The sequence below is a fragment of the Aythya marila genome (assembly GCF_965140915.1).
Source record: "Aythya marila genome assembly, chromosome: 23".
In the NCBI taxonomy this organism is placed as follows: Eukaryota; Metazoa; Chordata; class Aves; order Anseriformes; family Anatidae; genus Aythya; species Aythya marila.
The window spans coordinates 2691621-2835799 of NC_139064.1; the positions used below are offsets into that span (position 1 = coordinate 2691621).

General features: G+C 44.3%; 1 long non-coding RNA gene across 1 annotated transcript; it reads left to right on the plus strand.

The window, feature by feature from the left end:
- Positions 1 to 76291: 76291 nt before the first annotated feature.
- On the plus strand, positions 76292 to 117320 carry LOC309886751. Its single transcript, XR_014318981.1, has 6 exons — positions 76292 to 76374; positions 78645 to 78848; positions 100465 to 100594; positions 102695 to 102772; positions 103470 to 103599; positions 116604 to 117320. It is a non-coding gene; the product is annotated as an uncharacterized lncRNA (long non-coding RNA).
- The last annotated feature ends 26859 nt before the right edge of the window (positions 117321 to 144179 follow it).

The window sequence follows — 144179 nt, forward strand, 5'->3', positions numbered from 1 at the left end:
GGAATTTTGAGTTTCTGGACTTTCCAGAGTGTCAGTGGAAACTGTTGATGTCTGAGTTGTTAGATCTACCTGGGAGTAAAACTAAGTTTATCCAGAGCAAAAGCAGCAACATTTGGCCCCATAAAAAAAAAAAAAAAAGTGATTCAGGAGAAGTGTCTGGAGAACTGGTAGAGCCTTGGGGTAAAGGCTGAGAGACCTGTTCTGGGTAGAGGCAGAAAAGCTTGGCTATGTACTTAACTTTTAAAACGTATTTTATCTCCTCATTTATCAAGGTGACTTGTGTTTGTACTGCTTTTAATATAAAAAAGGGTGTCTTTTTATTTTTGTCACAGGCCCATTCTATAATCTGAGGTTGAAATGTTCTGTGGGCAGAGCATCAGCTCAAGACCCAGGCACCCTTTAACTTTTCCATGGGGGACTTGAATTTGAGTGAAACACAATCCTTATTTTTTTCCTATAGGAGTGACTTGATGACTTCAGTGGGAATTCCTCATAAACAAGAAGGGGAAAAGGTCATCTGGATTCTTCTGAAGGCAGGAGCCAGGGCCAAAAGTCCCCTGAAAGACCTATGTGAGAAGAGAATCTCACCTGCTGCCTCGTCTCCAGAGACCCTGGCCTACATTGAGGTTCAGGTAAGGTTCAGGTTCACTACATTGAGGTTCAGGCTCTTCTCTTGGGGACCTTCACTTAGGGGGTCCTTAGACGTGCTTGTTCTTTTCACCCATATGCATTTTGTCAGTGAAATTTGGTAGTGAATCACAGGGCAGTTCTCGTACTCTGATGTGTTTGGTCACACCTGGCCACTGCCCTACGTGGCATTATGTGCTTGTAGGCATGGAGGTTTCTGTAGTCCAAAACGCAAGGAGAGCTGCCCTTGAGAAGTCACTTCAGGAATAGCTGAACCACTGGATTACTAACCTTGGGCTAATTCAAAATCCGTGTCCTGGTACCATCTAAGACTGACATAGGTAGAGCAATATCACTTCAGTTCACTGCTTGGACAACCCACTGCACCTGCCGGCCTTTTGGGTTGTACAAGTCATTGCCGTGAATTTTATGTTCCATTCTACCTTCAGTAGGAGCACAGTGGTTTCAGTTTAGTAGGTAGAAAAATAGGATGGTTACACCCTACTGAAGGGGGAAGCATCTAAAAAAGGACGTGGAAGAATACACTAACTTCCACTGGGAAAAGCCCGCTTGGAGGGACTCATTTAGCCATGGGAAGCTGGGAGAGAAGCGTGGAGTGAAAGCCTAGCCAGACAATTATCCTACTAATGGGTAAGATTATGTTGGTTTCGAGTAAATCAGTTCAAATCTGTGGTTAACTGTGTCTGTTGAAACAATTCTGAATACAGAGAGTGTAAGGGGACAGACCCTCATCAGGTGAAAACTGCCACGGTGCCCAACACCAGTGGGAGATGTGCTTCAGCTGCAGGTTGAAGTTCCTAAAACATTCAGGGCCTCTGTCCTGCTTCCTCTGGTCTTCCCTGGGGTTGAGAGCTTTGTACTGGCAGATTTCATTCTTTATTCAAAACATGTGATGTGCTTTAACAAAAACAGGGCTTTGAAAGCCGTTAGTCTGTTAGCACAAGAGAAAACTTTCATGTGACCATATTGGCAAGACAGGGAGAAGAGTTTTTTAATAATTGTTGCTTTCATTCTAACTCAGGGCAATTGCTATATCTCGATATTGTGTCAGAAGTGCCTCATATGTTCAAATATCCGTCTTAATTCAGATTTCCAGACATCATTTCAGCTTTGCAGGATATCATTTTGCCACAAGGTGATTTCAAAACGAAAATTATTTGTGGTATAGCTTCAATTTTATTTATATGCTTGAAATCTAGTCAACAGCTTACTCCCTCCATGGTGTGGAATTCCCACGTCTATTTATGTGAATAGATTTTTCTGAACTAAGGTAGTCATTGTGGAAATATTATGCCTGTGCTGAAAATCACAGACATTTATTTTGTTTCTTTACATTGACTTTGACAAGGTATCTTGCTGGAGGACTTTGTCTGGGTGTGAGTTTTAGGTTCAAAAAGGGCAATGCACTGTGTTTCTACCTGCCACTTGTTCCTTTGTTTTTTTTTTTTTTTTTTTTTTTTTTTCAACATTTTTTGCCTATGGTTTGAGAAGGGACTGAGAAGGGACTGAAGTCTAATGGAAGGTGCTTGTCACCTTGTAGGTCCTGGTCTATTTTTTCCGTTGCTACAGAATGTGCAGCCATCTCTGTAAGGTTCAGAGACTTGCTCAAGCTCTTACCAGAGCAAAAATAAAACTCTGTAGTTTTCCTGTCCTTCACAAGTTTTCATTGTCTTGTCCAGCTTTAACCAGCATTAGATGGCCAATGGATAAGGGAGTGAGATTTAGAGACTACATAACATGCTGTGTAGGGAGAAGATGTGATCAGCTGAGAGGATACTGGACACAAATGCAATCTGGCTCCAAGTATCTAAGAAATGGGCCAGTCTTAAGTTTAAATACTGAGAGTGCAATAAGTCAGTTGCAAGTCAGGTTGTTTCTACAGAGTTTACTTCAGGCTTTGTTTCTGCTTATATCTCCCTCCATTCTGCTGATGACACCTGCCTTGATATCCATCTCTGGTTCATAGTCCTGCCTATAGTGCATGGGAAATACTCCCAGTCTTTCCCAATCATCACCTTTTCAACATGAACTTCCCCCCTAAAACCTAATTTCTTCAGTACTGACTTCAAAAAAAGATTTTTTTCCTAGTATATCTGCGTGTTTTGCAAGGCTCTAGATAGATTAGCTGGAAGTGAGCATGTATCTCAACAGCCTGCAATGGTATTTTCACTGTAACAGTGGTTCTTCCTCCCTCATTCCCTCAACTTTCTTGTTTTGCTTGGTTTGTTGAGAAATAAGCCGATAAACCGCTTGAGTTAGAACATCGTGTCAAGCGATTTCATTTACCCTTGTTATACATTTTGAATTCTGTATAAATAATGGGTGAGTGGTAAAAGAAAAAAAAAAGTAAGTCAGGTACAAGCTGCAGCTCAGAAAAATGCCCAGCTGTCATTAAAATTCAGCAACACTCGGTGAGCAATGGAAATCAAACAGTGCTGATGATTACCAGAGGAGGATTCTGTCTCGCTGTAAACAAGAGGGTGCATGAGGAACTGCATAAAGTCCTGAGTAACTTGGCTCGATCTCAAAGCCGACCGTGTGCTGAGCAGGAGGTTGGACTGGAGACCTCCTGAGGTCCCATCTGACCTGAACTGTCCCAAGATTTGTTGGGTGCAGGCGGCCTGCTGCTGGGAAATGGTGAGCATCCACTTCGTTGGGCTCCGGGCTGGTGGTCGTGGTAGGTGGGAGGCCAGGCGGTGCGATCGTGAGCTCTGTTCTGGGAGGCTGGCTGGAGCAAGAGCTGTGGAGATGGGGCAAGGCCAAGCCAACAAGGTCAGGAGGCACAGGACCTTCGGTGGGGCACCATGCCTGCTGAATTTAATTTCTTTTCTCTTTGGACAAAATTCTCGTAACTAAAGGTTCTGAAATCTGCCTTGCGTGCAAATGTCACACTGCCCCTCTCTGCTTATTTGTTGAATATACATGTTTCTATTTGCACATTTTATGTTTTATTAGGATTCTTTTTAGTTCCTACACCTGTTCCCTGTTTGAACGATCAGGCAACATATTAACATCTGGTAAAACAAACAACGTACCAAACATTAAACATCTTAGGATCTATTACAAATCCTATAGGACAAGATTTAGGTTCATGGCTCCTCAAAAAAGATACTTCTGCCTTGCTCTTACATGATTTATTTTAGCCATACCTACAAAATTCCCAATAGCTGGAGCTGCAGAAGCTGCCTTCTGCCCGTACATCAATTGCTGGTGGTGCAGCTCCCTCCTTTCCATACAACATAGCGGCAGTCCCATGCTGGTAGTCTCCATCATTCTCCATGTGACAAACATCATGGGAAGGAGGAAGGGGGTCACAGGAAGACTGGAAGTGTCAGGTTGACTATTTTTTTTTTTTTTACTCTATTTTTGAGTTGTGATGGGCCCTATAACTCTCAAAGTATTTACATCTCACTTCACCCAGTTTAAGGTGGTTACAGAGCTTTGTATACTTTCCAGGATGGAGGTGACTATTGTAGGTAAAGTGGGTAAAATTTTATAAAAGGAGAATTTGAATGGGGAGAGAGAACTAAAGAAATGCCAGCATTGGTTCAAAGGCAGAAATCAATCCGGTATTTAGTTTAATTCACTAGTTCATCAAATCATGTTGTGAGTGTTCAGCAATTAAATATGCACATAAAGCTAACACATCACATAATGCATACCCTCTGCCCTGAGTGCTGATGAGGGAGTTTTAATGGTTGTGTTGGTTATGTATGGGTTATAAGGTTGTATATTGGCCTGATAGTTTCAGTCATTAAGGCAACATATCTGCTTTGAGGACACATCCTTGGCTTGGAAGCCTCCTTCCAGAAGGAGCTAGCAAAACCTAAACCTTGGTAAGTGAACTTTTGGGCCATCTGCTGCTTACTTGTTCAAAAAGCTGCATTCATGAGTGGATCAGACAGGGGACTCGGTGACAAACCTTCATTGTTCTGAGGTTTAAAATAAACTTGTTGTGGCTAAAGATGACAGTGTTAGTTTCCCAGAATGCGTGTTGGCATTTCAGTGCAGTATGCTTTATCAACCGAGCTGTGATTAATTGCAGCAGGGCTGCTTACAATTTGAAACAGACGTCAAATGCGAATCTTTCCCTTAATGTACAGATCATATGGGGGCAGGCTACGCGCACAACTAGTCTCTAATCCTACAGAAGATATTTCTGCACGCATGTGGCTGTGCTCGTGTGAATGGTCCAGCCTGAAGCTGCTGAAATTACACGTGTCGAGCTCTGTAAACATGTGTTTGTGTAACCCACTGGTATGTGTCTGATGTATGACCCGATTTACTGGCAACTTAATAAGTGCTGCTGACCTGTGTCTTGCCCTTTCACGCACTTAAGCAGGCACACAGAAATCCTAGTCTGGCTGGCCCTGTTGATCAGCCAGTCTCCCCCGGGACCAGATTTTCTGCCTCATGAACTGGATCTGGCCCCTGAACTCACCAGCTGGCTCTTCCACTCGGTGGGTATCTGTAGCGTACAGAGGACAAACTGCAGGCAGGTCAGTTCAGATACTTGAGGCAGGACCAGCCTGGCTGATGCAGAAGCCAATTATGCCAGGTTAACGTGGCTTTACATTTTTGGGGAGCTGTGCTGGTGTACAGGCATAATAGGTCTTCTGGAGTTAGCTCAGTTATGTGACACGGTGCTGCTAGTGGAGACTTGCCTGAATTCCCCCCTCTCTAAGTCATGCTATGATTACTTGTGTGTTCTGTCCAATGTTACAATCATCACAGTTAGTACAAGGTCAGCTGTGATGCCCCAAGCCAGTCCCCAGTGTTCAGAGAAGGGTACAGCGTGTTGGTCAGTGTGTATCATGCATTCCTCGAGTGCCCAAATCTCAAATGAACTGGGTCTGTCTTGGCTCTCAGTCTTTGACCCTCCAGACCAGGCTGTACAGAATTGGTGGTTTACCCTTGGAGGTCCTAAATGCAGTCCCAAGATAGCCGGACAAGGTAGATATGACAACTACCAAGCTAAAAAGTCCTGGGCTACACATATTTAGATAAAAAGCTTATGAACTATGAATATAATTTCCTTTCTGTGACATTACAGGCTGACAGTAAGAAGAAAAGAGGTGACTTCAGATATTTTCATGAACTAATCCACCATAAAGAAGGGCGTTGACTGATGCTACCTGATTTTACTACAAGAGAAATAGAAGTTGTAAACCTGGTTCTCATCTCTCACTACTTTGTTTCGCATTGTACGATCATTTCAACTCAGTGGCTTTCTCCATTACAGGTTATAAAACAAAGCTTAGACTGGTTGCAAAGGAATATATGATATTATGGAAAGTGGATCACAGGACCCCACTTCCCCGTCCAAATTCTGTGAATGTTGTAGGGAACTGGAACATAATGAGAATCAAAGAGAGTGAAGATAGTTGTACAAACTGATATTTGCCTAAGACAGTAAGTTTAAAATTTGTGCTATTTCAGCAAGCTGGAGTTTTATTATTGCATATTTCATCGTGCTGCTACCGAGTCCTTCAGCTAAAAGGCAGTTCAGATTTTGCTCTTCGGTTTACATGGCTATGCTTGCCACAAGAGCTGTTGAACAAAACAGAAGATGCTCAAGTTAGGAAATTGCCCTAAGTTGTGAGTGTGATCTTGGAGGCTGGGGGACGGGTTTCAGCACAGTCCAGAGCTGAGTGTGTTTCTTGGGAACTGATCTGGGCTTTAATAAAAGATCAGCTGACGCTGGCAAGAAGTGCAAACTAAATATAAGGAAAGGGAAAGTTACGTCAAGATCTCTGTAAGGTGCAATTTGCAAAGCCATGGTGTTTTGATAGGATTGCACAATTTGTGGTGAAAAAATCAGCCCCATTACACTGTAAGGGTGGTTGGGCTCGATCCGTACCCAGCATGGATGGTGAAGTCATGGCTGAACTCTGCTGGCAATGTGGTTTATGGGGTGACTGAGGGAGATGACTCTGCTTCTGTATGTGTCACTGCTGCTGGGCTGCTCTGGATAAAATAACAGCCGATGGGATTTGGAATCTTTTACACCAGTCAAACCTTGGTCAAATCTGGTGTGCCTAGTAACAGGCAATGCTCGCTTCAGGAAAAAATAATAAAAAATCCTTCTTGAAGAGTCTTTATTGAGGGGGTTTCCCTTCACAGAAGCTGATTCAACAGCCAGCAGGCTGCTAGGAGGCTTTCAGGGCCCTCTGATGGACTTTGGATCAAACTTTTCCTTATGCGTGGATTACTCCGTATTTACAGTGGGGTTTTCTCCCCTCTAAACAAGAAGCTGCTGACTGAAATCAGCCAGCAAATGGCACGGTAGGTGACAAAAGTGAGTTCACTGCGATAATCTCCTTATTTTAAAACCCACCGGACTCTTTGGACTAGTTCTCCGTGAACTGATGCTGCATTTTGCATCACTGTTAGTCAGGGAGCCTATTTCGGCTATGTCAGGGAAGTCATTGCCAGGTCAGCAGCATTCATTAGCTTCTGCGTTTTCCTAGAGAGCTGAGCCACGCTGCAGCTTAGTCCTCAACACTATTCACAGGAAGAGATACAGGAATTCCTCAGCTTGCTCCCTGGGCTGGTCTGGTCCAGACAGGAGGTGGCTAATGCTCTTAGCACTTAACCGAAATTGCGAGTGACTTTCTGATTTTGTTGTCAGAATAATCTCAGTGCAGATAAGCCCCCGAGCTCAGGGATGGCGCTGATTTGAGCAAAAGCCCGTGAGTACCACAAATATCCCTCCTTTCCCTATGCAGTGTCTTTTAGTGCTCTCCTGGTCCCCTTTGGCTTGGTAGCTTCCATGTTCTTCAGAATTAAGGACTAGACACAGTGCTTTATTTCCCTATTGCAGTAGCACTGGAGACTGATTAGAGCAGCCTCTTGAAAAGTCAGGGATGGAGAAGGAGCCCAAAAGCAGAATTTGCTCTTCATCAGCTTGCATCTCTTCTTTTTCTCTGATAAGCGGGACTTTAACTATAGCCATGGCAGGAGATATGAATGCAACATTTATAATATGATTTATATTCTCATTATATTCCATATTAAAAAATGGGATTTTGACAAAAGGCCTTAACTAATAGATAATTATGCTATTTTGCAATCATCTTATAGTTTTAAATAGGATGCAAATGTGCTCGTTATTCCTTTTCCATGATGTCAGTCTTGGTCCAGGACCTTTGCTCTCGTTCCCAGGGCTCTGGGAGTTGAGATCTGGGTGTGGTAGCACTGCAGTGGCTTTCCTCTGGGGCTGTAGGCGAATCCCTGGAAGCAGCATTTTGAAAAAGAGGTTTAGGAACCTCCTTTGTTCTTAAAAAATAACATATGCGTTAGCTCAGAAGCTGGTTTTAATTACTGGCAGTTAATTCCCATTACTTTCAAAGACTTTTATTCTTTGTTGGTACTGAGTTTAGTAAGTTAACACTTATCCTTGCTTGTTACCTTCTACATGTGTCCTAACACACATCTTATGGGCACCAGCTCAGCAAACTCCTGCTGGATCCAGTGACCGCTGCAGAGCATCCCAGAGGGGTGCTTTGATTTTTTTTTTCCAACAATAAAAACATCAGTGGAGATTTTAAGGACAAAAAGTCAGAAAAATTCTCCTGCACAATGCCTGGGAGGAGGGAAGGACCCCGTGTACCACTGGCACTGCTCATTTTGCCTTGCTGGCCAGGTACCTGCAGGAGGTGGAAGGAGCTGGGTACAGTAGTCCTGGAATAATATTTCCTCTGCTCAAAGGGCAGACAGAGAGGGGGTGGATATTCAGTCTGATACATGTCCAGGTCGTGTCTATTTGCACATATTAACTGGCTGTATTTGCTATGGTTGTTATTTTAGGTTGGTGCTGTCTTTATATCTATAAAATGGTCATTTAGAGCTAAATGGGAGGCACAACAGTATCTGTGGGAATGAGCAGATCCTGGATCCTGCCGAGTGATAGCAGCCTAACCATTTGTAGCCCTGACTCCTGCCACATGAAGTGCTCTTACCAGCACTCCTGCGCGTCTCACCCTTATTATATAGTGTATTAGTGGTGGTGGAATTGGGCCCACAATATTATGTCACAAAATAGAAAACACCCGACCCTGCACCAGCTGTAATAGCATAATAGGATAAGTGCGAGGGAGAAACAGCAGGATATAATAGGTACTCAGCTGCTTCAGAGATGGGGCATGTATATTTACCTAGACAGAAGAAAGCTGGAAAACTAGGGCAGCATAAGAACGGAGTGACAGTGTAAGTGCTGCAGGGGGTGGTTGTGGGGGAATTGAAAATGCTGCAATATGGGATGTTATATAATAAATAATAACAATAATATCCCTGCTTCGTCCTGTTCATCCTGAAATGCTTCACCCAGCTGCTTTACAGGGCTCAGAGAAGCGCTGGGGCCTCTTTGGTATTAGCTTTCCTAATTCCTTCCCTGCTCCTGCTGTATAAAAGCCTCTAAGCAGTGTTTTGTGCTTTATGTCTGGAGTGCAGAGAGGCATTCATCCGCCTTCCTCTACCTGCAAGTCCCAAATTTCGGGATGGAGGAACACGTAGGAATGATCAAGGCCAGCGATGCTTTGTGATATTTGAGCGTGGATGGTGGGGAAAGGGGAAAGCAAAAGGGGAAATCTCAACTCTTCCTGCCTCTTCCTCTCGACAGCAGCACTCCATTGCCCGCCCGCTGCCTCCTGCAGGAGGCTGCTGGCTGCAGGTTGCAGCAATCTGCTCTGTCTCGGCTGGTAGCAGGCCTGTGCGTGGGGCTGGACGCTCCTTCAGGCCAAGGCACGACTTTCTGGCACACCGTCACATAGTTAGGAAGGATTTTCTGCGCCGTGCTTTGATGTGCACTCCTCTTTGCTCGCGGCTTTGCTGCTTATCTAAGTTAGCAATTTTAATTTTTGCTTCTTTGCTGACTCGGCCTGAGATGCTGCTATTGAAGTGATGAGTCATTTTGACTTGCATAAAAATTTGCATCCTGTTCCCAGTGGCACTAAGGGACAGGTTAAATGAACCATTTGGATGGTTGTGGGATGCCAGAGACAGCGATAACGTGTGCTGGGCTGCTCTTTTGTTACTCTTTGATTTGGATTATTTCTGTTCAGTTACTTTCTTAGATGTGGATTGCTGCCTTCTGCCCTGCCTCCCTTTCCTGTATTTCTGGGTTTGATTTGGTTAGGTTCATTGGTGTCTTTTGGATTGTGGTTTTCCCTACTGGGCTGTGCCATCTAACCTCCTACCCTCTCGCTGTGCTGGAGCCCAGAAAGTTTCTGGGAGCGATACTAGGCTCAAATAGTCTCACTTGCATTGTCTTAGTGGAATTTATAAAAGGAAATGAACAATAAAATTCACATCGTAGTTCCAGGAACAGTTGAACATGTCCAGAAAGATGCACATTGCAGGCTTTAATGAGAGAAAAAGAGCTGTTAAAAATAGAAACAAACTTTTAAATATGTTGTTCTTTGTCATTTTCTCATCTGTATCAAAAGTTTTTTGGGAGGATAATCTGGTTAAAAAAATCCCCAAATATGAAACTTACTAAATTTCAGAACTTTTAGGATGTTTCCAAGAGATATGTAATTGTTCCACAGCTTTGTGAGATTTAGTAAGGGAAGATCGATGTTAATTTTTATCAATATATAGAAGTGGAATCACTGTGCTGAATTATAGGTGGTTGGAGAAATTATTACTAAGTGAGCTTATGTCCCTGAGGGATACAATCTGAGCATGAGTCCAGAGGAAGGAAGGGAGATTTGTTCTTGGCCTTAGCTCTGAGGTATCCATTAGTTGGATACCTCCTGCCAATTCAGCATGTGAGGTTGGACCGAGCGAGCCACCGTGTGTAACGATGATGCAGCATCACCTGTGTGCCAAGCCTGCCATGGGAAAGGAGCTGCTGGAACCTTGGCTAGGATCTGGTTGCTGGAGCTGTAGTTAACTCTGAGTAAAGGGTTTGCGAAGAATTGGGTTCAAACATACAATAACTCCCACGGAAATGTAGGTCCTGCCTGGCCCATATTACCATGACACCAGGGTGTGCCCTAATTCTCTGAGCGTTATCCTCACGACGTCCTGTCCTGCAAGGGGGAAACTGAGGCACGGAGGGGCTGAGTGATGTGACCCAAAGCTAGGCAGAGTTTCAGGGACTTGAATGAGGACCCTTCAAGAGTTTATGCCCGGATCTTCCCCGTGGTATATCTGTCTCTGCTTTCAGCATCTGTATAGCCAGCTCCTTTGGTGTGTATGTCTGTGTGATGTGCACGTACCAAAGCAGAGACAGCATCTAGAAGCCAGAATGTACTTTGATGGTGAGGGGGTGGCTTGGAAGCGGGGTTTGTTATTAAACAGCCTCTTTGCGTGGGTAACACGTGTGTCTCTAAAAACACCCGGTGCCTCCCTGCTCTCCTCCTGTTTTAGGTCTCTAAAAAAAAAAAAAAGATGCATAACAAACATCCCTGAGCTCCAAGAGATATTTTACCATGGCGGTGGGAACCTCAAAACCCCGGTGCCGCCGTGTCACAAGGACTTCAATCGGATTTCAGCCTGCCGTGTGTGCAGCTCAGGGCCCGTTTTAACTGCATTTGCGCTGATTTGCTTCAAGTAGAAGACACCGGGTTATTTAGCATTATTGATTCCTCTTGACTTATTGGGCGCATTAGTTGCCGTTGACCCTGGCATCTTGCTGGAGCAGACTGGCGCGCCGTGTGACACCGCCTGGCTTTGTCCTTGCTCTGAGTCAATTCCTGGTTCACTCAGCAGATGTCTTTTGTTCTTGACAAAGATTGCTCATCCGATTGTTCGGGGGTTAGCGGGGGTGCCCCCTCCAGTCCCCGCTCCCCCTGCCTGTGCTGGGAGCCAGCGGGAGCCCCCTCGCCTTGGCTCTCTCCCCCTACTCCCCAGGGCTCTGCCTGGATGATTTCTGAAACCAGCTTCTTGTGAAAGTGAAAATAGGTTTGGGTAGGGTAAATTTTGGGGGGAAGCACCTGGGCTTCACCTCGAATAAATCAGCATCCATCCCTCCTTGGTTCTCATTTGCATCAGCAGGGAATCTGGCCCACGCTGCCTAAAGAGCTGCGTTGCCCTGCTAGAAGGGATGGGGAAGGAGTTGAGGACTATGACAGGGATTTACAAGGCAGCCTACAGGATTTGGGGGCCTGATCCACTCCTTTCTTATGCCAGGGTCCCCTAGATGAGACATCTTCAAATTAAAAGGAGGCTCTTCAAATCAAAAAGGATGCATTGCTGTAAACCAATATGAAAACCCCTCTCTGTCAGCACGACTGCAATTCCTTGTGTACCTTTAGGACATGAGAGTACCCTGAAGCTCATGAAGCTGCAGCCTGGAGGAGGAAAAGCTGACAAATTCTTTGTTGCTGGTGGCTTCTCACCGAGTCCAGGGGTTTTCCTCGGGTACCAGCTTCTTGTGGGGTACGCGAGGTCTGGGCCAGCCCAGGGACAGGGCTCTGCCCCACTTTGGGGAGTACTGGTAACGTTTCTGCTCAGTGCCTTGCGTGTGCTGAATTGCTTTTCTGTCCAAAGGATGAAGAAAAATATCAATCTGTCTGATTTCTGCCTCAGCTTACTGTAGCCAGGCCCCGCTCCTCAGCATCAGGCTTCTTCCTTGCAACTTTGTGCACAGCACCTGAAGCAGGTCCATAAAAGCTGCTCAGAGGCCCGTTACTTTTCATTATTATTCCTTTTTCTTCCATTATTACTTTGTCTCAGGAACTAAACATTTCTAATTTTATTGAATATAGCAGGGTTTAATTTAACACCGTGCTATTTCAACTGACCCCACAATAAATTGCGATGTTATCACCTTACCCCACTGACTGCAGCTTTGTTCCCGTGGCACGGGGATTCCTGGAAAAGTGGTTTTTTTTTCTTTCTTTTTTTTTTTTTTTTTTCCTTTTTTTTTTTCTTTTCTTTTATTTTTTTTTCTTCTTCTTTTTTTCTTCTTCTTCTTACTGGTTCTGCCAGCGGGAGTTGGAAGGGGAAAGGGCAAGATTAAATCTATATATATAAAAAAAAAAAAAAGCTGTGCAAGGAAAACTGCTTGTGGTGGTAATCTCACCTCTTGGTCAGTCCTGTATGTGATCCCCCTCTTCTGGTAGCCTGCGGAATTGGCCGCGGAGGGAAGTGTTGCAGGCTAGCGCAGACAATGGGGCTTTGGCAAAGCTGCTGGCAGTGGTGCCCTTTTCATCATCCTGCTGAAAGACCCTTTTGGCATCATATGGCGAGCTGTAATTCTGCTGCGCATCAGATTGGCCCCGTGTAACCCGTTTGCTGGTGGAAATTTGCAGCTGTGTGAGGGAGCCCCTCTGGAGCAGCATGTGGCCGGGTGCAGCTCAGCTCTGCTCCATGGGGCTCTGTTTTTGGTGTGTCTTGCAGGGCTGGCAGTGGGGGAGACGGGTGCTCCCCTGTCTGGCACCTGGTGGTGGATGCGTTTGTGCCTACGAGAAGTTGAGGTGTGAAACGCTGCCATCCCGCTTCCGTGGTGCTTCGAGGTTTGTTTGCCTAGGTAAAAAGCAGAGCATCCTTTGGAGGGTCGTGCAAGGCACCACCAGGCAGCAGGCAAAAAAAATTGCAGATCAGGTGCCCAATCCATCTGGCATGGCCGGTGTCATTAGCTAACAGCAAATCCATCACGGTACGTGGGGAGGAGGAGAAATGGGAGCTGAGGATTGAAACTTCTGGGCTGGGAGAACTGCGGTGTTTTTCTGGGTGTAGGTACAGAGATTTTGTTTGGCTCAAAGCAGAGGTAGGGGCAAGCAGCCAACATTATATCCATATCTGAGCTTCATCTTCCAGAAACTGAATCTAATCATAAAGGTCATTGAGCTAAAGACATGTTCCTGACTAATTGTCTAATATCTGCCATCTTGCTCTGTCATATTCTTCTTTCTTTTGCAGCAGTAATCACATTGGAGTTCATAACCTCTACCCAGACGTTTTAAAGGAGGCAGGAAAATATTCTGGGGAAGGTATTGAATTACAAACTGGCTTTAAATTGAGAGAGAGCTGAAGGCGAAGAGAGAGCTCGTAATGCCCCCCAGCTTAAGGCAGCAGCATTCCCTTACTGCCATCCATCCTTGCTAGGGAGAGCGATGAGATGAACGGTGTTTTCTCCTTGTTCCTTCCTCCTGGGCTCTTTTCACTGCAATTTCTGGCTGCACGTGGCCAAAGGGCTGGAACATGGACGTGGGACCCGCTGTTGTACAAAAAATGAGCTGGAGAATCTTCCTGGAGGTCAGATTCTCCTGGAATAGGAAAATATCCTTATTTCCTCGTGTCTCTCCCATCCTGACCCTGAAACGGAGCCCTGCCATGGCAGAAGGTTTCTTCTGGCCCCTGCTGCACGTGGAAGTGTCAGGACTGTTTGTTTCATGGATCTGTCAGCTGGGGGAGATGTGCGTTGTCCTTACTGGAGTGGGAGCAAATTCCTGGGAGGGCATCAATGCCAAAGCATCCAGGCCATGGCAAGGTGACTTTGTTCTGTGTCCAAGCGTCCTCTTGGCCTTGGGTAGAGGGAGGTGAAAGGGGGTGATGAAGGGCTTTGTGTTAAGTGGTTTGGGCTCAGGGTCTTGCTTTTGTTGCTGGCGATGCTGTGGGTTTTAAGTCCCCTCACCTCCTTGTTTCTTCCTTTGCCTACCCTCTCGCTGTGCCTCGCAACCTAAATATCCAAGTCTGAGTGGTGTAACGGGGCCTCCGTGCCAAACAGCACCCCTGGGAAATGCCACAGTGCCGGTAACACTGGGGTGAACCTTCAGATCGAACCCGCTGGGCTTAAATCAGGTGCCCTCTTCCCTCCTGGGGGAGCACCGCAGAAAGGGCCGAGGGCTACAAACTGCAGGGGGACTGCAGGGGTTGTGTGACTGAAACCCTGGGCTTTGCCGTAATGGATCCATCTCCCTTCCTGCTAGAAAGTTTCCGAAGAGTAATAAATTCACTCTGGGTCTGCGCTGAATGCAAAATTGATCAGACTGCAGGAGCCACGGGGAATCAATTTGGGGTGTGTGTGTGTGCCGGCGCGTGCGCTGTCGGCAGCGCAGCCTGTGTGTGCGCTGCATGCACATTCGCTCCCTTTCTCTGCCTCCTCCTGCACCGGCCTGCGGATGCCACAGAAAATTGATTTTTTTTTTTTTTTTTTCCTTATGAAATAAAAAAGGTGAACCATGGCATTAGGCAATTGTGAGCCATCTGTCTTGTCAGGACGCTTGTCGGAGGGAAAGCGCACAGGGTGGTTACACAGAATTATTCATTAAGAAAGAGCCGTGTAGGTTTCAGCCAGAAACACATCCTTCTGTGAGGGGGAAATATTCTTTTGTTTTTTATTTTTTTTTCCATAAAAGCCCTCGGTAAGCACAGGTTCTCTCCCCTTTGCAGAAAAGCCGGCACAGGCAGCAGCTCCAGCTGCATGGGGGTTTTCTTGCCCTGCTGCCCAGAAGCCAGATCCTGCCAAGGTGCTGAATCAGTCCTGAAAAAAAACAAGTACCTGCAGCATCTCCTACACACGGGAAGGATTGCAGCTTCCTAGGAACACTGAGATGAACTGAGATGTATCTTTTAAAAGGAACCAATCCAATAATGTACTGAACAAAGGCAGGGATGCTGAGCCATGACTGGGCACTTTCAGGGGGCTCCAAGGAGGCTGGCAGCCGGGTGGGTTCTTACCTCGGGAAGGGTTTGGGGACACGAGGGCATCCAAAAAAGTGGAGGCAGAGCTAAGGTGGGTCTGGTAACCTCAGCAGTGTGTTTGTGTGCTCTTCAGCACTCTGCTATTTCTCTTCCTTTTTGATTTTAACCTGACTCTGTTGTTGGTTTTTGGTTTTCTTTTCATACGTTTTGCTGCAATCTACAGCCAGGTTCTCAGCTGTTGCCACGGCAAAGGGCATTTCAGGATCGCTCCCTGTACACCAACTGCTGTAAAGCAAAAAGAAAGAGATTGCATTATGCTCCTCCTTCATTTCATGAATATTCACTATTCTCAGAAGAAATCACAAAGTTTATGGGAGAGATTCGACTCCCAGCCTGCAAACTGTGCTCTCTGGCTATCCGGGAGGCAGGCTGCATCTTCCTTTTATTATTTCAATATTGTATCATGCTGAAGAGCCTCTGTTTTCAGATCATGTCAGAGATTACAAAGCCCCGCAACCCTCTTCTGTCCCCGAAGAATCAATCAACCTAAACTAATACTTTAATGACTCCTTTTCCTACCAAGGAAACAAATTCAGGCACACACACACACACACACACGAACAAAAAAAAAATTAAAGAAGCGAGGGGCTGAGGAGGACCTCGTCTGGTCAATGAAAGAAAGAGACGGATGTCTGGTGCCATGGCAATGGAACAGGGATTACTTTGCACTGGAAAATAGGTTCCTTTTTTTTTTTTTCTTTTTTCTTTTTTTTTTTTTTTTTTCTATTCCAGTGTTTTTTCTCAGGCAGCTAAGAGTTGTCACTGAGTCTGAGAGGCCCATTTAGAGGAAAACGAGCCTCCGAGCAGAATTGAATGCTTGCTTTCACCGGCTGCTGCTTGAACAGTCTGCTTTGCTTTTTGGGCAAGTCGGGATGCAAACACCCATATTTGTTTAGAGCACTTTCACAATCGTGGTGTGTGCGTCTGTGGCTATACGTACCTATATAAAGTACGGGTAGCTGGATGCAGACCTGGGCTATTTCAGACAGGCATTTGGTAGAAAACTGCAAAAACATCATAAAAAAAATACCCAGCGTGTCCAGGTATATTGTGTATGATTCTGTGCAAATTTAGCATTTCACTGCCAGCATTATTCTGTCTGTTTTGGGGAGTATTTAGCATTTTGTTACCATTAAATCTCGAGTGGGATTAAATTCAGTTTAACACTGGTCAAGGTATTTTCTGACAAAAGGTATTTTTGGTGGAAAATGCTGGTTTATGGGGAGTTTTCGGACAAAGCGGTTTGGTTTTGTGCTGCTCCCCCTCTGCTCCCAATTCTGCATGTTTTTTTGGAAGCGAGTTACAAAGTTCCAAGCTGCAGAAAATATTTTGGTCAAGACAATGTTGTTTTGAAAATTCGTCTTATTACTGTAAACATTTTACAAAGAAATTGGCCAATGGAAACATACCAAAGTGACACCATTTTCAGGAGATTTTTTTTTTTTTTTTCTTAATTGCATTTTGAATTTTGGAACTTTTCAGAGGTTTTGGCTGTTCTGTCACTTTTTGGGGTGAAGGAAAGGCTGTTTTGCAAACATGTTTACCTGCCTAGAGGTGAAGGAGCTCTCTGGCCTGACCTGTTTCTTACTGAGCCCAGCCTCCAGACATGGGGGAACTAAGTTGAGCATTCACGGCAGGTAAATGAAGTCCAAGAGCTCTGAGGGACTTTTCTGAGCTGGCCAAAGGATCCTCAGGGATCCCAGCTCAGAGCTCTGCAGCACCAGAGGTCCCTGCAGCAGCTCTCCCCTCCACCAAACTTCCCTGTTTTGCCATCCCAGAGGACAAGAGAGCATTTGTCCCTACCCTACATGGCAGATATGACCCAGAAGTTAATTCCCTGTAATGCATGGCCCCGATTCTTCACTTCTTTGGTCCTTCCTGGCCATGGCTTTGCAAGGAGCTGGGCTGGTTTCAGGACAAGGCAGCTTTGGGTCATTCGGGCACGCGCGACAGCACAGGTCGCAATATATTTGCTTCCTGCTGATGCTCTGAGATGTTGTTGCTTTTTCGCCGAAATAAAATTGCCTTCCCCTACGAGCCAAAATACGGTTTTAAAGTATGTTAATCGTATTCCGTACATGCCCTGCATTTAGCATAGCAGGGCCAGATTAAAGCCTTTGTGGTGCTGCTGGCACATTTTCTGTTCTCTGTCCTTTCTGGGCTGAGTCGCTGCTACAAGCTGTGTTGTGGTGAACGGTGTGTGTACGTAGCCTCTCCTGTCGGGAATGAGAAACAGCTCCTCTCTTTGATCTTCCCTCATTTGCTAAAAAGTAACCCCAAATAATCCCTTTTATTATATTGGGGGTAGGTGGTGAAGGGCATCAGGATTCGAGAAATGTGCCCCTCCTTTCCGGCGATTGCTAACTGTGAAACAGAAAATCTCTGGCCAGGTAAAAAATTTGAGTTGTCATAGCAACAGCAGGATGGCTATTTATTTTTGGATTTCCATTTTCACTGATTTATTTAACACATTGACAATCCATTTATAATGAAGAGGAATTCAAGAGGGTTTTTGTTTCTGGCTAGGTTTATACTAATCCAAGGTTGGGTTACTTTTTCGCAGAAAATAAGCAAAGATGAAAGAGGTAAATAAAAAAGAAACCTTGTGGCTTTCAGGGGCTGCTCTTGTAGACACATATGGGTGCTGAGCGGAGCACAGGAGAGTGAAAACATGACTTCTTTGTGTATTTGATGTCTTCTAGATGAACCTTAGTGTTGTAAAATGGAGCAGAGACTGAAGTCCTATGCAGGTGTGGGGCAGAAGAGCAATAGATGCTCCCCACACCTGCCCTAGGTTGTGTGCACATGCCTGATGCTAAGTAGAGCACATCAGAGGCGTTGCAAGAGATTGCTATGGCTCCATCTCCTTGCAGAGTCCAGGAGAGTCTGAAATGCTTTGTGCAGTGACTTCAGCCATTGCTGGACACAGCTTTGAGTTGAAACAAAGAGATAACCACAAGGTTTGTGGTACCTGGGAATTTTCCGAGCCATACACCAAGTTAGTCAAAGCATTTTGACAGCAGTGAAATGCAACAACAACAAAAAAACCAACAGCCCAACCCCAAACCCAAGAAATGCCTATCAGGTATACCTTCTCCCCTTGAAATTTCATCTCAAAGTACGCCTCTGAATGACAGCAAATTTTAACAGCTGCACAAATAAAGCTTGAAAGTTTGGTGACTTTTGAAAACATCGGGAAATTGGGAAGTTTGAGGCAGGTTGTGCAAAAGTGAGCAGTGAAATCAGAGTGGAATAGCAGAGCAAAAGCAAGCCCAGCAGATTTCTGTCTGTGGAAAATGTCTGCGAGCACACAGCTGAAGCAAATTTCTGCATGGTTTTCCCGCAGCCCGTCTTTCTGCAATTGCTCTGCAGATTGGTTCCTCTCCGGGGTTTGTTTTCTCTGATGGATTTGGGTGACTAAGATTGATGGCTATAGAAGAACTAGTACTGATGACACATTTGTAAGGCTCAATAAAAATTGTGAGCCTGGCAGGTACCGGGGAAGTCTTCAATCATTTTCTTTTATTATTGCTATTTGTGGCCTGGCTCTGGACTATTTTCAAGACAAGTGCGACAGGCAGCCAGCAGTTGACCAAAGTAAGTGTTGCACTTTTGGTCAGAGCTGTTAATTTGCAGAGAATGGGCTTGTTTTTGGGCCAGTCACTTCAGGGGAAGGTGAGCTCTGGCCTGTCTGTTAAATAAAATCAAGAATCATTTCTGGATCCGATCTTGAGCTTGCAGAGAGCAGAGTAGTGTCCATCGCAGTCACTGGAGATTTCCCCATTTATCCCAGTGAAGGGTTCAGCTTGCAAATTGTCTTCGGGGCTGAGAGTTGGGGGAAGGGTGGGAAAACCCAAGAAATCAACTTCCAGACATAAATACAATATGGACAAGTCATAAACATTATTAAAGCAAGTCTATCCCTGCAGGGCAGGTTTTTCTTCATAATGCTTTCCTGATTACGCTTCCGCAAAGCTGGGGAAGTGAATAGTGGGCTGATTATCCATGGACCATGATCTACATCAGTGTAGAACTGTTTCCATTGTATGTGAGAAGAGAACTTTGCATATTTACTGGAAGGGAATAGCCATCCTGCTTCTTATTCCATCCTCAGCTTCACAGTGGGCCTGATCCAAAACACAGCGATGTCAATGACATTCTTTGTTTGGGCTCTTCTTATGTTCCGCATTACCATTGCAAAACCTGCCCTGTTTATCATCTTAAATATACATGCCATAAATAGACCTAGTACTGACGCAGTGTGTGATCAACCCCCAAATGATTTATCAAACGCTTTGGAATCAGGTAGATGAATGGGTGGGCAACTGGGAACTATTTCTGTGCAAAGGTCCAATGCAATGGCGAAAAAAAAAACACAACCCAAACCAAAACTGACTGACTGACATATTAACATAATTCTCTGTTAAAAGAAAAAAGACAAAAGCACTCTTGAGGGAAATCCTAGTCATTTTACATGTTTTCCTGTATCTAGACTCCAGTTGTCTTGCTCATCTTAGTACCACTGACGTGGTTAGGATTCCATATAGAGCGTGGCACTGCTTGATGTGTGGATCTGAAGCTGATCCTTGGTCAATAGACAGAAAGAATCAGACTTTGTGTAAAGATTTGTGTTGGCAAGTGCATCACATAAAAGGCCTCTTATGCTTGATATGGTCAGAGTAGAAGAGAATTTTTAAGCAAGTGCACAAGGTGCATTAGTTTCCTTTCTCAATGATGAGCTGACAGAGTTTTTCCCAACATCTTAATTAGCATTCATTTACAAAGTATTAAACCATTTTTTCTTTTAAACATAAAGATCAGTGCTAGGAGCTATACATTCTGAAAGATAATTGCAGTGTGTAACTCTGGTGCCGCAACAATTTATACTGAAATATTGATGGATATGATCCAACCTTCTTTTTTCCCCCTACAACAATATTTCATAATCTTTTAAATATCTCTTTCCCATAAACTGCAGTACGATGTGCAAGTCCTCTTATGCAACATAAGTTTAATGCATCTGGGTACTGCTTACCAAACGAAGGATTTCAGACAGATTTCTGTTTTCAGGTATTTTGTTTTCAGAAATAAAGCAGTGTAAATATGAATTTTATGAGGGATGTGAATAGTGTAAGATTCTCAGAAAGTTAAGGGCTCTGCTTTAATATTAGAAATCCAAAGTATCTTTTCTGATTCACATTCCCATAACTAAGAATGAAAAACTTTCATTTTCAAACAGAGATGTAATGCTAAGTGACACTGCATAATCTCCTTAGGAGTCACTCTGCAGTCTTGCTGTGTGCTGCAGTTCTAGTGTTGGCCAAAGACTTGTGTAACGAGATCGAAATTCAAAGTGGTTATACCCAACACAAAGGGAATATCGGAGGGAAGGACGCCCAGCTCCTAAACAGGGGTTGGAACAACAGCCAGTTTGAGTGGTTTGCATGTTTGTCCTGAAAATAAAACTTTGATAAAGCAAGTAACAGTCATCAATGGTCAAGATTTGGTCAATTTATAGAAATGGTGCAGAAAGCTGTTGGGTGTGCTGGAGGAGGAACTGTTGGAAGACTCCAACTGTTGGGTTAATTGGCACCGAAAGGTTTTGGGGTTACCTTTAACACTGCCATTGCTTCCTGCTCTATGAATGGAACAGAAACTATAGAGAAGGACCTGTGAAATTCAGTAAACATTCCTTGAATTTGCTCTAGCATCGGTGAGTTCTGTACTTACAGTGGGATTTGTGGTGATCTGAGTGCACCATCCATTTAGTGTGCCATTCTCCGGTGCTTTTCTGCTTACCTGCACAATTGCCTTTCCTACTTTTGTCTGACAGCATTCGCTCTCTTGGTACCTCATTGTTGCTTTACATATGCTGTTTTTACATCCCGTCCTGTGTGCTAAAGAATTAAGCAGAACTTGTACAGGCAGCAGTTCTGAACCCTGCTGGTTCACCCCGGCTGTCCTGGAAAGTCCCCTGCGCTGACAATGAGACATAGATCAGCCTTTCTTCCCGTTCAGCCCTTGGCTTCTTTGGGAAGGCCACTAAGATGGATGCTCGCTGTGATAATGGTGCTGACATTTGCCCACCAGGAATTGGAGTGAGCCCATCATTTCATGTCCTATAGGTCTCCAGTAACAATCAGACGCTAATGAGTGCCAGGCCATTAGAGGCCTGGCGTGCTCTCTAGCGAGTGTCCCCAGCTCGGTGTCCTCAGCCCATTCTCCATTGTATCTGCTAGGTATTGCCACAGTTTGCCCCGTCAGCAGAGATGTTGCACAACCAGCCAGTGACCACCCAGGGCTATTCTGTTTAGGCTGGGTGCCATCAGTTCTGGGCAAGTGTACAGATCATGTCTCGGGCTGTGCCAGACGCACTGTGGTTCCTATTCTGCCTGTGAGCCTGGCTGAACAAAAAAGGCTACATATATATGTGTATGTACCAGTTCTGTTCGTGTTACATACAATCTGACGCCCCATAGATGGTCTTTGGGGATTAATGATGCATCCAGTGCTGTACAGCATGGTTTGGCAACTGGGAGGGCTGGTGAATCCCCTGCCTGTCTTTCTTCTGCAAGTCTTTGAGTTTCTTTTCTGGCGCATACATGCAATGAAGTACGAGATGCAAATACTGCCAAAGCTTCTCGTAGAATAGATGACATTTATATTGTTATGCAGTTTGCTGATCTAAACATACCATTGGCTTGCCTTGATAGCCCAGGGCAAGTGCTAATCAGCTTCTTTCGTGGGCACCATGCCATCGGAAAGGGTGAACACAAATAGAGACAGTATGTGCATCATCTAGGAGCCTTGCAAGAACACGATTCCCAGCTGAGAGTATCCAAACGTGTCTGTCTCCTGAGCTTGCATGTTGGCATGTAAAAGCTAAGTGACAGCGTTAAATATAATGTATTTGGAATAAATCAGGGTTATATTCCTCCGTTGCTTCAAGCTAGATTTCCTTATGTAGGTCACATCGTCAATTGATGGAAAGCGGCACAGCCATGCTGAAGGCTCATGGATTTTGGAGCTGTTGGATTTTGATGTGCTGAGCATCTGGCCCTGTATGACTGCACTCTTGCCCCACATGGTGCTCTGCATAGAGGTAGAAAGGAGCCTAAGCAGAGCTGTCCTTCTTATTTTCCCTTCTGGGGCATCACCAAAGGCTGCTTGGTCTAAAGGGTAGCACACAGGATAAGTTTGGGCTCCTGTAGTGTATTTGTGGCTCTGTTGCAAATACTGAAGAAACAAGAAAATAGGGAGTGGTGTGGCCCTGCAGCAGGTGCCCAGTGGGGCTGAGGGATCTCCATCCCCAGGGATGTTCAGGGCATAACAAACAATGCCAGATTCAGCTTTGAGGTTAGCCCCGTGATGAGTGAAAGGGTGGCTTAGATGACTTTCAGCAGTCTTTTACAACCTCTATGCAAAATACTTTCTTTCTGCAGGTCTCTGTTGCTCATGAGTTTGTTGTGGATTAGCTGGCAGATAGGTCCAGCTTCTCCATCCTTGTCCTCGCTTTCAGCAGATTCTGAAGTACCCCCCATGCCATGTCCTGCCTTCACCTGACTGTTTCTGTACTGCCCTCTCTTTCTTTTCTGTGCCATCCTTTGCACCCATGTCCTATTTGCTTTCATATTTATAGTCAGATTGGATTTTTCTGGCTGTGTTTTCAGGAAAATGCAGTCTGTGCGTATCTTATCTAAACAATTGCATTTAAAAAATCCTTAAGACGTACTGAAAGTGGATACTTACGTGAAACAAGAGGGGGCTTTGGATGTACAAGTAGACCTCTAATAGCTGGCTTGAATTTGTTTTGGTAGTCTGGCCCTTATCCCAGCCTTTTTGAAAGATAATCATTGTTCAAAGATTTTCATACACCACAGTGTGCACTTTATACTTCGCTATGTAATGTAACCTTCCATGCATTCAAGGAAAACAGTTTACAGAGCTAATTGCCAAACTCTGCAGATATGATACTTTAAATGGGTTATGTTAGATAAGAGTTTATGCTAAAGAAGAGAAAAGGTTCTGGAGGCAAAACATTGTTTAGGGAATATTGATTTGCATGAATTAATGTTTTCACTTCAGTTGATGGTTAAAAATGGATACTTGAGCTAAGCCACATTTTTAGTGTAACATAAACGCATCCTTAGCTATAAGCCTGGGGTGCAAACTGAAGTCTATTGATTATTTTGTTTTCAAATCTGCAAACTTCAGCTGGCATCGGGTCAAACTATGCCTAAGATTATTTTTTTTTTTAATTGAAAACAAACCCTGCGTGGACTCAGAGCTGGGAGGAGCCTTTGCAGTTCTCATTGTTACTTATTCACTGTAGACAATCCTCTCCACCCTTCTGTCTCAGCCTACTTATCTGTAAAATTAGGGGTAGTGTTAATGATCCACCTACCTGACACAGTTATTGTGGAAATCAAGTGATGAATATTTGTATGGTTTCATGCAATATTTGTACAAAGGTGCTGTAAGACCGCGGTGTATTACTTGTCCTGCAGGAGCTACCATCTGCCACACACATAGCTCACAAAGATTTAGACTGAAAGGGACACTTTGGCCTTAGGGAGTTAAGCAACTTTTGCAGAATGCAGACTTTTTTTTTGCTGCAGCTTTTATTACTTATTTCCTATATTTTAATTCAGAGTATAGCCCAGCTGTTAGTTGGAGCTCTGTTGGCCCTATAGTTTGGGGTTATAGCACAAACAAGCTAAGAGGTTTAGCACTGTTTAGAAAGTGTTAGTAACCAACTAGATATAAAATTTGAGTTTAATTTACATTCATTTTCTCCCATGTAGCTAAAGGTTGGTGACTGAGAGAGAAGGAACAAACCTGAGTGTTTTACAGCAGCCCAGCTGAACAAATGGTACGTGTATTTGTTTTCTGTAATTCTGTTTATCTATCTTGTAATTTCTGTCATAATTACCATGATCATTTCTAAAGGATGGTTGTAGATTCATAGCTCTAAAATGTGAGAAACGGAGAGTTATATTCACATGAGTCTGGTCTGAGACAGTGAAAGTAGAAGTGTAAACGTGGAGCTGTGCTCGGTCAGCAGAGCATTGAGGGAGTGAATCCGGGGCTCCGAAGGTAGGAGTCCGGCTCTCCTGGCAGTCAGCAGAACCTTGAGGTGATGGCTCACAGCTTCTGTGTAGGAAGCTCTGCTTCCCTACAGGTGAGGTAAATGCCTGAAGTTGGACAAGTACCTGGAGCTATGCACCTTCTGCCAAGGTACCGCTGCTGATTTCAGTACACAAACCATGGAGAAGGCAGCACAGCCTGTACTGACTTCAGGTGTTGTTTCAGCGAGAGGCTGTGGCTCTTAATTAACTTTATACTGACAGGCATGTCCTCTGTGCTCAGCTGGACTTGCATATGTTTACCAGTGTACTGAAATACCTGCATTCTCCAGGCCTGGATGCACTACTCTTTTTAGGCATATATCAAACTTTCAGGTTGTGAACAGAGCTGGGATCTCCAGCAGTCAATGGCTCAGAAAATTGTAGAGATTGCATCTAATTCCACTACTGAGTGTGAATTTCCTTCTCTTTTAGGATCTACCAATACTGGTGAGGTTCCTTCTGTGAACTGGACAATGGAAGTTGCTGACCCCAATTCACGGTCACTCTTCCTACTGGCAAACATCCTAAGGAGGAGCTGTTTTTAGGTGAGACGTTAAGCATTCACTCAATGGAAGTGATCGGGTTTTTATTTCTGTTCGAAGACCCTTAGTAATTGTGAACTGGGCTGATAATTAAGAACTAGGAAACTTTATACCCTGTTGCTAGGCTCATGGGTCCATTGCTTCTGGATAGATATCTCTTTTCTCTTTCTTCCTGTTTCTATTCTTTGAGTTTTTATTTTTTTTTCGATTAGCTCCTGCTACATCTTGTGATTTGTTGCGGCTAAAATCAATTTCACCTGTGAATTTCACACTGTACCTGAAGGCACCACTATGTCTCTAAGTGTACGTGGGGTGCTGGCACTTGTGCAGGTTATGAAAATAGAATGAAGAATGGCAGGGTGGACTCAGCGCTGAATAATCATGTAACGGGGAGGTAACTCAAAGAACTAATCAGAGACAGAAACATAAAAAGAAGTTATCTTCTGGAATGCAGAAAGTCAGGTAGAATGAAAGGCAAACCTGAAAACAGGGAATCTGTTTTACATCAGTGGAGGCAGAGGAGTGCCACCTGGGATTAGCTTGGCCATCGCCAGCGCTTGGTGCTGCAGATAACGCGAGTTCCATAGCAACGAATTTCTAACTTGAAATTCCTGGCTGCAAGGGTGCGTGTTAACTAGAAAATGGACTTGTGTTTCTCTGAAATCATTAAAAAAAAAAACTAGCTTTATTTTATTTTCCACCCACCATCCTGCTCAGAAAATGGACTTATTTTTGAAGTCCCTAATTAAGCATGAAAATTTAGCGTTAGGCAGATGCTGTCATTTTCTTCCTACCCCTCCAGCAAAAACCCACATGTGATGTGTTGCACTGGGCTCTGGGGTTGTAGGATGGGTTGTGAGTGATGAGCATCTGCAAAACCTGCTGCACATGCCCAGGGACTTGCAGCCAGATGAGTCATATGTTGCACGGGCCAAGTTTAATCCCAGAGAGAATGTTACAACACAGGAAGAAACCCCTGAAAATAACAGGAATTGGTACAGTATTTGGGCCGTAAACACAGGTTAGAACAGTCTGGGTATTTGCTTTAATCCTCTCTGATTCTATTTTGAATTGTAATGTTCCTACTTGCTAAACCACTTTCCATTTTTGCACTGTTTTACCGTGACATAAGGAGGAGGGATATTTTGGAAACTGGAAAACTGCCACTTGCACCAGAATGGCATGCCACTAATTTTTGCAGTTTTTTTGAACTGCGCGTTGCCGCTCTGCGAGCTCTGTCAGCCTCTTCTTCTAGGATTCCCCGCCGAGATCCCCACCCTCCTACAAGATGGGACATGCCCCAGGGTAGAAGAGTTTTGTTCCCTTCTCCTCGGGCTGTTCTGTCTCACCTGCTTCAAAACCACGCACTTTGAAAGGATGCACCGAGTACTGGGAGGGCGAGGGAGTTGGGATTAATGGGCTCTTCCTCTCTGAGACCCAGCAATATGGACTCGGTGGGCCCAAACGCTGCCAGAAGATCACAAGTGCACCCTTAATGTAGATGGGACAAAAATTACCATGCAGCATGTATTGATGCAGTTTTGCACCATTTCAAGCAAAGGTTAAGTGAAAAAGTCCAATTTGCCTCCGTGTCTCCACGGAGGGTTGGCATTTGTGGCAACGAGGTGGCCAGGAACCATCCCTGGAGCTTGTGGGGTAGGTTGGAAGAGGGGGGGTTCTTGTGACAGTCCCAGCCAGGAAAATGTCTGATAATGGACATTTCAGTGGCTGACAAGCACAGTAGCTCATGACGAATCAATCTAAATGGTAGGTAAGAGCTGGAGATGAGGCTTGATTCCCCCACCAGCCCCCACTGTATTGAAATATTACAAGAATCTTGCTTTGCACCTTCACTTGCTTGAGCGCTGCCATATGTCTGGGGGTGTTGTACTGGGCAGGGAGGTAGCCAGGTTGAGGGAGAATCACGAAGTGTGTGTGGTGACATAGTGAAGCCTGTTTTTTAGAGGGGTAAACAAATCTCACTTCTACTTTTGAAAAAAAATCTTTTTCCCTGAGCAGAAGTTGGGAAAGTCATTTAATGTCAGCTAGTGAGTTTTAATGGAGGCCTGGAAGAAGAAGAAAAAAACCCTCCTGTGTCTGCTTGTTTCTTAGGTACACCACATTACCCACAGCTAGTCTCACCACTCCCAAGAAAGTTTGTTTAAGTCCTAAAATAATTTCATTCCACTGGCCCACAAATATTCCCATTTGGTAAGCCTTATATAGAGTAATTACTGTTTAACATGGCAGTGCAGCTGGGTCAGGGCTTATTTTGGGTTAGGAGTTATAAAAAGCTGTTTGTAAAAAAAAAATAATTAAAAAAAATACTATGTTTGTCAATCTGTCATTCTAAACAAATGAGTCTAGAAAACTTGTTAGTTTGCTTATTCTTTTTTTTTGTCTTTTTTTTTTTTTTTTTTTCCTGCTTTAAGAGTCAGCATTCATGAGAGCAACTGGCATTGGTACCAAAGGCATCCAGTCATCGCATCCTGGCTTATTTGGATGTGTCTGCACTTCAATTATAAAAATGTAATTGTTAGGTAGCCAGGGGTTGTGGTGAGTGCTGTGGGGTGGCATGTGTGCAGGAAAAAGGGGAATGCTTTACCCAGCGGAGACTTGGGAAGCTCAGCTTTGGGGGCAGGTGCAAGGTGTGCATGGGGGAAAAAGCACCTTGAAGGAAGCGTCTTGGCTCTGTGCTCTCAGCCAAGCAGGTCTTTGCATTTTATGTGCCTGAAGCACTGTGCACGGGCAGTTTGTTCCCACCTCTGCCCTGTGGTGTAATTAGCTGCGTCTTGCAGACGGGGAGAGCGAGGCGGTGAGAAGTACTGAGCTGCTCCTGATGACCCGGTGAGTCACGTCTTGGGTTAGAACTCAGGATTTTCTGGCTCTTATGCTTATGTGCATTTTTTTAGACCGTGCTGAGTCAAACATCAAAGTTCCTTCTAATTTTAATGACTTTGATATATACGTATGTATATGTGCATATATTTTATGTTTGTGCATATTCGGTTATAGACGTATGCATACAGCTAGAAAAAAAAGAAAATGTAGCTATGTATATGCATGTGTCGCTTCTTATTTATTCCTAAAATACAGGTGTCTCTGTGGGAAACAAGTTGTTAAGCTGTTTATTGTACAATAGCTCAGGAAGTTGAGAGTATTGTATTCACTTACATGATTTCCCATGCTGGGTTGGTCATTTCACCTCAAAAATTAGCATCCTGCTCTGTTTCACAGAAGACCCCAATATTTTTAGTAATCATAGGAAAGAATGTTGTCCACTGGGACTGCGAAGGGAGGCTGTGGAGCAGGACTCAGGGTTTGGTTGTCCTTTTCTACTTGTTTTATGGCCTGGGACCATTCTTATCACTCTTCTGTGCCTCTGTTAAATAGCAAAATGGGACCAGTAACATCGAGTTACCTTGGGTGAAACTATTAAAAGATGAAATTGAAGTTTGGAGACCTTTTACTAGCCTTTGACATCAGAGAAATAAAGCAGTTAGGAGAAGTATTCCTGTGGTTTGGTTTTATTAATGATATGGACTCCTTGAGAGATTGTATTAACGAAATGAAGCTGGGAAACAAACCAGAAGCAGATACAGACAGAACTTAAAACCCTTCGTGGACAGTTACACAACGTGCTAAGAAAGGGTGGCTGTGTTCTTGGATTGTTTCTTGTAAAAAATTCTGAAATGCATTTGGAAAATAGTTTCTTCTCTACAACAAAAATTACAAGAATGCTGACATTCCGATACTTTTTAAGGGAAGACAAATCTGGGAAGAAATACTATAGGAATTATGAAAAGTTTTCAAACTCAAAATCTGAAAACGCAGTTGAGCAAAGCCTCTTGGTTCAGAAATGGCTCTCAGGTTTCTTGACTCTTTGTTCTCCATCAGCTATGCCAGTCTGGTGGTAAATGGCAGCCTGGAAGCCCTGAGATCCAACCCTTGAACCAGAAGCAGGTATATCATGATAAGCAGAATTGGGGTGTGCAAACAGAGCTGTGAACACAAGTTTTCCTCTGCTTGAGCTCCAGCTTTGTCTCTTCTGCCCATACCACTCTGTACAGTCCTTCAATCTGTCCAATGTCACAGCATTGCTGTGGGATTAACAGCTAGCACAGAATGGTCTGAGCACCCCGTTTCCCCTGGAGAGTCACAGAGGTTTTATTTCCTTCCCTTCCTTGTGTTTACTGTTTGATCATCCATAATTTTATTGCTCATATTCACATATTCCTTCCTCTTGTTCCCCCAGCTTGTGCCTGCTGAGAGTTGGAGGTGAAGAAGTGCACACCCACTCTTTGTGCCATTCTTGCTGAGGACTTGTACAACGTGGCCGTTCCGGGCTGAACGTATTTCCAGGTAAGGTAGCACCCCTTATGACTTAGGTGGGGAAATGAGCAATTAAAAGTCAACTGACCGCTGTAACAGTCAAAGCAGCACAGGTTATAACAGCTCTGCCTTTGTGTTGGGTATTTTCTACATGGCCATGGTAAGAATCTAATTATTTTTCCATCTACAGCAAATCTAATAGGTCCAGATAAATGTTGTTGTGGAGGCACTAACAGCGACTAGAAAAGAAGTTTGATCCTGGGCTGTCAGAGACAGAATCTTTTCCATTGTAGGTTGCTCCTTGAATTAGTCTGAAAGAGCTCTCATTTTATTTAAGAGGTTTTTATTGATCTACAGGGCTTCGTTCATATGCTCTCTCTTCTTGAGTGTCTGAAGCAGGTTTAACTTATGATAGGATGGATGTCTTATTTGAGCTCATTTTTATCAACTCAGTTGTTGCTAAATGTTTTTCTTTTCTGGAAGGGAAGGAGGCACATGGTTTAAGAAGAGATAAAAATAAAATAAAATAAAATGTAGGTTTCCTTCCAGTCCATTAATTTTCTTTCATGGAGCTCTGTAGCAGTTCGAGTGCACAATTGGGAGGAATCAAAACACAGACATCTAGACTATTACATAAGATCAAAAGGAGAACGGAATTGTTTTGAAGCTGAGTGTAATGTGTTTGTCCAAAGCCATGAACGTTTTTGAGAACTCAGAACATTCTTCCTGTTCTGCTTTAGGATGAAACTTAGAGCGTACAAACTGGAGAGAGATCCCAAAATACTTGAAGCCAATTAGGTAACTGTAGACTTTATTCAAAGTCCTTAATGAGTGAGGCCAAGCAGGGATTTGAACCTGATTTTTATGTGCGCTCTTTTCTCTTCCCTTCCTCTAACTTCAAGTTCTATCTTACATTGAAGAAACCATCCTTTTGGATGTCAAAAATATGAACGGATTCAGGTCAGACACTTAGGATTATTTTTTTTAACCATCCCAGTGTTTTGTGTCCAACAGCTCCCCCCAAAATAAACAGATAGGTTGGCTGTGGAAATTTCCATAGAAGATTTCCCTCTGTCTTGCCTCATAATTGTATTATTTTACAACAGTCTAAGTTACAACTCTTCCTAAATGGACCTGTGTATCGTGAAGGACAAAGAGCATGTGGACTGTCCATGCTAGGAAGATCTAGTATCACAGGACGATGTACATCGAATGTATGTATATCCTACCGCTGAGGACAGGCTTGCTGGATTCACTGACCTCTTTTAGTTTGCATGTGTGTCTATTAGGAACAGGCTAGAAATTGGCCTGAGCTCCTTCTGCTGCCAGTCACTTGCAGTCCTGAACAGAAAAGGAAATGCCAGTTTTTCTTCTCTAGGCCGGATGCTGAGTCACCTGTGTGGTGAAAGAAAATAGCCAAGGGCTTGCTATTTCACCAGCGTCCAGATGTGCCTGGGGATATTTCATCAGCTGCTTTGCTTGGGGAAATTAAAGCTTTAAGGCCTCAGGTCAATGCAGTAGTTAATTGCACTTAAGTTGGTAATGCGCTTATCCCCTGGTGTCTGAGGTACCCATCCCTGATAAATAAGTTTTATTTTGTAGTTGGTTTTAAAGCCATTGGCAATGTGTGTTTTGCACTGGTGCTTCAGAGCTGTTGTTTCAGGCCAATGTTACTTCTAGTTGGAAACCTGTTGCAACTCATCTGCCTCTTCTCTACGTCTCGTTCCAGGCCTTGACCTGGTCTGTGGTGGCAATGGGAAACTGTCCCACCGCTGCTGCGTTTTTCTGCCCAGTATTGGGTTTTTGGTGGGGTGGGAGGGCCAAGCTGCAGGGATGCTGCAAGGTGTAGGAACCACTCTTCCTGAGCCTCTGAAGGCTGGCAGTGACCAAGGAGCACTGTTGTTGTAGCTGTCCCATTTTCATCCAGGGAAGCTTTCTGAGGCCTTGCGGAGTGCTTCCATGCTCACTGCCCACCTCAGAAGGCTTCTGGAGGCCTTCAAACCAAGTAACACCCTACAGGCTTGCTGGACAGGGCATCACTTACGGCACAGCAGGAAAGATTTTCCCCCTGCTATGCACCATTTTGTTGTTTTCAGAGCTGGTTGCCCTAAGGAGTACCCAAGCTGGGGATGTTGGTTCAGGTGGGCTACCGAAAAGAAGCTGTCTGTGTGCAGCTAGCTCGGTGCTCAGGCACGATGTGAGAGCCTTGAACCCTTGAGCCTCACCCTTGAGCCGTGCTGGCTTACCTACGAGGCCAGAATCTGAGCATCTTTTTGTGAGAAGAGAAGACTGAGAGGGGATCTCATCAATGTTGACAAATATCTTAAGTGTGGGAGACAGAGGGATTTGGCCAACCTCTTTTCAGTGGTTTGTGGGCACAGGACAAGGGACAATGGCCACAAAATGGAGCCCAGGCAGTTCCGCACCAACATGCGAAAGAACTTCTTCACGATGAGGGTGATGGAGCACTGGGACAGGCTGCCCAGGGAGGTTGTGAAGTCTCCTTCTCTGGAGATATTCAAGGCCCATCTGGACGCCTACCTGGGCAACCTACTCTAGGGAACCTGCTTTGGCAGGGGGGTTGGACCCGATGATCTCTGGAGGTCCCTTCCAACCCCTACAATTCTGTGATTCTGTGATCTGGCCTGAAGCTCAGGAGCGGAGCGAGCAGCATCTGCATTTTGCTGACAGCTCACTGCAGCACAGCTTTGCTATCAGCCTGCCATCCGTGCTCACCTCTGCGAGCGCGGCCGATACGGTTAATCCGTGCTTATCTGCATGCAGAGCCATAGGCGGCGAGAGATTTCATGCAAAGTAGCATCGCGCAGCCCTGCTCCTTCTCGCAAACTATCGATTACGTGTCTGATTTGCTCTCCCCTGATAATAGGCCATAGGCAGAAGCCAATGGGGCGAGGAGGAGGAAAACCTGTCATGATCATTCGATGCAGCCGGCGAGCCAATGGGAGCAGTATGCCCGTGGATTGGGTTGGGAGAGAGCAAGGGTGGGGGAACTGTCTTAGCAACAGCAGAAAGACACTGTCCCCCCTCCCTCCATGCAACCATCGTGGAAAGTTCCTGATGATGCTCCTTAATGTATTTGTCTCGCTCACGCCAAGTTGGGACGTGATGTGTTTGACTTTGCCGTGTGTGCCAGCTTACCGCTCCTTTCCACGATCCGTTGGAAAGGGAAGGGTAGGAGGGCATCTTTTCTTTGCCTGTCCTATTAAAGTGATTGAGTGAGCTGAAGGCAAAGTGATCTGTTGCTGGATTCATTGCTTGTGCAAGCCCTGAGGAAGAAAGTGAGTTTTATATCATCTTTTTGTGGTTGGTATCTTCTTCCTGACATCTTTCCAAGACAGGTAAAGCAAGGCAAAGCCAAAACCTTTTGCGTAACCCAAGCTTTGTGGCTTTGTTGCACTGTAGGGCAGGCAGTCTGTTGTGGTAGTGGGAGCTGGACACCTTGACTCTATTCTCAGCTCTGTCCTTATATGAAGTTAGGTGAATTCCTAGCCTTCAAAATCCAGATTCCCCTCCCAGGTTGCCGGGCTCTCTGGTCTGGGAATTAGAAGAAAAGAATTCAGTGGAGCCCTCCCTGTGATCTGTGGGCTGAGAGAAGTCAGTCCACAGATTGCACTGCTTTGCCTCTTATCTTTTATCTGCCTTACCGCAGAAACTGTTCTCTCTGCCTCTCTCCTGGTCAATCTGTCATTGGTTTAACCAACCAAAAATGAAAATGGCAGTTAAATTTGTCGAAACCTTTTGAACGTTTATTGGAAGCCAAGCATCGGCACTTTCAGCACTCCCTCGAAAATGACCTTCGTTGTCCTCCCCTCACCTGCTGCCTCCTCTGGCTCATAAGCATTCACACGTTTATCTCACTATTTGCATGCTGATAATAGACATAGATTTTGTTAGTCCTGCATCTGTCGAGACGGCGGGAACAATAATAGAAGCACCGTCGGGACCAATATATATTGGTCTTAGGAGTGTGCCCAATAATGTCTGGGTCAGGGAGCCTTTAACTGCAGTGTCAGGGAATTTAGTCAGCTGTCATCGCTTCTTAATTAAAAATAGCTGAGACTCACTTACATTCCATTGCTGTGTGTTAGCTCATTTGTCATCTTGTCCTTTGCTCTTCAGCAACCCCCCTAAAGACCCTCAAAACCAGACAATGGATAAAAATGAAGCAGGTAGGAAGGCAGAGGGCGGATAACCTGTGCCATGGGCTGCTCTTTGGGTCAACCGTTTGCAGGAGTTGAGCAGGATTCAAAGGGGATTGGGACACAAAACAGCACAGTATGCAATGTACCCTGTGTGTATTTTATATCTATAAAATTAGCCCCTGTACATGCACGTGTCAGGGAATAAATCAAACGCTAACTGTCCTGGGGTTACTAAGAACTTTCCTTGTGGACAAACCAGCTCATATTTTCCCATCTTGAGTTTCCAGCACCTTCCTCTGGTCCAGTACTCCCAAGGACAAAATGTTTTTACAGTATGAGACTATCAGACCTTTCCTATGTACATAAGTGATTGGATTCCTTATTCCTCGCTAAATGGAATTTAGCAGTATCTGTGATTGCTATCACCTTCCAGTAGGTTTCACTAATTTATTGGTGATATTCCTAGGGGGACAGGGAGATGGGAGGTTACACCGAGGTTCAGGAGCTGCAGAGGGAGATAAATAGCATGCTGTAATATCATTACTGAACGAAAATATAACCCCCTCCCCCTGCCAAAAAAAGAGAATGTATTGTGATTTGAGTTAATGCGCGGAGCCAAGGGACAGTTTTGGCATCGGGAGAATTTTTCTGACTTCCTTTTTACAAGTAAATCAGAGGTGGAAGGGCATGAGACTGACTAACTTCCTGAACTGGAATTTGCATCCGGACTACCATATTTAATTGTCTATGATTGACCTATCCTCCATGAATTTTGCTAATCCATTTTTGAACCTGTTTATATATTTGGCCTCCACAGCATTGGGTGGTGATGAATCCCACCATTAAATCACATATTGTTTGAAAAAGTTCATCCAGGATGTCCTGTACAATGCTATCAATCTGTCTGGTGAGTAAATGGATGGCTGCTGCCAAGGCTTCAGATTCCCTTGGCCCAAATCAATGATAATTCCCCTCGAGACCTCATCCATTCCTTGTACGCAAGAAGGGAAGCAGCACCACCCCTCTTGGGCTTCACCACCCATCTGGAGCTGCAAGGGGGCTGTGTTAGCTGCCACGTAGGGCAGCTTCTGTGCTCCCATTGCTAAACAGTGAATTTTCTGGCCATACATAGTTACTACTCTCAGGATTGTGCTCCTGCTGACTTGACAGAAGGTCCAGTGATACTTGCTGATGTTCTTGCTAAGATAGGTGCACTTCCCACGGAGGGAAAATTCACATGCAGCTTGGGGAATGAACCCAGATTAGTTTAAGGTTCTCTTCAATCTGCTCAGATTTTTTAAGTCTACTTGAAGAAAGCTGTAGAACAATTTGTAGGAAAACAAAAACAGGAGAAGACCCCTGCATTGACTGTGTATTGTTTGAGGATTCTGACTTATTTTGAGGCGTACTGACCCAGGAAACCAGAATCAACAAGTTCTGTACATATGAACCCTAAATCATCAAGCTAAGGACAGACCTTCATGGTAGTAGAGACATTTTCAGACTGCAGGTTTTTTTTTTTTTTTTTAAACTAATTAAGCTCTGATGACTTCAGCTGTATTTTCAGCCTCTGATTAAGGCCATGATACTAATTAAACTCTTGAATTATTAAAAATGCAAATAGTCAGACCTGTGTGCAACAGCAGAATTGTGTTTCCATGCTCCAGGACAGCAGTGGGAATATTTGGCAGAATCCCATGTGGTGACAAATTTTTCTTCTCTTTTTTAAATGGCTGCACTCCACTTGATGCAGAACTGAAAACATCAGCTGCTGGGGTAAATGTCTCAACTGCCTTGCAGCTAGACAAGGAAGTTTGATTAAAACACAGCAAAGTTTTGGAAGGAACCCTGGGTCTCTTGACATCACGGCTGTGGCATTTTCACTGGATGGGCTGTTGGGATTGAAATACCATTTAGTCTGTAGAGAGTGAATCTGCTGTCAGTAGCAAAACTCTTGGAGCTGCATTTAGACTACTTTGTTGTCAAAGTTCAAGAGCATGATAAATTATTTAGACCTCTGGCTGTCCTACCAAACCCCATCTCTCTGGCATCCCCTGCGAGGATGCGTGCAGCTTTAGCTAGGTGTCTATACCAGGATGTCTGCTTGTGCCCTTTCCTGCAATCCAGGTATATTTATTTATTTATTTTTGGCACTGGTACCCAGCGGGGGATCTGAAGAATATCTTGATCTCTTTACTGTCGACATCTCATCAGGCACCAGGTACCTTTACAAAGTACCAGCCGTCCCCGTGTACCAACACATATTTTGAGGGAGGATTTTGTAATCTTATGTTGGGCTCATTTCTTCTGTGGATGGACAGTCCTGCAGTGGGTCTTTGGGGTCAGATGGAGTGCTGTGGACTGGGAGTGCTCCCCTGCCACGGGCAGGGATGCCACCCACTAGATCAGGTTGTCCAGGGCCTCATCGAACCTGGTCTTGGACACCTCGAGGGATGGGACATCCACAGCCTCTGAGCAACCTGTTCCTGTGCCTCACTGCCCTATGAGTGAAGAATTTCCTCTTAACATCTGATCGAAATCCTCCCCTCTCTTAGTTTAAAACCATCCCCATTGTCCTGTCATTATCTGCCTGAGCAAGAAGTTGCTCTCCATCCTTTTTATAAGCCCCCTTTAAGTACTGAAAAGCTGCGATGAGGTGTCTCCAGAGCCTTTTCTTCTTCTGATCAACTTCATGGCCCTCCTCCGGACCACTCCGACAGCCCCACATCCTTCTGGTGCTGGGGACCCCAGACCTGGATGCAGGACTCCAAGTGGGGTCTCAGGAGGGCAGAGTAGAGGGGAACAATCACCTCCCTCCCCTGCTGGCCTCTCATCTGCTGCTGGGACACGTCTGTCCCATCCTGCACCCCTTTTGCCCTGCCATTTAGGAGGCTCTGCTGCATCTGTAGGCGTTTGCAGCCAGCGCCAACGGGGGTGTGAGAGGGACATGGCAGTAGGCAGCCTAGTTATAACCTGCCTAGAGGGAATTTTCTTCCTAACGCCTATTTAGTTCATAATAAAGATATAAATTAAAAAAGGTGCACGAGGCACTATTCAAATGCAGCAAGCACTTGTCATATTGAATAAACTGGAGCCCTCACTGGTATGGAGGTGTAACTATTTATTGGAGGCACTCATCAGATAAAAATACGACCCGGTGTCTCCAGTTGAGGCCAGTCAATGGCAGGTGTGATGGTAAAGCTATGTCAATTTTTCCTTCCCCTCTCGACTGTCCTTTTAGCGTGTTAAAACAAAGAAATAAGTGGTCATTACTTTACCTATGACAGTTGACTTTTTTTTTTTGTTGTTTTTCATCCCCCTGCTCTAATGGGCTGCAGGTGTTTCACAGCCAGCACAAGCTAACAAGGACAGACGTTCTGGCGGCATGCCAAAATTATAAAACTGTCCAGGGAAAGAAGAAAAGAAAAGACAAAGCGTGTGGGGGGAGCAGGGGTGGGAAGGAAGGAAAAAGAAAGCACGGGAGTCGCTCCATGCTGAGATTTTGTACTTTTGTGTCTCCTGAAGTGAATACATCAGTGAGGAATCAAAGGTTTTGAAAAGTCATTCAGCCCCTCCAAATTAGAAGGCGAGCCATCTGCACGACAGGACGGAGCTCTCCTCAAAGGCTGCAGGCCAGGGCTGGTCTCAGTGACCCCAGGGTAAGCCTGGAGTACCTCCACCAGGGTTCCAACCAGCTTGCCCAGGAGCTCGGATTCTGGCTTGGTACACGTGTCCTCCTGCCAGAATCACATTTTGGACCCAGGCTTTTAATGTTGTATCACCATAGTGATGGGCTCTTCTGTTTCAGACCAGATGAGGAATTGCCGTGGGGTTGTCCAATGTTAATTAATTCCTTTTAGGCAAAATTTGAACTCGGTGAAAACTACAAAGCCAAGGCAGCCCCTTTGGATCTCCGCAGCCTCTCACCCTCTTTGATTTTAGTGGTGTCTTGCCCTCGAGTCCCACATGCCGCAGCAAATCCCTTGTGTTTTCTGGAAGTTAGATGGAAAATCAATGGGAAGGAAAGATGCTCTGCATGAGAACTGAAAACATGCACGTGTCCTTACGGCTTAGCAGATAATGCTGCTTGGAAAGCCTGGGTTGTGATGCAGGATCCCCAAGGTGCTCCGTATTTGGGTAGGAGCCAAACAGCTGCCAGGATAAGGCAGCACAAAGGAAAGCTGGACCTGAGGCACCGGCTGGCTCAGACCGTTGGCTTGGATTGCCACAAGGCATTGTGCCCAGTGGTGAGAGGTTTGCATCTCCAAACCTGCATTGCTGATGACTGTGTGAGTGCCTCGGGGCTGTCTCTCACCTCAGGTACCTCAGGCAGGATGCTAAAGGTAAGTGAGATGTGTCCAGGCCTAAGGGCACATCCATGAGGAGAAATAGATCCCTAAGCTAGTCCTGATTTCAGTTAGTCGTGGTGTGAGGTCACACAGATGCTCTGAACCCAGAAACTGGATTACTCATGTAAAACCAACATGAATGTGTCTTCCTCTACACTGCTCAGTGTTTCTGGGACGAGAATACCATCCTCAGACACAACTGGGGCATCCCTGACCCCACAGCACAGACCTACCCTTGGGCCACATCCAGAAGGATGCCAAAAGATGTTAACCAACCCACTAAATGGTCCAGGGTCCAGATATCATAGCAAGGGACACATCTGAAGTAGATTTACTTTGCTGGGTTTAATATGACAGATCTCAACCACAAATTTCTTATCCAGATTTGTTTGGAGCCAGGATTTGGTTCAGGCCAAGTGTTTTGCTTTGTTTGTTTATCTCGGATATGTTTTTGGATGCTTAGCAGGAAAAAAAAAAAAAAAAAGCCATAGCTGATGAATGTTTATTATGTTCATTTCAGATCTCCTTTTGGCAGCTGGATAAGAAGGGAATGCCACCGCAAAGGAGGGATCATTGAGGCAAGGTTGAAGTCATGCTCAATGGCAGCAGCAGTGCTGTGCATCGCACATGTCACTGCCGTGATCGGTGTACTTCTCCCCCAGAGGGACTCTCAGACCTCTGTGAGTAGCATCCATGATAACTACATCTGGGCATGCGTATGGTTTTAAAGGTGATAAAAATCCCACAATTGAAAATCACTTGTTTCAGAAAGGATTTACACTGTTGTAAGACTTAAAAAGTTTTAAAATTGTTTTAGGTCAAACAGTTTCTAGTAAGGAAACGGTTGATGAAAAGATGCTTCAGAAAGTGCTTTGTAATGAGGCAAACTGAGACGTCTTAGGATTTTCTGCTTTTTTTTTTTTTTTTTTTTAATGGCCTTTAGGTATTTGCATTAACCCTAATGGGTGCTTTGCTTGGAAAAGGATGTGAGCTCTGACTTCTGATTGACCAAGCACTGAGAGTGCTATGAGATATCTGAAAAATATAAATAATTATAATAGTGGTAATGAACTGAAGCCTATCAAAACCTTTCACGGTGGCTTAGAAATCCAGGAATTCTTTTGCTCTCTGATTCACTCCATGAAGTATGCTGTCATTTGATTTCTGTCTGTTGATGCCAGTGATGTGCTGAGATCTCGGGCAGTTCCTAAGAAATCAAATGCAATTTGCTTTCTTTGAAATAGTTTCAGATAGGGCCAGATATTCAATTGGTGCCAACCTGTGCCTTGAGTGGCTTCAGGAGAAGTTATGCCCTAATCTGGCAGTCTAAATTTGACTCACTCATGCTCAAAAGTTTAAGTTCCTTGCTGTTTCTATAACCAGGACTTAGTTTTATGACAGCTTCCTTCAGTTAACTTCAGCATGGTTTATGCATCTTCAGCTGCTGAGAAGACCAGGTGCCAGTATAAACCACTTCATGTTAGTGGCTTACTTGGAGTCCAAAAACCTTTCAGGTGCATAGCATTTTGTAGTGTGGATGCTCCAGAGCAGTTCTTATTCTCTCATACTCTATGTGCAAACCGTTAGTTGTAAATTTCTCTTAACACTAAGCGTGTGTCTGGGTGGCCTGGATCACAGCCCTGTTCTTCCCAGCAAACCTTTGGGTCAGGGGAGAGAAATAAGGTGGCGCAGAAGGCAAGTCAGACTTCGGGCAGATTGAATGTTGCTCTGATAGTGCCTGTTTCTCCTGAAATCACAGGCCAGGGCACAGCAGGAAGGGGACAGATTCGGGGCATCCCTTCAGACTTTTGAACACGCTGCAAAGAAAGCTGCCAGATCTCTGCATGGGGTGTCCTGGTGCGAGAGCTTTTTTGGAGCTGGTATGCAAGCCACATGTAGTTGGGGTGGTGAGGGCATTACTTCATTTTCTCTTCTTCTGAAGCTTATCTGAAGGGGAGGGAACTGTAGAGGTTATCTTCTGAGTGGAAAAACTGATCTCAAGTGCGTGTGTTTAAAGCTAGCAACAGCATGAGCCATGTAAACTTGCCTGAATAGGTGTGTGAGGCCACACCGTCTGACTGGGCCTCACTGGAAAGCAGGGTGCCTGCCAGCACCTGAGGGTTTCTGTAAGGGTATGATGAGCTGACAAAACACTACAGAGAGGTGGAATTGGTATGAGCCATGTTTGGCATTTTACTACGTAGTGGCAGCAACAAAAGGCTCTATATAGGGGTGGGTGAAATCAGCTTTGGAGACACTGCTGATCTTCTGCAGAGCCCAAGGTGATCAGACCCTTAACAAGGGGCCTCAGCTAATTGCCTGCATCTTGTTGGGATGGACGTGAGCTGAGCTGTGGTGTCCCTGTGTGACATGTGTCACACCTCGCAGCGAGACAAGGCATGGCCCAGGTAAATCAGCAGGGAGAATCCTCACTTCTCCTGATGGGTTGTGAAGAAGAGGCTTTGCAGTCTGCCAGCCGTCAAACACTGCCAGGTAGTTTACAAGCAGGGGAGAGGATCTACAGAGTTGAAGGAGGGCAAGCTGATAGTTTTACACATTTATTTCCAGGGGTTTGCTTTGCTTTGAGGCAGTACCCCTGGTCTGGGTTCCCCAGCTACCCATCCAGCACATCACAGACATGCAGGCAGCACACTGGGGATCAAACCATGAGTGCTGAAGCATGGCCTTGAAGCTGTTGTGCCTGGGCACAGGCTGCCAGCGAGAAATGGAGCTGCTTTATGCTGCCTGATGGCGAGCCCTACAACCCACTACCTGTGGCCCTCTGCCCGGTACCAGCAGGTGCCACACTTCCTCCTGCTGTTCTCCTGACTTCCAGCATTTCATCTTTGCTCGCACCGTCGTTTCTCATCCTTCTGTCTCTCTCCCAGGCCTCGGTGTCTGTCTGTTTGGAGTCTCGGCCTTGTTTGCTGCTGTCCTGGTGCCAGAAATGTACGTCCAAGGCGATGGAGCTGCCTGTGCGCGGCAGGACTCGTGCTCGCTGGCTCCACCGTCTGGACCTGGCCCCGAGCACAGAGCTCAGCAGCCCCTAACAGGTCCCCTTGCTTTCTCTCCAAGAACATGATTAGAGGTTTGAAACTGAGCAGACAGCTGGTATACTCTCCCAGGGCAGCCTCTGTGTCTGGGCCTCCATTGTTTTTGTCCAAATCGTATCTGATTGCTTTCCAAAAGCGTTCCAGTCCGTAAAACCAGACCAGGTGCCTTTGGTTGTATTCATTCCTGAAATACCAGCTACGAACAGAAGCATTTTGGATTGGTCTTAGAATGGGTATAAAATTAATTTCAATCTGGAATGCTTCACCCCCCCAACCCCCCTCTTATTTAGAGCACTTGAATCTTCCCTTGCTCTTTCCAGACAGAAAAATGACATTTTTCAACTCAATCCTTGATCTTGTACCTGCTTTACTGAGTTCTCTTTTACTAGATCATCAAAACAGCTTCATGCCATGCTGGTCTCTGAAATCTGACCTCTAAATACATTCTTTGCACCTTGACCTTGTTTTCTTTTTACATAGACTAAAACAAGCAGCAAGACAGATGCCAGGTTTTACTGCAATGTGCTTTCCCATTCTGCTCGGTAATTTGCCAGAAATGAGGAAAAAGCAAAGGAAAACCTTACCTTGCCATCCAAAATAGGTGGAAGGGTTTAAACGCTCAGGTGGGCACTGAGTCTTGGTTTAGATCTCCATCCCTTTAACTGCCAGGCTAAGTGCTTTGTCCTCCAGCCTGCCCTTCATCTCAGCAGCATGAGCAGTAGCCCTGGCACCGGGGCTGCGGAAGGGCTCCCGATGCTGCCAAGGAGATGGGCCCTAGTTACGGAGCGGAGCTCTGCCAACCTTCTGTGCTGGGGAGTTTGCAAACTTCCACAGCGCATCTGTTTTATTTCAGAGCATGGATTGCACTGAATAGTCCTTTTGTGTGCTCTGTCTCCAACTACCAACACTGGCTCTGAAGAAGCCAGTGATAAATATGACAGCTCCTGTTAGTGACTATCCCCTGGATGCTACGGCCTGACCTGAGCCCACCCTCTATTACCTGCAATTAATAATGTTTGTATTGCTGCTTTAGCTTCACTTATTACCAGAGATGGGCCAAATGGGCATGGAAAGCTTTTCTGTGCCTCTGCATTCAGGGTCATTTGGAGGCCCACAGATGGGACAGGCCCTTTGCCACCAAAGCGTTTACCCTGCTGAATGCCACAATGTTCTGCGTATCACTCAAGGGGAAAATAATGATGCTTAAAATGGCAGGAGAGCGTTACAAGGTAGGCTGAGTGGCACAACTGCAGATGGGCAAGCTGCATACCTGCTGAAGGAGGTTCTGCAGAGGTAGGCTCTGTCCCTGTTTCCCGTGGGACATTGCCTTCCAAACACGGATTTTCCTTGTGGGTTCAGAGAACTACAACATTAACCCTGAGCAGTCCTGTGTGGTGTTAAATGGCCGTCATTTTGTGTTGTAAAAGTACTTCCTAGTGGCATGAGAAATGGCTTTGTGTAGCTACCACTGGCTGACGGTGTGTGCACATCAGTATATCCACAGTGAGGGAACATAAGTGTTCCTGCTGCTGTTGTACCTGGTGTTTGTCATCGCCCGACTGGGAGCATCAGGACCCAGTAAACAATGTTAGGAGGAGAGCTGTCTCCTTGCACCTCTGAGCAGTCTTTGAAGTGTGAATCAGGGTTTCCATCAGTTGAACTTATCTCCAAAAAGTGATCATTTGGAAAATGTGCCCCATTTTGTTTGTATTTGAACACAGGCAGCAGAACGAAGTGTGTGCGCCTCTAGCACTTGCAGTTCAGTTGCTGGACTGTCACCAGTTCAAGCCATCACCCAGCGAGAGTCCCTGGAAGCCCAGCTCTCCCCGTGCTGTCTCTGGACAGTGTTTGACTAGACTGCTTTTATCTCTCCAGCCTGTCTGTGGGAGTTGAATCTTTGTACAGAGACTGCATTGCTTGGCATCTAATCTGCACTAGTTGACTCAGTCAGCCTCCGAAGGCAAGGGGGGAGGGAGATAAGTAGGAGGAAAAAAGGTGGGAGTGGAAAATAACATATTTGAGGGGACAGCAGGAAGTCTAGGCTCATTCGCATCTTGGGAATTGCTCAGGACATAACCAAGTGAGTGTTTCCTGATCCCCTCTCTTTTTATTTTTTTTTTTCTTTCTGTTCCCCCTGTGGGCCAGGAGGAAAGGATGCCTGGTAGGGCACGGCTGGGAGAATCCCAACAAGGGTGATGCCCTTAGCGAATGTCACTAGAAAGCCAAGTGTCCCAGGTGGGTGGCAGTCCTGACCCACCAAAACAGCTTGGCCACGGTGATTTTCTTTACAGTGCTCTCTGTGGTACCTGGATTTCCCTCAAAAATCACCCATCCAACCCAGCCTGTGTTTATGCAGAACTCGGGCAGAGTTCTCTGTGTGAAGGATATTAGAATATATTTGCTTGTTATTGTTTTATTTATTTATTTTTTCTGGATTAAGATGGAGACTAAATGAGGTTGACTGGTGAGGGAAAGAAACCAGGAAGGATTTCTGAAAGATAAAAAGTGTTGCTGGCTTTGGATAAGAGGGATGGGGATTGTTTGGGGCCTGTAGGATGTCTGAGAAGAGGTGCCCTTGTACAGGTGGAGCTGTAAAGTACTTTGGGACACCTCAGCATAAAAGTTGCCACATGAATGTCAGACGCTGTTATCTGTTGTTATTAAAGCTGGGGACCTGCTTGCACTTTTAAAGATCGATAATCCCACATTCTCTAAACGGGCCGAGCTGGGATCACAGGGCGCTCGTTGTATGATCCGTGTGTTCAAGGACTGATTAGGCCTTTCCTTTGTCTGCCCTAATTAAATCAATAAATGGCCTCTGTAGTCACCTGTGTAGCAGGTGACAAGTTTTGCTGCTGGAGGTCACTGAAGAGGGCATCCTGGCAGCCTTTGAAAAAGGAAAGGATTTTGATCCAGAATAGTCACAGTGTCCTAGTTTCCCAGTCCCTTGGGCCAGCTCGTTCCTAGAGCAGGGCTCGGAAAGCAAATAGAGAGGAACTGAAGAGAATTGTCTCTCTCAGGGATGATCGAAGAAATTCGCCATTTCTGTTGCCTCAGATCTTTCACTGTTTACTCCAGCTGTCACCTGCTTTGTCTCTCTTATCCTCTCTTATTAACATGTTAGTAATGCTGTGATGATGAGGTGAGCAGATTATGTGTCAGCGTTGCATTATGATTTGGATTCCAGCTATACTGTAGCAGCTCCTGGGTGCACTGGCTTTGGTGTGAACAGTATCATGTAGGTTGCTGCATAAACCCGGTGCTTATTTATCAAGGTGAGATCATTTTAAGTGAAACCGAGCAGAAAGAAATATTTATTTGGATTCCTACGGATCCCGTGGTTGTTTGAAACCCAGATCAGCTCTGAGCTTTACTTACATGTTCCAAATAAATTCAGCCAGAGTCTGCGACTGGCACGGCCTCATTCTGGGAGATGAAAACAAATGCAAAGCCATGTGCTGGGGTTTGCTCTGCTGGATTCGCCCACTTTTTCCCAGATGGATACAAAGGCATCTGCAGGTGTTTTCTCCAGGACAGTCAGCCTTGACACCGGGTCCTGGCATGCAAGGGTGTGGAAGAGTGGCCACCGTGACTAGCACAGCTGCCTACGGTAAGGCTATTGCCCTCGGCAGTTTTTTTGCCAGGCTCCTGGGCTGAGGGTGTGTGTGCAGCAACCTGGCTCTCCAGAGCACGTCCTTCCTTCCCTGGGACTCCTGGAGGCAGCTCATTGCTCCTAAAACCTGGTGCCTTCCAGCACTTGAGGATTATCCATTTAAAATAAAGCAGCACTAATAGGATGGGATATTTTTTTTTTTTTTTCCTCAGGGGAGTAAAAACGGTGTCTTTTAACCTGTCAGGGTGCATTTACAGTGCAGCTGAGGTTTGAAAGAGGCTGTCCAAAAAGAAACCTAGGGTAATAGGAGTGTGTTAGTAGAGCTAGTAAGCACTGAATAGTCTCTGTGGTGGCAGAAAAGCCTTAGGCTTCAACTGATTGCTAATTATGTGGCTCTTTTCCTTTTTAAGAAAATGCCAGGCAAGGTTTGTGAGGGAGGTAAAGTGTGTTAATGTGTGGAGAGTTACCAGTTTTGTTGATGGTGTATTTTTTTTTTTTTTTCCCATGCTTTAGTTTGGTATTAGAGACCGGGCTCCGGTTTTAAAATGATGTCACGTTGCCAAGTTCTGCCACCCATCTCTTAGAGCCTCTCTGTAAAGGGCACAAGTTATTCCACCTTAAAAAGAAAAGGGGAAAAAAAAAAAAGAAAAGGAAAAGAAAAAAAAAAAAAAAAAGCAAAACCCACACTGTGCAGAGAGGGAGAGAGTTACAGAAAGTGGGCCCCCTGCTTTTTTCAGAGGGGGAATGTAAGCAGATCCTCGCTGAAACTGCTTCACTCAGCAGTTTTCAGCTTGTTTTAATTGGCCTGGCCTGAAAGAATTCTGAATGCTGTACCTGTGCCAATGAAAATGCAAATGTTTCCCCGAGACGAGGCACTTGGAGTGCCTGTGCCCCAGCTCTGATAGCAGCAGCGGGGGCATGGAGACATGGATGGGACGGGAAACGGGGAGGCCTTGATCTGCCTCGGCTTAGAAAACAAAGGGCTTTGGAAAATGAAGCACGAATAAGGTAGAGCAAAACGTAGGGTGCTACTGGAGCTCCTGCGAAACCAGGGGCTTGCCTGCAGGGAGGCCCAGCACCCTCTCACCTTGTGCTGGGCTGCTGGATCCTCTGCTGGCTTCCCAGGCAGCCTGACGGCTCTTTCCTTCCGTAGTTTTTTAACTGCTGTTTACTGGAGGTTTCCCGTCAGCAAGAAGGCTGTTCCTGCGGTGCCGAGATGCTGTGGCCAAGTGTGTCCATCCAGCCAGTGCCTCTGGGGGTGGTGGGTGCCACCGCGTGTCCCTAGGGGCTGTCTTTTGGGCTGTTGCTGGATCAGTTAGTGATGGACCTTCAGGTCTGGTGCTCTTCCTCTGTGCTGCCATAGCCTGAGCAATCTGTGATCTCCAGGGCTGTTCCACCTCATGGAGCCAGACTTTCTGGGTGGCTCAAAGGGACGGCATCGGGGCCAGTGGATCAGACACCGCTGGTGTCTGCTGAGGTGCTGGAGTTTGTTTGAACTGAGAGTTTTGATGAGGGTATGGTGTTGCTTCAACCAAAAGATCTTCTCCCTGTCTGGCTGGCATAGCCTTACTGCTCCGTAGCACTGAAACTTCAGGATCATCCCCACTTAATGATGGCTGTTCTTCTCTAACTCCACACAAACTGTTATTTGTTTCTGTCTCAGCTGCTCAGAGCATGTCTGAATTAGTTCAGTTTCACGGTCCCGTGTCCTGATGCAGAGTAAACTCTGTTCTCTCCCAAAGCATCAGCTCAGCGTTGGAGTCAGAATTACTGGCATGACTGTCTTCATGCTCTAAGCTTGCTATTATCTGAAAACATGAAAAGATGATTGCTTAATTCTTTGTGTTTATTTTCTTAGAGGCCTTTTTTTTTTTTTTTTTCTTTTTTTTTTTTATTAATGACTGTGTCTTTCCCATGTGGAAATAAAAATGGGTTCCATTTTGCTTGAATTTGATAGTAAATCACACTGGGTGCATCATCGCTAAATTGTGGTGTGTGCATACAAGCACGGGTGTGGGACCTCCCCGGGGAATCCCATCCTGCCTTTCCCATATCCCATTTTTATGCTTTTTATTCCTTTGAGATGCTGGCCCTACATCGATATGTCCTTCATCTCAAGAACCAGTTTGCATGCATGCACATCTCCCTCAGGTTCCAAACAAAAAATCCCTTTGGAAACAAAAAAATCCCTTATGGGCCTGTGTACCAATATTCCTCATCTGCTGAAATTCCCCATATGCTGGGCATCCCTCCTTGTGACCATTAACTACACTTCTCTGCAACACATATTTCACAAATTATGGTCACACAAAGTTATGTTCTTAAGTATCCATAAAACACACACTTTGCTAGAGGACATGTACTAAAGTCTTGGAATGAAGGAATAAGAAAAAATACCTGGCTCAGCTTGTTTTTCTGCCTCAAGTCAAATTACAGCCCAGTTGTGAATTGGGAAAATAATTCATTTTCAATACATGGTTGATCAATTTTTTCTGTCTTTGTAACTGCTTATACAGTAATGAATATATGTTCTTTGCATTTTTCAGATAAATATCCAGCGTCTTAGGGTATTTAAAATTAGATCTGTATACATTTGCAGAGCAATGATTATTCTAAATTTCATCCGAGGCAATTAAAAAGCATCATGATGACATTTAAGGTGATATTTTTCTCCCCTATGTTAAATAATTATAAATAATAATAATGATTAAACAAATTATTCTGTTCCTCCCAGTCTGGATCAACCTTTAGGTTAATAATCTAAATCATTAAAATTCATCTGTCTCTCAAAGGATTGAGCAGTTTAAAAAATTGGAGGAACCTTTCTGCATAAGGGTGATTGATAATTACCAAAGCAAAGATGTTTTGTGGGTAAAAAATGTGAAGGCTCAGCAGATTGATTGGGTTACACAGTGGTCAGGTTGAGGTGATATTTTCAACAATTAAACTCGGCACAGATTTATCAACTGACATCCACTGTGTGGGAGATGCAGAAGTCAGGTCCAGGCCTGCTTCTTTGTACACCAGCTCTGAGGAACCCGTGGTTCCCAGCTGCAAACTCACTGCATGACCTGAGCTTGCTGACAGCCACTTTTTGAAGTTGTTATTTAATTTCAGTGGGAGTTGGGCTCTTCTATTACGACGTTTTATTATTTTTTCCTTAAATTTGCCTGTATGAGTGAGATTTCTCTTGACTAAGTTCGTAGGCCAAGCCATCTGCTCTAAAATCTAAAATACAATAAATAAATAAAATCCAATAAATAAAAAGCAATAAATAAATAAATTAAATCCAAGCTGCTACCCAGGAGAGTTCCTGCTAGTGTCCCTCATTCCCTCCGCTCTAGGGTTGGTTGATTTACCTCTGCGGATACCTCTCTCTCTTCATTTGTGATGTAAAGCACCTAAACAGTTAGATGAGAATTGAAATCCAACTTTGAGATGGTTACAGCTGGAAAATGATTATGCCCAAGGTGGCTCTCTGTCTCTGCAGCCACAAGTGCTCTTCTCCCATAGGAACTGCAAAGGTAACGTGGTAAAAACACCAAAATACAGCTTAGCTTCTCCATTGATGAGCAATCCAATATGACTGCTTGAAAGGTGTATGAACTCTTCTGGACTTTGCACCTCTTTGGTTAATTAGAGAGATTTCTCTGGCCACAAAGAGCCATGGAAGAATGGATTTCCAGTGCGGGAAGGAATGATAAGGCTTTCCCAAGGGGCTTATTGGATTGCGAATCGCTCCACCTATTTGCAGAGTTTCTCAGAAGTAGTCTGTGTTCATCCATCTTTCCCCCCTCCCTCCGGACTATTAAATCTCTTCCCACTCTGCTAAAACCAAGCCTTCGCCTTGTCTTAATAAATTGCGTTTCTTGCTGAACGTGGCTGCTTTGCAGGAAAAGACACCGCTTGGAATAATCAGGACCAAACTGATAACCTGTATATGGAGTACAGGCTGAGGAGGCTCCCTTTAAAATTGTGGGGACTACAGGGTTGCCCCTAATTTCATTGCCTATTAAATATGGCTGTTGATAACACTTCCCTCCCCAAAACACATACTTCATTCCTGTCTCGTTTTGCTATTTACACCCCGTCCCGCTTTCCCTGTCGCCTTATCCTCCTGGGCATCCCTCGCTAACCATAAATGCCATAAAGCTGGAATTCCAGCTCAAACTTCAACCCAGCGAGAGGAGTTAGTCCAGCCCTGAGCTGCGGTGGCTGCTTGCTGCAGCCGGGCTGCAGCTCCCCGGGGAGCAGCTTGCTCAGGAAATGGAGCTATTTCCGGGCCCGGCTGCCGCCAGGAAATGAGGAGGCAGCAGAGATATTTTTTGAATTTGATGGGATTTTTTTTTTTTTTTTCGTACTTTGTAGCAGGGAATGCTCAGGCCGGCGCTGCAGCGAGCACTTTATGGAAACCTTTGGTTTGGGGAGACGAGGGCTGAGTTGGGTTGGGGTCTGACACAGGTCAGATGGAGAGCGGGGATCTGGGAGCAGCGAAACACAGGCGAGGAATCCACAGATTTGAAGGCAAAATAGTAAACGTGACCTTGTAAATCGTTACTGCTTTGTGTTGCCCGTATTCGCATTTTCCTGATGGATTTTATTTATTTATTTTGTATTTTTTGACACAAAGTTAAATCATTTAAAATCCCTTCTGAACCCAGAGCAGAGCCTTTCGGGTGCTGCACATGTAGAAATTCACATCTGCTCCCACCACAACAAAAAAGATTTCAGGTCCCCCACTCTAATAGCAGCCCTTCTACTTTAATATTAAATAGACTTCCTTAAAATTAATCTCATCATAATCTAAAGAAGTCAAGGATACTTTAATTTTTGTGGAAGATGTGTGGCTAGCCCCCTAGATTGTTTTAAAAATCTCAGTCTTATTCGTGTGAATATCTGGTAAATTCCTACTGCAAGTGGTGGTTGAAACATCAAAAGTAGGCATTTCCATTGAAAATGAAAAAAATAATGGCATTCTTCTAGTGAACTTGGGCGGCGTTTGAGAAGTATGTTGTTATGAGAGCTACATAGAAGATAGTCCTTGTAAAGGGTTTCAGATGTAGCTGTTTTCAGAAACAGATCGTGCTTTGAAATTTTCAGGAGGAAGATTTTTCTTTACCTGTCCCTCTCCTCCCTCAGGAAAAACAAAACAAAACAAAAACAATACACTTAAACGGAATTTACCATTTCATCATAATATTTTCTATTTTTATAATACAGTCTGTGCTCAGTATGGAAAGATTGAAAAAAACTCTGCATTGCTTTTGGATTTTTCTTGAAGATATGAGCATGTAGTACTAAAGCTAGGAAACATCAAAACGAGAAGCTTTTTTTCCTAATGAGAAATCGACATTTGTTCTGAAATTTTTGAGTGGGATAGGTTTATGGCATTGAGAGCTTTATTCCACGCGAAAAGGTGGTTGTGCCATTTGCCTGATTTTTCCCAGGCTGTTTTACCCGTGGTTCCCTCAAAGCCTCTGCGATTAGGGGACAAAAGCTAGCTGCATTTGCCAGCGCGTTGTTTTGTTGCTGCTTCGGATTCGGAGTCACAAACCGCCAGCCAAAATCCTGCCATCACCTTCCAAAGGCAAACAAGAGCTGGCCTCTGCCCTAAGCGTGCGTCCTACAAGAGTGTCCAGAGGAAGCGCATCCCAAGGGAGGACTGCGGGACAGGCACCCTACAGGCTCCCAAGAGGAGCTGAGCAGGTTATCTGGGCAGCCCTGGTGCCATAAAAACATATGTCTGAAACCCCAATACAGATCCATGCCAAATTGGTGCCTTTTTGTGCTGAGGATGGTACGGAGAGTCAGTGTTCTTCCTGCAGGCCAAGGATTTTGCTTTAAATCCAACTTGTGGTGTGCTTGCTGTGCTGGATTTTGCTTTCCACAGGTACGCACGTGCTTGGGGTGGTGAAGCGGGCTGGGCGTGCTCCTGGTGCAGCAAAGCCTGCAGACAGCAGGTCTGAACAGCCGGCAGGGAGGGAGAAAAGAGGGGGAGCGACTTGCTTGTAGCTGTCCAGAAGGAAAACATAAATCTTCTGAGCTGCAATGCAATGCAATGCTCGTTCCCTCAGCACCCACTGCCTCGCGAGCGATGTCCCAGATCTTTACGTATGTGATAGTCCCACTGAGTTCAATTGTGGCTAAGGAAACACAAATATTGTTACTCACATGTGGAGAGTTGCTCATGTACTAATCAGCTGAAGAGCAGAGATATCCATCTCAGTCTTATTAACTTCATCACACAATTTATCACTGAAGAGGGTTACTGAAGGCTCAATTAGGCACTTGTGATTTTGGCTAGTGCCTGCAGAATAGTGTCCCGTTGTATAATTTTGTTTGGTTTTGGTTTTATATAGTAAAGCACAAATAACATTTACTCATGAGACAGCCTAGGGACACACTGCCAGAAATAGAGGCTCCCGACAATTATACAGGATGTTGCTGTGGTGTTATCATATGATTCATCCACTATGAGTATGAACAATTGTTAACCTCAAGACACTCTCACTTTCACGCCCTCTGACACACATACCACTGAGGACAAATATCCTCAAGATGAGTAAAACATTAGGATTGGGATTTTGACTCATAAAGGTCAGTTCATTTCAGGTTCATGTGTTAAGCCTTAGCTTTGCTGTCCAACCCTTGAGCACGAGGATCGTCTATAAGCAGTGTGAAGTGCAGCTGAGGAAATCTTTCTGGATGCTGATTCACGGTAGTAATGGCTGTGGATAGAGACAAAGTGGTCCAAGGTGGACACCACTGAAATCACTTACAAAGAGAATAAATTTGGCCCAGATCTCCTGATACAACTGCATTAAATTCATGTGCCCAGTAAGGCTGGGAGAAAGATGGCCAAAGAGATTTAGGTGCTTGAAAGAGGGTTACTACTGTGAAAAGCTTCTGTGCAGGCTTTGCTTGACCATGAGCTTGGCAGAACATGAGCTTGGTAGAGCAAGGGCTGCTAGCATCAGCCGAGAAGCTGAACTTTGAGACCTGTAGTTGCAAAACTGTCTCTCCCGATGAGCCCTGCAATGGGTAACAGCTGGATAATGGATGAGCTTCTTTGCAACCCCGTCTTGCATGCACTTCGTTATCCTATTCTTCCCTGTACGTGTTTGAGGGACCACCACTGGCTGTGCCTTTTGCAATTCTTTTTTTGTCTCGTTTACTTTAACTTAATTCTGGCCCTTCCCTTCACAACTTGGGCTCTGGCACTTGCTGGTGGTCAGCCATCTTTTGCCAACTATTTTGCCTTGCAAAGTCGCATCACTAGATGGCAGTGTAATGGCACACACGTGCCCTGCCCGTACTGCCGGGGAGAAAAGTCAAATTTCACCTAAAAAAATGGACAAAATTTAAAATTTGAGTGCAAAGCGACTTCCAGACCTTAAAACTGGAAATACCTCTTCAGCCACCTTAAATTCTCTTAATGCTTTCTGCAAAGACCTAGGTCAAGGTCTTCACCTATGACCCAGTGACACAGGTGCTACACCACTTTACGCCACGCCCCTGATTTGGCCCACAAAGCTTACATGGATGTCACGACCATGCGTGCGATTTGCACGTATGTGATATGAGGTCAGGAAATTTGGATAAGATCTAAAATACAAAACCAGTAATGCAATCAAACCTGACATTTTTTCTTCAAAATTAAGCTTTCCCCACTCTTCAGCTTTTGCTCTTGCTTCCCCACCGGATAACGTTTGGAGCTGCTTTGCAGTGTTTGACCCCGTGGTACAGTAAGTGAAGTGACAGCACATCTCATTTCAGCTCTCCAACGGGGAAGTGCTCCAAAGGAGTAGCCCAAAGGGGAATTTGCGTGGTGCACAGGTTTTGGTTTGGTTTTCTGGAGGGCGAATTGCATCCTGTGGGCCCGTGGGTTTGCAGCGTATGGAGTACGTACGTTTGTGTATGTTTTCTTAGGAATGGGCTAGCACCCTCATTTATGACCAAGATTTTAACAAGAAGGAAAATGTCACAGTATAGAAAAATAAACAGGGTAAAAATAAGTGGCAGAAAGACGGTCTTTACCGCACTAAACATCGTCCTTTTTGGACGTCACGAAGACAGCTGTTGGCTGAGAGTGAGATCTGAAGGTCTTTGTTAGGAAACGTTATTGCTGAGATTTTCACTGTTTGGATTTCCTGTTTTCCTCACTTCTGAACCCTTTGGCTTTTGTAATCTCAGCAGGGTCAGGTCTGGTCATCCGTGGGGAAACAGACTGTGAACAACAAGGCTATGTGCTGCGGGAGCAGCGCCGGGGAGTCAGTAGGTGAGCGGCTGGGCAGGTTGTGGAGGAGCCAGGATCCTCGCCCGTCTGCTCTGACCTTCTGTGTAACGCTGGCCATAAGGCTGCCTTGTCTGAACCACATCTGTCTAGATAAAAAATATCTATCCTTGGTGTAAAAACACCGAGTGATGGAAAACCATCCGCTGTCCTTCAGAAGCGCTCCTAGGTTAATTGCCTTTGGCCGTTAAAAATGAGTGTCTTATTTTTGGTCAAAATCTACTTAGCTTCAATTTCCTTGTCATTGTATCTGGTTATACTTCTATCTGTAGGCAGAGGAGCTTTTGTGAATTTTTTTTTTTTTGATGTCTTTGATGCCCAGATATGATATGCTCCAAAAGATGCTTCAGGATCTGTCACCTCCTAGATAAGATGTGAAGGTCAGAAAGGAACCATTTGATCTCTCTCAAAACCCCTACTTTTGGAAGAAAGTGCCAAAATTCACTCAACTTTGGTCTGTTTGGTCAGTTACTTTCTGACTCTCCACAAACTCCACCTCCAGTATCAGAAACGTAAAATGCTTTTAACAGTCCTATTTTCAAGCGTTGATTTCCCTGCATGCATGTCTTTGTGTCTCCGTTGGCTGAACTGTAATATTTTTCCCTGCAATCGCTAAAGCAATGGTAGCCTTAGAAGGGATGAAATGAAACTGAAGCAAAGGTATGTGATTGGAAATATGGAGAGAGAGGCTGAAAAATCCCACTGTGTCCACACCTGGTGGCAAGTCACATAGCTATACCGGGATAGCTGAAAGGATATAATCCTGTTGTAGTAGGCATTATTAATGTTATTGTATAATATTATTTGTCCCTGTGTGGTACTGAGCAGTTACTCTACATAAAGTAATTAAGCACCGTACAACAGGTCTGTGTACCAGGTGAGCCTGTGGAGTAAATCAGTGCCGTCTGTCAGGCCAGTTGTGTGTGTGTAGAGGCTGAAGGAAGGACTCCCATGGTGTACTTAGCTTGTTTTTTCTTTTCATTTTTTTTTTTTTCCTCCTGCATGTGTATTTGATGCAAGCTAAAAGTGGTCCTGCGTCACCATCCCCGGAGTATGACCAGGAATTCTGCTCAGTATCTCTGTCAGCATCCCTCTTTTCCTTTCCATCGTTCAATTTCTTCCTCCAGAGAGTGATTTTAACCAGTGAATAGGTCAGATCTGTTCTGGAAGGGGGGCTTCACTTGGCTAATACATTTCCCTCCCTTCCTAATTACACACAGCCCATTTTCTCGGTTATGCATTGGCTTTTCTCAGCATTATTGTGGTACAAGTCATCTATGTTTTCGGGTTCTTTTGTGATAGTGAAACCCCTCTAGCCACAGTTGTCATTAAATTCAGCTTTTTTTGAAGGACAACTGGGAATATTTTCACAGGGTGGTGTTTAATTGTTGGATTTGTCCCAGAACTTCCCCCAAAAGTGTTTTTTCACATTCACAGGTGTAGGGGATAGATACTGCACAGACATTTCGGACTCGATTCTCTCCTCACTTACGGTGCTGCCTTGATGAAGGCAGAGAAACGAACTGGGTTATATCGGCGTAATTCATGTTTTTATAAGAGGACAATTGGGTCCTTGTGCTGCTGGCTGGACAGCATACGGCTTGTCACATTGTGAGGTGTCTGAAGGCGTCGGGGCTACTCTGCAAATTGAGCCACGGCTTGGAGCAACGGGACCCAAGGGACCTGCCACGATGTCTCCGGGCGTGTTTCAGGCCTGCATCCCCGAATGGGGTCGCGGGTCCCCTGCTTTCCCCTCCGGAGCAGGTGAGCTGGACAGCGGCCCCACTTCTCCCACTCGCTGGCCCTCCCCGCGGCGGCGTTGCTGCAACAGGACGTCGTGATTTACAAGGCCGGGGCCAGCAGGAAATTCCTACCTCCACCCCCCTGGAGCAGGGAGGAAGCAGGAGAAGCGCCGTGACTCAGAGTCACGCCTGAGTCACCCCGTGGTGAGCGGTTCCTGGGGTGGTGCTCGGCCCCTCCGGCCAGCCCCCTGCCCTTCGCCAGCCCCTAGGGCACAGCTGGAACCAACTTGAGCTCCTGCCCCGATGTTATTCGAGGGGGCAAATGGGCTGCTGCAGGTAGAACGGGGCCTGATTTGGTTAATGCTTTTCTTTAATAGATGAATAAATGACTTACGGCAGGTGCCTGGCGGCTTATGGTAATCAATGGGGTATTTATTTGGGATCAGAAAATACACTCCGTTACACAAGTCTCTCCTCTGGCTTTGGCTTACCACAGGCTCGCTGAAATTGGATGGGGTCATTTGCTGTCTAGTCACAGATAATAAATCAAAGGGCTGAAGAAACTGCAGGAGAAAGGGCACGAACTGACCAAACATTTGGCTGATTGTAGTAAGCGTCAGCCCGGCCAAAGCGAAACTTTCCCAGCAAATTTTCACTAATCTCGAATCCAGTTATTCCCTGTAGGCAGCTGAGCTAAGTAAATAGAGGTCGCTTTACCTTGACTAAACAATGACTTTGCTCTAGCTGCTGCCAGCTGTGTGGCAGTCACAAAATGTACTTTAAAGGCTGGTTGGTAACAGGCTGCTGGGGTGAGTGAACTACTCGGTCTGGTCGAGTTTGGGCAGGATTTAGGATGCTTAGTTAGATGGAGCTGCGGTCGGATCAGCCGATGCCGTTCTTGGAGTGGGGATAGAGCATGCAAACGATCGGCCGTGGGTAAGGAGGAAGCAGAGAGGAGCTGGGGGAGTGGAGAAAGGATGACTTTCCTCTGATGTCAAAAATCCCATCATTCAGTGCTCGCAGGGAAAAAGACGAGAGGAGAAGAATGTGGAGAGAAAGAGGGAGAAGAAATGAAGGGAAGGGGCACGCTCAGGTTTTTCCCTAATTCCACAGGCTAGCGTTTACCACCTTAATAGGATGGAGAAGGGACCCTGATCCCAAGAGCCAAGTTCTGAGCAGCCTTCCAAACCCCGGGGACTGTTCACATCCCCACCCCGCTCTGGACTTGGTTAGTACTGCCTTGATACGAATAATCAGGTAGATAAAAATTGTCAAGAAACTTACTGCACTTTCCTCAGGGCTCTCTTTGTGCTAGCTTTTATTCCTGGCAGTTTTAATTTCTCTGGTCACTGTCTGCGTTTGTCAGAGGTGTTAGATACGCAGCTCTCCTAGGATTTCTGCAGTGTTGTGAGGAATGACCAGGGCTGGCTGGAAGTGAATTAGGTCGGGCACCAGCCGCAGGAGAGCTGGAGTTGCCTGGAGCTCCGTCCAGGTTGCTAATTCTTCCTTCCGAGGGGCTCATTTCAAAAGGTGCCGGATTTGTCCTTCGTGCATTTTGCTGTGTGCCGTTGCCTGTAATTAATTTTTTTTTTTTTTCCCCCACTGAAAAAGCTTTCTCAACTGGAAAAAAAAAAAAAGAAGAAAAAAAAAAAAAGCCTAAAAACAACCCCCCACATTTTTGGCAATGGGTTGTTTTTCTAAGCAATTAATTAAGCGCTGATTTTAAAAGAATTTGCATCCTTCTTCCAGCCTGTGTCAAGCATGGATTTTGTTTTAATCACTTCACTACCCTCTGACTGAATAAGGACTGAAAAAGATGCAGAGAGTAAAAATTTCCTCAGGAAATGAATCAGACGAGGAACCTATGCCTCATCTTGCCTCCTACAACCGAAGAAAGAGAGGATTTTGTCAATGGTGGGTCAGTTTACAAACGTGTCCTTTGCAGCGTGAGTCATAAGCAGTGATACATTTCACAGCAATGCAACCACAGATGCAGTTTAAATCCAGGACCGAACGCCAGCTAAAGATAAATGGCAATGAATCCTCATGCCCATAATAGTAATGGGAACGAAAATGCAACCTGTCAGACTGGCGTGTACGCCAGCCAGCTCTTGCTACTGCTTAAAACCAGTGTCAAAATTCTCGCTTGCTTTAATGGGAGCAGAACAATCCCTCGGGACACGGCCTCGTGATTTCCATTTGCTGATAAGCAAGGAGGGGATTTGAAGTTTTGCAAGCCGGAGCTGGGAGAGCACCTGCCCTGCCACGAGGCTGCTGCACCGGGGGCTCGAGGAGCGGGGTCTGCCTTTCAGCAGAGCCCAGGCTTCGGGCAAACGTGCATGGTCCCAGGGGGATGTCACCTCTGCCAGGGCAGGGGACGAAGGTATTGGGAGCAGGTGGGAAGTGGTGCTGTCTCCGGAGCTGGTTGAAGCATGTTACCGGTTCTGAGATTTCCAAAATGCTGGCCATTTATTTATTTATTTCCCCCCCCCCCAAAGGCACCAGCCTTTGTTAGTGTTATAACTGTTAAGAGATGTGTAAAAACTGTTGTTGTGAGCCTACCATCAAGATTCGTTGTTGTTTTGGCTGTGGGTGAGATAACGAAATTTAGCAGGAAATCTGAGCTGAATTATAGAAGTTTGAAGTTTTCACTGGTGCCGCTTTCCCCAGCGTTTCCTGAGACTAACCCTTGCAAGTGTGTTAGTACTCATGGTTTTGGTTTTCTTTACTGAGTTTTCTGTGCTCATCTCTAGCTTGCCAGGCTTTAGAAGTGTTAGGCAAGAAATCGGACATGGATCAGCTATTTAATAAATCAGCCAAAGTCAGTGGTGCTATTGGTCTTTATTACTGGCCAAGAGATGTCTTTTGGTGGCCTAAAGCGTGATAAGATGAGCGGCTGAGATGCTGTAGGTCTTTTCATCAAGGGTAATGACCATCCTTAGAAAGATCTATATATTAAACAAGGTCATAGACACCGACTGCAATACATTTGCTTATTTGTGTGTGTGCAACCTTTTTGTCTCGAGGCTCACAGGGGCTGTTTGCAAATATCAGCATGTCCCTTTGTAAAAAGATAACGCTGGGCCTGCACCCAAAGGTTTGAAATGGAATGGAGAACGGCAGACCTCGAGTCAAATTCAGATTTTCTAAGTCACTGGCCAGCACGTTAACCATGAGATCAGTCCTCTTCTCTTTAGGGTTAAACGTTTCCTCTTACAAAAAGAGCCAGAGGCTCTTGATTATCCATGCAAAACAGGCCAGCGCTTTGATTTGTAAGGTTTTGTCTGACACACTTTTAAATGGATGAAGCTCAATTTAGATTCCAAAAGAAAATCTAAATTTGGTGGTTGAGACATATACCCACTTTTCTCTCTTATCCCGAGGCACCGTTCTCCACCCTTCCCCTTTCCTCTTCAAAAAGTGATACTGCCTGATGCTTTGAACCAAGAGAGCATATTTCAAGATCAGCGTGGAACAATTAAACCAATGATCTGTACGCTTCAAGGAGAAAACTGAGCTGCAGTAGCTCTGCTTTGACAGGTCTTTGGAGGATTTCAAGGAAGTTACACCCACTTCATTCATGATAATCGGCTGTTTAACGCAGAGCAGCTCAGTGTTATGAATGAAAGGGAGCATGTTTTGGCTTGCAGAACAACTCACAAATCTAATGCTTCACTCGTCAAATAACCAACCACATAAAAAAAAAAAAAAATCTGACTTCATTCTTGAAATGAAATTAATGAATGCAAGATTCAGTGGGAAAAAAAAAAAAAAAGAAAGAAAGAAAAAAACACCTAAAGCTGCATCCTCTCTTTCTTTGGAGTTTCAGAAACATTTCCCCTCTCCTTTCTATGGATTTGTGAGTGGACAAGATTTGTGGCTGGACAAGTCGGGGAAACACAACACAGCCTCTGAGCTGATTTTGCAGCTAAGACCAAGTCTTGGGGGGTTGTACACTAGATCAAAACAAGTTGAATTGCTGGATTTCAGATATCTTGGTAGCAAAAGGGAACCAGAAGGAAAGAGAACATTAAGAATAGCATATGGATCTACTGAAATAACAGATTTTAATTTGGGTGGGTTGTAAGGTTCTGTGAGAAGCGATGGGCTCTGTATTATATGCCTAAGTAGTCCTGCTGATTATAATTATTTATTCTAAGAATAATATGTTAATTTTTGCTTACTAAACCTGGTTTTGAAGCGTACCACTATGTCCTCAGGTACTGTGGGGCTGCTGGAGCTGCCCTGTCTCAGGTGCCTTGGTGCCTTCTGGCAGCACTGGATTTATAGCCTCTAGAGAGCCTTGAATGCTACAGGGCTCCTGGGGCATTCGTTGTAGGCAAGTATAGTTTAAGATATCTCAAATTAAAGGCAGGAGCAAGGATAGTTTAAATATTTCTTTCTCCCCGTGCCTAATTCGCAGTTCATTTGCTAATGAAATGGCTTTCAGGAGGAGCAAAGAGCACATCCATCCTTCTGGCTCCTTCACCGGGCGCTGATTTGCTTGTGCCGGGGCAGGAAGGAGAGCAGTTACTTTGATCAAATAAACACCGACAGGTGGTTCCGAAACGTTTGGCTTGAAACTGAACCGAGTGTTTATTATTTGTAGTTTTGAAAGAAACGAGTGTAATCATTTCCCTTGCTCGTTCTCATCTGGATTTGGGGTAAAACTGTCATGTGGAATATTTATCTTGTTATCAGTATTTTACAAAGTATTAATTGTTCTCACTGGTTTTCTTCTGAGGGGAATATATCATCAGGTTTATCTGAGAAACACATGGTGATATAGGTTGATTAAGTGATATTACCAAGAACGGGTCAATAGTGAAGACTAGGATTAACTTTATAATCCAAAAACCATTATAGCAGATCTGTCTTTTGATCCCAAGAGCACCTAAGTGTCTTTCTCCATCTTAGTGCCTAGATAGCTTCCAGGTCCGTTATATTGAACGCCTCAAATGAGAGCAGTGCCTCCTACCTGACCTTAACAGATGGGAAACTGCTGCACCAGAAGAGTATTTGGCTTGCCCAAGACCTTGACAGCAATAGGAAACAAAGTCCTGGAGCAGCTGAAAAACCAAGGCCCAGATTTCCCCCAGTTTAATGTTAATTAGGAGAATAAATAATTTCTCAGGAAGCTTAGGAAAGCGTCATGTCCCTTATGGTGTCTTCCGTGCAGTTGTTGCTGTATCATATGGACAAAGGTGTTGAGAGATGTATTTTGTTTCTGCAAAAATCCCAGAAAATCACAACAAATAAGAACCTCACTGACTTCTAATTCTGTTTATGGAGTGTGAGGCCCAGAAGGTGTAATTCAGCTCTATGGGGAGGAATCGTGGGGAACTCAGCATCCCTTAATATCCAAATTGATGCATACATTGAACATCATGCCTGTGTTTCTGGAACTGGCCTCTCTGAAAAAGTGAGTTTTACTGAAAAGGAAGCTAAACAAAATCAATTGGAGACAAGTCAATTCTACATGAAGTTCTTAAATCTTTGTTCAGTGGCTGAGAGCCTCTGATGGAAGGTGCAGGGAAAAAAAAATCTCAGCCTTTTTGCACCAAAATAATTCCCAGAACAATGCGCAGCTAACGCCGGGATCTTGCTGGAGCCCTTTCTACTTAGCAATGTATAAAAAGGGCAGGTTGGCCACAATCCCCTGTGCTGTGCCTTCCGGGGGGAAAAGGCTGAAGGCAGAGCAAGGCAAAAGTGGTTGCCTGAGAAGGGAAGGTGGGCGTGGGATCACTTCTTTGATTGCTGAATGCAATAAGCTAATGTCCTCCTTTCTTCTTCTACTCTACAGAACTGCATTTGGGGAAATCAAGACCTGAGCAGATCCTTTTTTTATTTCCACTCATTTTCAGGGTGAGTAAATTTTCTCGTCTTTACTACTGCTGTCATATCCTGTGGAGCTAAGAAGTGTGACTTAAGGTTCAGAGGAAAATCTCTCTTTTTTTAATCTTTGCACTGATAACACTGTGCTTAATTTAGCAGCAGTGAGGCAGAACATTTGGATTTTGTCATCCATTTCCAAAACTATTGTTGGCTTCTTATTTCTTTGTTCCCCCCTACTGCTCATTTTAGATTTACATTTTACTGTAGGTGCCAAAAGATAAGTTAATGCCAACTTGATGATTAATTGTCTAATACTTGCCTCTGCCCTAAGATGGAAAGCCTTTATCTAAGTAACCTATTAATAATTATTTTATTTATTACTGCATGGGTACATCTAAATGGATTTGGGTTCTGCCCTCCTGAGAAATTTGGGCAAGAATTTATTGTTACAGCATGAAAGAAAGCAAATGAAACCTTAAAGTTGGTATCAGAAATTATGTCTTAATGTTGGGGTGAGGGCATTTTTTTTTTATCTATATTTTGCAAGCCCCGAGCAATATCACAGTCTTCTTGTCAAAAGCGTCCAGTAATACGCAGTTCTGAGGCTTTCTGGTGCACTCAGGAATGTAAAAATCAATACAATAGCTTGATTTTCAAGAGGCTCTGAGAACTGCTCAGGCCTTCTTAAGGTATCTCAGCCTAGCTGCACAAGCTGAGAAGGAAAATGTGGGATAAGCACACCTGGGAGCCTGCCTGGCCTGTGCCATGAAGGAGGCTTGTGTAGCTTGGCAGAAGGTACCAGGATCATTTGTGCTGGTGGAAGGGCATGATGAAGGTTTGGTGAGCTGGGAACCAGCTGCAGCCATCTCATCTCAAAGTAGTGTCGTTCCAGTAGGAGCTTTGGAATTGAGGATGGAATTCAGAGCTGCCTCCTGCTGGGGGAATTGGTACTGAAGGTGCCGTACACACGTAGCATTAGTACAAGGCCCTGGGTGTGAATAGGTTTAATTGGATAAGTGAAGGGGAAAAAAGAAAATGGCATTGAACGATGATGATAAATGGTGGTGAGCCTGGTTGCCTCATTCTCTTGAAGTTATGATGAGACAGGAGGAATGAGGTAGCTGCATGCTTTATGGCACTTCTGAGACTCTTGCCTATTGGCAAAAATTAATGTTGTATAAGTAAGAGGTACTATAGATACTGGGTAATGTTCCCACCATGAATCGTGTAATAGCCAGTGCTTGAGACTCATGTGAGCGCTGTGCGTAAAGGTGAATCGACCCAGTCGGTCCTTTTGTAAAGGGCTTTGCCTGGGGAGATTTAAAGTTCCTCCCTTTGCATTGAGATTCACCTCTCCTTCTCTACTTAGGTATATTCTAAAAGATACAACTCATGTCTAGCTGATGTCCCCGGGTGCAATTGCAGCACAAATACTGAATGCACGTGTACTTACTCTGTAACACAGTGGATAATGCATACGGGTGTAGATAGCATGATAATATGGCTTGTGAACTGAGAAATAACGTGGGCACCTATATAATATCCATACCACCTTGTTCTGCTGCTGTTGAATTCTGGGTCCAAATGCCTTTTGCTTGTGCGTGAATATTTCAACACCTGTTAATCTGCTGAATTCATTGGCACCTAAATGAGAAGTCTACCAATTTTCCTGAAGTCTTAGAGCTACCCTTGGCTTCAGTGGGATTACTGTTTTCCTGGACAGGTCTGAGCTGGACGTGAATGAGAGAAAACTGGGTGAGACAGAAAACTGAGGCTTGAGACATCAATTTTGGGAATTACCTCAGATCCCCAGATTTCTGTGAAGGGAATCTGGGTCATTTTGTGGGGTGAGCCTGAGACCATCGGAGCAGATTTCTCACAGCGTGATTTTCATCTGGGAGCGTTGTAGCTCCTGTGAAGCTTTCATGAGCCTCTTTGCAAGCCATAGAAATGTGGAAGGAGTAAACTGGTAGCAGCTCTTCCTTCTGTTACAAACCCGAAGGGAATTCCCAGCAGATACAGCTCCAGGAGGGTGTTTTGAGCGCTTTCCTAATTTAGAGCAGTTGCTGAATGTTTAAAAGTTGTGCCAGTGGACCAAGGGCCAGCTCTAAATTTGGAGGGTATTATTCTGTGCCCCTGGGCTTTGTCCTGAGGGGTTCTTCCCCTGGGTTATTTAGCAGGTGGCAGAAGCACGGAGATCACCCGGCTTGCTGTGGGGCTGCTGAGGGTAACAAAAAGCAAATGTCAACTGAGGCTGAGGGGAAACCACACTGATGGTTGGATGAGCCCGTTCCTTGCACGATGTGCTCTGCGTCTGAATGTTGAGATAACTGCAGATAAAAGTAAAAGCAAAGTTAAGTCTCTGCTGTACATCAGAGAGAAAATAGGAACAAGGTGTCCAAAAATGTTAAAACCATCTTGTTTAGGAAGATGAACAAACCCTATCTTGCATTAATATAGCTGCTTCGTATTAAGTGCTTTCACCCATAAAATACTGGCTGTGCTTTCTCTGTAAACAAAGTTGAATGTCCTTAATGCTGTATATGAAAATGTTGTGGAGCTTGCTGAAACTTCTGGGCCCTTTCCTGCACCAGTAGATGGTGAGCGGGGCAGTGGTGCCTGCAGAGATTTTCCACCGAGATTGCCCAAGAAAGTTTCTGTGCTGCCTCGTTGGAAGAAACGTCTGTGTTAGCGTGCCTCAGTCCTGCTCCGTGAATACCACTGCCTCGGTGCTGATATTATTGGATGTGTTTCTCATTCACGGTGGTTTGAGGCACACTTTTGGGGGATGGAGAGGAGGTTAACCGAGGAAGGCAAGGCCTGGGGGAGAGCTGCTATGCAGTTTGCTTAGAGCATCGCTACCATCCCAGGAGCCTCACCAAAAGGGGATGCATTAGGGCAGCCCGTCCGTCCCTCTCCCAGTGAAACCCCCGGGGACATTGATGGGGCCGTCTCACTCTGTGCTTCCCCAGGGAGGCTTTTCTCTTTTGGAAGGGTCTTTAGCAGGAGGGAGGAGGTGGTGATGGTAGCTTTGGGGCCTGCCGAGGTCTGTCCTAGGTCTCTGCTTTCCTAGGCACTTAGTTCTTCTGTAGGTACCTAGCCTCTTTCTCTAGCTCTACGATTTTCCTAAAAATATCTGCCTTTACCCTAGGTCTAGACTCCATCCCAGGCACCTGTAGATTTTCCCCAGGTCTGAGCCCTTTCCTTGAGATCTGTGCTTTTTCTCTAGGCATTGTTCTGCTGGGCATCAGCTGAGCAGGCTACCGCGCTACCGAGGCTTAGTATGATTAACACAGCTACAACATCAGAGAGAGGAGAGCTCAGCGCTGTTGAGGCACACGATTATTAGCACATTTGCTGTGTTTGAGAGAAGGGGGCTGTGGCTGTGCTAGCTGGACAAGCCTCATGGTTATTACCATATTAATGGTATCAGGGAGGAGGGCTGCAGGCGGCAGTAGCCACGGAGGCTCACGATTACTTGCACATTTGCAATAGGAGCGAGGCAAGGCTCGTGATTATTATTATATTGCTCATCAGTCTGTGTCCTGATACTGCTCAGTCATGCATGCTAGGAACAGCTTATCCATAATGCTCGGAGAATGGTGTGCCACAATCCTCTTGTAGCCCATCAGCAGGGCTGTTGGAGGACCTCACAAGGCTGTAAAAGGAATGAAACTGTATCACTCTCCCTCCCTCCTTTTTCTTTCCAACAAGCAAGGATATTCGCTGTGATTAAATTGCTGGGGCTTTGTCAGAGGTTAAGAACTTAACAAAGGGACTTTGTCACACGAGATGAGCTGTGAGGGAGATCCCCTGGAGGAGCTCTTCCTCCCAGACGTTCACACACCTGTATCCTGGGTGTCACAAGCCAAACACAGCACAGTCCTATTCAACAGACCAAAAACCAGCGTTTAAATGTTTTCAGCAAGAATGTGTGGTCTGGGGATATCTCATTCCTTGCCTGTGCTTGTGGCAGAGGAAATGGGATGGGAGTGCCACACGCGCATTTCACGCTCCTTGGCCTCGCTCCAGGCCTCTCGTGAAATTGCCTCTCCTGGCTGTGGTGATGAGCTCCGTGCTTGCAATGGGTAACGCGTTAAACTTGGCGCCTTGCTTCTCCTGCTTGTCAGTGAGTTTTCCAGTACACTTAAAGCGAGATAGGTATTGAGAGGCTAAGAGGATTTAACACTGAGAGGGTCAGGTATGGGCGTGGGACAGCAGATGCCTTCACTGATGGAGATTCTCCTCTTCAGCTGTCTCCTAAATGAGACACAGATGTCCTGAGCCCCAGCCTGTGCCTGAACCACAAGACTAAAGGGAGGAGAGAGTATATGTTTATTTGAACCCCTTGTTATACTGCTGGCAATGTATTGCTAGTTTCCATTCCTATTTTTTTGTACTCTTAGCAATCCATTTGCTATTGCCCTTTTCTTCTGCACTCAGCCAGTAATCAACACACTCCAAAACACAATGGATTCCTTTTTGCGGTGAATCCCCTACTTGATGCAAACGTTTTCTGGCCTCATTTCTTTGGGATACGTTTCAATGGGAAGAAGAGGGGAAAGTATTCCTTGTTCCTCGTGAAAAATTGCACTGGCAGCCTGGGTTATTTTGTCGGACGTGTGGCTTTAAGTGACGCCTTTGCCATCTGTTCTGTCTGCTAATTATGAATGCAAAACAAACGTAGCCCACAATTGCTTCATTTAGAATAAGGGAGATGGCAGTGACCAAAATAGTTTTATTTTGGTGTCAGATGCTCTTTTTATTTCTCCTGTCTCTTCCTAATCTAAAGCAGGTCTGAAGCACTTCTGTCTCTTCCTCTTCCAATTTCCAGCAATAGACATTGCCATGACAAATGAGACTGTCCTTTACGTGTTCATCATTTGGGCTTTTTTAAGAGGCAACTCCACACAAGCAAGGAAAGGGAAAATATTACATGACTTGAACTGCGAGGGCTAGTTTTGGACTTCACTTTGTGACTCCGATTGCACTGGTCTTAGCTGTGTAAGTAACTTGGAGAGAGACATCGTGGTATCTCCAGAAAGTTTAACAGCAGCATGTGAACCAATTTCTCAGGCTGTTCCGTCCCTGTTTCCTCTTACCAAAGGCAAGTCCTGTAGTCATATTGGACTAGCATGGTATTAATGAACATTGCATTCTCCTCTTGCTTTGTCCAGCAGCTGAGGAGGTGAATTTTCTCGACTTTTGATCGTGGCCCCAGAGGATTTTCTCCTTAAGTGACCCATCACCGAAGATGGGTGATCCTTGTCCTTCAGTGACTCAGCAGGACCAGGGTATAAGAAGCACAGACAACTGTGCCCCCCTCCATTTCCTAATTAGACTTTCAGCGTTTCCTAAGTTGCTGCTGACTTCAAGCCAGGGCTGGGTGATGTGGCATGTCGTGGAGGTATTGCTAGCAGCACAGCCATCCATCGAGCTGACCTGGATTTAGAAAATGAATATGAGATAAAATGCTTGCTGCGCTCTGCTCTAAGGGGACATGCAGCCAAAAAGCCAAAGCTGTGGAACAATTTCTCTTTGAGTTGTTTGAAACTGAAAGAGGCAAAGTGTTTTTTTTTTTCTTAACTAAGTGACAAGATGATGTGTGCTAAGCTGTGACCTCATTTGTTTCACCAGTCCTTTCTCAGGCCAAGGAGGAGGTGGACAAGTGGCCGTGAGGGTTTTTCCCCCCCTCTGCTAAATAAGTCTGGCAGTTTGCAGATACACATCTGCTTCACTTCAACTCTCCTCGCTTTGGTATTGAGCATGTAGACACATGTTTTTTACCCCTCCTTCCTTCCCTCCCTAGCCATCACTCTTGCTATGATAATCAACAGGTTTCACGTCATTTTCTGGCTGCTTCCATGTTGGAGGGAAATAGGGCTGGAGCACTTCTCTACCTACTAAAAATCAATGTTATGGACAGCAGAAGTCCTCCTTTCTTCCTTCCCACAAACCTTCTCCAAGAAAACTTGTTGGTTTGTGGTTAAATACTCCTTTCCCAAATTATTTTGAAATTCCTCTCGCTACTTTACAGAGTTTTCCTGAAGAATAGAGGTAAAAGTTCTGACTGTTTCACTTTGGCCACTTTGAGGTGGTCCAGGGAAGGAGCAGCAGGGGGACACTACTCTCAGGAGGGCATTGTATCTGGAAAAATCTCTCTGGCTGCTTTCAGATCTTGGCCAACGGTCATAGCACAGCTGAGGCAAAAATATGCAGTGCTCCGTCACAGCCGGGGTGTGAAACACCCAAATCAGATCCTAAAAACTCACAGACTGGTCCCAAACTCCTGTCTCTTTGTCTTTGAACACTGTGCATTCAGACCCGGATCCTGTCCTAGGCCATACAGTTGGACGCCACTTCTACAAAACAATCATCAAAAACGCCTGAGGATCTTGCAGTATGAGAGTTAAAGATTCTGCTGGTGTCCCAGGCCTGAAGGATGATCTTGTGGTTTAAGCATTTGGACTGCAACCAAGAGATGTGAGATAAATTCCAGTGCACTTCCTCTGTGTCAGCTTTGGAAAATCATTCCTCCTCTCTATGCTTCCATTCTTCCCTTCTCTCCCTGTAAAACATCGTGCTCTGCTCTTGTGATTTTAATACTGCAATACTGAAATACTTGCAACTCTGAAAGCTCCTGATCCATGACTCAGCTTGTTTTCCGAAAATCTTCACTTTCAAGTTAAAATAGTGCTTCAGCCCATGGAGCTACAAGGGATGAAACAGATTTAAATTTGAAATAAAGGCACAAAAGCTAGACAAGTCTGAAGAGCACTGTAATTAATGCTATTTAGTCAGCCTGATGACAGCAAGAAGCAGCCTGGTTCAGGATGGTTGAGGTTAACAGTACTGGGAATGAAGGTAGGGTGCATTTTTCTCTGGGTTCAGTTGGATGCCCTGGGAATGAATGTCCATGAATAATGCTAAAAGTATGGCCAAGAAGAGACGATTTGTATGCCTACATGGCTGTATTTTAATTAGTTTTAATTGCAGTAGCTTTGATTATTGGGATCTGCTTCTTTGGAGAAAGAGTTAGCAAATAACAGTCACAATGTGATGGAGAAGGCTGAGGTTTTGATTCCCTTGTACCTGGCATGGACACTTGCCAGCTTTGTCAGGAGGGAAGGAAGGACAATTGCTGGAGACTTCTGTAGGTTTGTAGAGTAAAGTACAGGGTCGGTTGTCCTGTTTGGGGGCGTAGTGCTTCTTGTTTGAAACTTTGGAATCGCATAAACATGACGGCAGCGTTTAACAAATCATCTTTCTCGTGTGATTTATATCTGACTTCCAAATCCAGCGAGATGCCAGTCAAGCTCTTTGTCTTTGCTCTGGCTTTTGGATGGCTGCTTCGCTTGGAGCTCAGTGAATCGGTGGCCAAAGGAGTGAACCTCCCATGGCATAATGCAGAAGGAATGTGTAGGTGTGTGCAAACCTTCTCCCCGGGGGGCACGTGGCAGGCAGTGGCAGCTCCTGGTAGGGCTGGGTAGCCCGGGTGAGCTGCACGCGTGCCCGCTGTGGTCTCAGCACCCTGCGTGCCTCCAAGGTGTGCTGGGTCCTAGTGGAGATGGTTGTCCAAGGGGTTGTCTATAACTTGACATTCATCCACGCTCCCTTGGCGTGATGTGGCACCTGGATAATGAAAAGAAGACTGAAAATCCTTGGGGGCATCATGCAACCTAGGACGCTGGAGCTGGTTTTGCCTTCACAGCAACTGCTTTTTGAATAAGCAGCAATGAAGGGGGCTTGGGTAGTCAAAGCTGCATAAAGAAAAGGTCCTCTGCACCCCTCTGGTTTATTCCCCTACAGTGTAAGGTTATTCCCACTCTCAGTGAACCATGCCTATTCTGTCTCAAATTTGCTGTTCCATACCTTGGTCTTTCCATTACAGCTTTGAGTTCAGGGTGGAAAAAGATAGATTTTTTTCCCCTTCAGAATCTCCCAGGGCATATAAAGGACAGCTTTCTATTTATTTATTTATTTATAGCAGGCCTTAAGAGGTATGAAAAGTGTAACCCAAAGCAGATCTTATTTACTTGTCCGTCACCTGGGGACATTGGTGACGAGGCAATAAAAAGTGGTTCCAAACTCCCACCCTGTCACATTTGCCATACTTGTGGCTCCACATAACCCATAAGACATATTGTCTGCTCTCCTAGTGTCCGTCCCTGAAACAATTTGATCTATACCCATCTTTTGCTCTTTGGGAGGAACAGAACGTGCTGTGAATGCAGTGCTTTCAGTGACAGACGGTATTTGCACAGGTTTCTCTAGATGTCTGTGACTTGACTACGGGCTAGGAACAAGTCAGGTATTTTCCTTCTCTGCTTGGGATTTAGCCTGCTCTGTGGATGCTTCCAGACAGTTTCTATCTCTGGGTGACCTTAAAGACTGACCTGTAATGAGACTGCTTTTCTTTGCACTGGGGATGCTCTAGTCTGTACCACATAGTAGGTATTATCCCAAAATATTTGCTCAAGGGGAGGTAACGCTCAGACCCCCTGCAAGGGTTTTCTCCCCTCATCCTCAGATTACACAGTTCCAACAGACAGCTAATGACACACGTAATGATGATAAAAAGTAAGTGCGACTGCAAAGGGTAACATTTAAAAATAATGATATACCTCTAACTAGGTCTTATAAAAGGAAGTCTTAAATAGCGAGAGAGAAACAGATGCTTTGGGGGACTTGTGGATAAAAATAGCGGCTTTCAATTTGCAACCAAAACAAAAATATGGCCCCACTTAGTCAACCTCAACACTAGAAATTCCTGTGAAAACCATAGGACCCAGGGCTGGGAAGGCATGTTAACTACCTGGTACTGCGTCTGCGGTGGTTTTGGCACATTTTTCTGGCTCCTACCTTGCCTTAATTCTTGCTTTTCTACCCATACTGGTGCCTGGCGAATCCTGTCTTACTGGGCCTGATGGTTTATTTAACAGCTCTTTAGCAGGCTGAGACCTTCAGATTCTGGAAAAATGCTCAAGGTATGCCTGGGCTATGCACAAACCATCTTCTCCATGGGCAGTGTGGATTTTGACAGAGCTGGTGTAGGTGTAGGTGTAGCACACTCGGGATCTTTGCCCAGTGTCGAGCATTTTCCTCGAGGCAGGGCTCCGCGGGGCTCAGTTATCCACCTCCGTGATGAAAGACTGAATCAGCCTCGGCAGGGCTGGATATGTCTGCTTTGCGGGATGAGGTTTTCAAAGGCAAACTACAGACGGCTTGCTGGAGGCAAAGGCAAATATCCTTTTCCCAGCTCAGCTGGGCTGGTTGAAGGTCTGCATGTCTGCAGGCAGCTCTCCCCCCCGCAGCTCACCCAGGGGAAAGAAGTGTGCGAGCGGTCCCTAATCCTCTCCAGCACTCCTAGCTAGGTTCGTACCCTTTTCTTTGGCTGGTTTTAAGTTATAAGGACCGATTTTTGCATTGACACCTATGAGAAGTTGTGCCGTGCTCCCTTCTCCTGGCTCTGCTGTGGGAGTGATAAGCTCCTTGGCAAGCAGCTCGAGTGCTACAGCATCCTAAACCCCATCTCAGCCGTTTGTAAACCTGTGGATGTGAACGGTGAGGTCCTGCAGGCAGCTCTGACTCTGCAGTGCTGGGTTCGGAGCATCTATCTGTGCAAAAGGACTGAGCAAGCTGGGGAAAGGGATGTGTTTGTTTTGTGTGCTTTTGTTTAACTGGGAAAGACACTACAAGGTTGGAGATAGTGCCTTTATAATATTCCTACTTTTTTTCTTACCTGTTAAAGCAAAAAAAGCAAACCTTTCTTTTAAATGGGTAGTTTTAACTCATTCATTTGGTGTTTTTGTTACAGGTGGTTCTTCCCAAACAAAGCTAAGCAGTCAGGTGAGTCAAATATTTCACTTTCCTGCACATCTATGCATGAGGAATGAGAAATGATGAGTGGGACCAATGCTGGACACCTCTGAATTTCAGGGATTTAGGTTCACAGTGGCCCCATATCCTCCTAACCACTTACCCCCAGAGAGGCATTTTTAAAACAGGCATTTTGTTCTTTGTCTCTTATGCAGTGCTGCAGATTCACTGGCTTCAGAGCTTGCATTTAGTGATTAGAACTTTATAATTTTCTCCTTTACTGGTAATGCCCTCACACTGTCATTTGGAGCTGAAAGGAAAGCGCGCTGCCAGAGCTGGCCCCACTGGGTGCCGCGATAATACTCTTAGGAGCGAGACTGTCATTAGATTAAGTGGAAGATACTGGTAGAGTTGCTCTTGATGGCCAGCCTCTCTTTTCTCCACATGATGCTCGGAGTCCGACTCTACTTTTCCTTTCAGATTTCCATATTGTCCCTCCTTTGTGCCTTGTCAGGAGCATTAGTCACAGCTATCCATCTGCATCGTGCGTCGCAGCTGAGACAAAGCCCGTGGGACGTGTGGCTGCCCGGCACCCTCACCCTGCATAGCACGGGGCTTGGATCCCTCGTGTGAATAGCAAGCACTGGGGCAGGGAATCAGCATTTGGCCCTACATGCCCGCTGCATCACGATATTTATCCTGGGTGGGGTGGCACCTTGGTGGGATGTTGGCTGTGCTGGGACCACGCTCAGCTCTGGTGTGGAAACGCGCTGAGGCTGACCAAAGGACTCGTTTCTCCCATTTTTACTGGTAAAAAGTAAAGGTGATGCTCATTCGGGCAGTGTGGGCTCCGCTTCTGGAGTTTTACCTTTAGTAAAAGCCCTCAGCTGGACCTGAAAGCAGGGTGACACTCTGGGGCTAGCCCCAAGGCACAGCCCATGGCCTTGGCTTTTCCCAGATGTGATGCTGATGTATGAATTTGTAGATTACTGGGTTCCTCACGTGAGGCTTGAAATCCTCATCTCGTGATATGTGGCGCACACGAGAAGCAAAAGGCGGGTGCTGAACGATTGTCCCGAGCTGTGTGTCAGTGGGAGAGGATTTGAGACCGTCAGAGACAGAAGGAGGGCTTCTAGAAAGAGATTTCCCGCACCCAAATAACAAGGAACAGGGAAAAAAAGTAATTAATAATAATAAAATTAAAAAAAAGTTGAATTTTGTCCCAGCCAAGGAGTGAGGAATGGGTGGTGCTGTGCAGCGACCATCACCTTCCTTGAATGGGTCAGGCTTGATTTAATCCCCCCCCTTCCCTAAAAGCAGAAGGTGAACAAACCATCTCTAAACGTTCAGGAACACACACATCAGAGACTGGAGGGGGGATAAAAAAAAGAAAAAAAAAAAAAAAAAAAAAAAGGTTGTTTAATATGGATATCTGACCCCACTGTGCCGGGAGAATGAGGCAGTCTGCGGCCCCCAGCGTCTGGTGGCAGGGAGTGGGTCCCACATTGTTGGCTCTGGCAGGGTTTCAGACATCTGCCAGGGGACGGGGATTTTGTTGGGAGAGGTGGCAGAGCGAGGGGAGCGAGAGAGAGACGCGAGCAAGCGCGGGGAGGCTTGCAGCTTTCTATATATGCCCGGATAATGCTTCCTCTTTAAAATTCCCTTACTAAGCTCGGCTCCTATATTTTATATTCCCAACGAAGGTTCCCGCCCCCCCGGCCCTCCCCACCCACCGCCACCCTCTCTGCCTTTAACTTGGGGAGCTGGGAGCTGCTACATCCACCCCGTGTGCTTTGCCAGGCAGCCCGTTTAAGGCCAAGATTAATGCAGTGCATTGGTGCAATCGTGCCGCAGTGCTGCGTGATCGGAATACGAGATGGAATATAGGGGGAAAGGCCAGAAATGTGCCTGTGTGCTGAGTTTACACAAGTCTCCTTAGCAACTTGTCTGATTTTTATTTATTTATTTATTTATTTTTCTTTTTTTCTATGTGGGGTGTGTGTGTGCGTGTGTGTCTGCGTGTGAGCGCTGTCCCAAATCACCAGTGGATAAAACATTCCCCGAGTTTTTAAAATAGCTCCGCTTGTTGGGCTCGTTGTTGTTTTTCCTTCTCCCTTTCCTTTTGTTAAACTAGGGGCTTCGTTAATTAATTAATTAATTTATTAATTTATTTGTTTTCCTGGAGGGAGGAGGGCACTGGAGGGGGGGGGGGACACCGAGCAAGGGGTGGCAGTGGGGCTGGGGGTGGGGGCACCGCAGTACTTCTCATTGTGACTTCGAGAGAGTTGGTTCCCTTCCAGTTGTTCACATCTCAGCATGTGGAATTAGTGTGCTTTCTCCCGATTTGCCACAGAATTGGCAGTAGACTGACGCTGTTAGTCATTTGAATTGTGTTTGGAGCCGGGCTGATTTTTTTATTTTATTTTATTTTATTTTTTTCCGTATTTATTTATTTCAAAAACATATATATATATATATTTTATTTTGAAAATACGCACGATGTATTTTATAGGCTATAAAATGGAGGAAAGGGGAAAAAAAAAAAGAAAAAAAAAAAAAAGAAAAGGGCGAGAGGATTGTGGCACGACTGTCCCCCGAGCCATCCCTTTATTCCCCTCCCTGTCCAATTTTTTTTTAGTTGCCTCCTGAAGAACCCCCTCCCTCCCTCCCCATAGGAGGGAGTGGCCTTTTAGTGATCAAGGTACGTTGGATTTTTTTTTTTCCCCCAGTTTGTGCGATACTTTATTAATAGCGTGGGGCAAAGAGAAAGGCTGGAGGGTGGGGAGAGCAGGGGAGGAGGTGACGGCGGGTGGAGAGAGAGGAAAGAGTTATCCTCGAAGTACTGTACCTTGAAATAACTCGAGGGAAAATAGTTGCTGCCTCACTTGAGCTGCTTTCCAACCCTTTCTGTGCGCTTTTACTTTTTCTTTTCCTTCTATTTCTTTTTTTTTTTTTAAGCTTTCCGGGGGGAGGGGGAATGAGGGTGGGGGGGTGAGAGGAAAGAAAAAAAAAAAAAGAAACTGAGCCAAAAAAATTTTGAAGGCTTGATTTTGGCTTCTATACAAACAGATGTTGCCTGTCATTCCGCTGTTAAGCAGGCAGCAGATTGGAGCAAGCAGCAGCAGTTCAGGGGGAACTGCAGCAGAACTGGAGAGTGGGAGATCTGTAGATAGAGAAATACCTTTTTGTTGTCGTTCTGCACATAAATATTTTTTTTTCCCCTGGAATTATCTCTAATTGCGACATGTCTCTTTTCATTTTTATTTTTTTTTTAACTTTATTTATTTTTTTTTAAGTGGGCAAAACAAACTCAAAGCAAAATGGAAAAGCACTAGGAACTCTCACCTAAATTTTTACCAAAACAGCTATCTTTCGGGCTGGTTTGGAGAGCTTTTCGCTTTGCTGTCTTGTTCCTTTCCACATAGGCGAACACGTGTAGGAAAGGGGGTTCTATTGGAAATGCTTAAGGCATTCTCGGTAAGTGAATGTTTACAATGAATTAGGACAGGGATTCTCTTGTTTTTCTTGCTGCGAGCCCTGTTTCTGTTGGGTTTGCCCCGGAGTTGTTGCTGGATGTGGAATTGTGAGGGTTGAAGGCCTTTCTGTCTCCTTTCCAAGTTTTAGCAGCGCTGTAGGAACACGAATCGCGCTGTTTATACAGTCAGAAGTTCTAACGAAGCACCGATACGCTCCATATCGCGGCTCTTTTGTCTTCTGTATGCGCTCGTGGGTTTAACCCCCCCCCGTTTTTTTATGCTCTCGTTTTTTATTTCCCCCCCTTTTGTTTTTAATTTCTGCCTTCTGCTTTAATCGTAGTGCGCTTGGGAGGGGAGAGCAAACAGCAAAACACGGCGAGCTGTGAGCCGAAAGAGTTAAAAGTTTCTTGGCACAGGAGCAGCAGTTTAGCAACAGATCAATTCATTTAAATGAAAGAAATCACAGACCAAGCCATCTGATTTTGAAATTTCACATCTTATGCTTCCACTTTAGAACAAAGCTTCTGTTTTTCTTTCGCTCTTATTAATTCACGCTGCTTTTGTTGAAGGCTGTTGGTTTTCATAGGAACTTTAGGTTGTCTGTAGTCTGTCTCTTTCCCTCTTAAAATATGAAATCCGGGGGTGTAGCCATCCTCTGCTAGTTGCAGTTAGTTCTGCTGTAAAGCCAGCCATAAACCTCTGCACATATAACAGCTGGTGTCAGAGCTGTTTTCACCCTTGATTACTGTATGTTTGAAACAGCTTCCATTTTCTGCCTTGCAGGCTGTACAAACAGTCAGTCACCTCTGTGCTGTGAAAAATAGTCCTCTTCAGCCTCTCTGACTGTCCTGCAGGCTTTCTGAGCACACAGGGCTGGCTCTGTGGGTACCCACGGCACCGTGTTGGAAGGGGGGATTTTCTCGACCCAGATAAGAAGTATTTGCCCCCTCCAACATCTGTATCGAGCAGCAGTTGTTCAGACTGGCTGTGTGTGTGCCTGAGCGCAGTCCTGCAGATGGAAGAGTTGTATCCCTCTATGCCTTACCACGTACATCGCCCGTAAGCCACCGTAACACTTTTAATGGCCAGTTAAAGTCTGAGAAGGATCACAAGCAACTTTCTGTGGCTGTTTGTTCAGTTAAATGCATTCGAGCTTTGGTACCAGTCCCAGTAGTTTTGTTCCTATATCAAGTCAAATGAAAGAAATAAATTCATAGAGAGAGAGAGAAGTTAGGGATTTTTAAAATCTATCCCCATCTTCCTTTTACGTTACCTCCTCTAGAAAAAAAAATAAAAATAAAAAATAAAAAAAGGACTTGCTTACGAGAAATGAATGTGCTTGGTGCAAGGATTCGCAGCCCCGTACTGAATTTTGATGGAAGCTTTTGCGCCGTGATGCTGAGCCTCTTCACGGTGGCATTGCGTCAAAGGAGAGGCCGTGGCGTTGGGGCATGGGCGAGCTCCTATCAGAGGGAAGCAGCGAAAGGGTGGGGAAGGCGTCCGCGAGCGGGGGGAATCCTTTTGTTCGGCTGCTCCCCAACCTCAGCTTCCCTGCACCCCCTGGAAGAAATCCTCAGTGAGGAAGAATGGTCTTAAGCCGCAGAAAGTGGATTTAGAAAAAGTGGGTGGTGGTGGGGGGGAGAAGTATCAACCTCCACCTCTAGCGCGGCTATGGTTGGTCGTAGATCTGGACGCTTTTATTATTTCCTGCTCTTACACTAAGATCCCAACTGCGTGTAGGGAAACGGCAGGATTCGGAGCGTGAGTCCGTCCCCCCCCCCAATATTGGAAATATTTCTGTGGGTGTCGTTGTGGTTACATCACCGCGCGCTCCTTCCTCATCTCCATTCTTGTGCAAAATTCAAATAATTCCCCCCCCTCCCCGATAGCAGCTGTGCATGGTTTTTTAAGTCGGTCTTTAACGTTGCGAAAGGAACAATAAAATGAAAGGCAAAACCGGCATCTTAAAACTTGGCAAGTGAAAGCAGCTTGGACTGGCAGCCAAGAATCCTGCTGTGGTGCAAAAAGAATAGCATCCACGAAGCCACCACAATCCGGGGTTTCTCTTCTTTTAACAATCGCATCGGCAGAGAGAAATAATTATTCCTTGTATCAGTGTTAAAAGAGTCAAAAAGCTTAAAATGCTTGCTTGGTGAACCTTCTCAAAAGCAGGTAACGATCCTCCTATTTGATTCTGTTTTATCAGACTTTAATTGGATAAGGATCTATATACGATAACTAATCGGTTTAAGAAGTTGATGCGTGTTACTAACTAGCAGGGGATGCATTTGCTGCTGCAACTTCCACGTTGTTTTATTTTTCTTAATCGCGTTGGTGCAGATAGAATTGGCAAACTTCGTAAATGCTTGTGTTATAAGAAATGTTTTATTTCCAGGGATTTAACTCATTGTGTGTGGGGGGGGCAGGAGCGGAGCGATCCAAGGTGTAACAGGGAAAATAAGCTTAAAAAAAATAAGAATAATAATTAAAATTGGGAAGTCGGGGGGAAGGGGGGAGGAGTAAGTTCTCTTTTAGGACCTTGTCTGATCCTTTTGCTTCTAAAGCTGTAGCCTCTGGGTATATAAAGGTAGGACCCATTTCTTGAAAATTTGCCATGAAAATATCCATAAATGTTTTGTCTTCCAGAATACTTTCCTTGAAGAGTTGGGCCTAGCAATATGGCAGCGCCCGTTCGATAAGAAATCTTGTAAAGTGCTGCTACTGAGGTAATTTGGTTTCTCATAGATCCTCAAGTCAGTATATTTCTTTTTCTTATAATGTCTTCTTATTTTAAGTACAGAAATCTGTTGATTCAGGTCTTTATACCTATGATAGAGAGTGTGTGTGCATAAATATATATGAATATATATGAATATATATTTATAGGCCTGAATAGACTGGAGGGGAGGGAGGGTGGTAAGGGAGAAGAATGGGAATTATTTAGTGGTCGTGTTTCTTATTTGACTTATTTTCGTGGCAGAAGTATGAAATGGCTGCAAACAGCTTTTTACTCAGGCACACAATGCATTCCATAATGATCGATTTTCCTGGACAGGGCATTTATGCTTTGTGGTTTGCAAGGATACCACCCACAGACCAAAACCAATGTTATGTCTTTAGAGACTTTATTTCTACATGTTTCCTTCTATATTCCTCTGGCTATAAATCCAGAAAATGCCAGTCTTATACTGGTTTAATACTAAAGAAAGGTGTATTACTTTTTTTTTTTGGGGTGCCCCAGGTTCTAGAACCAAAGCCTTGTTGCTCCTGTGATTGTCGACGTGTTATAAAATTAATAGTAAAGCAGAATATCCTTGGCATAAAGATATCACAGTCCTTCATGTAAAGAATATGATCCTTAATGTACAGGTTGGGGCTTTTTGTTTGTAATCTTAGCATTCTAGTCAAATGCAGTGTGAAGACGATTGATTTGTTTGCCTATCATAGATTTTCTGCCACTGTGTGTATGTTCATCAGGTTTTCAAAAGGTACAATAACAGTATGGGGAATGTACAATAATCAATGTGGGGAATTGTTTCAAAACCCAGGTCTTGTATAATCTGTGGGTCTCCTTCAACCCCCCCGAATATATTGGATGTAAGTGAAATATTTTTTTTTTTTAAAAAAGCAGTACATATTGAAAAAATACTAATGATCTATATGTTTTAAAAACAAAACCAGCAACAACAAAAAAAGCAAAACACAAAACCCTGTTCATTTGCTGCTGCCTTTATCAGTTTCAGAAATTGTCCCGGAGTTTGTTTTGCAAAATGCATGAAAAGAAACAGGTTGGTTCCTGGACACTCGTCCTTTACAGCGTGTGGGTGCCACTGAATGAAATGTCTGTGCCACCCAGCTGCCTTTCCCCAGGGCTTGCAGGAGTGCAGAAGTGGTTGATCGGATTCCTAGTGGGGACCTGCCGGAGTGCTTTATTTGGCACACATAGGTGCTTTTCTAAAGATAGCTATTTCTGCTTTCTCTCTCTCTCTCTTTCCTTTTTTAACAGCTGAAGCTATGGTGATGGATCCTAACACTTGTTCTCTTTTGTTCTGTGAAAGCCCGTCAGGTAGCAAGGCAGTGGGAGCTGCTGGGCCAGAACTGCAGCAGAGATCAGCCCTCGTTCAGGAGCTAAATAAAGGGCGTATTTATATTTTTCTTTTTGGGTCAACACCTAACAACTGTCCTTACGAGCCTGCGGTGGGCTCTTAGAAGGTCTGGCTTAGTTCTGCCTCTGAGAAGAGCTGTGATAATTCCCTAATAAAGATCAGTTGCTGAAGTGTGTTGGGTGCCTGCAACCTCCATTCAGACCAGTAAGAATTGAGGCCACATGTCCTACCACAGGAGGTATGTACAGGCCACCCAAATGGTACATCTCGGTTTCCTTCAAGGACTTCAACTATACCCCAGTGGTTAGAAAATGAGATTGTGAGATATTAAGGGAAAAGAAAAATGCTTTAGAACTATGAAAACCTAGTAAAAATGTAACCTCTGCGTAGTACGTGTGCTTCAGTGAGCCCAGTACTTTCCTATCTCATACAAAAAAATAAGGAATTTCTCTGCCAGCAGGGAATACATGCAAATTCTCATACCCTCATATATACATTATATATATATATATATACATTAAGGTAAAGAAAATTAGGATCAAAATGAATATGCTCCTAAAGAAAATACTCTGTGTTATGCAGCATTGCATTATCACATGAGAGTGACGTGCAAAAGTCTGATGGAAAAAAGCCTTTCCCTTGTAAGAAATACTGATAGAGGCAGCAGCAGTGTTACTGATCCCGATACTGTGCCTATTAGGCCCTAATAGAAGGGTCAAGAGGCAATTTGAATTACAGTCTTAGGTTCCCTGAAATAAATGAGCTTCGTGGTTGGAGGATTTGGGTTATTTTTGGTAGGGGAACATTTGTTATATTCCGTTTGCAGTTCGGTTCCAAAGAAGTGCACAATACGTGTATTTGTGCGTGATGTGACTCTGTTCTGTCTGCAGGACCACGTGCTCCCCGACCCATTGCCTTGACTGCTGCACACATTGCAGGGCTAGACCTTTCCGAAAGCCGGGTGCTCCCAAATTGCATTTAGGGTCCTACGTAAAAGTTTTGCTGGTTTTACAAAGATGCTCCACGCCTGCAGCTTCTGCTCTTGGTAGGAATTTCGGGCACTGAAAACTTTGGAAAAGCTGGATACTTTAAAGGTAGGTATCACAGTAGAAAGTGTAGGAATCTAAATTTAGACAATCAATTTCGCAGATAACCTTTGGACAGATGGCGAAAGTTTAACATCTCTGGTGCTGGATGGAACAGGAGTTTCGTGTAACCCAGCTCAAGCAGCGTTCCAATAAAGGAAAATTGTATATTTTAATTGCATACTTACCAGGCTGGAAAGGTTGAAGTGTTTTATTTTAAGAACCTCCACAAGAAGTGGGAGAACTTTTTAAAAGCATCCAAATAACAAAATTATTTTCCAAGTGCTGACTGTTTCATTTTTATAGAGAATAATATTAGCTTGCATTGATTTCGTTTGTCTTCTGAAGAAAGAGAAGAGGTAGAAAGCGAACATTTTGTGACTCTTTAGGCACCAGTTATTCTGACTGATTTTGTTCAAAAAACCTCCCTTTGGAGCTTACAGCCAGCCTGCTATTCGGCCTCGTTCCCCACCAGTTGCCCACCCAATAAAATTTCATTAATGGGAAATGTTAGTTACGCGGGAGAGAAACTTGGAAACTTTGGGGGAAGGAGGGGGACGCTTCTTGCTCGCAGAGACAAAACTTTGCTCCGCGATTATTTTTCAAGACTTACTAGAAAAACTTTTAAAGCAGTTTTATGTTTGTCATTGTATGAAGAAATGCAGGCAGACAGCAGAGAGCTGGAGTTGGGGGAATTTTCTGGGTTGGTTAGTAAAGTGAAAGGACTTTTATTTTTTCTTCTTTAAAAACAGAATTAAAATAGCACCCCAGCTCAGTAATGACTTCTCTGAAAGTTAAAACAACTCTTACGCAGTTGTTTCTTCTGCCTGTTTTAACCAGGCTGCCAGAATGGAAACGGGACAAGTTTTTTTTTTTTTTTTTTTTTTTTTTTGCAGGGTGGGGGTTTGCATGTGTATAGCAGTGCTGTGTACGTCGAAACCTGCTCTTTCCGAATTTGCTACACCGTTAGCGATAGCCACCGGCGTTGGCCATTAATTCTGTGTAATCCTCAGTACTCCTGTCCAGCCAAGGAGCTGTAAGAGAGAAAGGCAGACCTCTTGCTTTATGTTGTTTATTTTCAGATCTGTTTTATTTTGCTGAGTTTTTAAGGGAAGCTGTAGCAGCAGAGCTGGTGTTATAGCAAAGGCAATAAGCAACTCTTCCCCCCCTCGGAGAAGGGGTGTTGGGGTGCGGAGGGGAGCGAAGGCTGCTGCTTACTAACAGCTCTGAAATTTCGTTTGCAGAAATGGTTTTCCTCTATTAAAAAAAAAAAAAAAAAAAAAAAAAGCAAAAATAAAAAAATAAAGGCCAAACCTAGCAAATTGCAGAAGAGCTCCATGCCTGTTGCCACAAACCCGTAGATCCGAACTTGTGGTCATATTCCACACAAGCTTGTATCTATAGGTATGTGTCTGTCTGGCAAGTGCACAAAGTGGTGTGTTTCTGCATTTCAGCTGGCAATGTTGAACTCTGCTGTTTGTGTCTTCCGTCTAACCCACTCTTCCCTCCTCCCGTTTTCCTTTTAAGAGATACAAAACGAGAGCTGCAAATCGTGTTCTGCAATTATCATATCAGTTTTCAGCGTTGGTTAGTGTTAAAATACACGCAGACAAGCCAGCAGCTCGTTTGTGCCTGAATAAAATGGGACGGGGGGGAAGGTATTTGCCATCAGCCCGAAGAAATGAAATCTCAGCTACGTTACCCGCAGGTCTGGCAGTGGGGCAGGGGCAGAGGTGGCTCTTAGGCTTTCGAATGCCGAGGTTGTGGGGACGCGGGGAGAATTGTTGCATTGATAAAGTAACGGGGATCCGTTCTTCGCTTCGTGACGGCGATTTGTTTGTGAGCAATAGGCGCCTCTGCTCGTCTTTATAGCCAGTAACTTCCAATCTCCGGACACGCTGCAGGCTTGCAGCTCTGTGGCAGAGCAGGGATCGCCCCTCCAACTCCTCGCTCCCGTTAAAATTAGTTTAGTGTAGAATCCCAATCCTCCTAATTTCACGGCACTTAATTCTTTTCAAATAGTTTTTAAGGGGGAAAAAAATCACGCTATAAACTCCAAAAGATTGGTAGAGCAGGGGGAAAAAAACCACGTAAGCAGGCAATATAAAACCTGCTGCGTAAAACTAACGTTTTTCAGTTGCGAAAGTGGAACAATTATTTTTGAAGAAGTTTTTTTAAAACCCCAACATACAGATTCTGTACAAAAATAATTAGAACGTGAACTCAAAATAAAGTCTGACTGTTTCTTTCCAGCAGCTTTCAGTGTTATTTCTACCCAAAGATTTGGTCTGTATTTCCACTTTTAAATTTCTCTGTGTTTGAACTTGGCTGGTTTGACACACGCTGCTGCAGTCCAAAAATGTTTTTTTTTTTTTTTTTTTTCCCTTGCTGAATTTCCAGGGTTTTCTATGTGTTTTCTATTTATTATAGAAACATAAAATGATGGCAAAGAAGGCATCTGCTAATAAAATTGCAGCCTAACTGCTTTTCTTTCTCCCTGTGAATTAAACTTGTTTTTTTTTTTTTTTTTCTGTTTCTTTCAAAAAATGCACAGTTGGCCATTTTATGTGACCGTGCATTTCAGCAGGCAATATTCCCCTCCTGCACGTGTCGGACACCAAGTTGGGAAGCTGTGGCTGCAGTAGGTGTGTGGTTTCCAGCAGATCTCCTGCTGCTGGCTGGGCCGTGCGGTGCTGTGCAGCCTTTTTTTGGCACCCGTAGCTCTGGTCTCGTGGGCTCCAGGTGGTTCTGTGCAGGGCCTGTGGCACGTGTCCACAAGCGGTGCTTTGGCTCTTCGTAAAATGGACAGTAAGAGGTGATTGAAGAGGGTGAAGGACACATCTCTTCCAGGCAAACGTGTCGCAAGGCCACATTGAAGCGGTGCTGCGACGTGCTGCCCAGAACATGGGCCCTGGGTCAAGATCTCCCCTGGGCACTGCTTGCTATCACCTGTGTAAGTGCTGGAGGCTCCCAGTGTCCCAAAACTTCCCCGGTGCTGGTTCCTGCCCCTGTTTTCCCCTTCGCTAGTGGATGTTGCTTCAGCCGCAGTGGAACGAGCATCATTCATCGTGAGCTAGGACAGAGGCAGGACGAGGTTGCATTTACTGGTGGCAGTGAGATCTGGTTTTGCTAGAGGCTTGCCATGGTTTTTGTTTGTCTGCTTTTATTATTGCTCTTATTATTACTACTACTATTTTATTTTAAAACACCCTAAATATTCAGTGCATTAGATTCCTACATTTATGGCTATAAAGGAAGTCTTGGTTCATTTAATCTAACCTCCAAAGAGAAATCTGGCCAAATGCAGTTCCCACTATAAGGCGTACGTCTGCATGGTGGCCTCTTCCCTGGAAAGCCATCCGGAGACATCAGGCACCTGGCAGAATATGCTGAGAAAAGCCCAGAAATTGTCACTGATGTTTTTGGAGGCTGGCGCTTCAGGTGACATTGCTCTGAGAGTGCCAAGAGCCTGTGGGAAAGGAATTGGGCAGATGTGCTGCAAAATGAGATGCTCCAGTTGGGGTTGTGGAGGATTTGAAAGCATATTTTTGGATTAGAAAACGAGTATTTGAATCTAGGGAGAGGAAAGAGGAAACAGGCTTTTCTTTTGTACCATATTTCGGTGCAGTCTCTCACCGACTATGTTGGGATCTGCTAATCAATATCCAGCTTTTTTCCTTTGGGTGAGAGACTTGATCTGCACGTGGCTGGATGCTTAGCAAGCAAACTGCAGAAATGTGCCTCTAGGCATGGGACTGAGGTGTCGGCCGTGCTGCTGGGAGGAGAGCTGCTGCATCCTGCTCTGAGGCTCAGCACGTGTGCTGGGGCTACTGGTTTTCTGCTGCTGACAAGGAAAAAGGGGCAAAATCTGCTTGGAGATACTGTGGGTCCTGCACAAAGAGGCCTCTTGGACACCGTTGTCTTCTACTGCTGCATGGCTACAGGGGAGATGCCGGCGTGGGCACTGGTAGGGTGAGCATTTGTGTCAGGAGCACCAGCATCGCTCTCTGAGCACGGCAGAGCCCTGGTTTCTGACGTGTAGCTCAGGTCTTTGTACAGGAGTGCTCTTTTGCTATACCTGTTCACTTGATGCTGCTAAAACTGCCTTCAAGGAACCAAACTTAGTTCTTAGCATGGCCTGGCTCCAGCTTCTGCCTCCCTGCCACTAGCTCATGTGCCCTTCCCCTCCCCTCTTCCTCTTCCTCTTACATTTTACTATTTTTTTTAATTTAATTTAGCTTTTTTTCTCATTAAGGTACCCCCACCTTTTTTAACCCTAGCCTCTGATGTTCTCCCTCTGCCCTTCGTTTTTCGGCTCATCTTTTCGGACAGCACCGTGTTGTGTTCTCAGCGTTCATTTGTGTTTCTTTTCTGCTGGTTGTGTTTCACTGCACTTCATTAAGTTTTAGAGCGAAACTCGAGTCTGACAAAATGATGTGAAGAACCTTGAAATGCATCTTCCCTTTAGGACGGAAAAAAAGCTGATTGGAGTCTGTGTAGCTTCTACCTGTATTTTCCTCAGGATTATTATTATTTTTTTCCTCACTTTGCTGATAAGGAGCTTGTGTTTATGCAGCAGCTTTGATCCAAGTGCCATGCAGGGTGCACGGAGATCTCTTCATCAGTCACTGAGTTGCAGCGGCCGCATCACCATGCACAGGCATGCTGCAAAATGGCTCAGGGCAGGAAGTACTGGAAGCTTCCCCCAGTTTGCTGTTGCAGAGGAACTTAAGGAAATAGAAGGCAGTCGCTGTAGCTGGCAACAACCCAGAGCATCTGCACATAGACTGTACCAGGAAGGCCTTGGGGACATGAAAAAATCACAATATCCTCTCAAAAAAAAAACGTGGTACCTTAATTAATGCAGTCCCATTCTCTATCAATATGCAGCCATTGCTTTAGTGCCTCCCAAGAGGGGAAAAAAATGCCTCCTGTAGAAATACGTGGCTGTGTCTGCATCTGCGGGAGCTTTACTACAAGCGTGTTTCATTTTGCCAGAGTTACAGTTTAATCCAGAAGCAGTAGTTCTTGTCTGAGGAAGAAAAACAAACCTCTTCCAAAGCAAACTCTTCTTTTTCTTCAGATTTGGTAAACCGTCTCCTTCTCCCTCAAAACAACAAGACTGTTTCTCGTTTCTGTTAATGACATCTTTCCCTGAAAGCTCTTGTAATGCTGCTCGCAGACGAGCGTGTTAGATGGCACCCACTGGGGTGCAAAAATTATTTCACTTGCCTGCTCCCCCTTTTCCCAGTCTCGTCTGGTGTGGAGCACAGTAAGCCCTTGTCAGCAGAGAGGAGCACACAATAGCATTCGGGTAATTAGTATAACCATATGCAGTGGCAAATGGGAATCATGATAAGCAGAATGTAATTGTGTACCCTGGAATTTGAACCTTATCCAAATACTCTTATTCAGATAATCAAATCTGGTTAAACTCTTAAAAGGCAGATAAATAACTACTTCAGTAATCTGATTTTTTTTTCCTTTGTTTATTTGCTTTTAATCAGCGAGGGAGAAAATAAGGAGAGGATGTTCTTAGATACGGATGTTTGAGAGGCAGACACCTTGAGCCAGGCAGTCTCCATAACGTAGGTGACCTGAAGGAGGAGAGGTGTCCTCGGTTGAAGATACTCGGTATCACTGTGAAAAGCAGCCTTGCCATGCCACCATGGAAGTGGCACCAGGCTTTTATATGGCTTTCTGGTAATCTCCTACGAGTTCTTTTACTTTCTGTGTGTGCAAAACCAACGTTGGCTCCAGGTCCTCGGCGTGCTGTGCAGGATCTCGAACAAGAGTGTTCAACCTGGGCTCGCCGAGCTTCACACCAAAACCAGAGGGCACTGCTCAAGCACAGGGCAGGCCTTGGGCAAAAAATACGAGGTTTTGGGGTCGTCTAGAGTTGCTGCTGCTGTGCTCCAGCTGCTGACAAAAAGCTATGTCTGGTTCAGGAGCGAGAGCGTGGCTACCCTTCCCCTAGAAACTACCAGATATTGAAATGTCATGTTGAGTAAATCTTCAGATTGCTGTAACTCTTGCTAAAAATTCAGGCGCAGACCATTTTTGTAATGCCTTGAAAAATTTTGGAGAGCTTTCAAAATATTATAGTTGCTCTGGTTTTCAGCTGAGCCCAGCTGAGGAGACTTCTTGCCTTAACTTGCAGGCTCTTGAAGTTCCCGACCTTCTTAGTCCACCTGCCAGGCTTCCAGGAGAGTTCTCTGAGCCTAGAGATAAACTTTGAACCTCTTGAGGTTCCTCATCACAACCAAGTCCCAACAGCAAAGTTGCATTGAATAAAATTGACGGGGAGAGCTGATCAGTAGGAATCGTGTCAGCATTTCCATTGTAAAATCACATCAGGCTGAGGTTTTTGAAAGTCCTCTCTTTAACGGATCACTCCAGGCTGAAATTTAGCAAACAAGATTTCAGACCTCAAACTGGAACAATATCATTTGTGGGTTTGGGTATTTATTTTTTTCTCAATGACTTCAGGAAGTATGTTTGCTTCATGAGGATTTTCTGCTTCCCACCCCCTCCTTGGCTAGCCCTGCAGCAGCCTGCCTGGGATCTGAAAGTGAAGGTGGGTTCTTCCTCTTTCAGTATCCTTCAGAGCCATAAAGATTCAGACCCACATGTCAGCTGATGATTTCACTGCTGGCGATAACAAAATAGAGTTCTGCTTTCTTGAACTCATTTGTACTGGGCTTCCATTGCTGGCATCGTTGTTATCTTGACCCTGTGAAGTCAATGAGTGGTCTGTAAACACACACAAGTGTGGTATAGCTGAAGGGGCTTAATACATGGGGCACTATTTTCTGTGTCATTATAATTTGGGGATGTTGTACCCTCTGAAGAGCAGCTTTTCTATAGAACATGACTAAATTGCTGCTTTGCATAGAAGAAAGTTTTAGGAAAATGGAGTATTCTAGCCATTAAATCCTTAAAATCAGTGCCGGATTTGAATTCTGCTAGTTGTCTTGGGAAATTAAATGTAAATCTTGGATTCATCTAGCACAGAATAAAGGAAGCAGGTTTCTGAGATCTGCTCTCACCTGAAGTCCATGAAGGGAACACGCAGTAAAACAAGCGACACTTCTGCACAACTCCTAGTCCAGACCAAGCCTGCACCTTGATCTCAGGTCTTCTGAGGTCAGTGGCATGGGCTGCCATTAATTTTGGTGACAAAAGCCCCAGATCTGGCTGGGAGGAACTGCTAGAATGAAGTGTCTTCCCCATTTGAAAATCACCGAGCACGAATGCTGTCTGTTCCTGCTGGAGGACAGGTTTTCCCCCGTGTTTGCTGCAGCTACGGCGTGTATTTAACGAGTCAGAGTTACACAGAGTAAAGGGCATCGTTTTTAGATTATACTGTCGCTTTAAAATAGAACTGGCTGGGCTGGGACGGAGATTTCCTTTTGTCCACAGACGTGTGAAATCATTTTTCAGATTCTGAAGCAGCGAGGGGCCTAAAAGGGTGCACGAACAATAGGCGCTGGGGCACATGAACTTATATAGGAACGCACGGCTCTGTGTGATGCCATTCTCCCTACCACTATATTTCATAGGAACTTTTATGACATCGATATGTATCATAATTGAACATTGTCATTAGATTACATATTTACCCTAATTACATAATTAGGTATGATTGTGCTAATTGGGTAAAGACATAATTGACTAAAATCACCAGAAAACAAACAGGGAGAGTCACACCACCAAAAGAAAGTGTCTTAATAGACATCGGTGCTGTGAGTCTCTCATGCTCTCACCCTAAAAGAGGAATCTTTATGGCTTGTAGGTAGTTCCCAACTAGCCAGGCACTGACAGATGTAGGGAAGGTGCTGAGGTGACGGTAATTAGGTGACTTCTGTTTTAATATTAGGTCTCAATTCCTCATGTCAGTAACAGCAGCAGATATTGTAACTGATGGCATGACTAGATGTGCAACACTTTTTTTTTTTTTTTTTCTGCTTGAAGTTACTGTTCCTCTGGGGTGCAAACACACTTTCATCTGTCCGAGCTTCATCTGAGTTCAAAGTGGTGATAGCAGAGTATCTAATTCTGAGTCCAGGCTCTCATAGATGGGGAAACTTGCCCGGAAAATTTCTGCAGCAAGTCGTGGAGGTGTCTGAAAATTGACTGGAGGGTGAGCATGGTATCAGACCCTGGGACAGAAGCTACTTGAGTGTTTATAAATGCTTTATCTTAGTCTCTTTGCGTTTTTTTCTTTGTTTTTGTTTTTGTTTTTGTTTTTGTTTTTGTTTTTGTTTTTGTTTTTTTCTCTGTAAAGTAGCTCTCAAGCAGGCATAGGTTGTATAAGGTCTACATAAAGGCTCACTTATTACCATTGTATTTGTGCAGACTGGCTTTGGCATAGGTGGGAACTTGGACAAGAGTATTTTATTGGTGAGGACCTCGTCCCAGGCACGGACACGACCACATCTCGGTGGTCTTGGTGCTTGCAGTGGAAGGATGCGTGCCAAGCGGGGCGCAGCTCCCCGGCTCGATATAGCGGCGAGGGAGGGAGCGAGAACGCTCCTTGACTAAGTGCCAGCACAGAGCTGACAGCTCAGGGATTTGTAAGTGTGGCGATGAAGAGGAAGTTGAGGTTGCAGTGGAAGGGAGGCAAGGAGAGGTGGCGAGTCAGGAACAAAACAGGGACGGTGGCATTTGCCAACCTGAGGAAAAATTAGGTTATTTAGGCTCAAGTTGAGTGTGTTGCTCGTAAAGAATTTTCTCCTACATCTATGAAAGGACCTTTAGTGAGCTGGGAATAAAATGAAACAAAGCAAATTTTCTTCCCTACTATTTTGGAGCAAATTCTTGAAGGATTCTTTGTTCAGCTCAGCTTTATAACTGCCTGGTCTGCAAAGCATGCCTTTGTCAGTCTCATCGCAACGGTGATGTTAACAGTGCTCTCCTTAATTATAATGATCAGATACGGGTAATCATTTTTAAAAATGTTTCAAATTGTGTAGTATCTAACATTTATGGCAAAATTGAGATGCAACAAAGATAAATTGTAGTAAAAATGAGGAGCTTATCCATGTGATACTGAAATGTTGTAGTTTATAAGTAAACTGCATTAGCTGCAGAATGGGATATAGGACATTTACAAGTCAGAAGGGGAGCTACACCTCCTTTGTCACATTGAAAATGAGTGGGATTTGAGATCTTCTGCCACCCTAAATGGGAACAGGTTCATTGGATTCCATAGAGCTCTACTGGTTACATCACTGGATTTCATGTCTGAGGGCAGATTTCAGTGCACAGAAAGGATGGTATTATGTCAAGGAATTGGGATGGTTCAGGATGCTTTCAGACAGCAATAAAGCTCCTGGTTGGAGAGCAGGACCAGAGAACCATGGTTTCGTGATCCAGTTTTGTGGTTGGATCATTGTGCTTAGAAATAAAACGGTTAACAGTGACTCTACTGTTATGGTACCACACTGTGCTGTTAACTAAAATAATGTGTTGGATTTCCAGAGCTGAGCAAACTTTCCTGAATGTGGAGTCATTAGAAAATTCACTAATACTATCAACAGCATGTACATTTAAACCTTGCAGAAATACTGTTTTGTTTTGTCTTTCCCCCAGATATTCTTCCACTGTTGCACGCTGAATTCCAGAGTTATTTTATTTCTCACCTTCCTCTTTTTTTTTTCCTTTCCTTCTTTTTTTTTTTTTTTTTTTTTTTTCTAGACAGGTTCTGAATACAATGGTAGGGCACTGGCTTTTTCATAATCAGCAATGCTACTTTATCCTAAGAAAATAGGAGCAACCAAGATGCTATCTGTTCAGCACAGCTCAGCGTTCGCTCATGAGGTTTGATTCCTATGTAATCCCCTTCCAGCACAGAGCTGCTGTGCCTGAGGATGCATTCACCTGAGAGGCAGGATCTCAGGACCGATTCAGTTCCACTGTTTGCACTAGCATATTTTAAGATGCTAATCCCTGTTTGTAAGCTCTAATAAATAGGCAGCATACTGCTTTAAGCAATAGCTTGGTGGGTAATGGGAATGAGTCACAAAGATAACATCCTGGTTGTTTGACTGTGAACTAATACAAGTAAAAAACGTAATGTGTTCCTTGTTAAGGGAGCACCGTCTTATTCTGGCTACTGAGACAGGCTCAGCATTGCATTTCTAAGATTATTAATCTTAACAAGGAGTTGATGCAAGGGTAAAGTTTACTTAAAATTTACTTGAAATGGTCTACCCCCTGTTGCAGTTCTCCTAATTCCACTTCTGCAATGATCCTTTAAACATTCAGCAGCCAAGATGCATGTTCCAGGGTCAATGCTATGTGTGTTCAAAAAGGAAAAGACATGTTAGGACAAATCTCATCCTAAACGTTTCTGAGTGCTTTAGAAAATGTATGCATATGTTCTGTGCTGTAGTCCAGATGCATCTGCTATGGAAGGGAAAAAGCTTTTTTTTTTTTTTTTGGCCAGGAACAAAATTCCTTCTTGTGTGAAAAGTGACCATGATCTTGTTTATACCTAGCAGTAATAACCATGGCTTATCGTGTCTTAAGTATTAACATATGTAGTGCAGAGAACTGCATTTGGTTTTGGTGTGGTTTCACCAGCAACACATCTATTACTTCTAAATTAGCGCACTGGGAATTTTGAGGACGCTTTTTTTTAACTAGAACCCCTGACATTATGTCGGCTGTGAAGTGGTGGGTAGCTTTCAGCATTTTTGACTGCATGCATCCAGGTTGAGGTAGTAGGTTGTATAGTTTAGAATTACACCAAGGGAGATAACTGTACAACCTCCTAGCTTTCCTTGGGTCTTGCACAAAGCGGCGTGATGAGCGACCATAATTCCTCAGCAATGTTTGCTCTGGACACGTGGAACAGGAAAGAGCAGCAGGTAAGATGAGCTGGAAAACCTTTTCTTTTCTTCTGCCTCTCCAGAACTTCCAAAATGTTCATTCTGTCAGCATTTTTTTTTTTTTTAACCTACTGGTACTATATTATTGAGCATTTAGCAAATTCAGTGGACGAGTAATGCTTGTCTTCCTTTATTAGCATTCAAGAAACGCAATGTGTAACATTCCTAAAAAGCACCATGGCAACACATCAGTGTTATTGCCTTCACGGTCAGCAATCAGAAGTCTCCAAAGGTAACACGAAAAAACATCCTGGATTGTATCAGTTACTGCGATTTGCAAGCAGGTTTCCCTCTTCGTTAGTCCTTGACTGGCTCAGTTACTTCTACAACAGCAGATAAATGAGGCTGTGCCCTGGAGCTCAATGAGTCCTGGCTCACACCTTGCCTCTCGGGAAGGTGGGAGGCTGGTGCTGATGCTTCCAGATAAAACTGGTAAGGGTTTTTGTGAAAGTACCTAAATCTACACAGTCCTCGGGAGAGCTGTTCTTAGGGAATATCCAGTAATGATTACAGTTAGCTAAAATGGTGATTCTTGAGGTTTCTTTCCTAGGTTTGCACAGTTAAATTAGATGTTTCAAAGGCTGATGCTTCTGAACATGTCCTGTAGAGATGGTTTGCTCCTCCCTAGCAGCAGTTTGGGGTAAGGAGCTGTGGAGCTGCCCCAGAATTGTTGTGGGGAGAAGGGACACAGGCTGAGCCTGCAGTTCTGGGCAAACAGGCAAGAGACCATGTTTCTAATGTATCTTAGATGCCTAAAATGCAGGAAGTGTACCTAAATTTGTATCTGCAAATGTAGTCTACTATTTTATTAGTCTAAGTATCTGAGGCCTGAAATCCTGTAATGCTCAGTGTTTGAGGACAAAGCCAAGATCTTCATGATGACAGTGTTCAGGGTTTGGGCTCTGTGGCAGCCTGGATGAGGCTGGTGGCCCTCATGCTTGGTCGGGGCCCAGAGCAGGTGGCTTTTGCCTATACAGCTGGGGGATTCTGGCCACAGTTGGAGTTCCCAGAGGTAACGAGAGACTGTATGATAGTGGATAAACTTCCTAAATTACTTAATAAAAACAAAGGTAAGGCACATGCTTCACTTCCTTATGCTAATCTGAAAAATGTAAAAATGATAGCAATATTTTGAGGTATTTTTTTAATTAAGTAAGCGTTTTTATTTATTTTTTTTTTCCTGGTAAAATGGCCCTTAAAATCTTAAATATCTGCATACCCTTGTTTACTGAATGCAAAGAGAAGATGTTGGTTTCCTGAGTGTTACTGAGAGTGGACTAGTGGGGTTTATTTCATCTTGTTTTCAAAGATGTTTTAGCTATCACTACTGCATTTTGTAACTCTGCAGTTCCTTAGGACAAGGCAAGCATCAGGGCTAACGCACGACTGCTCTTGTGTCTCATGTAGGCACATGCATTAAACATATGCATCTAGGTAAAAAAAAGAGCGATCTTTTTGGCATATTTTAGGAAGTACCTCATTTCTCTACCCCATAAATCTTTTCGTAGCTGGAAGTGCAGATTTTCAGCTGATGTGAATCCAACAAGCTGCATTGTCCCACATCCAGCGTAGAGTCAATGGACCCTGTTCCATAGTGGTCGACTCTTTACCTGTCTGATAGTTTTCTAGGAATAATAATATGAATGGATGGTAACGACTCCAAAATAACTGTTTCTTTTCCTTTTTGGTTGTTGAATTTTAGACCTCCTTTATATTGGAATAAGGGAACTTTGTAAGGTTCAAATGTATATACTGTCTGTGCTAACACACATATTTGTGGCTATCAAACTCAACTTTATGTGCCAGAAGGATATGTAAATCAAATAATCTCTCTGCTCCAAAGAACAAGGAATAATAATGAAAAATGAGAATGGTCAGTGGTACTCTGGAGTTAACAATAAGCATAATTCAATGTGCATATTTTTCTTCTGAACAAAATAGCATTCCAGCTCTCCCCCTGATGAGAGGAATGTATTGTCAATTAATTAGACTTCCATCATATGTCCTCGGATGCCCTTCTATCATATGCCTTCCATATGTCCTTATGTCATATGCCTTCCATATGCCCTCTATGTAATTAAGCTTCTATCATATGGCTTCTATCATATGCCATTTAAATAGATTTCCAGGAGAATATGGCAGTGTTACAATTATGGACCTTTTGCAGTGAGTAAAGGAACAACTCATGAGCTGTAGATTAAAAGAGGAGGAAGCAAAAGCAAGGTGTCTAGCCCTGAACAGTTCCTTTAATTGCCTGTCTTGTTTCTCTCAGCTTGCACAATGAACAGACAAAAGTGTTCTAGTTTCCTTCTCTTCCATTATTGTTCCACTCCCAGTTTTTATTCAGTTAAGTCTGTGAATAGTAGGAGAGATAGTAACTGTTTTTAAGAGGATATTTCCACTGGAATGTAGAGTGAAAAAGAAACAGTCCACCTCCCAGAGAATTGTTTGTCCTATGATAATGAAATCTAAACTTTCATCTGGTTTTTGTCCTTTTAAGTCTGTAATATAAAATGAAGTACCAGAAATATCATGGTGAGAAGACCAATGAAAACGAGACAGTACGCTTTATTTGAGCACACATCCTTGTTCTCCCTTATGGACAGTGGGTGCAAATAGTATTGTGCTTTTCTTGGCATGGTGATGGCTTGGGAGATAGTGCACTAATGTACAAGAATACGTAGTGAAATGGATTCCAAATTTATTGTGGCTTATTAAGGATAAAAACCAAAAATAGGCGCTGATGCCTATATACTTAGGGAAGAAAACTACAGGCATCCAAGGAATGATGAGGTCTTGGAATGGTTTCCAATGAAAAGACAGCCGGTGGGCTCCCTTGTTTTATGTACATTCGTGTATCTGTGCCCTCACCCTTCCCAACAACTTCGGAGACTGTTTTCTAACCCCAATCAAATGTGACAGAGGAGCGGTGACTTCCGAGACCATTCTGCTCCAGCAAGCTTTACCAAAATTACAGCCATATATCCCCTGCAGTCGGGAGGAGAGTTGAAAGGACAAAGAGAAGGTAAAATACAGTCAGACGTGCTGATGTGTCCAAACTATAAAATGGAGAGCGGTTTGTGGTCTATGCAGGTTTACCTGGACTGAATGGATTTAATGAAGTAACGAGAACAATTCAGACAGAATCCCACTGGCAAGCAACCAGCGTGTCCCTGAAGACCTTGTACTCTGGTTGCCAGAGCATGCTAAAACCCATACCATGATGACTTCACTGCAGTTTTCATGTGCTCTGCCCAGATCAAGATTACCAAAAAATAGTTCTATATTTTGCTGGATAGGCATGCTGCTAGTCACTATTTATAATCCAGATGTGTTCCTCAAAGATAGGTGACAGGCTTTATTTTGCTTTACTCTTTTTATTTTTAACTAACTTCTCCTTTAAAACACACACACAAAATATAACCAGTCCATATGAAAGCTCTAGGTCATCAGGGAAATTATTCTGAAAATTCGTGTTGTGGTCCTGCAGCATCATTATTAGAGTTTTCTGGTGCCACAGTCATGAACTGTGTTCTGAGGGAAGTCTTTAAGCCTCTTGTGGTTTAGCCATATCTCTTCCAACACCACTAACTTTTTTTAAAGAATAATTGCTGAAGCGTTGTCTTCAGTAGTAATTTTTCGGTTTGCTGGGCAGCAAGAAAATACTTGAAATAATACACTACTGCAAATTTTCTTTTGCTTCTGTGTTCTCGTATGGCTGTGATAGTTGTGAAAGGTGCCAGCCAAGAAGAAGGAGGGACTCTGGTTATCCACAGAAATTGGTACCTGATTACTTGCAACCCTTCAGGTGTCTTCTGAGCTGCCTCACAGCCGTCCTTGGAGAGGACCAACCTGTGACGGTGAGAAAGCTGAGGCAAGGGCTTTTTCCTGGGCCCTGAATGCTGATCTTCTGGAAAGGAAACTGAAATTCAAAAACTTTAACCGTTAGAGGGATTTTTTTTTTTCTCTTTCTTTTTTAACAATGCCTTTCATCTGTTTCCACACCCAGCTGAAACTATGCTGCAACACTTCTGCTGCTAAATCAGATGCATTAAGTACAGTCAAATTTGTACATAAAAGTTTTGCAAGAACAGGGATGAAATAGAATGGAATGCCAGAATGACTCATTGTTTAATGAATAAGGCCCTAAGTGTTCTATTGATGCCATTTATAAATCTGTATAAAATGTATAGAATTCATGTCATAACTGGAATTCCAAGCACAGCAACCTTGTGAGCTAAATTATGATGATGATAGGGTACTGCACAAATTAATATGAATTTTAACACGCTTCTGCTTGAAAGCTGCTCAGACAGTTAAAAATAAGACAATTTCATTACACAGATTCAAAGCCCAGACCTCAGAAATGCTGCTACTCTCTCCTTTTGAAATTGTAAATTACTGAAGGAGGAAGTTCTTTTTGCGTGTGTTAGAGTCAACAAGTATAACCTATAAGGGAAAATTATGTCCTTTCAATTAGATGTAGATATTGATTGCAATTCACAGTGCAACTGGAAAATGAAAGAATTAGCTGGCATAAACCAGCTCAATATTCAGATGCTCATCTCTCTGAAATGAACAGCCTTAGGCCACAGCAGAGGTCTGAACACACATCTGTTTTCAACCAACTTTTTTTTTCTCATTCTTGCTTTCACCTTTCCATAGATTGGTGGTTAGATATGAAACCAGATGAAGTTCAACATTTGCAGTGTGAGTTTTTGAGATAAGTTCTGTATCCATTCAGACTTCAGTCAGAGACAAACTTGTATGTGCATGGTGTTGGGTTACCAGGATTTAACTTTTTGATAAAAGCTTCCAGTCTAAATCGGAACAGAAAGGAAATCTGAGGTTTGGAAGTTTCCCATAACAGCAGAAGATCCAAAGTGGTTTATTTGGAGCCCCTCCCTCCTTTTTTTTTCTTTTTCTTTTTTAAACAAGACAAAACTTCTGGTTGCCCTGCCTCCACTCATCTGCAGGCAGCCCCAGGTGCATATATTTAGATTTATACATTCAAAATATAAAATGTGTTCTCCTTGAGCAAATCAGTTTTTACATGTAATGGAGTGAAATTAGCGTCTGTGCAATGTCATGGCCCTGTTTCTTGGTTAAATAAGTTCAAGAATCAGGTTTCTGGGGCGGATGAGGAAAGAGACTGAAATTCAGCATTGTGTGGTACATGCAGTGGCTCCTGCATAGCTCTGTCTCTCCCTGCTTCATTCTCACATCCATAGAAAACAATTTTCTCTCCAGTTAGGTGACCCAAGCTTGTCTGAGGAGTGCTGCCAATGAGATCCCACTAGCTAAAAATATTCCAAACAATTATTTTCTTAAAAGCAGGAGAGGAGCTGCTACTGCCACTGAGGATGTAGGCACTCACCATGGGGAGGAGCTGTCAGCCTCCAGGTGGGAGCCTTGCTGGGGGCTGCAGGATACGTCCTGGAGCCATGCACAGTCTCCTGCCAGCCACCTCTTAACATACCACCACTTTTTTTTAAGAAAAAAGCCCACCACACTCGTCATCACTTCTACAAATACCATTTATAGTAGCATAGCTGTGGCCATTACAGAGTCCTTAATTTCTGTTTTCCATCTATGTTTCTGTAGGTTCTTGTGTTCAGGTAACTGAGCTACTGCATCATGCCACAGAGGAGCAAATGTTGGGGTGGGGGGCTTCCCCTCGCCCCTTTCAGGCCACTGAGGATAAACCCACCTTGAGCATGAGTCATCCCGCTGCCATTTTTTTCTTCCACCCTTTGCCAAGGTCTGGTGACAAGACTGTGATTTCTCTAAAGCTTGTCTTTGTTACAGGTGTGACACACAGCTCATAGGGTTTCATTATGGCTTTCATAATGTATTAATGAAATGTCAAGATCAAGTCATTTATAATTAACAGTGACGTGTAAATGTCATGTCTAACAATTGTAGTACAAGAGTATTTTTTGTGAATGGGCCATTTTTTACATGTGCAACTGACAAAGTCCAAAAAAGCCTTAACCAGTCAGGCAAATGTTTGGTAAAGAAAGATTTTTTTTTTTTCTTTTTCCTCATTGAATCCCTGATAGGCAGTCAGACCTTGTTGTCTGGTGTTCCTAGATCCACAGATAAAGCTTGAGCCATCAATGGAAGCTTTTTTTGAACATTTTAGGGCTTGATCCTATAATAAATGTGGAGTGGATGCATCCTGCATGGTATTGACATGAATTTCATGTGAGTACCCTCTATGTTTTGGGAACCAAAGACAGTGAGGCATGCAGAGCAGGAGCTGTACTACCAAATCTGAGGATGAGTAGCTCAAAAAGGTGCCAGCAAAAATGGGCCCAAGCATGGAGGTATCTGAATCAATGTCCCAGAACCATTGCCCCTTAGAAAGGAAAACAAATTTACATCATAATGAAAAGAAAAGAAATAATGAGGAGGTAGAGCGAGAAATTCTGGTAGTCTTGCAAAGTGAGTACAAGGAGACGTGCAGTGAAATTAAATGGTGACAAATAGAAAATGTTTTAAAAAGCAATTCTTTTTCACCAGTATTTAATTAAAAATGAACCTAATTGCTTTTAGCAGTTAATGGGACCAAGAAGTTTGCAAGCCTAGAACAGATTAGATACTTAAGTTTTTAATAACCATACGTAGAACTTTGCTAATTCGTGCTGATAACTTTCGAGCTGAGTCTAGACTTCACGTGTCAAGGTTTAGGATGAAGTGCAGCAGTTCAGGACCAGGGAAGAACCAGTGGGAAGGACAGCCCTCGACTGTGCAAAGCCGCTGACACTTGTCACTCTTGGAGAAGGTATGCTAGAGAAGTCTGGGTTCTGCCCCAGTCTGCGTCTGTCCCTTGCAAAGGATTAAGCACATAGTTCACCACTGACAAATAAAATGAAGAGTTGATAGATGTTTGGCTTTCCCTTCGGCTCGCATACTGAATAACCATGGTACAGCAGCATTGAAAGTAGTTATCCAGCGGCGTGGTCCACCTGCAGCTCCTTGCAGTTGCTGTGTGTGATGGGGAAGGCTTGTGTGGGCTCTGTACAGAAATGAAAGCAGAGGGAGGTGAAGGATGTCTCCGGGGGCAAGCAGCATCACTGGAAGGGCTGGGTGGAAGAGCCAGGTTGGCTGGATTGCAAGTCTGCACCTAACCGTGTGTTGGGACACTTTCTTTCCTTATTAAATAATTTTCTTGGAACCCTGGTGTTACCAGAAGTAGTAAAAGTTTCAGCACGGACGCTTACGCTTGGTTCTGCTCTCACACCCACTTTGCAGCCTGAGGTTAGAGCTGGGCTTTGGCACACAGGAGCTGGTCACAGAGTGGCTGCTGCGGGGCAAGAGGGGCTTGGGCATGGTGCAGCACTCACCCAGCCCTGCTGCTGGGGGCCTTAGCTGGCTCTTCCCATGGTGCTGGCTGGAAACTGGGGCTGCTCGGGGACGTTCTAGCTTTGGGGTACCTATATCCAGTCCCCTGAATGCTGCAGGCAGCATTTGTATTCCTTGGTGTTAGTGAGTTCTAAGTAATTGTTGCAAGCAGAAGGTTAAACCCATTCCTGGATTAATGTCCCTGATGTGGGTGTATTTTAAAGGATTTTTTTTTTTTTCCCTTGTGTTTGAAGTGCCTTCTCATCTCTTCTGACAAGGAGTAGCAGTTGTGGCACCAGGGAGCGGTTTGCAATAGTGCTGTCTGCAGTCTGACAAATGCCGCAGCTTCCCCTTGGCTTTCTATTTCCTCCCCTAAGTGAGGTGGTTAGGTTTGGAGGACAGGATTTTACAAAAAAAAATAAGGAAGAGAGGAAGAACAGGAAGGAAACAGGAAGGGAAGAAGGCAAGGCACAATTGCTGTCTGCTACAGATCTTGTGGTTTGAGTTGATTTTGGAAATTGTCTTTCCAATAGCTTTTGAAATATGAAAGGAGAACTTATTTATGAAGGAGAACTTATTATTAAGAGAATGAAGATGTTTCAGTCACGTGCTTCCCTTCATTTGTATGTGAAAATGGGTACTGAGTGAGAAATTAAACAGTTTAATGGAAAAAATAAAATCAGTGTCTACTGCTTACTATGTTAGTAATGATGTAATTTGCCTACTGAATCATGTCTGTTTGTAGGGTTCAAGGATGTAAGTCACCGGTCAGCAAGCTGTAACCATAGTGCTGTAATAAATCCACAAGGGCCCTATGTTGGTGGCTGCATTGCCTAAAGGGATCGCTCAGGGCTGTACATCAGAATTAGGGACCTGCCTCGAAGTCTCCTCCATCTTCAGCTAAAGGGGCTGAAGAAATCCAAGATCAGCTGGTGCAATTTTTAGGGCAGTGTGTCCTATAATGCTCTGTTTGGTTTATTTTCCAATATTTTAATTTGGAAATTTTTAACTGCAAAATATGTATATTATCTTGGTGATGGCAAGTATTTTATTTGTGTTTTCTTGATATGTTTGTCACACGCCTTTGAAGTAGAGAATTGTAAGCCTATAGTGACTGCAGAGTTGAAGTGCTAGAAGAGGTTTTCAGGAGTAAAGAGACATGCGTGGCAAGTTTTGAGAATAACGGGATGCAAGGTGAAATCCTAACACTCGGTGTGCAGAGACCTGCACCAGAACTGAGTCCAGGGGTGCTGAAGGGCACCTAGGAAGGATGCAGTGGACCATGAGAGCAGGGATGTGGGGTGCTTGGTGTCACTGTGAACTTGCAATCCATATTGAAGTCAAGGGTTAAATGTCTAATGTATGAATTAGTGCTAGGAATTAAGGAAGACTACTTGTGTGAAATCACAGGCAGGCTTCTTCTGCGTAATAAGAAAGCCTCGTCAAATTATTTAAAGCATAATTCTCTTGAATTTTTAAAAAAGTGGGCCAGTTTTTGCTCTTAGTACGGACAGCAGGGTTTTTCTCTTTTTCCTGCCACAGCTTTAAAAGGAGATAGATCCTCTATAACACAGGCCCGAGACCCCAGTGGTAATTTGCCAGAGTAACAATGAGGGGAACATGAATCTCTCCTTTGACTGGGCATCCGAGGGAGGTTTAAAAACCCCAGACAAGACAGAAATTCACTTGTGGAGGTCGAAGTTTGTAAATCAGCCCCCTTCTTTGCTGCCAGGCCCTCAGCCTGCCTCATGCCACATCGCGTTACGGACGAACGTGGGCACTGCATTATATATTAGCGTGGAGTTGTCCTCAGATACCCTGCTGTGGAGAAAGGCCATTTTTAAATCTTTAATAGGGCATTAGAGCAATTTGCCTGTGATTTAGTTATAAGTGGGCAAGGAGAGTGGTGACAAACGGAGCTGGGAGGCCCTAAAATTCTTTGAATATTCCATGTTTTCCTGGAACTGTTGGGAAAAGGCTGCCAGAAAGGTCTTGGCAGGTTTTCTAGGTGGCTGGCCAAGTCTGAAGCAAATGTGGATAGTTAATAGGCTAATGCAGCTCTGGTTCCAAGTCCGTACGTATGTAACATACGTTTTTATTTAAGAAATCCCACCGCGTGGAGGAGCAAATGTAGTGCTAATATATCTTCCTGCAAGAAAATAGCAAGGGAAAAAACACTGTCATCTTGTAAAGATAAAATAAAGGACCTTTTGCCCTTGCTTTTGGGGGACTCATATTGTGATTTGAAGAAGAGGAGATGTAGGAAATGAAATCAGTAGACAGGCAGTGGCTTTCCCGTGAGGGCCCCATATTAATCGGGAATGGGTTGTGCAGCGGTAGTTTGAGCCTAAGAAAAAGGCAGAAGCCGTTCAAAGAATTGTTTTCCATTCCTAGACTGACTTTTTGTTGTTACCATGGAAGTAATTAAAAATGGCAATTAAGCAGAAAAGTGATCAAACGATGGCTTAGGACCTGGTACATGTGGACAGCCCCTTCTAGCACGAAGCATGAGGCCATCTGTGCAGGTCAGGCCATAAAAACTAGGTGTTGATAATGATCCATCCCAGGTACGGGATGGTTTGGGAAGGGTTTCTTTGTGCACCAGAATCAGAATCGTGGTTCTCTGCAGCCACGGGCACCCAGGAATAGGTGTTTGCTGTCAGGGCTGGTGTGTGCTGCTCCTGGGAAAGAGGAGATCTGATTTCTCCTAGATGCCAGGTGAATTAGCTTTGTAATTTTAAAATCCTCTGCAGTGTGAGGGATTCTTGTTTGTGCTCAGCTCGTGGGGCTTGTCTTGTTTTATTATTAATGGGGAGAAGACTGTGCACAGCCTCGACCATTATAGTGGAACGATTTATTTCTTTGATTAAGCCATTGGTGCAGACCCTGATGTTCTGCTACAGACTCCCTATGGGATCTTTGATGAGTCACTTATTTTTCTTTGTTTTTAGTCGCTGTCTATAAAATAGAGGTCCTTGTTCCGCAGAAGGAGTTTTGTGAAGACAGAGGTACTGATCATATCTGAATTGTTCAGCTTGCCGTGTTCTGTCTCATACTGGAGTTGTAAGTGAGCACACCGTATATCCATATTAAAACACGTTTCATGTGGGCTACCACCATGCTGACGGATACATTCATTAGCTGTAGAGCTAAGATTGACAATATTTATAATCTAATAGTACTCTTAGAAGAGCGCAATCAACTAGAAAAGGTTATCATTGCACTTTAAAAATCCTATTTAAAGAACGTCATTTATTACTGTAACTTAAATAACATCATATGCAGATTGTTCCATTTGTTTTCCTCGTTTTCTCTGTCGTAAAAACGTTGCACTGTCTCTTTGTGTTACAAAAACGACTAAATTTAAACTTCGGGTGTAATAGAGCCTGCGCTGCAATGTGAAGTGATGCAGAAGCACAGACTGGCACCAGGAGCGGGCAGACTGGCTGCTGCGCCTGCGTCCCGCGGCTATTTCTGGCGTGCAGAGGCTGAGCGGTGTCTGCCGGGCCAAACGTAAGTCCTCTGAGGTTGCCGTGTCTTCTCCACGCTCTGACATTCCTGCTCGCTGTCACGTGCCTCTTGATATACGGCTTTCTGATTTTTAATAATGCTCTCAACACTGGTGAAGCAACCAAAAAGGAGTTATTGTATATTAAGACCTCCGCCTCTGGTTTCACAAGAGGTAAGGGAGACTAGACTTGTGCTCAGCCTTCCCCTGCGTTAAAGTTCCCAAGCCTGTTATTTATTTGACAGCAATACCTAAATGCCTTGGCATCCTGTAAATACCCCGTGAGAGGAGACTCCTTGTCCCAGGAGCCTAAACAGATAAGGCAGGCAGAAGAGGGAGCACAAAGAGACGGAGAAACTTGCCCAAGCCACTTAGCACGTCGACTGGCAGGCCCAGGAATAGGAACAGGTCTTTTGGGTTCTTGCCACTGTCACCGCCGATTTGGGATCCATCCGGATGGTTCTGTGCCAGCCTCTGCCTGTCCCTGCACAGGGATCGGCGGTTTGTGCCCACCAACGAGCAACAGAAAATATTTTGGTGTTCTACCTTTTGGTTTGCTTCTTAAGCAATAGCTGAGACAAGTGTTCTTTTGTTGGGAGAAACATGCCCCCCCTTGTTTATTTATTTATTTATTTTTAAAAATTGTGGCAGCCGTAGGCTGTAGCCGGAGTACTAGAAAAGCTGAAAAACAATTTCTGTTTGTTTTATCTTTGAAATAATTCCGCCCTCTCTTTAAAAAGAAAGTGCGTACTGGTGAGGAAAGCTGAGTCTGACGGGTCTTGGGGGATATTTAAGGATGACCATGCATCGAGGTTTGTCAGCTCCTTGTAATGTGTCAGAGCTCTTCACAAACATTAAGGCTCAGAATCGCAGCTTCCTTCTCAAGTGAAATATTTATATAGGGGAAAATTGGACATAGACCGTAGGACAGAGGCTCCACAATGGAAAGGAGATGGAAATAGATCTGTGGGCTGCAAGAAGCAGGCTCTGCCCTCTGCCCTCTCTTTACAGTGTGACCCTCAAGTAAAGAAAAAAAAAAAGTCGATTGAGGGACACCACCTTTCTCATGTAATGGTTCCATGAAATTTCAAACAAATGTCAAGAAAGAAACAAAATGCTCATCAGAGAGGAAGTTTTTGTATGGGTTAACAGACTAATAAAGCTCCATCAATTAGTAACTGAAGTATTAAAAAACATGTCAGGCTTTCAGTATGAAACCTCAGATCTTAAGAATTATCACCACCAGCTCAAAATGGCCATATTTATATGAAATTTTAGTGAGGTTCTTGGAGCTTTGGTCATGTTTTGAATGAATCAAGCCTTATTCGAAACTTCTTGTGGACCTGAAACCATGTGAAATATGAGGGGTTTCAGGTGCTTTATGCAATATGGAAATGGCAAATCATGCAGGAGTAGATGGAGTACATTTTTGCGTGACTTCATCCAGAGAAGTTTGAGTTTCACCTTGAGTTTTGGGGTTTGGTTAAATCCGGTATGTATAGGAGAACTCACGGACAAGAGCAGCTTATGAACTCCCCGTGGGCAAAACACACATAACTCTAGGTACTGCATTCCTGCTTCTCATGCTCTTTCTTTGATAGTGGATGAATTCATCTCTGTAACCTTTCTTTTAAATCTCTGTCACATCCACTGACCTTTTGTTGAACTCCTCCCATTTTCCCAAAGTTGGTTTTAAACTGAGGGCACCGAGTGGTGCAGAGTTCCAGGACTGCAGCACCAGGAGGTGAAACTGCCTCGTTTGTCCTTTTCCTTCCTTTCCTCACCTTGGGATAGAATTGTTTTATGGCTTTGGCACCTTACTACTTTAATTGTCCTCCATTATCGAGGAATTGATAGAGTTGCAGCTCAAAGATCTTTGAGAAACCTCTTAGCAGAATTGGGTTGAGGCAGAAAAAATACAACGATCCCCTCTCCAAGCTGAGGCACTGTCGGGGCAGTGCCTGGGGGAGGTGATTTACTGTTATATGCCTTGTTGGGTTTGGAGATGAGAGCTGGTGGGTGAGTTAGATTAAAAGGAATTGTTGGTGATGAAAAGGAATCTCCATGGCCATCAACCACAATCCACCCTCTTTGTCGACTGACAGGGCAGCCGATGAGGATAACGAGAGTAATCTGGACATAGCAGCTGTCTTCTGAGGACCTCAAAACTCTCTGTGGACACGGTAAGCTTTGTTGTGATGGTTTTATATATGGTAGGAAGCAAGGCAGGAAGAGGTAAAACAATTTTATAACTGCCTTGATGTGGAATGGACAGTGGTATACAAGACAGTGACATTCAAATTAGAAGCCTTTGGTTGTCAAACTCCTTGCTTGGGAGTTGGAGCGCTCTTCTGGTCATGCCCAAACCATGGCACTTTGCCCAACTTTGCTTTCCTTGAATGTGCCCCACACTGAATTTGTTCCCTTCCTCAATCTGTGTTAGAACTCTTTATCTATATTAGTAAATGTTTTTTCCTCTGCTGAAGATATTGTATTAATTCTTAAGCTATTCTCATATATGCTGCCCATATAGCTGAGATAGAATTGCTATTTCCTAAATAACATTTGTATGGTAAAATCACCCATTTTATTTTTTCTGCTACAGGAGAATGAAGGGCTCAAGTTGGTCTGTAGTGAAGTTACTGAGTTGTCTCAAAAAGACCTTAAGGTTTTCTTATGAATGCTTAAGTCCCTAAAGCATCCCCTCTGGCTGAGCATCCCTTCTCCTATGTCTTCTTTGAACCACTAATTCCAATTCATTTCAGAAAAAAATAGTAATAGTTTGGTTTTACTCTGCTTTCTCCTATAACTGTGCAGCTACCGAGGTTTCCTTTGAACCTGTGTCCACGATTAAATTCATTCTTCCTTTCTCTTTTCCAGCTTCTCTCTGCAAAATTCCTCTCGCTCTATTTCTATGAGAACTATTCCTGCAAACTGGGTCCCTAAGAGGATTAGCAAAGGGGATACCAATTTATTTATACCCACCTCAGCATGGTAGCAGCCAAACACTGTAAGTTGCTGGGTTATTAAATGGCCTGTAGCACATGAAAGAAGCTTCAATCTTCTGGGGCAGTTCAGAGTGGACAGGTGTCCACCTCACAGCTGCTCCAAACTGATCCCCAGTTTTGGCAATATATATATTTTTTCTTTTTAACCTGTTCACATTGGTGATATGAACAGGAGTGCTCAGGACTAAATGGACCACAGGCATTTGGTCCCTTTTAAAATATAAGAACAATTTTCAGGCCTCTTTCCATTGAACTTTTTGAACTGATAAAAAATAAAAGAACAAAAGAGAGATACGGGGAGTTAGGGAAATCCCTCAGACTTTCTCTGTTTAAATTCCAAATTCCTGGCAGTCACAGTGTCAGGTGATGTTGCTGTTTGGGTTTGCTTCTATAGTGCCTGGCTTGCACAGTCCCAAGCTGAGTTAAATACGTGGCTATGATCAAAAGAGGATGACGCCTCCATTTCTTTGTGCCAGCCTGGAGGCCCTTAGGTGTTGGAGTCTAAGTCTTTGAAAAACAAGGTTGCTGGACTCCAGTAAATAAAGTGTCCAGATGCTAGTGATGATTCATAAAAGCAATTAAAAAAGGAAAGTGCTTCGCAGCTAAGCGTAATGTCTTGGTTTGAAGATGTCCTTAAGTGTGTGTAATGATGCAAATAGTGGTCAGTGGATAGTGACTGCTGTGTTTAAGATTACGAATCTGTTTCCAACATAACTCTTGTCTTCACGTGGTCCTAATGATCAAAGCCACTTTTTTTTTTTTTTTTTTGGTAGCCGAATCTTCTTTATTTAGTCTGTATTTCAAAATAGATAGCTCCCATTCCTTCTTAAATTTGTGAAATTAAAAAAAAAAAACACCTCCAATACTAATACTAATCCCAATACTAAATGAAGATTTAGTATTTTCCATGTGAGAAATGTGTTTTTTGAAATTTAGACACTAGAGATGGCAAATGTTTGAAATTTATCAAACGCGATTTGGTTGGGTTTTTTTGTATTGTTTTTATTTTCAATGCTACCTTCTTGCATTACGGCCTTGACCTTCCACATACACAAAGCACCTCACTTGTACAGCTTTCAAAGTGATTTGTAATTAGCAAGGCTGAACTCTGCTAAGACACGACTAGGGTTCTTGTTGCATACAGAGATCCCCCAGCATGGCCACATTGCCAAGCGAGACGTAGACCCCGAGGCATATTCTACAAGCTTCTCAAGTCAGCTCAACCAACTGTTAGCTCTTAGTCATGGCTCTTGGGCTGCTGTTCTAGAGCAGACGCTTCCAGTCGTGCCAACTTCTCCAAGTGGATGCCTCTGGCTTCTCTCGAGGTCTGTGTATAGTCCGAAGCTGGGGCTTGGCTTTGCTTTGCCCTCACATACTGCCCTTGATTAGACCAGCCATATATGCTAAGGGAAGCAAAATAGTTTACTGATTTATCATGGATCATTAGATGGAGTAACTCTTCTTAAAACATCACCAGTATGGATACAATAATTAGAGATGTGCTTTTGTTAACATTGCCAGCCTCTACCCTCTTGTACAGTACCCTTGGGTACTAAATAATTACCCACTTTGTGTGGTTATCTAGCTCACTAATTACCCACAAAAATTGGGGTCAGGTGTTAACTGCTTGAAATAAGTATCCTCCAAAGACTTGGTTAAATTGTGTAAAGAAATTATGTGTTTGCAGCAAAACTTTACAAAAAAAAAAATCAAACATTTTTTGTTATTGTTGTTGGAAGGAAGATAGGGGAACATGAAAAAGACAATGGGTGTAAATAATTCTCTGTGATGGCAAAATCTTACCTACTGCTGTGATGCTGAGGATGGTATCTGTACGGGTAGTGAAAGGATGGTGGCAGATACAGTCTCTCTAATCCAGTCTACTTTTCCCAAAGATTAGATCCTTCAGTACACAGGGTTTGATTCTTCCCCTATCTAGGCTGATGTCAATCAGGATTGTGTCGGTATAAATGAGAAAATTTGTATGCATGGATTCCTGGACTGCCTTTACTGCATAATTCCACCTCCTCTATCACCCAGGGACTTCTGCATTGCACCCAATAATTGAATTATGTATTGTATACGTATTTCCATATGTTTATTTTACTCGTTTCAAACTCTGTATGCATGCAGAATTTCATTCTAAGGCTGCTGCTCATAAAATGTAGCCTGCTTTGAGTAATAATTTAATTCCTGTGTTCAGGGAGTTACCCCAGTGAGTCAAAGATTTCTAGATAGCCCCACCCTCCCCAACTTCCCGAACACTTACACTGCAGTCACTTTCTCTTTGCCAGACCCACACAAGACGCTGAACTAGCCAAAATCCCAAGAGGCAGCTTCCCCTGCCTCCCCCATTCTAGCCCCAGAGAACTAGGAAGCAAAGCCACAAAAACCCCGAAACCAAAGCCCTTGAAAATACCTGGCAAGGCACAGAGGCACGTTTAACAGCCCGCCTCCCTAACCTGGTGCCTCGCATAGGTGCTGGCTGTCTGCAGTACAAAGGATTTCAGTGGGAACTAAGGGAGGTGCTTCGGAAAACCTTCCTGTGCACCCTCAGGAGCCGTGGATATCCAGCTGCATTCACCGCTGCAGTCCTAAAAGCACCTGTGCAGTGCCCGGCGTAACAAAGAGACCGCCCTATTTATTTAGTGCTAGGTGCTTTATGGCGAGTAGCACCTCCTGCTCCCACAAGCAGTCTGTACAGGGGCAGGTATAGGGCACTGGTGGCGTGTTTCCAAACCCCAGCCCCATAGATCTGGTGGATGTGGGGTGGCAGGTGAGGCCCCACATGGCAAGGTGGGTGTCTTGTGGGGCGTACCTGCATTGTGCAGCTCTGCAGGCACCAGCCTCTAAAAGCACAATGCAGATTTAGTCGTCAGCCTCTCTCCCCCCCCCCGCCCCCCCCAGCTCCCTGCTGATGTTAACTGTCTGTATTATTATTTATCGTTATCAAGGGATTTGGTTTGATCAATGAAGTGTATATGCGTCTGACGGACATTGGGAGAGGAAATGCTTGGAGAATGAGTAACATGTCTGCAGCGGAGGGTGTGTGTGTGTGAGGGAGAGAGAGGGAGAGCATCGGTCCTAGGAGCAGTGACTGATGAGTTCATTTCAAAATCCAAGGGCATATAGCTGGTAAATTAGCACATCTTGCAAATATAGTCTGGGCTGCGAGGCAGCAGCGGGGCTGCCATTGAGCGGAGGGCTGGGTTGTGGGGAGGGCTCGGGGGGTGGAGGGGGGGGTCGAGGAGAGGAGCTTGGCAGCTCGAAAGTCATCGCGGGCATGAGGCAGGCAGCCTGCTGCCTCCCTGCGATTTCCACGGGCGGCTGCGGGCTGCAGCGTGCCGGGGGGGGGGCGGCGGGGGGAAAGCCGACAGAGCAGCAGCAGCGGCGGATTTTATTGTTTTAAAATCCAGATCCAGCCAGAGGGATGCCAGGCGAAGGGCTGCGGTCCCCCTATTCCCCCCCTTATCCCTTCCATCCCTCCCCCCTTCTTTTTTTTTTTTTTTTTTTTTGCTCCCCCCCCCATCCTCCCCCCCTCAAGCACCCCCGTAGGATGGCGGCGTGGGGCAGCAGCCGGCTGCCGGAGGGGTCCCGGGGGCTGTGGGGTTTCTCCTTGGGGGCTTTGGGGTTTCTCCCGGGGGCTGTGGGGTTTCTCCCGGGAGCTTAAGGGATTATTGGGGAGGGGGGAGCCGGGCTGATGTGTGTGCGAGGCTGGCGGCGGCGGCGGGGGGAGCCGGGTCCTTATTCTGTTAAAGATTTAAGTAGGCATGCAAGGAATCTCTAGGATAGTTGGCAAAGGGCGAGGGTGGGGAGGGGGGGGGGGGAAGGATCCAAAAGAGTCTGTAACCAGACACTGAAGCTTTCCAGGAGTGAGAGTGTGTGAGAGAGACGGAGACAGAGCGAGAGGAAGAGAGGGGGCAGTGTGGTCTAGTACATTTTCATCTGGTCGTTGATTTGAGCCTGATGCTTGCTGTCCCTCAACAGCCTCCCTTGCCTGGATTTTTTCTTTCCCCCTCTCCTCTCCTTTCCCTTCTACTTCATCGAAGCCTAGGGGAGCCAGTAAAGATTAAATGTGCTTTCTAAAAGGCAGCCACTTCATGCAGCTATGTCTACTCCCCCCCTCCCCACCAGCCGTCCCCCCCCCCCCTTTACTCCCCCCTTTTTGAAATTAAAAAAAAAAAAAAAAAAAAAAAAAAAAGGAGCGAGGGGGAGACAGAGAGGGGGAGAAGGAAGGAGGAGGAAGAGGAGGACTGTAGTTTAATGATGTCGGGACTGGCTGATCCAGAAGGAGGAAAAAAAAAAAAAAAAAGGAGGAAAAAAAAAAAAAAAAAGGCAAAGATTTGAGATCCTGGACGAGGAAGGACTTTGGTGAATGGGCTCAGACTCCTGAGGTGAGAAAAGGACGGAGGGAGTGCCGCCGGGTCGGTGATGGGGCCCGTGACCGCTGTGCGGGGCCGTGCGGGGCCGGGCCGGGGGGGGCCGCTTTGGGCAGCGCTGGGCGCGGAGCGGCGGAAATTTGGGATTTTTCCCCCCCCCCCCTCCGGCACCTTCGGGCTTCCCCCCGGTTCTGCCGCTGGGCCCTGAAGCAGCTCCAGAGATGGGTGGAGGGTGCAGCTCCATATTATTTATTTGGGGGGGGGGGGAGGAAAGGGGGGGGGAAATAGAGGGAGGGGAGGGAGGGAGGGAAAGGGGGAGAAGAGCGGGGAAGGAGGTGGCGAGCTGGGGACGAAATCCTGCTCTCGGTTATGGCCGGCGTAAATTTCCATTGGCTGGGGTTGCACAAGGTGCTCGGAGAGGAGTCGGTGCAGGATGGAGACCCTTTTGTGTGTGTGTGCGGGGTGGGGGGGTGGGGGGGGTGCGGGTGTGCGCGGGGCTCGGGGACCCTCCTCTCCCCGGGAAAAAAAAAAAAAAAAAAAAAAAAAGGGGAAAAAAAAATGGGTTTTTCTCCAGGTTTGCCTTCGAAAAAAGCCCGGCCCGCGGCTGGCAAGGGGAGAGGGCGGCCGGGGCTGACAGCCTGGGGCTTGCTCTGGCTCCCGGCTGGCCCCAGCTGATGCAGGGGCTGGGAGCGGGCCGCAGCTCGCAGCCCCCCCAGCCCCCCCGCTTTAATAACGCCGCTGATAATTATAATTATAATAACAACGGCGGCGGCGGTGGGAGCGCGGAGGGAGGAGGGCGGCAGGCGAGGTGCTGCGGAGGAATTCGGTTCCTTTTCCTTTTTCCCCCCTTTTCTTTTCCTTGATATATTCCTTTTTTTTTTTTCCCCTTAAAAAAAAAAAAAAAAAAAAGATGTTTTAAAAATGCAAGCGGCTTGCCCAGCTGCACACACCCACCCCTCGCCTCCCTCCCCCGGCTTGCGCACACCGCACGCTCGCACTCGCTCGCTCGCCCGCGCTCGCTCGGGTGTCAAAACCCGGCGGGCACCCAGCCTGGTCCCGGCTCTGCCCTCCCTTACCCCTGCCCTTACCCCTGCCCCTTGCCCCTGCCCCTGCCCGCCCGGGGGCCCGCCCGCCCCCCGCCGCCGGGGCTTTTCCCCCCCAGCTCTCGGCGCTGAAGACTGGAGCCTCCCCCGCTTCCAAGTGGTGAGTTTCTACCTGATTTTCTTGCGACTCGGGTTTTTTTTTTTTTTTTTTTTTTTTTTTTTTCTTCCTCTTCTCCATCCCTGCCGGCCGCGGGGCTGGCGGAGGGGGCGGGGAGGCAGCGCCTTTATGCTGCTGCATGCTTTGTGCCAGGCGGCTGGAGGGAGAGCCTGCATATTCCTGCTCTTATTTCTGCATTCCTTTTCGTTGAAACAATGAAAATAATTCCGTCACTGCCCCGAACTTCCCTTCCTTTCTTCCTCTTCGTTATTTAAATGCGGAGACTTTTAATGTATTTGTCGCAAGCGACGTTGTTGGAAGCTGTAAGGAACCTGCCGCGCCTTGTCATTTTTGTATAAACGATTAAAAATGGAATGTATTCTCTCAACAGAGGGTCCTTAGAGAAGCTCTTTCCTTCCACCTGTGTGTCCTGTTTTGTAATCTTGAGCCATGAATTGAACTTGCCTGCTATTCTTTTCCTCTTTCTCCTTTTTATCTTTTATTTTTGATCCCTTTTTTTTGCAAGAAATAGTTTGTTGCGCCCCTCTCAATCCCTGAGACCCTAACTTGTGATGTTTAGCTTTTAAATCCACGGGTTAGGCTCTTGGGAGCTGTGAGTTGTGCTTTGACATCTTTATTTTATTTTATTAAAAAAATATCTTATATCTATGTATATGTGTGCGCGCGTGCGTATATATAGAGACGTATACACACACATACAATAGTGTTTGGTAGACCTTTTAAGGGAAAAAAAAATAAATAAGTGTATCTCTCCTCCTTAGGGCTGATCAGCTAATAGTAGGGCGGTGGTTGTGGCCATTTACCTTAAAAATCTCATCTCGAATTAAAACCAGCGTTTGGATGACAGAGATTTTTTTTTGTGTGTGTATATTCCGGAGATAATTTTACAGCTGATGCAGATATGGGGGTGTATGTGTGTACACATATAGCGATTATTATATCCGCGCGTGTAGATAAGATATACACGATATGGATGCATGTAAATACAGCTATTGAGGTGTGTGTATAGATACACATATGGACGATACGTGTGTATGAATATGTATGTAGGTAAATAAAACCCTAGATATGTATATATATTTACATATGTAGGTGTATTAATATCCATGCCTGTGTTTTCATATTGAGAGAGAGACTTGCCTTGCTGCAGGCCAGTGCATATAGCATCTCTCTCTCTCTCTCTTTTTTTTTTTTTCCTCCTTCTTGAGAGCAGCACAGAGTACCCTGAGAGCGTAACAGTAACAGCTCGGTACATTGGTGCTTGACCTCAGCTGAAATCCCAGCATGCCTCATGCTTCCAAGTTTAAAACTGAACGATTAATCTTAGAAATGTGCTCCGTGGGTTTTAAAAAAAAAAAAAAAAAAAAAAAAGGCCAAAAAAAAATTATATATATATATATATGAAAAAGCCAGGGGACGGGTCGGATCTTCCTGATTGTTAGATCGAAAATAAAGAATAAAATGGTTGCATGTACCGGTGGTTGGAAATTACTGAAAAGAAAATATTGAGCAAATGCTGAAGTTTTGTTGTAGTGCTTTTCTGGAACTGAAAACTTTCCTGGTTTTTCGGTCAAAACGATCTGTAAATGGCAAATGTTAAAAATGTTCCTGCTGCTGTTTTTTCTTATTAGATTTTTAAACCGCTGTAAAACTAATTATGGTTGGAACTGTATTGCTTATCTCTGTTGTGCGAGGCGATTTATAATGAAGTTACTGTACCTTGTTATGGCACCGAATTACTGTTTGATATCTGAATGCAAATGCTTGAACTTCAAACACAATGCACCAAAACTCGCTCGCCGCTGTGGCAGCTCGGCATGAACTAGCTTAGGCTATGGACGGTCCCGGGGGTGCGCAGCTACCGACCTGGAAAAGGTTTTCTGCCTGTCGCTTGATTTTTGTGATTTTTGTTCCTAACTTTTTTTTTTTTTCTTTCTTTCTTTCCTTTTTTTCCCCCGACGCCCTAATCCCCCCGCCTATTTTTTTATATTTATTTATTTATTTATTTTTTCGGGAGAACAATGCCCACAAAGCCTTTTTTTTTTTTTTTTTTTCCCTCCTCAATTTCGGGCGTTACATTCCCCCCCCCCCATCCTCCTTCCCCGAAGCCGGCTTTATTTTATTTCTCACCTGCCCCCCCCACCCCTCCCTCAACCATCCCACCTTTGTACCCCCCCTAAGGGCACCCTATCCCTTATGGGGAAGGTGGGGGGGGAACAACCTTACTGCTCCCCATCCTCCCCGGCCCGGCTTTTGTCCTCCGGCCTCCGCGGCCTCTCCCGCATCCTCCCGCACCCCGCGGAGCCTCCCCCCCCCCCCCCCCCGCCGGCCTCCGCGCTATTGTCTGCGCGGGGCGGAGCGGGACTTGCGCGGGGCTGCGGCAAAACAATGGCACGGGGAAAAGGGAGGGGGGGGGGACCACGACATCGAGGGGGGGGGCTCGCCCTGCTGCTGCTGCTGCTGCTGTTGCTGCTGCTGCAGGGGCAGGACCCGCTCCGGCGCAGTGAAGAACATAATTGGGAGCCGGTTCAATCGCTCCCCGTCTAGACTCGCCCAGACGCATCAATTAGAGGGGCTGGAGGTTTGAAAGGGCTGGCGCGGCTGGAGAGAGCAGGGGCCTGGGTGATGGGAGGCGAGGCGAGAGAGGAAAGCCAGGGGGAATTAAAAATAGCGATTAAAAAAAAATATATATATATATATATTAATAATCATCGGCAGGAATTGGAACTGGGAGGAAGAGCACGCTGCTCCCCCCCCTCCGCCACCCACCTTCCTTTTCCAGTGGAAAAGGCGAGGTTTTTTGCAAGAGAAAAATTCCCCCTCCCGAAATATATCGCATTTTCTGCCTCCTCCTCCTCCTCCTCCTCCCCCAGGCGAGCAGCTCGACCTCCGCGAGTCCGGGCACAGGGCACGCAGGTTCAGGGGGCTCCTGGCCAGGGCTGGGCGGGCGAGCTGGGGAAATGGCAGCGGTCCCGAGGCTGAATCGCGGTGCAAATACCCAGGTAGAAACCTTCCCCTGCAAACCCACGCAGCCAGAACTTCTCCTGCTGCATTTTAACCTCCTGCAGACAAAAGGAGGGATGCCGGGGTTTGGTTTTATTTTTTTTTTCCTTTATATATATATACGTGTATTTATTTTTTTTTTTTTACATAACTACAAGGCTTTCTTGTGTTAGTGTTATACCATTTATTTGATGATAATTTCATCGTTCTCCAGAGTTATGTTTTCACTGGAATAAAAGAAAGCTGTGGATAAAAAGCAATTTTAGACGTTAAGAGAGAAATGGCAGAGAAAAATAAATGTTGGGCTTTAACAAATAGCATAAGTAAATCAGGCTGAGTAAGGATTGGTAATCTTATTCAGCACTAAAAAAAATAGTAGTTTAAATTAAAAATATATAGTATTATATATCTTATTTATTATCATGAAATTTAGTTTAATGCTTTCCTAAGTATTCTGTGCAACATGTAATGCAAATAATTAAAAAAGGGGAAAGATAAACAAAGTAAAGGCATATATTTGGGGAAAAATGCATTTAAACCTACCCCCCTCCCCCAAATTTAGCAAAACTCTGGTGTCTGGGAGTTTTGTCTGAGCAGCAACTGTAACATTTAGCTCTGTGACTTTGACCTCGTTGCAGCTTAGTTGTGACTTGCTTTCCCAAGTTGAAAGGCATGGGGTTTGGTGGCAGTAAAGGAAGAAAAAAAAACCAACAAAAACCAAACTCCAAGGCATTCTGCAGTTTTCCATTGTTGCTCTTTTATTTCAAGGGTTAACGGTACATAAAGTTGCATAGGGCTGTAGCTCAGAAATGAAGAATACTTTTTCTGTCTTTTCTTTCTGAATCATTTCCAAAGTATATATGGATTTATGGATTTATTGGGCCAGATACCAAATTCTAGTTGAGATATTGCGATACTGTGCAGTGGCTAGTGCTGATTAAGTGATTGATTATTTTCTAATTGATATCTAATTCAAAACTTGATTCTCATTATAAATCTTTGACACCAAAAATGCAGCATAGGTTGAACTCTGATTGCAGCCTCTTCACAAAGTCCTATCAGCCCAGTCGGAGTGCTAGCTGAAAATGGCAGCATACATCTCTTTTTTTTGTTGATTTTATTAACTCTTTCATTTCTCTGCAATGAAGTCCTTGGCCATACTTCAGTACTTTAACGTGATGAAATGTTTATTCATAGTATGTTTGTGCACAACCCTGGTAATAATAGAAGGCTCTGTGCTACTCAGAGTATAAGGTAAATGTTAATTTGCCGTTCTAATGTGCAGATTTTTTTTTTTAATATAATGGTTTTGACTATTTTAACGGCCACTTCTCTTTTGTGCTGCCCTGATTTTTGTTCACTTTTCTGCAAGTGAAGTGGGACGCAGGTATAAAGTTAAGAAGTTCAAAACGTGGGCTTGCAGAAGGTTCAGGTTTCCCCCTGTCACTGTGCAGCTCTGCAGGCTGCTGCTCTCAGTGCTTGGAAGAGGAGCCTCTCTGCCAACTGTGCCGCATTCTTGCTGCCCTGCCTTTTTCCCAGGGCTCAGAAGGAAAGAGCATCCCAGTTCTTCTTCACTCTTGGGAATACACACATTGTTTCAATAATCCAAGCAATAAATGCTAATTAGTAATGCTTAAGGACCCTACCAGTCAGAGTAATTATCATAATTTACCTCTTCCTTGTTAAAAACGTTCCTTGTTGATTTAAATTTTTTTTTTTTTTTTTTTTGAAGCGATAGTTTCTTTCCTCTTCCTCTGGAAAGCACTCCTGGTTGCATTAGCAGTAAGAACACGGGGCTGCTGTAGCATCGAGGCACGTTTTGCATGTTGCATAGGGAACTGGAGCTAGAGAAACACATGTAAAGCTTTTCCCACACATAAGATTTTATTCTAAACCTGATATTTTTGCTTTGCCTTCCCTTTCCGCACCTCCCCTGCTCCAGCACCACCAAAACCCACTTGCAGAGGGAGAACAAAGGAAATCGCTAACTCTAAAGGCATCATTAAGTAGGAACAGCACCAGCAAGATAGTGTGTGTGATATGACAACATATTTTATTGCACAAAAGTAGAGATAATTAAATAATTCAGCGGTATTCTTAGCTAATTAGCACAAAGATCTTTCAGAAGCCATCAAGAAAATGGATCTCATCAAATCTAATAATATGCTACATTTCCCAAAGACGCTGTGTTTTCCAACGTTGCCACTGCTTCGCCACCTGATCCGATAGCACAAAAGGTTACAAATAGTTGCACATTTAATTGGACTCTTTGCCAAGGTAATCTTTTCTGCATAAAGTGATTAGGTATTTAGGGGAAGCGAATATATGCAGCTGAAATTCTCGATATTAGCCAATAATGGAGAAAAAAAATCACAGCTTCAGAAAAGCCAGATCTATTATAAATGATCCATTAAAAAGATGAAATTATCAGCTAGGAGCCATTTTGGGGCTGATTGCGATGGGGCTGACTCACTTTGATTTGGATTTGGTAAATTAATGCTGGTGTCCGAGATCTTTTTATAGAGCTAATTAGGGATGTAGATCGCCCGCTTTCTGAATTTCTTGACATTGAGAAATGCCTGGCAGAGCCTAGGAGAGGCCTGGGACCCCTGCTTTAATGTGCTCTGCTCTAATTTAAGGCCAGTGGTCCATACTGGGAAGGACTCTGCTCCCATCAGGGGAGTTTTAGGTCTTCATGTAGGGTGGCTGTAGCTATCATGCCATGCAGACGCTTTTCCCTCTAGATGGATGAGTTTTTTTGGCAGGAATCAGTGTCTGAATGTGTTCCTGGGCTGGCGATGTACGGCTCCTGTACAGGGGACCAGGCTGCCTGGACCAGTACCTGCAGGGCACTGCTGCTGCTCCTGGAAAACTCCGGGAGGTGTGTTCTCAGTAATTAAGTGCATCAAATGTTGCTCAGAAGATCTCATTATACTTCCTCGATCTAAACGTACACACAAGTTCATGTGATGCATGTGCAGACTGTAATTTGCTGTCTGTACGCAGGATGCTCAGGGTTACTTCTTCCCCTGCTGAACAAAGGAACGTCTGAAAAGCTGACTCTGTCAGTGGGTTAAACATCTCCCGTTTTAAGTAAATGTCAGCTCGGGGCTCACACTTCCAGTAACGGGAGGGGATTTGCACCAGACTTTTGGATGCAACACTGGTTCTTGCTTTTACCCCGAGCCCAAACTGGACTGGGCTTCCGTGTTACGGTTATGGGGCATGTTGGCTCCATGGGCACCCAGACCTGTAATGCTGTGGGGTGAGACATCAGGGTTTGTGATTAATTAGTGTTATGCACTGAGCTGGTGTGCACCCTGAAGTCACCCAGTGCCCGATCCAGTGAGGTGAATTGAAAGAGGGCAGGTTTAGCTTAGGTATAAGGAAGAAATTCATCATTAAGAGGGTGGCGAGGCCCTGGCTGCCCCAAGGAAATGTGGGTGCCCCATCTCTGGCAGCACCCAAGGCCCGGCTGGATGGGGCTGAGGCCAGCCTGGGGTGGGAACAGGGGTCGTGCCCATTGCAAGGGCTGGAACAAGGTGGACTTTAAGGTCCCTGCCCACCCGACCCCTTCCATGACGGTCCGATTCTGTGCTAAGAGACTTTCCCTGCTCAAAAAAAAAAAAAGAAAAAAAAAGATGGAGACTGATTTATGTAGGGTAGATGGGAGGGAATATGAGGAGAAAAGGCACCAAAAGGTGAAGTGATTTGCCCAAGGAAACATAGCACATCATTAGCAAAGCAATAATTCATGCTTCCTGGTTTATGGGGCTGCTGTGCTTAATAGTGTACATTCCTCCTCTGTGGTACTTTCCAGGTTGTGAATAAGGTTACTGAAATGCCAGGGGACCCTCTTATGTACCCCCAGATGTAATTATGAAAGAATATGTTACTTCTCTGAGCCAGTCAGGCATTTTTTCTCTACTTTTTTTTTTTTTTTCTTTTTTCCTGCCATTCACCCAATGCTCTAGCAACTATGTTTGATATATGAGGACATTACAACCAATTAAAAAATAAAAAAGATAGGTTTTCAAGATGAAAGACGGGTCTCTGAATTACAAGGTAGTCAGAGGGGCTGTGGAAGGCTGAGACTCTGTACTGCAATTGTTTTTATTTAACAGCTCTTCCCACACTGTAGCCAAAGACTCTCTAATCTCCTGGACTGAAATGCCTCATGGTTACAGCACCATTTATTTGCTGGCTCTTGTTCGGGTGCTCCAGTGTCATGCTCACAGGGCTGCACCTACAACGGTGTCTGAACAGAGTGGGCTGGTAATGGGGTGCTGGATCTAAATTGTATATTAATTAAAGGGGGGGGTGAGAGGAGGTGGGGAGGGAGGGAAGGCAAAAGAAGGATGAACATAGGCTTGCTGTGCGATATGTGCTTCTCATGCTTTAAGTCCTTTAAGTAAGGAGGCCTCCAGCAGCAAATGTCAAAGGATGGCTTGGGCTTCTGAGGACCAAGGAGTAGATTAGCTCTGGCAAAATGTACTTCTTGCTGCTGACTCTCAAGCCACAGCTACTCGTGTCAAACAGCCAACACGCTGACCGAAACCTGGTGATGTTTGCTGCTGTATAATTCTGGAAGATGGGACAAAAAGGGCACCAGTTGGTGTTCTGTATGGCAAAGAGGAGAGAGAATAAGCTAAGTCAGCTCCTGAGAGAAAGTCTCCAAACAGCTCCCTCTGTCTACTACAAGAAGCTGAACCGGTGGCTTCTGATCCCTGGAAGGCTGTCGGATGATCACAGGCCATTATATACTTCTCACTTGACTGCCCTGCTGGTAACTTCAGTTTTAAGATGAATTATGCAAGAAATGCTGTGAAGGATCAGACATTCAGGAGCTGAAGAGTCCTGCCTCAGTGTATGAACTTGTTTCCGTATGAAGTCTGAGACTCACCTGGATGTCAGCTTCGCTGGAAAGGACAAAAAAATAAGTGGAATGAATCAAAAAAAAAAAAAAAAAAGTGTTTGGTGGACTTTGGTTTCTTTGGTTTTCCTGTGCACACAAGTGTTTGTATCATGTCTGAACTTGCAAAGAATATACTTGGTTATTCGCAAGGAATCCAGTAAACGGTGAATGTGTAAATCAGTTTCCTGCAGTGTGTTTGTCTCATTTGATCACCCCTGCCTGCCCTTTCCCCCAGGGTCCCCCCTTGCTTTTGGAGCACCTGGTTTCCCCCGAGGAGGGGACGAAGTGCTTGGGGCTGGGGTCTGCTGGGGCTGGGAACCACTGCGTCGGGATGAGGGCTGGTGGGGGGCACCTCACACACAGACGGATCAAAATTTACCTTCAGATCTTTCCTTCTATTTCCACTTCACAGCTATCTAGCAGAGCAAGGTGGTTTAAAAGATGCGTTGCATTTCACTGTTGAAGGCCAAAATACGCAAAAAAAAAATCGTGAAAAAATCTGTATTCCTCTCTCTCCCATGCTTCGTAGGTAATTCAGGAATAACAGCACAGCTTTGGCATAATTCCTTTTCTCCTTCATCCCTCTTTGATCTTTTTCATGTGACCTAGCATCCTGTGTGTAGTTTTGGGCTTTAATGTGGATTTTGAAAGATGCTTAAGCATAATTGGAGAAGGAGGGAAGCCACGGCTTTGAATTCCCAATATTATGCTCGCTGTCTTTACGTCAGTGTTCGCTTCCTTTTGGAATATATGAATAGAAAAGTTAAAAATAGTGATCAAAACCCAGTAAAAACATGACATTTTGGTACAATTGCCAAAAGTATTCAATAAAAATGTAAAGTCCCCATATTGTTTGGGCAGCCAAATGCTGCTTTTTATTTCTTACCATCATGGCATAAAAACCGATATTGCAAAGGCAAACAAAAATAATAAAAATAAAGCTCCATGTTTTTCCCCCTCTCCCTGTTTTAGGAAGAACTTGCCCCAAATTTCAAATAAATTTTTCTCATGGGGGATCTCTCCACGTCCACATGTGCAGTGGGTCAGCGGTGGAGCTGCGTTTGCACATCTATCTTTTCAGTTGAGATATAAACCCAAGGTCTCCTCTGTTGTTCAGGGACAGATGTCCAAGGAGAAGTTACGTTCCTTTGGCACAAGCTGTGTGAAACCTTCCTCTTTTCTTTCCCCCCCTTTTTTTTTTATTCCTATTTTGGTTTCGATACCCCAAAAGAGACAACACTTGTTGGAAATATCTCCTCCACTCAGAAGTAAAAAGACAAAATATTCTGGGATGCATTTGATCCAGGTTGGAAGGTATCTGTTGGTCAGAAGACAACACAGGCCTTAATGCTATAAAACCTGGAGCAGTACATAGATTTTTTTTTTTTTTTTTTTTTTTTTTTTTTTTCACATATGATTGTACCTCATTGCTTAGTAATGCATCACTTCCACAGCACATTGTGGCTCTCAAGGCACTTTCTGCATGGACCTGGATTAACTTTCACAAGTTCTCTTGTGGGATGGTGCAGAAATATTCCTGCTCCTTATTCACACAGGGGGAAATCACAGAGAATTAAGTCATTTATTTTCGGGATTTTTACCCCCGTGCCCTCCTTTCTGCACTTTCATTTTCCTGATAACATGGAGTAAGGCTTTTAATTTTCAACCCAACTATCTAGAAAGTATATCAAGCACAGCAGAATCAAATATCTTCTGATTTACATTTTGTTTTGTTTGTTTATTTTTTATTTATTTATTTATTTATTTATTTTCCCTGGGGCAGGGAGGGGAGCCTGCCTTTCAATGCGGAGGTTTGCTTTCCACGTGGCTGGGATCTGTCGCTCTGTGCAGAGCGTGTGGGGCAGACAGGTGCTCAGCACCTCTCAAAATCAACCCAGCCTAAAAGCACTGATTAGGAAGTTTGGCTGAAGCATTTTGCCTGAGATGGCAGAGCTGATAATTGGATTTCAGCTTTCTGTGATCCAGTCCATTACTACAGCTATAAATCACGGTGCCTGCAATCACTTGTCTAATGCACCCTTAGTTTTAAAATGTTTCCTTTACAGCCTTTTCCCTCTGTGCCTATGAAGAAGCACGTATTATAGGTAATGCAGCAGTGGAGGGATAAAGCTGCCCTCAGCACAGTGCACGGCAACTTGTTGACTCCTACTCAGCTTTAGCTCTCCCCATAAAATAGCTTCTAATGCTCAATGTGCTCCATCTGAGAGCCTGAATAGCTTCTACACCTGTAAGGATTTTACGTCTAAGGTAGGGAAGCTTTCTTACATCTATTGGGTCACGTTAGGCTAATTTCAGCACAAACTCCTTAATTATCTGCACCATTCGCTTGAGCTCTGCTACAAAGAAACCTGCTCCTTGCACTGAGTTCAGGCACAGGATGGGGACCCATCACTCCCAGAGGGATGTGCAGGCTCCATCTACACCCCCGTCAGCACCTGAGCTCAGGGGTTTAAGCTTCTGAGGCCCTGTGAATTGAAGGAAGTGTTCATACACATGTGCAATGCCAGTCAGCTCCTGTTAAATGGGTGGTATCTGAGGTTATGGGCCTGCAAAATAGAGTTCCTGTGTTAACTCACACGGGATCATTAACCCGCATGAGACAATTCACATGGAAAAGGTGCACAGACAAAGCTTTGCTAAATAAAAACCCCAACTTCTTCAGGTTCTGTTTGCTTTGACCCAGGACTAGATAGCTGGTATGTGAGAAGCCCTGATTTTATTATATATCATCACAAAACGGTCACTGACTGCACATATTCCCTCCTACCATTAAACTTTGCCTTGCAGGGTAGATTGGTAGCCAGACCTTTTTTAGAGAGAGAAAACAACAAGGTAAAATCATGAGGGGTGTGAAAGATCAGGGAATACCCTGGCTAAGCAGCAACTGGAAAAGAAGACAGGATTCTAACAGTGAAGTGCTAACCTAGATCAGATGGTAGGGGCCTTGCACTTCGTTAGCTCCAGTGTAGTTAATGGAGTGACCACAGAGTTACATTCATGTACGTCTTACAGGGAACATAGCTTTGGATTTTGGTAGCAGCCTGTCCTATTTGTTACATCTCAGAATACCTTTTGGTATGGACTTCAACTATTCCCTGCTCGTTGCTAAAACAGAAGACAAAGTAACAGGCTTCCTAGTCACTTCCCCCCTGCCTCCCAACCATCTCCAGGCAATTAATTCTGGAAATCTTCAGCACTGTGGGCACATTAATGTATCATCTCTAAAAACAAACATTTTCACTGCTACAACAGATGCAAAAATAGAGATGTTTAAAAGAATGAGCATGTAAACATGCTCTTTCTTTGTATTTTTCTCTTTTTCATGTGTTTATTTCTGAGTTTGGGTTTTTTCCTCTTTATCCACTACCTTGCCAGAATCTTGCCTCTGTCCTAAGAGCTGGACTTTGGTTGATGCAAAAAACACACATTGGGAAAAAATTCTTTATTTGACTCTGGTGTTATTGACAAGATTGCACCAGGAATATTTTTGACCCATGGACAGTAAAATCAGATGTTAAAACACTAAACCCAGAACTCATCAGCAGGAGGTCTTGTTCCTGCTGAGATTAGTCAAGCCCATTCTCCTGGATGATTTTTAGCCATATCAAGAGGAAGTTTGGAACTTGATTTAATCTATTTCCCAGAACTTTCTGAGGCTTTAGTGTAAAGTGAGGAGTTTGTTGTCAGGAAAAGAATAAATTTTTGGAGCCTTCACACAACTTTCTCCGATTGGTGCATTGAAGAGATGGCTTCATTTGATATATGATGGATTGCCCCAGCAGTTATTACTATCTCTCCGAGCACACACATCACATTCCTTTCCTACCTCCACACACCCACAGCCCCCAGCCTACGCTTAGGAACACAAAAATGGAGAACTAGGCCCCACCTCACCATTCAGTTTTCCTAAAGAGATCCAGCTGAGTAAACCAAGGCGATTGGAACCAGCCTTTCATCTACTAATGGTCTAATGGGATCCCTTTGTGTTGATTTTAGCACTTTCTCTTTTTGGCTGAATTAAAGAATCCATTGCAGTAATGCCCAACCTTTTATTGTTGTGCCATATTATTCATGAACAATCCCAGTTCCCTGGTTATTTTTGTTTTGGCATGCAGCCTGTTTAAAAATATTTGTAAAACAAAAGAAAGGAACATCGTTTTTCCACTTCCTGTCTGTCTGTCTAGAGCTGTGGGTCCAAACAGCTTCCAGCTTTGGGAATCTAGTGAATAATTTACGAGGGCATGGGATGGTGTGAACCAAGCACTTGGCATCCCCAGACTTGCGTGTGTTCTAGGCAAGTTCTAGTCCTGTTCCTATCCCACGGTGATGATCATTACTGACACACCCCTAGAAAATGTAGCCAAACCAGATCCCATGCCCTGGTTCTCCTTAAATTTCAGGCAAAATTTGGACTTGGATTTGATTTATCCTACTTCGCAATCTTTCCTCTGGGAGATCTAGTGAAGCATTTTGGGAACTTGGTCCCACTTCAATGGTTAAAATCCTGTCACATCAAGGTCTACACAAACCATTTAAAAAGAATAAAACCAGAAGGTAACATTTAGCAGAACTATGCAATAAAGGAATTTCCCCTGGCCCTTCAATATCAATGGATCAGTCCATCTAATATTGCACAAACTGACAACTCCTCTAAAAATAGATGTCTGAACATTCAGTCAATGGAGTAATCCAATTGCCTGAACATTCTTGGGTGCTTTATCATTTAAATTGTAATAAATCATAGTATGCCACAAGCTGTATTGAGCTGCATCAAGTTACATTCCCACCAATAACATGCGGTAACCAGATGAAATCAGTGTGACATGATGTAATTGATCCGAAAATTCAATGCATGCACTGTTTTGTCTTAAAAAGTTGGCCTAAGTAGGTCTCTCTTAAAAAAATGAGGGGGATTTTATTAAAATCACTGCCAGTGTTACATTTTGACTCACTATTTCTCCCTTTTATTTACTTTAAATAATGAGCACATGGGGCCTGCCCTGAAGTCCATTGAACTCTATTGAAGGATTACTATTGATTCCAGATTTGGACCTGGCCTATTGGGAATTCTGCAGTAAAATACAGAAGAATTGCTATGCTGCATTTTTTAGGGCAGCTGGACCTATACACTAATGCTCCCATGAGTTCCTCAGGAAGACGCTTTCACAAACTAATACCTCTCACTGTTTGGAAAATTCTCCTTATATTTAATTCAGACACTCCTCACTCCCCCTTTTTCTTAATTAAAAGCAACAGGATAAAATAATTTTAAATCTCCTAAGTAGTCCCTTTTTTCTCAGAATAATATTCCCCTGGACCACCTTAATGAATTCCCTCCTCTCCTCAGTTTTATACATGTTTCAGATATTTATACAAGATGTATGAACATAAAAGGATTATTCATAACATCGTTGTTTCTGAAACAGGGGACTAAAGCTAAACATAATCTGGTTCAATCCCCAGCTGATGTAAATCATTCCAGCTCTCCTGGAAGTTGCTGATGAAATCTTTTTGTGCACCCAGTTGAAGATGGCTTTCTGCAGGAACAGGAGGAGCGTTGAATAAAACTGAGGGCAACAAAATGGTGCCATCTGTGGCGATGTCTGCTGGAAATTCATCCCAGAGGCTGGCTCTGCTGCGAGTGGAGGTGTGGGCTATCAGAGCTAATGTCACTGTAACAGGTAACGGTGGGGTGGAAATGCAACAGAACAAAATTAGACTGAGCTGGTTGCTTGAATTCAGGGCTCTTACTGAGCTAGAGCACGGTGACGTGCATGCCACGTGTTGTGGTTGAAATGTTAATAAAGTCAGCTAGATCAGCCCCAGCTCCAGACACTGCTCTCAGCTGCAGTGGCACCTAAGCCCCTGCCTTGTTCTGCCAGATTTATTGCTGCAGTTACAGTGACAACACTGAAATCCCTCGTGGGGCTGAGGCTGGCATTTACTCGCAGTGGCCAGAGTGAAGTGTAAGAAGGGGGAATATTCCATCTAACTCATTTCCCTGAAGTAAGAGACATTTATTTAATGGGAAATCAAAAGAGGCAGCAACTTGGTAAGAAAAATGAGAGTGAAATGGGAAAAAGAGGAGAAAAACGTGGGAAAGGGGGAAAGTAAGCCAGGAATGGATACATCTCCTGCTGTAATCCCTCATTGCAGCTGTACAAGGGAAGATGCTGGGCCATATTAAGCTGGTTGTGTGTATCTCACTCTCAGTGAAGGGTCACTGGTGAGGCACCAGAAGTGAGCCCCACTATGAAGTGCCCATGGGGTAGAAGTCACTGCAGTGCAGCTACACTGGAGGGCAGAATTTGGCTTCCTTGCCCCCAGCTCACCACCCCTGCCGGTGCTTATGCAGGGTGCAGCCGTGCTATCCCTTAGGTTGCTCAAAACGCTCTCCTGCTCATTATTATTATTATTATTTTTTAAACAGGACTTTTAAACCCAGATTAGGACCTGATAGTGCATGCAATTGTGCTGTCATTCCTAGAGTCATACACCCCTGCTCCCCCTCCACTGAGAGCAGCAACAAGCAGCAGCTGTTGCAAAGAGCCTTTGAGGGAAGTTGTGCTGCAATCAGAGCACATGAGCATCCATGAGCAAGGCCTGAAGTTCCACCCTTCTTTCTTCACATGCTTTAGAAAAGTTAATTAAAGGAGTCTGGGATTTGAAAAGTGAGAAGTGCCATTGCCAAACCAGCTCTTCAGTGTTTCCCTTATTGTTCCCTCTGACCAGAACATCAGCACAGACCTCATTTCCACTACTTACATACCGTATTTCCACAAACTTAATGGTTACAATGTGGTAATGAGCAATAGATCACCAGATGTTCAGATTAGATGGGCCTAACGGCTGTGTTACGGTTTTTAGGGTAAATACAATAATTATTAAAACCCCCATTTTACAGGCACGGAAAAATGGAATGATTTGCCCCAAATTTCAAATGAAGTCATTCACAAAGTGAGGGAAATAGCTAAGGTAATAACATGGCTATTTTGACGGTAATGAAAACCTGCCAGGATGTCATCAGGAAGCTATAGACTCCAGCAGTTGAGGAGCGAACGTGCAGTTACTGCAATAAACACAATATGAAACTTGGACGGGTGCACCTTGTTCTCCTGTAACAGATGGGGGTGCATAAATATCACCCTGTTGTGGAAGGGATTTCCCATACCTCCTACATCCCGCAAAGTCCTAGCCAGTTGTAATGCAGTGAAGCAAGAGAGACGAAATCTTTAACAAGTGGGGCCAGGAAGGAAACAGCTTTAAAAAAGCCCAGAGGGTTCTTGTCTGTTTGTAGACATGTAAACTGCTGCTCACCAGAGCATCTTCTTGGCCAAAGAATTAAAGTCTTGTGGTCTTCATATTTATAGGAAGAAAATGCCAAGAAATATCAAAGCTGTATCTTCTCTTAGCTTGTTAGCTGGATTCCCCAGCCTGCAAAGTTGATTCTTTTATTGGACAAGGAGAAACCTTTATTTTCCTGGCTGTTTTCAGTGAGGACTATCTAAGCTTGGCACAGAAGCCCTCCAGCAGCTTCCAATGAGGTCTTCAGCCTCTGGACTTGGAGCTGAGAGTTACCATGGCCCTTCATGCTTAAATTCCTGGTAGGAAGTTTGGTTTTCATGCTTTACTAGGGTTTTCCTACTAACTTTGATCTTCACTCTTGGGAGTCTCATTTACACTCAGCTGTATCTGCATCTCTGGCCTTAATCTTTCATAACTGAGTGGCCTACTTATCAAAGTGTGACAGCTATCTTAACCCCCCGCCCACTTACCAATGTAGATGTAGGAGACTCTCCAACTGTTATGAAAACAGATAAGTTAATTGAATAGGCTGTTTCTTGTCATACTCCAAATATTTGGTCTCCTTTGTCACTACAGCTTGAGTCCCTCAATTCTGCATCAATACAGTCCCCGTCTCCGCAGCATCTGAGAGTTATTTTTCAGAGTAGCACATTTCCATAAACAACGGATTTGGTTTTGATCGCCACTTTGCTGGACTTCGCTTTATTCTTGAAGGGCCACTTTATCATACATGAAGACTAGCAGTTGCTTTGTTTTTAACATAGAACCATAGTACCAGCTGTCTCAGCAGGAGTCAGTGAAGTCAGCAAATCAGGATGCTGTGAAACAGCAGCAAACCTGCCCCTCTACCAAACCAAGGCCATCCTGGGGTGCAGGCAGTGCCTTTTTTTGGTCCATGCTTCAGTAGTGACATGGAAAGTAGTGACTGTGTGTGGAAAGCAGCAAGAGTGGCTAAAGGTTTAGAAATCATGGCTTTGGAGGTGGGGCAAGCTAGAGGGAACTATTTTGCTTTAGCTTTTCTTCCGGAGAAGGGAAGACTGAAAGTAAAACTTGAAAATTGCCTTCAGAAACATAAAAACAGAGACAGAGAAGGAGCACAGTGTTCTCTGTGTCCACTGGGGATGAGGCCCACAAGACAGTTCTCTCCACCCATGATTTTTTCTCAGAGGAAAAAAAAAATTGCCAATACTATCTGACAGAAAGAGGATCTGCTGGACTGCAGTGTGCTACACATTTTGCCTGCATTTGTTGGTCTACTGCGGATTGGTGACAGGGCTTTTTTTTTCCCTAGCTTCCTCCTTGGCAGTCCATTTAAAAGTGGCTCATATTTTGTTATTACCTCTGATGGTTAGCAAACGACCATATCTGCGAGTTAACTCTCATTTATGATCTTCTCATAATGATAAAGTGGTTCTTTTAAGAGTCTTGTTGCTTGCCAAAAACCTATTATTGCAAAAGTCTAAAGCCATTTCCAAAATAATTTATTGGACACTGCACTCTGAGTAAGAAGCACTAGGAAGGCTCTCATTTAATACCAGCAATCAAATACGTTTTAATGTACCCATAACCAGAGCATCCAGATGCCATGTATGTAAGTGTAGCATTACGTCTCTCCAAAAGAATCATTATTCCCCAGTTTTCTTTTGTAAATGCTGCTTTTGGCCCTGAGGTAGTTTTCAGGAAGGGCTTTTGGAGAAGTTGCAAAGAGCTTGCTTAGCCACGGGATGCACCAGAGCTGGCTCTGCACAAGCAGCAGAGGACTTATGCACACCAGCAGGTGCGAGGAGACCACGGCCAAACCGAGCCAGCTGTGGTCTGGAAACCATACAGCCAAGTTGACGTACTAGGATAGATAAACTGAGGCTGGAGCTGGTTCCCATCCAGAGCAGGGGAATTCCAGTGGAAATTAAGGAAATGAAAGGATGCTGAGCACCTTGTCACAAGCAGATAGCTCTCCAAGAGGGTGTCTGTAAGGCAAAACCATGCAGTGTGGATTTGGGTCCAGATAAGAAACTCATTGTGTATATAAAGATGTGTTCTTTGTGTTATTTCATTGGGGTATTTATAAATCATTCTCTCTCACTGGAACACAGGATCATTCACAAATGGAAAAGCCTTACTAGCTGAGTTACTTCCTTTTTTGCGCCTCTGATACTAAGAATTAGTAGTGTATTTTTTTGAAAAATCACATGAGTTCTGTGACTCATGAGGGCTGTAGGTGGTATTATTTGTTTTGGTGTCTGGAATCCCAGCGTCAAGCTTGTCTTTGTCAGAAGATTGATACAACGTTGGTTTTGGCGAGAAGCATGGTAGGAGAAAGGACATCACTTAACAGATACTTAAAATGTGGTCAGGCTCTGAAAAGTGACTCTTAGAAATGACATTGTGGTTTTCCATATTTATTTTCTCTCAACAACTTCCAGAAACAATCTGCTGAATTCACAAATCTGAAGGTGATTTGTTGAGCTGTCACCTCTCGGGGCTCAATGGAGGGGTCTGAAATCCCCGCCTTTTTCCATGTGCCTCTTCCATCATCACCGCTAATAAGGATTCCACAACTGGAAGCCAGCTGACATGTTGCTGATGGATGCACAAGGCCGAGTAAACTCCAGCTTGTTCTTCCACAGCTCCTTTGACTCACTAGGGATAAGAAGAGCCATAATTCAGCTTTGGCTTGAGTTAATACTGAGGTGCATGGAAGGCAGGTTATGAAGTAGCAGGAGGATGGTCTAATGGTTAAGACATGGCTCTGAAACTAAGGTCTTAATTCAGTCCCCATCTTTCAAACACAATGCACTCCCGCTGGCTGTTCTCTTGGTACAGCCTTGGCCAACTGTGGGCTCCGGCAGAGCTAGCAAAAGCAGTTTAGAATTAGTCAATATGACTCTCATATGTGTGTGTGTGCCTGTGCAATCTGTTAAACTGGAGGAAAAAAAAAATACATTTTTCCTTGCCAGCAGTAATCCAAGCTTCTTCTTTGACCTATGTAAATTGTGAGGCAGGCAAGACCATCTTTTACTATAAGTTTACACAATGCTGAGCATAATTTGGCTTCTCTTCAGAGTGCCTGCAGATGCTGCCACAATTCCAGTGACAGTTTCTCTGCTGTAAATGGGCAAACTTTTAGAGAAGTTTGCATATAGGACCTTTTAACCTTATTGGTTCTCCATGAGGCCAAGGAAGGTATAAGGAGTGCCCAAGGCTTAAAGGAGGACTTCCAGAAAAGGGCTTTCATGATTCTGCCATTCAGCTGTGAGACATGCCACATGGCAAAAGTCACCTGAGTGCAGTATTTGCCCACGTTCTCCAAACACACAGCCTAATGACTTTTGGGAATTCCTGGTTCAGGTAAAGCAGAACTACTTTTCCTCCTTTCTCATGAAGGAGAAATGGGAGAATGCAGAAAGGAAGGGAAAAGCAGAAAAATTAAGAGTCTAAATATTACTTTTTGCATTTGGGAGTTATAAGGTAACATCATCAAGAATAAGACCTTGACAGTTTATAAATCCAGTTGGTAATGCAGACAAATTCTAATAAAGACTCCTGTTACCTCCTGAAAACTGAGTGGAAAAGATGTGCAGAAAGGATAAACCAGCCTTCAAATGAAAGATTTGGAACTACTTACAATAAATACAAGTTTGTAATTGTCCCCATGACCAATTGCTTGAACCAAGGCTGGCAAATGAAGTAGCCAGGTCACTCCTTCAGCCTGAAAAAGCAATTGCTGGCGTCCTGCTACCTATGCAGGATGCTGAGGCTATATGTAACATATAGATGAAATTAATCTGGCTCCAAAACTTAGCATAACTGTACTTAATGCAACAATCTCGCCTGAAAACCAAAGCTAATTAGTCCATGTGGAACGAAGCTGCTGATGCAACTAGACTGCTTCTGATGCCAGAGCTAGCAGGGGTTCCTCTCTGCAATGCCATGTAGACACAGTCATAGGATACTAGTCAAGCAAAAATAAATCAGAAGAACTGAAATATCCTGGACTTGTCATGGCAAAAAAGTCAATCATACAAGTGATGATATGGAGGGAAAAAAAAAAATCACTTTATTTTTCCATGGAAAATATTCAAAGAGTCGAGATGCCAAAAAATTAAGTCATTCTGCTATAACCCATTACGCTGGAAGTCTATGGAGAAACTGTGAGTATGGTCACTTCCTTTAGATACCTTAAAATCAGGGCACTGATCTCCCCATGTGAAGACATGCAGAGGTGATGAATTTTTATTTCAAGAACATGTCATCTTTACAACTGGCATGCTTAGAGTATAATTTTCCTGTGAAAAGGTGGGGTAATTTTGGTTAAGCAACGTTTATTGCTTTGCATTCTTATTTAATTGAATTAACTACGTTTTAAACCAGCATGTTAAGAGAAAGTTTGTTGGGAAGAAATCTGGCTTACTGAGGCCTGAGGTTGTGAGCCAGGAGCCCGTATTCCCCAGTGCACTTCTGTGAGCCGTGGGAGGCCATTAAAGCTCGGTCCAGAGCGAGCTGAAGGAAAACCAAAGAGTCCCCTCGACTTCAAAGAGTCTGAGTCAGGCAGCTCTTCGCTGCTTCAGTTTCCTCATCTCTAAAGTTGGCAGAAATGCCTACTTCTTAGGTAGGAGAGCCTAATGATTCACCCACCCCGTGCAAGGATCATGGGGAATTTTGCCCGAGGGCCCGCAGAGAAATTAGAGAAGGCTTATTTTATCAACAGCATCCACAAAATGGTAGGAGGAGGTTCTGCCTTATAACCCAAGGGGCTGGGAAGAGAAGACATCTGTAAAATCCGTGAAGAGTACGGAAGATGGTGACCCTGAAACAAGAAATATTATGAGGCCTCAGGTTACATTGCTGAGGAAACACGAGACAGTTTTAGCTAACATGGCTCAGGCAGGCAGAGGTTTTGTCTCAGCTGTGAAGCTTCCCGGGTGTTTGTGAAGGCCCATGAATATGTTATATTGTGCTTTGCAGGTTAGGCTTTTTTTTTTTTTTTTTTTTTAAGTCTAAGACCCACTTTTATTTTGATTTTATTTCATTCATATTTTGGGGAATGAAGAAGATAGACTACAACAGTTTTAACTAAGCCCAGATCCAGACGCCCTGATGTCTGAAAGCTGATCACAGGTCAGACTTTGGCACCAGGCTCCTCTTGGGTCCTTCTGCTTTCAGCCTTTTGCCAAACACCCTCTAACTTCGTGTCTGTGACCCAAAACCAGTCCCTGCATGGCGGAGCTGGACCCAGGAAGACCTCAGAGAGAGGTCCCCAGCCCACAGTGAAGGCGTTGGATGGATCCTTCATCAATAGCAACCCCACAGGAGGTGCTTGGGCTGGGGGATCTTCTTTAGCCATGGTTTGAAAGGCTCTGTGGATGGTCCTAGACACAAGTGTGGGCTCCCCACCCTCAGCTCCCTGCTGCGGCCACTCAGCAACTGGGATGAACTGGGTTCCTCCTGGGTGGGAAGCAGGGTGGGGGACAGTCTTGCAGAGACACCTATTGAGAGGTGGATATGCTGGAGAGGCCTGGCTGGAAGGTACTTTTTAAAGCTTTCTACATATTTCTGGAACAAAGGGAGTGGCAGTGAAAATGAGTAAAAACCCATCGACAAACGGTAGCTGAAATTGCAATACAGACACACACATGCACATGTACACTACATATTACAGTAATTTTAATTGCTTGTAATCTAGCCCCCTCTGCCCCCCCTTTTGCTTTCTCTTTCCTCCTCCCGCACCCCCCCGAGTTAATCTGTCGCTAGATTCTCAGCTTTTCTTTTGCTTCTGGTTTCATTTTCAGATGACAAAATTCAAGGCACACAGCTCTGCTGTCTGGTTGCCCTGGTAACGGCAGCCTATTATCGTACCTTGTCATTCATCAAGAAAGAATTGCACTTGACAGAGATAGACCAAAATGCCTGCAGTCTGCGGCATTAAAAAAAAAAAAAAAAAGGAAAAAAAAGAAAAGAAAAAAACTGTTTTCTTTTCTTCCAAGTATGTAAAAGGTCTTTAATGCCTATTTAGTTACATGTTTTATTTAACGTTGCTTATTATCCACTAAAGTGATTGTCGATAGTCGTAGAAAGAGATATTTTGTCCTCAAAAATATATTTAAGTCAAAATTGTAATTCTGCCTTGCTTTCAAATGCTTCCACCCTGATGCACAATATAAAGGAAATGGTTAAATGATAAACGTTTTGCATGTCGAATTCACCAAGTGACCACACAAATGCTGCCTTTCTGCTTAATTATGCCTTGTGTTGGTTAGCTTTCCTGCTCTCTTTATAGAGCTTCAAAAATAATTAGCAGGGAATGTAATAAATAATTGAATTTTATCTTTAATTAATCCTTCAAGTGTAGAGTGTTATGGAATACAGATAAGTGTATGTACAGAGAAGGTACGTATATAGGGTATGGGCACAGATATATATGTTACATCTATTAAAAAGGTAGAGGTTTGTCTGAGCATAAAATCTGTAATCACTCTTTCTGAAGTTGGACCAGTCCCAAATTCATTGTTCTTCAAAGGCAGGAAAAGGTAATTGCTTGTTATTTTGCCTACCTCATCTTTGCCATTTGAATTAACCCAAATTAATTCCTGAAATCTGTGGCCTCATACTTTTTGGTTAGGGAGCACATTTATATGGTGAAACTGCCAGCATTATAATTTTTGAAATCAGAGTACTTTTTCTGATAATGGTATGGCTGCTTAAATGGATGTAATTGAGGTTTTTGTTGTTTTATTTCTTCTTCTTCTTTTTTTTTTTTTTTTTTTTTTTTTTTCTTTTCTATTTTATAAAAGGATTTTGGGTCAGAGTTTTTGCTTACATTGGTCGATTTACTTGTTAAAGGTGGGATATGTTGTAAAATAGGTTTTATTGGCCATGTGGTATTTTAAGTACATATCCTCCTTGCTTGGGTTTTGAATCTGTGATGGTTGAATCTTTTGTCCTGGAGATCAGAGAAAAGGAAAGAGAGATAGTGGAGGAGAGAGATAGAGTGCACTTAAAAAAGGGGGAAAAAATCCCTCTCTTGGATTCTAATGCGAGCTCTGTTTATTTTCATTAAGTGTGCCATTCGTGCTATAATCAGCCTGCCGGGCTGAGGTGCTCTGAACTTTGGGAGTTCAGTTTGCGTTCCCCCTCCGAAAATAGAAATCCGCGCGCTGCTCTCTTTCTACGCTCGAGCTTTCTGTCTACACAAACTCCCACATGGGTAAGGCATACACGGGGAAAATATACGGTTGTGATTGCACCAAATCAAATGCAGATCTTTTCATTAGAGGGGTCCTCGGTGCGCGTGAGCTGGGAAAGCCTCCAGAGGACACATTCTTCCCATCCCACACTTACAAACCTAGGACGCTCCGCGACACGGATTTCGGTTTTATTCGCAGCAGCAGCCCAACAACAAAAAGAGCAGGGAGAGGAGGAGATGGCACTTAAAGCATTTGCTAATGCGCTGGCTCCTAGAGCCACTTCTGAACTTTTTCTGCTTTTTACTTTAATAATGCCGCAACACCAGTGTTCATTTCCTGTTCAACTTCGGTCCTACCTTTTGATTTTTAAATCTCCCTTAGGCTAGTGGTTTCGGCGGACAAAGAAATGAACAGGCAGAAACAATTAAACTAGCAGATACAGTGAAAACCAACACCGCAGCACTTTCACAGAAATTGCAGCGTATGAGCGAATTCTGTCATGTATTTGATGTTTCAACAGTCGGTCTTATTCTTGCAGTTTCTTCTAGCCTTCCTCCTGGCTAAAGGAATTCTGCCATCCCTTAGGACCTCATAAATACATAGAGGCACTGAAAATATTTTTTCTGTATATTAATATTACATGATAATCTCATTGAAGAAAAATAAAATGCTGGATCTAGATCTTCTTAACTGCAAAATGGCTCTTTAAATCCCTTTTAAATGTTCGCATATGTCTTTATGAAAAATTGGAATTTGGAATGTTTATACAGCCCTGAATAGTGCAAGTGAATATCCTTAAATTAGCTTTTCAAGTTGATTTACAGCCTGAAAATTCTGTAACAAGACACGAGTGTTATCTGTTAAGAAAGGAATAGGTTTTTCTGTTATTGTCTGTCTGTGTGTCTTTGCTGTGAGACAAAATGGGAGCCAAAATGCCAGCTATGAAATGCACTGTCAGGAGGAGAACAGGCTATGTGAGACTTAACAAAGAAAGAATTAACGGGCTCAAAAATTAAAATACTACTTGTTGGGGGGCAGGGAAGGGAGCATTTTACCCAAGATTTATTGATCAAATCTTACAATATGAGAAAAAAAAAGTGTCCCTGGGAGTCTACATTCGTTTTACTTGAGAAAGAACTGAAGGACCTATTTAATTAATTGGTTCTGTTTATTGATATTTGCATCATTTATCTTGTTGCCTTTCCAGGCTCTGATTTTGTGCTTATGGTCCTGGCACCTGAGTTTGTGACAGGTCAGGAAACAAGGATGGTGGGATGGAGCCCTGTGTGGTTCTGAGCGGTTTTAACCCTGCACTGATTCGGCCACAGACAAGTTGTTGACTGAAGGTTCAGTTGGGTGGGTGGAAATTTGTTTGTAGGTTGTAAGGCCATCGGAGACCCTCCTAAAGAGCTTGTCCAGCCCCTCCATGAGCCAAGCAAGGAACCTCACTCAGTAAAATCTCCGCGCAGTGTTTCAGCAGCTCCTTTGGCTTTATTGGTGCTCTGGCACATGGGGAGTAGTTGCTTCTCCGTAGCCAAGTTTTTTAAAGCACACTTGGCACATCCTCTGGGTTTGAAGTCACCCTTAATCTCAGAAATGAGTGTAAGCAGAGAGATGCTTTCTATGGGTCTGACTCAATAAAAAGCCCTGTCCTGCTGTGGCAGGAGGGAAGTCCATGCAAGCTTTCACAAGCCTCCAAAAATTGACTGTGGAGGTGAGGAGGGCTGCTGCGAGGTCTTAGAGGAGGTTGCTCTGTGTGAGAGCCAGATGGAGGTTTTATTGAATCCAGCCTTTGGGTATTGACACAATAAAACACCTCCTGTAAACCTTACTCCTTCTTTTTCTCTGCTTCTTTCTCTCTCTTCCCTGTTCTTTCACATTCTTTTCCTTTGTTTCTCTCTCCGTCTCTCCCTCTTTTCTCTCTGTTTCTCTCTGTCCTCCTACTGCAGTGAAAATGTGAGGAATGCTGTGAATAGACTAAAACCATGGCACAAAGTGTGCTTATCTAAAGTTCAGTCAGAACAGAGTGACTCTCTTACCTTTGAATGTGTCTGAAATTAAAATGTCATGGCTCAGATTCCAACTTTTGCTCACGATGAGTTATATCCTGTGCTACAAATCTTTCCTTGCAATGACCAGTCTTCTGAGGGGGAGATGCAGTGGTGGGACTGCCAGGGGCAGGTTCATACGACTCATGACCTTGTTCCACGTGAATATAAATTGTACGCTTTTCTGTACTGGTTTTGTGCATGGCAACACTGGGTTTGGTGACACCATTGAAGGTTAAGGTGTAGTTCTGGGAAAGGGACTCTAGCTCAGATGCCAGCTTTTCTAACTCCTATTCCAGAGGTCAGAGGGCAGCTTTTCAGCTCCCCCTCACCCCAGCGGCCTCCCACACCAATCTGGAGGCACTGAAGCTGCAGTTTTACCACTAACAGCTCATCACGTTGGTGGGTCATCCATGTCTGAAAAAGAGTCCAGCTTGACACACCACACACAGTCCAGAATACGTGCTGTGAAAATGCCCTTGGACTTTGCTCCAGGGGAGGCGAGTGGAAGAGCACCTTGTCTGCAGTTCCCAACGTTGGCTCTGGCAGGAGAGGTGTTCCCCCAGAGCACTCCTGATCCTAGGGGATGAAAACAAAATACGAGACAAACTTAAAGCTTTATTTTGTAAATTAGTGAAAACTGAATGAAAGCAAGTGAACAATATACCTGGAGGGGTGAGGTGCATATCTGTAGGGCTGTATGGTGATGGTAGCTTCTCCTGTTGAATGTTATGAACATGCTCCAGCGGTACCATCTGAGCAGGGACAATTGTTGGACAACTCAGAATGTTGTTCAGATTACCTCAATTTTTGCATCAAGTAAGAAGCATTAATTTTTATCAGTTTGTGGTATTTCTCTCTGATGCGCATCTTATTATTTTAGTTTATTACGTGATGACTTCCAGATTTTATGTCTGATTCTCAGCTACTTTTATGGGGTAGATATGGCATGGAGGTATGAGGAATTTTTCCTTTAGTACAGAAAACATTGGTGGAAGGGTTCAGTTGACTGCTTGTTTTCTGCTTGCAAGGATGATTGCAGGCCTAATGTATGGCTCATTGGCAAGTGACCCTTCCTAAAACCACCCATGAGTGTCTCAAGTTTAAACGCACTTGTAGAAGAAGCTTATTTCTTTTTTTTTTTTTTTTTAATTATTATTATTTTTAATAGTAGTATTTTTTTCTTGGGTAAGAAGCAATGATGTCTGCAGATCAAGACTGAGGATTTGCAACTTATGGATGTGAATGAACCATTGAAACTGAATGGGAAACCTGAAGTTCTAAAGCTATGCAGACACTTTTGTGGGAACTGTCAGGAGAAGTTTGAAACCCTGAACTAAATGCTTAAATAATTTTCCTGTGTCACATCAAAATCAATGAGAGATCATCTCTGTCCTCTTGGACAGTACCATTATATTTTTAAACCCATAGACATACCTTAGTTTACATATGGACTAGACAGGTTTTCTACTTTTTTTTTTTTCTTTTTTTTTTTTTTTTTTTTTTTTTCTCATTCCTCCCAGGGCAGTTTTTAAGCTTAATTGAATTAACGCGACTAGGGAGACCTTATTTCTTATAGCAGGACAAACCCAACCAACCCATTCAAATATCCACTTCTATTTTGACATTTGCCTCACGATTTAGATGAGGATTAAAAAAATGAATGGGGAATTAGTTTAATCATTGGAGGCAGTGTTTTACTAGACCAAATATCTGCAGTGGTTTAGTGAGACATCAGTGGGTCTTTGTGGTTTGTTTTCTCAGTTTAATTTGTAAGAAACTAAGTATTGGTTTGTTTCATTACATTTAAGTGTTTTTGCAAGGACTTCAGCCAGATTATACAGACTTTCCACCCTTTTCCTCAAATTCCTGTAATCAGGCTGTTCCAAAAGCTGGTATCTGATTATTCCTCTATTAGTTCGCCCAGAAGCATATCTTCTCAGAAGCAGAAGCTGATTAGAAGCAGCGATGCTACTGGGCTACCACACATGGTGCAGCCACTTTAAAAAAGCTCCAGTTTATAAAATGAGACAAAAGTAAAAAATTGAGTGAGGTTTTCAAATATTTAAAAAAAAAAAGAAAAAAAAAAAAAGAATTAAAGCACCTTTAACATTCTTACGTTCTTCCTATTTGTTTCAATTAGATTATTTAGACGTGATGACATGGGCATAGGATGGATATTTAGCACCATCAATAAATGTTAAGCTTTAAGGAGTTAGAGCAAGTTTTTGCCACCCAGCCATTGAGCACTAAAAATTTTCACGTCTTAATTTAATGACCAGTGTGGACTTGTGTAGAAGAAAGTAATGGAGGAAGGAAAAATACTGAAAATGTCATGTGTGTGTGCACCATGTGTGCAATTAAAGATTTCCCCATGCACCACAAACGAAGGGCAAGCATGGCAGTTTCTGTTGATATTTTAGTATTACTTTTTAGTATTATCCAGACTCTGCTGCAAACTGATGCATTCAGAAGTCAAGTATCAGGTGCCCAACACTGAGTCTTAAAACGGTGAGATTAGAAACGTAATGGATAGGATTTATTCCCATTGCCTTCTGGCTTTTGAAATTTCCAGTTCTCTTTGGGTTATGTTTTACAAGATCTTTCTCCTCAACCATGAGTGTTAAAGACTTCCTCTTTTTTCTTTCCCCCTTTTAATAAAAGTGATATTCTCACGGATTTTGGTATTTCAGGAACTGGGTTTCAAGGAAAAGTCTGTCAAAAACATTGTTAGACTTGTGGTAGGCAGAGATGAGCTGAAAACCTCTGTTAGCAGACAGTTTGATGTCTCAGAGCTATAAAAGGCATTTATAGATTACGGGTAAGGGACACAAGGTCAAATATTGCGTGTCTTATCTCATCCATACGGAGCAGAGTCCCTACTGGCTTCGGTGGGAGCTCAGCTGGAGCGAGGAGATGAAGATGTGTCCTACTTAGAAGTTTAGGCTCTGCCTTGTTGGCAGGGGGTTGTTTTGTTTGGTTGTTTTCATTTGGGAAGTGACAAGAGATAAACACTGCTTGGAGAAACAAAGGGAGCTATAACCAGGCCGTGCTCATTACAAAAGCATGATATTTAATGATGGGAATTAAACAGAGCAGAAAATACTTTTTTTTCTTCTTTTTTTTTTTTTTTCTTTTTTTCTTTTTTTTTCCCCTCCTGGTAGTTCAGGTGCTCTTTCCACACTGTTGTTGCTTCACATAAGTCCATGAGAAACATATAGATGTGTTCGGTTCAATCTACAGTTTTAGGACAGGATAATTTTTAATTCAGTTTTGGAAAAGGAAGCAAGCAATGTTCCACGGCAAAAAGCGTGTTTACTAAAATGGGTTCTGATCTCAGTATTTCAATGGATACAAGATCTTTTCTCCAGCTTTTCTCTCAGGACTCCTTGGGGAAAGGATTGAGGGGAGACAGGAAAAAACAAAAAGATATGAAGGCAATTTTGAAAATTACATTTTAAAATACCTTTTAATGAGCAACTCTGCTAAAAGCACCTGTCATTTACTTCCAAATAAGTTCTCCTGAAGGCTTTACAATCATTATTTGCAGTAGAGCAAATAATGTGTAGCTCTGAGCATGCAGTTTCTGAGCGCAATTCTATTGAAAGTCCCTGTGTAAATACAGGTTCCTCACATGAGCATTGGTGCTGGTCATCTATTCAGCATGGACTTTAAATGTGCTATATGATACAACCTGCTCACTATGGGGACTGAGCAAGGTCCTGCTTTCGTTTAGTGAGAGTTATTCTAAAAGCAGAGCCTTTGACCAGTAAGACATTGACTGTTAGCTATGAAAGATGAGCACTTCCAAAAATCAGACTCTGCAGCTTCTTCGTTGGCTGAAGAAAATGGTCACTTCCATGTGAAATGGGAGGCAAAAAAGGGCCAGCTCTAATCTTCATTATTTTGATGTAATTACAGAGAAATGCTGTTAACTGCAAATCTCCAATTATTCCCAGAACTGCAAGCACCAAGAAAGGTATATGAAATTTTCATTTATTTAAGCAACGTGATCAATAATGTAGGGAAGAGTGCTGAATATGCAGAAAATCACTGCAAAGGATTTTAGGAAACATTTCCCTTCTCTCCCATGCCATGTGCAAGTCCTGTCCCTAATAACCCCTTTCTGAGGTGACTGAACACGTCTCTGTATTCTGCCATGGCAGAGATATTCTGCTCAATAGAAGCACAATGTAAAACTCAGAGAGTAGAGGGATTTTTGGTCTTGTTTGAGCATAGCTGGGAAAAAAAAAAAAATACATTTTTCTCTATCTTTTTAGCATCTTAATTTAACATAAACTACCTTAAAACTATGATGCTGTAAAACAAAGGAAAAAGCAAAGCTCTTAAAGGAAATGCTCTTAAACATAAGGATATGAGATAATGAAACTGGCTACTGGGATAAGCATATTTATTGGGTTTGTTATGTATCAAATGTAACAAAAGTAAAGTGTCTGAAGAACTCCATGTGTGGTTCCTTCACACTCTTTGATCACACAATTCCCCCTTTAATTCAGATGCAGTAGAGCTTAAGTGGCTTCATTGATGTGTTAAGTGTGGAATGATTTTTGTATAAAATAAAAAAAAAAAAAAAAAAGAAAAAGGGGGGGACAAAAAAGACCCCATTATGTGTCCAGAAAAGCCTTGTGTGCACTTGTTTATTGAGACAGGAAGTCGGTTTCCCACACCGAACAACAGTGCTGAAACACTGAAAAATTGTGTAGGGAAGAAAAGTAAAGGAAACTTAATTTTCTACCTGGCAGAAATCGGCCTCCGGAGGAAGAAGTAGACAATGAGATTGGGCTTAAACCGAATAATAGCGCCTGATTGATTTTAGGAAAATGCTCCACACCATTTATATGGGGGGTTCATGTGCTGCTTTTGTTAGTAAAATGCAAGGCTTTGGTACAAGCGTCTTTGTAGTCAGCCTGCTGCTTAAGTATTGCTTCCACTGCTGCAGTGCCCAGAGGAGAAAACACCCAGAAGAGGGGCTGTCAGGTAGAAACACTGCATTTAAATATATATTAAAAATAAAAGAGCCGCAGACTACTTTTAGGTCATTTCTCACTGGTTTATCCCTGACAAAAACCTACGTGAGGCCCTCCTGAACAAAGCGTCGGGGGCTGCGGCAGCGTAAACCAGGATGGTTCCTTTTATCCGAGACAAAGGAGCCCCGCTCGCGCCAGCACCTGACGGTCTCACGCAGCCGCAGAGCAAAAAATGCCATTCCTGCAAAGCCTCAGATTTAAGATTAAAAGCAAGCCAAGGAATTACACTGGGGGTATGTGGAGGGGTGTAGGTTGAGAGTTAATGTGTGTTTACTAATATTTAGGAACCTTAATATGGTTCCGAGATTTGGATGTGTCTCCATCTCTGGTTGTGGTCGGTGAGCATTATGGGCTCGAGGTGAAGGCTTGACCACCAGAAGCAGGTGTAAGTCCCCAGAATGGTCAGAATTGCAGTGGACCGAGCATTATGGGCTCAGAGCCCAGAATTTTAATCAGAGGAAACAAACCCAAGGTACCAGGGGCAAAAAGAGCACCAAGAGATTAAGCGACCCACCAAGGGCCACCCACTGCCTTGGTAGCAGGGACCAGAGAGGCCATCAGAAGTCAGAGGCTGTGTAGTTTGCTCTCATTTTGTATTTCCTGGCTTTTCTCTGGTTTTGTTCAGCAGCTAATATTATCTTCTAACTCTGCCAAAGAAGTGTACTTTGGCTTTGGAGCCACACGTGTTCCACCAGCGCCAGTGCCTCTCTTCATTTTGGAGGCTTGTAAAGAAGTGCGGTTCCCTTTCCTAGACTCCGATGCCAAAACCAAGGCTATTTAAAACAAACAAATACAAAAGCCCTCAAAAATGCAGACTGGGCCTTTGTAAATATTCCCCTGAAGTGGATTTGTGCAGAAGGGTCCCTCGGCCCCGAACAGGCAGGGTATGGGACCATGGTGGCAGCAGCCACCAGAGGTTCTCATGGCTCAGTCCCTCCTGGCGTGAGGAGTGCTGCAAAGCATTTCTTTCACCGTCATGGATGTGTTTACACACAATAAGGAAGAAAATGAACTGAAGTCTTTCTACCAGGCTCTTTCTAATGCTGGTAAGAGCAGGCTTGGAGAGAAGCTGCGCGTTTTTCTGACGCACGCTCGCACCGACACGCGGCTCCCCCTGCCGCGGCGCTGCTCTTCCCAAGCCTCTTCCAGCTCGTCCCCAGCTCCTCTCCCTTTCAGCGCCGTCTCCCCACACCCAGCACATTCCTTTCGTGTGCTCAGACCCACGGCCTTATCTCTCACTCGCGCCCTAATTATGAAATGTGTGGTATGCTGCTGCGCCATGAGAACAGAGAGCCACGGTGGGGCTGAAGCTAAAGGGCGCTTCTTGTTTCTTTTCGGGAAGCCGGGGTCAGAGGAAACTAGCAGTCTTTGTCTTTTTTTTTTTTTAATATATAATATATATACTATTTTTCAAAGCAAATTGAAATGATCACTGAAGCCATAAGCTGTAGCTTGCTCGTAAGGATGGCTGAAGGAGCGCTGTCTGCGCTGAGCAAGCCTTTCCAGCTCTGGCTGTGGATCTGAGGCATCCACGTGTTCAGTTTTCACCTGACAGACATCAAGACAGGTACAAAGGGGTTGAGGTCTGGCTGTTCTGGTCCCGCTGCCTCTTGCCCTCGGCGTAGGTCAGCCCAGACGTTTTCCTGTGTTCTCAAGAGCTGCAGGACCTCGGTGCGTGGCAGGAGGCGTTCCGTGTCTGGCAGGCATGTGGTCCTGGAAATGCAACTGTCAGACGCTTTGCGGTGGGGTTTTCAAAGCGGATGACTACTGGCTTATGTCTGCTTCCACCAAAGCTGTCTGCAGCAGCGAGGCAGCTAGGCCAGGGTACAAACGCCTTTCAAAATCCCACCTTGAAATGCTGAGAGCTAGACACAAATATTGCAGCACCCCCTGCTTCCCCCCGTTACGTTGAGGCAGGAGCTGGGCTGCGTTAGCCTGGTCATCAGCTCGGAACCAGGGATGTGTTCGTGACCTGCCATCCCTTCCTGCTCCCCTGAACCTCCCCCCCATGCTTTGTCAGCCTGTAGTGAACCCAAAACTGGCTTTTCTGATTTGAATCATGATTCAGCCTGATGCGATTTGAAATGCCTGAGTTCTTAACCCCCTGCGTGATGGGATTTTGTCTAATGGAAATGCCAGCAGCCTTTAAGTCAGGCATGGCAGCGTCTTGCCAGCCGCTATACCCAGCATGCTAAATAAATGATAAATATTGTTGCACATATGTTACATCTGTCAAAAGTCTCAGCATCACGCAATCATCACGTGGCCTTTATAAGGTGATGAAAGGAGCAAAAACAACAACAAACCCCAATGCAAACATCGGATATGCATTAGATATTCTCTGCCAGTGCAAATAAAATATCCTGTTAATTAAGTAGGTTTGTAAGGAAGGGGGATATTTTTAATTAGGTAAGGTAAAGAACTGAAAACAATGGACATGCTGTGGGTTTAGAGTCTCTCCACCAAGACAAGCAGCCACCAGCTCCTCCATGTCCTTGCTCTGCAGTGTGTCCAGGTATTATTTTCACTTACAAGATCCCAAGTTCTCCTTTGGAATGCTAGCTTGAGGAGTGGGAGAAGGAAGGGCAAATATAGGGAACTTCTAAAGATCTTAAGCACCAGCATTACTTCTAAATGGTAGGTGCATAGTCCCGCATTGCACTGAAGCCTTTTGGTGTGCTGAAGGTTGGCAGCTAGTGTTTTACTGTTCTCCATGGCAGGAACTTTTGGTTTTCTTGCTCTACAAGTGGCACTTGGCCACTCGTCGAGAGCATGAAGGCAAGACTGCGCTCAGTCTCAACGCCACGGTTCAGGAACGTGCAAATCCCTTGCCTAGCTGAGGTTTCTCAGGGTGACTTTGTGGGGCACCCCACTTCTGCCAAGGCTTTGTCCTGCCCTGCGGAAGGAGCAGGCGGGCAGAGGGTGAGCAGAGGGAGGAGACATCAGGATGCTGAGCCATGGCTGCACGCCTCTGCACCAGCTGGATGCCGCAGAGGACGGAGCTGCAGTGCTGATGCATCTTCCTCCCCTCCAGCAGAAAACATGCACAGGGCCTTTGGGAGGGGGTTCAGGGACAGGGCCCCCCTGAGGAGAGGAGCACAGGGCAGGTGGGGCTGCTCCACCTCCTGCCCAAGGCTCTGCCTAAGGGCACGAGCTCAGCCCAAGCAAACATATTCCTCTCTCGTACCCCCCCCTCCTTAAAAAATAAGGCTCACGGTGGCATTTACCTTGAAGTCTATTAAAAAAAATTGAACTCCCAGAGTGTGGCATGTGTGTTTCCTATTAAGAAGGCAGTTCCAGACTAATAACCATTTTTAATGGCTGTTGTTGTGCTTTACACTAAATGATATCAGCTATTATTACATGAGAAAGGCAAAGAAGCCTGGAAAATTAAATGAAAGCCTTCTGTGGAAATTTCAAAGGGGATCAAAGATGCTCCCCAGCTTTTTCTTTAAACCCAGGTGGAACATTTCCCAGTTTTAAGGTAGGAAACCATTGGGAAAACATTTCTACAGAAAGCAGGTTTAATTGTCCCTTTCTTTCTTAAACCTAGTAGTTGTTGGAAGTCAGATAATTTGCCTCATACAAAGGAGAACAGAACCAGGTCCACCGAGGCTCAGAAGGGTCAGTGCAGCTGCACAGGCAGCAGCAGAAGGCAGGGGGTATGGTCTTTGGTCAAGCCCTGAGCAGCAGCACGTGCACTTGAAAATCCCAGCCCACCTAACTGCCTTGGATTATCCTCTTAGCACTGGGTGTGATGCTCTGATCATCCCTCATGGGTACAGAATGGTGTTGGTTGCCACTTAAAATCGAAGTGTATAACCAATGATGTACTCTAAATGTGGTTATCTCTCTCCTTTGGCTGCAGCAGGAACCAAGGATGACTGGGTCTAAGTGTAAAGACCTTACTCTGGGGAACGGCGACAAGGGGAGGGAGCCAGGGACAGGTTTGTTGACCTTCCCAATGTGTTTCACATTAGTTGTAGGCTAGGACTGCAAGTCGAGAAAAATTCAAAACAGCCTGATGGAATTGAAGCAAGTCAAATTTGGTTGAAGCCAAAGGGGTTGTAATTTAGTTTAAGACCATGACTGTGAGCCTTAAAAAATCCTAAACAGCAGGTCTTGCTGGTGAGTTGGGCTTTGACTAATAATATGGCAGTGAAAGCAATGGGTTTTGTCCTCAAGGCTCAGCACCACCAGGCTTTGAGCTGCCCAGGCCTGTTTCTACTTCAGTGGGGAGTGAGGGTGCCCAGCACTTTGCAGGATCTGACCCTGTGGATGGGCTGTGTTACTCGCAGGGATAAATCATCCTTGTCCCATTACGCCCCTCCAGACTACATGCAGAAGTACTCCGGGTATCTACAGAGATACTCTGTAAGTTGGGGTGATCCATTTTGATTATCCTATTAAAAGGATGCAGCCTGTTTTCCAAATGCACAGAAATCTAACTAACTTAGTTGCTCTAATTAGCCCCTGCTGCAATTTCTACCATGCTATTAAAATACGTTATACTCAAATGCAATGAAATGCTTGTAAATCAAGTGAGATTAAAAATCCCTTTGGCTGCAGAGATGTGTTTATCATAAAGACTTTAACATCCTGAATTTTAAAAAAATGCTCTATGCTGCTAAGGGAGCCAAGGTTCATAGGGAGGAGCAGTGTCTTTTATTGGATCATCTCATGGAGATGAAGAACAAAACAAAATAAAAAAAGAACAAATTTCCAGGCACACAAACCCTTTCTCCAGACCAGAGCAGGAGCTGAAAATCACACAGGAATGAAATCATACATGAAATCACACAGGAATGAAATGCTTACTGTAAACCCTGTTTGGGGGTGAAATGAGTCCAGTACTGCTCTCCTTTCAGAAACCTGCAGCTGTGAGAACCGTGCTTGTGCACACCGGGTTTCTTTGTGCCATCCCTTCAGATACTGCTATCATATGCTTCTTTTTTTAGCACAAGATACGTGAAAGCTCAGTTTTTTTCAGGCTGAAGGTGGGTGCTCTTTGATCGGAACCTTGACTCCAGGTTTTGTTTCCTGGCTTGGATGGGTTCAAATGAACCCAGATCTGGAAGGGAACTTCAGAAGGTCACTGCCAGGCTTGTAACGACAGTGGTGCTAAATCTCAATTTCACAAAGGATTTTCTTAAAAAGGAAAACAGTACTTCTAAGTGTTTACATTTGACTAAGGAAGGGATCTAGACCCTCATGTAATAAAAATGACTAGGTTCTTGAAGGCTATTTCAGCAAGACTGGTGTTAACCAGGTGAGAACCTAATCCTAGAATTTTTGCAAGTCTTTGCTCACTGCTTATGAAGCTTACATTTGGTTAATATTCCATTTCTTTTGGGCCTGTTTGGTTAGATCCTTTTAGCTATGTACCTTCTCACTTCTACTCCCCTTACTCCTCCTTTCTAAGTAAAGGAGGTGGCAAACTTTGGCCAAATTCATCCCA